General features: G+C 36.7%; 1 protein-coding gene and 1 pseudogene across 12 annotated transcripts; one reads left to right on the forward strand and one right to left on the reverse strand.

Moving 5' to 3' along the window:
• Positions 1–1,298: 1,298 nt before the first annotated feature.
• Positions 1,299–3,579, reverse strand: LOC100602151 (annotated as a pseudogene).
• A 284-nt stretch (positions 3,580–3,863) lies between these two features.
• ZNF644 (zinc finger protein 644) lies at positions 3,864–112,268 on the forward strand. Of its 12 annotated transcripts, none has more exons than XM_030825054.1 (8): positions 4,037–4,129; positions 4,917–5,484; positions 43,916–43,976; positions 86,314–89,351; positions 89,535–90,140; positions 92,087–92,209; positions 109,400–109,502; positions 110,578–112,268. In XM_030825054.1, the coding sequence occupies exons 3-8, from the start codon at positions 43,933–43,935 to the stop codon at positions 110,768–110,770; spliced, it is 4,107 nt and encodes a 1,368-aa protein (XP_030680914.1). In that variant the 5' UTR covers positions 4,037–4,129; positions 4,917–5,484; positions 43,916–43,932; the 3' UTR covers positions 110,771–112,268. The 12 variants fall into 12 exon arrangements, with proteins under 12 accessions (XP_003260085.1, XP_003260084.2, XP_030680915.1 ...); XM_030825058.1 differs by lacking the exon at positions 4,037–4,129 and adding an exon at positions 4,137–4,430; XM_030825055.1 differs by lacking the exon at positions 4,917–5,484 and having other exon boundaries at positions 4,027–4,129.
• The last annotated feature ends 31,911 nt before the right edge of the window (positions 112,269–144,179 follow it).

Below are 144,179 nucleotides of genomic sequence, written 5' to 3' on the forward strand. Positions count from 1 at the left end.
CTGCAAGCTCCACCTCCCGGGTTCACGCCATTCTCCTGCCTCAGCCTCCTGAGTAGCTGGGACTACAGGTGCCCGCCACCACTCCTGGCTAATTTTTTCTATTTTTAGTAGAGACGGGATTTCACCATGTTAGCCAGAATGGTCTCGATCTCCTGACCTCGTGATCTGCCCTCCTCGGCCTCCCAAAGCTCTGGGATTACAGGCGTGAGCCACCGCGCCCAGCCACTTTATGTTTTTTATCAGGTAATTCCATTCACTGGTAATCTGGTAATAACTAATGGATTCATATGCTGTGTTAATATGATCAGATTTTAACATATTAACAGTAGCCACATTATTAAAAAGTCAAAAAATAACAGATGCTGGTGAGGTTGCAGAGAAAAGAGAACACTAATAGGCTGTTGGTGGGAGTGTAAATTGGTTCAACTGTTGTGAAAAGCGGTGTGGCAATTTCTCAAAGAGCTGAAAACAGAACTACCATTCAACCCAGCAATCCTATTACTAGGTGCATACCCAAAGGAATATAAATCGTTCTACCATAAAGACACATGCGTGTGTATGCTCACTGAAGTATCCCTCACAATAGCCAAGACTTGGAATCAACCTAAAATGCCCATTAGTGGTAGACTGGATAAAGAAAATGTGGTATATATATACCACAGAATACTATGCAGCCATAAAAAGAATGAGATCATGTCCTTTGCAGGAACATAGATGGAGCTGGAGGCCATTATTCTTAGCAAACTAATTCAGGAATAGAAAACCAAATGCTGCATGTTCTTACTTAGAAGTGGGAGCAAAATGATGAGAACACAGGGACACAAGGGAGGGAACAACACACACTAGGGCCCACCTGAGGGTGGAAGGTGGGAGGAGGGAGAGGATCAGAAAAAAATAACTACTGGGTACAAGGCTAAGTACCTGGGTCATGAGATAATCTGTACAAAACCCCAGTGACATGAGTTTACCTATATAACAAACCTGCATATGCACTCCTGAACCTAAAATAAAAATTTAAAAACAACAACAGCAACAAAAACCAGTAGCAGCATCTTGCTTTTTCTTTCTTTAAAACATTTACCAGGTGTATTCATTGGAGCATCATTTTATTCACTATGTGTTATGAATTTTCTCCCAAACTGTTTTCCACATCTTGACTTTCATTCTCAACTGCGATTTCCTTAAATATTTTGGCACTGAGCCACATAACTGGTCTTTGGATTTTTCCAGTTGCCTGTATTTTTTTTTTCTGTCCATAAGTTTATTGTCTTTATCTGAAAAATCCTCATAGAAAATTGTTTGGTTTAGCTCTCAGCAGCCCGCTCCTGAGCTCTGAGGAAGCTTGCCTTTTTTTGAGCTACCCAATCTTTCTTCTGAGCAAGGGACATTTTGGGACGGTTGCACCTCTTCTTTTTAACTTCTTTCTTGGGCTTCTTTTCACAGACTGGACTCTCTCGTATAGCAGCATGAGCTTTCTTATAGATCTCCTCCATCATGTCTGGAGTTACACTGTTCTTTATGTATTGAGAGAACTGCTTCTTGTAATCATCTTCATTTTCTTCCATTAAGTAGCACATGTAATCTGCAACATTGTGGCCCATGATGTGCTTCCTGTATACTTCTGCATTAAATTTCTTGCTTTCATTATCATAACCAGGGAATCATTTAGTACTGTGAGGGACAGACAAGCCTCCATGCACAGCTCCCTTCAGAGTGCCAACAACTTTACTGCCAGTAGTAGTTCTGGCAAGACCTGCATCCTAATTGCAGGTAAAGGCAGGCACCTGGCCGACCATCAATGCTTACCACATTGTAGTCATCGCCAGTTGCCTCCACTTGGCCTTCATAGATCTTGTCCATGCCAAACCTATTGAGAAGCCTGCGGTCCAGCAGCGGGCCAGTACAATACGCTGCAGCATAATCTGTCAGGTCAGCCTTCACACCATATTTTGGCAGTTTGTGTACATATGCTGTGCAGACTATCATATCCCCCTGTGTACGGGCATAAGCAATCTGACAAACGATATCTCTGTTACATGAACTATCATCCTATATTTGGGTGTGTTGTATTCAGTTTTATCCTGTATCACCAAGTGTTTCTGAGCATAGTAATCAGTTTTACCCTCTCGTCGTCTTCTAAATTTCACTTGATATCTCTTAAAGTAGGCCTTATTCTGAATAACTTTTACAAACCCCAACCTGCAGAACAGAGACCCACGTCTGCAGCTAGACAGAGACCTCACGTGTATTTTTTTTCTTTTTGCATTACCTTATTCAAGCTTTCTGTCATTATATTTTCTCCCATTCACAGAAGCTTTTGAGATCACTTTGTACAGCGTTTCATCAACTATTACTACTTCTACTATTATAATTACTATGATTACTTTTACTGCTATTATGACTTCCACAGTATTACACTTCAGTTGCTGAGTTCTAGTGTAAAAAATAGCTTCATTAGTGAGACAAGTTCCTGATCATGGCTGAGTTCTGAGTGATTCTATTTGCTTGTGTGATTTGTCTCCACATTAGTCAGTGGTATACATTAATGACAGTTATTTTCTTAGTAACTGCTTTTACAGTGATATAATGTAAAAATTTCCATAGTGCATATTTTATTGTAAGTCCAATAGTAACCTGAGAATGTCCAATTTTAATGGATTCTGCAAATGAAATGATCCAAAGTTCACCCCTCCCCCAATGACTGCAAATATATACGTATTTATATTTTATTGTTTACACATTTGTGTAAATGAAGAAGGGAGATTTGCATTTTAAAGAGCCCAAAGAACTGTATGACTTTGAGAAAATCACCTTACTTCTCTTTGTCTCATTGGGTTACAATGAAATCGAACAAGTTAGAATAATGCCTGGTACACAGTAAGCACTCAAAAGTGTTAGCTATTAAGTATGAAGCAATTAATGTGTTTAGTCAAATATTTGTTGTTTGGAATCTACGTTTGCTGTTGCTGAAGGCATCATTCCATAGGAAAGAAAATGTTTCTCATTCTTGTCAAATAAATGCAGTTATGGTATATTCTTCTGAATGTCAATAACATCTTAAGGGTTTGGAGGGCCACAGTAATGACAGCTGTACAACTAAGGAAAACTTTTTTATTTTTAAATTTTTAAATGAGTAAACAGAGGTTCAGAGAAGCCAAATAATTAAGGCGGGACCAGTAAATTTCTCAAGAACTCTTGGTTAATCTTAAACATGTTAGCAGTTTCTCGTTGGCTCAGTCGAAAACCAAAAGAATAGCCCACTCAGTGTTTCTCTGCCCCCAGGATCCTGTGGTGAAGCCTTGCTAAAAATGAAAATTTCCAGAACCCTCTCGGGACTGATTCTCTGAAGGGTTAACCAGCATCTCACATGCTTCTTATATAATTTTAATTCGTAGAACCATGACACTTTCAGTAACGCAGGGAGAGAGTATCCTCAGAGAGTCAAACTGGAGCAAACCTCGGCCACCTTTCAGGGCAGGCTGTCCGGGTAACTGAGATGTCACACTTGATGCTTTGCCTGGCCATCAAGCAACTCCCAACAATCTGCCCCCTTAAGATCCTAAAACCTTCCCTCGCCATTACTCCACAGTTGTGATTGGCAAATATTGCATTATTCGGCTGTTTTCCTCAACAGGAGGAAAATAACAGAGATTTTTGCACGCTCGTGATCGTGGAACTCAAACCTGGGCCTGTTCCACCTTAAAGGGCCTAGGCATGCCTAATGCTTGGGTCTTGCAGAGTTTGGGCACCACCATATTTGGAGCGTGCCTACTTTGGGGCGGGAACCTCCTTGGGAGTGATTAGGTCAGCGCTGGGGGAGGTGACCTTGTTTGGTTTCTGGCACCCGAGAACAGTGGTGCACTGTTTCCGCTGCCCCCGTTTGTCTAATTGGCCCAGACGCTCCACCAGCGCGAAGCTTCCCGGGAGCTTCTCGCTGGCCACCCCCGCGGCCCGCAGCCCGGCAGAGGCGGGAAAGCAGCGCGCCTGCGCCGTGGGAACCGGGGCTGGAGGCGAAAAGCGGGGAGCGGAGGGGGGCCGCTGGAGCCGAGTAGCGTACAGAGCGGCGTGTGACGCGGGGACGCCGCGCGCTCCCAACGTCGCCCCGGTTTGACGCACACGGCACCAAACTGTGAGTTTCAGGGGTTATTTGGTCAGATTCGCTGGGACCCGAGTGGGTTTCGGGCCTCTGGGCTGTGGCAGCGGCGGGACTGAGGGTGGCGGAAGAACTTGGGGGACCCAGCCTCCGGCTCTCGGGCTCGGGGAGCTACGCCCTAGGCTGGGTCCCAGCCATCCAAAAGGACGCATTTTGCCGCACAGGCTAAGATGGCGGCGGCGGCCGAGGAGGCGGAGTTGGTGCTACACAAGGAGCCCGGGCCCCGGGTTCGGGGAGGCGGCGGCCGCGGTGGTCGCTGGGGGCCACGGAGCCTGAGGTGAGCGGCGGCCGCCGCCGCGGGGCGGGACTCGGCAGGGGGATGGGGGGGGGCTTTCCGCTGCGGCGTCGGAGGATCCGGTAGCGGACACAAAGGGGCTGAGCTGGGCACTAGACTTGGGGGTTTTGTTTAGTCACATGAAGCCGAGCAGCCAGTGAGCAGTAGGGGGAAGGGGCCGAGATCAGGCGGCTTGGGGAGCCTGGCGGTCGCCATTGCAATGCACTGAGTAACGGGGCGGGCCGAGAGCAGTCACCAACTCCTCTCGTTGAGGCTGCTCGGTTGTGGCCAGAAACGCTGGCTCTGGCATTAACTGTGTACACCCCTCCCCTTAATTGGGACAGGACCGCATAGGCCTCCCCTTCCCCCGTCCTGCAAGATCTTATGCGGCTAGGTGCCTGGGAAGTAACAGCAAGAGGTAAATCGCTCGAAGTGTTTGGGTTGCCAGGGGCTTGGTGGGTGTCCAGCTAAAGCTTTTTGCCTCTCCAGGTCTGATTCTCTGGCCTTTGTGTCCCTGGGAAGTTACTCTGCCAGAGGAAAGCAGGTGTGCTCCACTTCTCCCGTGAACCTGAAGATGAGTTGTCCCAGACTCTTCTCAGTGATTGGAAACTTAGGTGGTGGAGCTAAAGGTTACTTGTTACGAGACTTCTACAGACAACTCTTGTTGGGATCCATCTATGGTTTAGCAACATTAGTGGAAAAGTTTTCTTGAATATTGACTTTGAATATAAAAAGTTTATATTTAGACTTCAGATTTTGCGTGATCATCAAACTCAACGAGGGGATAAACATAATTGGGGGCCAATGATGGCCTTGTCTTGTTAATAATTTCAACAGAAGTATCACAACACCACCGACTATCCTGTCCAGTCCTGACTAATTCCACGCTTATTGCATCTGGATTGTAGATTTGTTTTAATTGTGTATTCCCTCCCTGCAGTAGTTAGCTTTAGTTGTAAACATTTTTTGGTCCCATGAGAAGGAAAACATTTCAAAAAATAGACAACTAAAGTTTCTCAAAGAAAGGAAACCTGGCTGTTTGCCTTCAGTGGCATGTGTAAGTATCTAGGGAACTTGATGGCAGTAATATTGCATTTTGCTAGGCTTGCTAAGAAAAACCTCGTTTTTATAATAAGGCTGTAATCTAGCTTAGACATTTTAATTGGTGAAACATAAAGCTTGATTAGTATTAATGCAGTGGTATGTATTGCTTTTAAAAGTCTTACAGTTTCTAACAAATTAAAGTTATACTGCAGTTATATCATACTTTGTGTTGGTATTAACTCATGAAGTACAAAATTTTGAAACACCTGATGTTTTGTGTTGGCTATTAACAGAATTCCTTGATTGGAGGGATATTTAAACACATTAGATCACTGTTTAGATCTCTGTGTTCAAATTGAAATTTGAATTTTTCAACATTAGTTAACTTTCATTTCCTTGTTCTTTTCAGATTTATATTTTCTCTTTTTTTAGCTTTTCTTCTAATACAGAACAGTCTTGTATTAATGAATAGGAGATGCATTAACATTAGCAAATGTATTCCTGGATCATAAAGTTTTACAGTGGAAGGAATATCAAAGAACAACTGCTCTTACCTTCCTCTTTTACAATATATTGAGGACCAGAGATGATTAAGTTAATGGCATAATGGAAAATTGCCTTTCAGCCTCTACTCATTGCTGTTTGTATTTGTCATATTGCTGGGATCAGAAGGTGAATATCTACAACTAATAATGGTTAAAAAAAACAAGAGAATGTTATTGGGAATACTTGTTAATTAAATATTATTAGGTTCATGAGAACTTCTGTGACAATAAGTTAAAAACTTTCATATTGGCTGGGCACGGTGGCTCACGCCTGTAATCCCAGCACTTTGGGAGGCTGAGGTGGGCAGATCACGAGGTCAAGAGATCGAGACCATTCTGGCTAACATGGTGAAACCCCGTCTCTACTAAAAATGTAAAAATCAGCTGGGCGTGGTGGCATGTGCCTATAGTCCCAGCTACTCGGGAGGCTGAGGCAGGAGAATCACTTGAACCCAGGAGGTGGAGGTTGCAGTGAGCTGAGATCCTGCCACTGCACTCCAGTCCGGCGACACAGCGAGACTACGTCTCAAAACAAAAAACAAAAAACTTTCATATTATATGGTAACTTTGTTTTTAAAGTGACTTTCAGTGAAACAAAATCAGGTACAAAATACAGAAATATCAGATAGTTTCAGAGCAATGTTGCTTTTGAATTTTAAGGTTTTCCAAAGCAGTCTTGACCCAGAAATTGAAAAATTAAAAAACAACAACCAGGCACTTGATAAATTTCTTTGAAAGTTTGAAATAACTGCTGTTATTGCCAGTTATTACTTAGGAAAAGAAATGAGATCAGTGCTGAAAATAATGGTGTCTTTCATTTTGTAATAGTGTTTTGGTTGAATAAACGAATGTGCCGCTCAGAATGTTCCTTTTCTTTAAAACAACTTTTAATTTAAGACTACTGCTTCTACTGAGTGGTATCTCTAAGGTCTGTTAGGAAATTGAACAAGTAGTAACAGTCATTTATGATGGGACCCTATAGTGATCTTTAATTTCTTTGAATGACAGATTTAGCAAAAAGTTAAATTGTTTTAAGGTCTTAAAAGTTTTTATGGGTCATATAAAGTGCTTTTAAATTACTGATTTTTGTAAGTTGATAAGCTGTTTTATAATTTTCAACATTATGTGAGTGGATTTACTTACACTTTCATTTTGTGAAAATTAAGAGTCACTTTCAGATTATTTGTAGTTATAAAGTGGTCTGTCACCTGCAAACCTTAAACATTTTCCAGTTTTAATTTGTCATTCAAGTTATAAGAGTGTTTTGGTTGAATTGAGACTCTTAATGGGTAGCAGGAGGAGAAAAAGTTTCAAGGAGAATAGAAGTGGTGGGATATCTGCAATCTAGAGAAAGGTCAGGTCCATTTTTTTCTGTCATCCTGAATACTGTTTTTTAGTGTTACTTATGTAGATCATTTTCTTAGGATGTGATTCTGGAAGGAAAAGTGAATCTTATTCTTGTGGGAAGGCTTTTCAGTCAGGTCTTAAGACGATTGTAATTTGCAGCAAATAGAGAAATTGGCATGTTATCTAACCCTGATTTTAGAGAGCGCTTGTTTTAGCCATTTTTTTAAAGTGTTTTCTAAATGTTTTAAATTAGTAACCTTGTAAAATAAAACAAGAAAATGAAGAGTGGACACTGTAATACTATGGATACATATTCAAATGAGCTTTTATTTACACTTAGTATTCATCTTTCTGGTAGAGAGATGTCTATTTCGTAAATGGAGAATCTGTAAATATTGAGTAAAGTTGTCAGGTATAGCATTGACTGAAGCAGTTCTAGAAGTGGTGTTTTTGATTCAGGTTTATTAGAGGGAAATAAATAGCTGCTGTTAATAGTGCAAGCCATTTACACCATTGAGTTTTGGGAGATTTGAGAATCATGGAACTGATGGTAGCACTAGCTCACCCTGCTGGTTGGCTAAAAGATTTCTCCTCTTCCCCTTAAGAAACAAACATGGAGATCACAGGAGACCCAGAGGGTAGTAGAACTCTAAATTAAATTCTGTCTTTCTTCAGGGAGAGGAAGTTCCCATGAAAAAGGTGTTTTCTCATCTCTAAGGCCTTAGTTGCTGCATTCTAATTTTTTTTTGCAGATCTGCCAAGTTGAACCATGGAGTTACTATCCTTTCTTTTTCTTTGTTTTTGGTTGGGGGTTGGAGTCTCAGTATATTGCCCAGGCGGGGGTGCAGTGGTGCAATCTTGGCTCACTGCAACCTCCGCCTCAGGTTCAAGTGATTCTCCTGCCTCAGCCTCTCAAGTAGCTGGGATTACGGGTGCCCGCCACCACGCCTGGCTAATGTTTTTATTTTTAGTAGAGATGAGGTTTTACCATGTTGGCCAGGCTGGTCTCGAACTCCTGACCTCAGGTGATTCACCCGCCTTGGCCTCCCAAAGTGCTGGGATTACAGGCGTGAGCCACCGTGCCTGGCAGGAGTTACTATCCTTTTTGAACTTCCTGGGAACTCTTACGTGATAATGGAAAGTTAGTATATTTTTATTCTTTTAATTTCAACATAAGAAATCCTTTGACAATTGAGAGATGTCAGGAAGAAAAACAGAAAGCCCTGTGAGAGTAACTTTCCGGGAGGAAAAAAGCAGAGGATTTCAAGAGTAAGAGGAGGAGGAGCCTGCCAGGGCAGAAGCAGCAGCAGTGCACTCTTCTCTTGGTTGAGGGAAAGTGAGACTGGATTAAGGTTAGCGTTTCTGAGAGATTTTCTTTCCCCTCTCCTTCTACTAATCTTGGCCCTACCGCTTCTGTCTGCTAGCTGTAGTCTTCCCATTTCATTTGGAATCCTTAGAACTGAGATTTTTTAAGTAAAAATAAAGATAAGTGATGTGTTCCTTGAAACAATTCTCTTAGCCTAGATTTCGGTAGAATTGAAGTTGGGTTAGAGTGATGAATGCAGATTTTATGTGTCAAGGTTTTTGGTATGTCTTTTTTTTAAGTTGAAAATACAGCTTTTAAGAGACTTTATACAGGCCGGGTGTGGAGGCTCACACCTGTAATCCCAGCACTTTGGGAGGCCGAGGTGGGTGGATCACTTGAGGTCAGGAGTTTGAGACCAGCCTGGCCAACATGATGAAACCCTGTCTCTACCAAAAATACAAAAATTAGCTGGGCGTGGTGGCACATGCCTGTAGTCCCAGCTACTTGGGAGGTCGAGGCAGGAGAATCGCTTGAACCCGGGAGGCGGAGGCTTCAGTGAGCAGAGATACCATGCCACCACACTCTAGCCTGGGTGACAGAGTGAGACCCTTACTCAAATAAAAAAGACTTTGTACAAACTCTAGAAACATAAGTATGTTTTGAGCCAAAGAGACAATTGAAAATAAAAAATACCTAATAAAGTGTTAAGATGAAAATTCTTTACACTTTACAAAGCATGTTTACCTGTAGTCTATCAATTATTTATCTAATTTTTTGAAAAGATTAATATTTTACTTACAAGTATCTTTCATTAGTTTCTTGAGGAAGATATTAAGTACAGTCATGTGCAGCATAATGATGTTTTCTGGTCAATAGTGGACTGCATTTATGATGGTGGTCCCATAAGATTATAATACTGTATTTTTACTGTATTTTATGTTCTATGTTTAGATACACAAATACTTAACAGTTATGTTACAATTGTATATGGTATTCAGTACAATAACATGCTTTACAGGAGCGTGTTGTAGACTAGGAACAATAGGCTATACCAAGTAGCCTAGGTGTGTAAGTAGGCTCTACCATCTAGGTTTGTTTGAGTACACTTCGTGATGTTTGCACAGTGACCAAATTGCCTAAGAACGCATCTCTCAGAATGTACATCCATGCTTAAGTGATGTATGACTGTAAAACTAGTACTTTCAGAGCACCACTTATTGAGGAGGAGAGGGGTAATTCCCAATTTATTGTTGGTTTGTGAAGGTGGATAAAAGCCTTCACAGAGTTGGAATTAATTGCCTTTTGTTTACTACTAACTCACTAAATACTTTACACACAGACACACACATACATAGAATCACAATTGCAATTATGCATATATAAAGAGGCAGGATGTGATAAGGTTTAAAAATATAAGCCTTGAAATAAAATTGGCAGGGTTCAGATTTAGCTATGTGAGCACTAGGCAAGTGGAATTAGTAATTACCATCTTCAAAGAGATTTAGGGTTGATATTACATAATTCATGTAAAGTCCTTAGCTTTCTGGCACACAATGCTGAGTAAAGTAAGTGTTAGCTGTTAGAGTAGTAATAGTTATTATTACCGTTGTTTAATTATTCTTTCTACATTAACTTGAAATTTTCACCTGTGAGTGATTTGGAGTTGTATACTTTTGCTAATGTCCCATTTTAAGCCATGCCTATAAAGACAAGGTTGTTATAGAGGAAGTGAGAGGTAGGCATCAAAGTGTGCCTTCTCTGATTCTAGCAGCAGAATCTTATAACCAGGTTAAATATTTCAGGAATGCATTCCCAGCACTGTCAGCAGATGAGTAGATGCACTTGGGAATGAGTACATTTTAATGAAGTTATTTCCCAACCAGTGCATTGGTTTGTCTTTGTTACAACATCCTGAATTTCTTCACTCTGCTTTCAATTTTTGACTGTGAGGCCATGTGGTGACCATTAGCAGAGAGAAGAAGGTGAGTGGCTATGCGTATTTGTACTGTACATATAAACCCAAGATGAGAGTGAGGACTGGCTGGTAGGTAGCTAGATTGAGGAGGGTGGAATATAATCTTTTCATTGGATAGTCTGAGTTAGGAATTGCCCAAACAGCATTTCCTTTTGCTGTTTTCCTCTCCACACTTTGTTTTATATATGTCTGTGCTTGTATGGTGTTAAAGTTATCAGTTCTCCCTCTTTAATTTTCCTTCTACCACCAGCCGCCTTCTAGCACACACACAGATTTTAAGCTTATAAGCAAATTTGTCAAAGACAGCTAGTAAAAATGATTTTAGGTGGGGTACTAGTAAAAATGATTTGATGTGGGGTACTAGTATGAAATTGTAAGGTTTTCATTTATGCTTGAAAAATATTTACAGCAATTTGGAAAGTGAAGGAGGGGAAGTCACCCATAATTTTATTACCATTATATAATTATTGGTATTAAAGACAGATGATGTTAAGCATCTACTATATTCTTTTGATAATCCTGTGATGTATATATTCCCACTTTACATGTGAGGAAACACATCCACTTAATAGTGGAGCAGCCAAGTTTGAACCTAGGTATATCTTGAGAAAGGTCTAGAGAGGAGACCTTTCTGTTCCTTCTTCTTACATATATATATATCCTTTTAGCTAGTTGTTACACAATTTGTAAGTTTCATCTCCTAGTTTTAAAACTTAGCATTATAAAAACATTTTTCTCCCTACCCTTATTTCAAGTGGTGTCGTATTGCTCACATTGTCTATTCATACCACCATATAAAGGCTCTTTGTCTTGGCTGCTGGACATTGGTACAATGATGTTGACCAAAATGGATGCTGCCCTTTTCTTTACTGAGTGACTAACATGAAAAAAATCAGGCTTAATCAGAACTAATACTTTATGGGATTTGGATTGCTACAGGTTTAATCATGCTATCTATCCTTGCTGGTGGGACATTTGACTTAGAATTGGATATAGGTAAAATATAGACGACAAATAAATTGTATAATTTATAGCTATCTGAAAACAACTTTTTTTTATATTTTAACACTTTGAAATGCCTTATGCTTCCTTGTTAAAAATCTTAAAGGGATATTAAAATTAAATGGGCACTTAAAACTTATCTAGTTACTATTAGTAATTCCTAATATAATAATATTTAATTCATAAAAGAGAAAAGCTTAATGTTGAATTCTGGCACTCATTGGGAAGATGACATTTATGTTAAGAGATAATTTGTGGGACATAGTGATTATAGTTAATGTTGTGTACTTGAAAGTTGCTAGGAGAGTACATTTTAAGTGTTCTCACCACAAAATATAACTGTGTGAGGTAATGCATATGTTAATTAGCTAGATTTAACCATTGCATAATTTATCTGTATTTCAAAATGTGTTGTACACCATAAATATATACAATTTGTATTTATCAGTTTAAGAAGAAGAAAAAGGTAATTTGTGGGCATTTATAAATAGATTGTATAGGTCAGCACTGCTCAATAGAAATATAAGTTGAGGCACAAATGCAATTTTAGATTTTCTATAGCCACATCAAAAAATAAAAATAAATAGGTGAAATTTTATTAATGGATTTTTGTTTAACCCAGCATATCTAAAATACTATTATTTCATCATATAAACATGATCGAACTATTTTACATTTTTTTCTTTTTTTTAACCATATTAAGTCTTCAAAATCTGTTAGTATTACATACTTAAAGCATATCTCAATTCAGACTAGCCAGACTTCAGGTATTCGGTAGCCACATAAAGTTACTGTATTAGACAGTGCAGTTACAGATAGTAAGTCCTATAGGGGTATAGAGAAAGAATAATAGAGAAATTGAACTGAACCGTAAAGGATAGCCGAAAACAGAAAATGCTTGAGAAGAATATTCCCATAAATAAGTGATAGGAATTAAAACAGCAAGTACAGTTTGATACCAGCTAATTCAAGCTAATACTGGCTTGAATCCAGTTTAGGGAATGTGGTTTGGGATGTGTGTGTGTGTGTGTGTGTGTGTGTGTGTGTGTGAGAGAGAGAGAGAGAGAGAGAGAGATTGGGAATATATATTGGAGGGTGCCTAATTCGTGTCTCATACATGAGCACTTGATAAATACTGAATTAGCTGGGTGCATTGGCTCACGCCTGTAATCCCAGCACTATGGGAGGCTGAGGCAGGCAGATCGCCTGAGGTCAGGAATTCGAGACCAGCTTGGCCCATATGATGAAATATCCCGTCTCTACTGAAAATACAAAAATTAGCCAGGCATGGTGGCATGCACCTGTAATGCCAGCTACTTGGGAGGCTGAGGCAGGAGAATCACTTAAACTTGAGAGGCGGAGGTTGCAGTAAGCCAGGATCATGCCACTGCATCCCCACCTGGGCAACAGAGTGAGACTCAGTCTCCAAAAAAAAAGAAAAAAGATAAACATTGAATTAATATTTAGAGAGAATTAATATGACACTACAGAAAATGCTGGAAAAAACATCCTAACAAAGCCTTGTGGATCTTCAAAAGGGAAAGAGTTTCATTTAGGGAATATTGATGTTCTATGATTAACAATATGATGGAGATTGATAAAGAAGGATGAGAATTGAGAAAAAGTTTTTAGATTTAGCTATTAATTGGTTACTGGTTTTTAAGTATTTTATTTAGGTATAACTTACATACAGTGAAGTGCACAAATCTTAAGTACGACTCAGTGAATTTATACACATAAGTATACCTAGGTAACTCCCAGGTACTGGGAGGTACTGGGTTACACCTAGGGAGAAGAGGATGTAAAAATAGCACAGACATGAGAATTGTGGAATGCAAACATTTTCCCTGATTAGAGCCTATTTTAAATGAAATACCCAGATTGAGATGTAGGATGTTTTTCTTCACTGATTAAAGGTGCCTTGTGCTCCCTCCTATTAATTTCTCCCTACAGAAGTAACCACTATTCTAACCTCTAATCTCTATCACCATAAATTAGTTTTCGCTTGTTTCTTTTTCTTTTCCTTCCTTTTTTTTCTTTTGAGACAGGGTCTCACTTTGTCATCCTAGCTGGAGTGCCTTGGCGCGATCTCGGCTCACTGCAGCCTTCACCTCCCAGGCTCAAATGATCCTCCCACTTCAGCTTCCTGAGTACCTGGAACTACAGGTGCATGCCATCGTGCCTGGCTGATTTTTTTTTTTTTTTTTTTTTTTTTTTGGTATTAGAGACAGGGTTTTACCATGTTGCCCGGGCTGGAGTTTTTGTTTCTGAACTTCTTATGGCATATTTGTCCTCCCTCCCAAGGGTAGTGAGAATTGATGCTTGAATCCATCCCTCTTTTCTTCTGTCCTTGTTTGGCATTGTTATGAATTGGGAGGTAAATCAGATGATATTTGGTACTATGGCCCTTTTTTTCCCCCCAGTGACAAAATCAGAGAGGTGCTTCTTAGTGTTCATTAATAGTAATCCTTTAGAGGTTAGTTTTATGACTTGATATTTTGTTTAGAATGCAGAGATTTATTTGAATTTGCCTCCGCCGATAACCTAGTTGCCTGACTTGCTGTCATTTCAGTATTCTCTAGGCATATAGCCAGGAAGTAGGTGGAGGAAGTTGTGGAGTGCCTCCTTATATAGATGGCTTTTGGAGCCTCTTTGATGGTAGCTTCCAGGCATTATTGTCAGTTAGCTATTAGGCATTTTAGGTTGCTTATTAAGGTATTTGGGTATTTCTGATTGTAATTTTAGAGGTAGGAATAAATAGGTGTACTTTTTTTATAGGTAGGTATCTACCTGTCCAACAGAAAAGTAGAATATAACTAGAATGTTACCTTATGGACAGTTGCTTACAAGTTTGAATGGTTAAAGCCCATGTAGGAGACTTTATAAATGGAAAACTGAAATAGAATTGTTGATCATGATTTTTACTTTTAGTGCTTGAATCAGTTTTTTTTCCCCAAATGGAATTAATAGTTGTAGCATTATTTTTCGTAAATACTGAGCAGTAGAAACCTTATTGTAGTATAGCAATATTAAGTTGGTGCTTTGCAGATAAAGAATTTTTTCTGAAATATGTATTATAATAAAGTTGTTAAAAGTACATAATAAAAAGTATATCTTCACATTCTAGTATAGTTTTGAAGAATGAATATGTAAATTGCACAGAAATGAATATGGAAAGACTTTCTCATTAACATTTGGATTGTGAATGCTCTTGAGTTTATAAATGAAAATATTTATATAAAGAAATTTTGTCTTTGGAATTTGTAATAAGTTCGTTTAATATACTCTTGCTCCAAGGATTTTAGTATTTGTCTTGAAGAAATAATAAAATCTCACCTGTCAACTTTTCTTATTGTAGCTTTTGTGAAGCATGGAAAGCTAAAGCAAATTGGTTAAATTAGACATTGAAAAAAGCATATTATTATTATCTCCAAAATATTGAGACTTTATACATAACAGCTTTTGGGGTCTAGATTTAGAAAATCACTAACATAAAACAATTAGAATGTTCTTAATTATAGTTTTCAGAACTGACTAATGTATGTAGAAAAAAATACACTCAAGTTTGTGTTCTGTATTTACATGTTGTTCTGACAAAAATGAATGTTATATTTGAATTTAGTTTTGGGAGATTTCAGTTTTTTTGTATTCAGAAAAGTCTTGTTTGTCTGGTTGTATTTCCCCCAATTTTCACAAGTTTTATTTAACTGGGTTAGTTGTCATACAAAATTCAGCTAATGCTTCACTAGGGGTAGGGTTGCATATACATAGAGCACAGGATATGGCTTCTACTCCAAAGAGCCCATGATCTAAGATACAGCTTAAAGAGTACTTAATTATGAAACATTTAAATTACTGAGCTGACAAAATAAAATGAATGATCTGTAATAAGATTAATAAAGCTTTTTGACAAAAATAATTTGTTACCTAGATTTTGAAGAAGTGGTATGTATAGGTTGGTGGAAAGGGAAGGAGATAACAGCTAGGGGGAAGAGCATGTTAAAAAAGCACAGATATTTTGGGTTGCTGAGGCAGGTGGAGCACCTGAGGTCAGGAGTTTGAGACCAGCCTGGCCAACATGGTGAAACCCAGTCTTTACTAAAAACACACACACACACACACAAAATTAGCCAGGCATGATGGTGGGTACCTGCAATCCCAGCTACTCAGGAGGCTGAGGCAGGAGAATCACTTGAACCTGGGAGGTAGAGGTTGTGGTGAGCTGAGATTGTGCCACTGCACTCAGCCTAGGTGACAGAGTGAGACTGCGTCTCAGAAAAAAACAAAACAAAACAAAACAAAACAAAAAACACACAGACATGAGAATTGTGGAATGCAAGCATTTTCCTTGGTTAGAGTCTATTTTAAACGAATATAATAAAAAATAATAAGATTGTGGCATGAGCTGGAGGGATCTAAAGTTTGGATTACAAATTGGAAATAAGGAGTTCTACTGAAGATCATTGAATAGAATTACATGAAGAAATATGATTAGCAGCCAGATACAGCGTGATTGGAGAGGAGCTTGAAGTGAGGAAGGCCAGTTAGTGATTATTATCTTGGTGAGTGGGAAGGGTATATTAAGAGTAAGGATGCGTAGTTTTAAATAAGTCAAATCAAATATTGTGGCTCCTCAGTTTGTAGTGCAGAGCTAAAATAAGAATGAAAGAATTTTGTTACCTTCTGGTATTCAAAACAAATGGAGATAGAGTTTGCATATGACTTACTAGCACTAATTGAGGTATGCCTTTTTCTAAAAAAAACTGGCTTGGACTTTTTTTTCTGTTAAGTTTACTTTGAAAACCAATAAAGTTATGCTCTAGTGGTGTTTTCCTAAGTAAAAAATACTTAAGATAACTGGTAAGAAGAGCTTGTACTTCTATGCTGAATTTTGAGTTAAAATTCTGTATTTTAGCCATGGCTTAAGAGACATTATAATTTGTATTGGAGCTGGTGGGAAAATAGGAAATGATAAAAATTAACAATGTGGACTACATATTTATGTTTGTTTTTAAATAGATACTTGTTTTAAAATTTAGGAACATTTGGGAATACTCTGCTTTTAAAGGAAAATAATGTTCTTAACATGTAGAGTTTTTAATAATTCCTAAATGGAATGTACATTATGTTTTATAATGGGTAAAGGTCATTTTTAAAATAGAAGAATTAGAAAAACAGGAAAAATAGAAGTAACACAATTTTTTAAATCCTCTTTTTTTTTTTTTTTTTTTTTTTTAAGAGTTAGGAAATAGAACAGAAGCTTGGGAACTAATAATTTTAGAGTTTTAATATACCATGTTTTAGTATAACATTTACATCTTAAACATTCTCACAGTTAATATAGGCTTAACTGGGAAATATTAAGCTTTTAGGATTTAGTATGTAGTAGTTCTCTGCTGGCACTAAGTCTTTTCCCTTCGCTCCTTTCCAACAGGTATTGCCCAAGCTCTCATAAGCCGTTCTTTTCTTTCTATTATGATTATTATTTTGTAGAGATGGGGTTGCACTTTGTTGCCCAGGCTGGTCTCGAACTCTTGGGCTCAAGCAGTCCTCTTGGCCTCCCAAAGTGCTGTGATTACAGGTGTGAGCTACTGAGACCAGCCTCTTCTTTTTATTCTGATGGTCAGTACTGATGAAATCCTTTCCAGCTTTGGGTACACAGCCTTCCATTATTCCTGCTGTCAGTTTTTTGTCTTTCTACTGCGCTTTTCAACCTTGGTTATTCATGTATCACCTTCATCTGCGCAATTATTACCATTTAACTGCAACAAGTAAAGACGTTAATAGTGAGGTTTTTGGGAATGTGGTAAAATCAGGAGGTATATTTGACTTTGTCCAAGTTATCTGATGAGGCAGATCAGCTAAAGCAAAATACAGTGGGTTGCTCCCTACTATCACTGGGACCTAGAGATTTCATCTACATCTCTGAAAAATGGGGTTTCTATATGATAGTATGGGTGAGAAGGAATGGCAGCAGAACCATCAACTGTTTTCTGATTATCCTGATGAACTAGTGTTATAGGAAGCTTTTCTGAAAACACTGCTCTGAATTGCTTGCTCAGGTAGTCGCTTTTTTATTCCTGTGTATGGCTCCAGAGTTCTTGAGAATGGCCCTACCTCCATTTGTTTGTAGATGAGAGAAAGCTGAACCTTCTGCTGTCAGTGGAGAAGGCCTAGAATTAGTCTAGAACTGGTGCTATAGGGCCCTGGAATGCTTCAAGAATTGGCTGCAGGGACCTCTGAAGGAATTGTCTAAAAGTCTGTATAACAAGTAAGCAACACTCATGGTTCCAGGAAAGGGTCTCTTGCCTCATCCAGGTTTTCTTCTTTGACATTCAACCTGAGGATCTCTGTACTTGAGAACAGTAGGCACAGTTCAGGTTAAGGGCATCATACTGGAAAACAGGGAGAATTAAATAAAAATCTACATGTTGATCTGAGAGTTATTCCCAGTCTCTTTTTCCCTCCCAGTTCTGAGAATACTGGCTGACAACTTCTTGCCCCATCTAACTGTGAGATTAAAAGATTGATCCTGTGACAGCAAACTGCTGAGATCAGGAAAAATGTCTAACTGATAACAGATGTGACCCAGATTGATAATCCTACAGTATGTCTACTCATTAAGACAGAATCTCTAGGCAACTTTTAAGTGCCTCAATCTTAAATATGAGATTAAGGATCACCAAACATTTGAGGATAACCTTAATATGAAAGAGAAGAGGGAAATGGAAATACTTCAAGAAGAAGACAAGTTTTTATAAAAAGTTAACTGATTTCATCAGAAGTAAAGATACTGCATCTTCGAAACAAGAAAGGATACTATGAAAAAGCAGTGCCCAGAAAACAAGAGCTTCTAGAAATTTAGAATATGAAACACTTCATAGAAGAGTTGGAAATTCAGAATATTAAATTCTTATTAGAAGATTGGAAGATAAAGTTGAGAAAACTTCCACAGAGGAGGACAAGAAGAGTTGTGAAGTGGGAGAAAATAAGAAAACCAGAGGATCACACTTGCATGCACGTTCAACATATGAAAAGTAAGAATTTGCTGGGCGCGGTGGCTCATGCCTGTAATTCCAGCACTTTGGGTGGTGGAGGTGGGCGGATCACCTGAGGTCAGGAATTCAAGACCAGCCTGGCCAACATGGTGAAACCCTGTCTCTGCTAAAAATACAAAAATTAGCTAGGCTTGTTGGTATGCACCTGTAATCCCAGCAAATTGCTTGAACCTGGGAGGTGGAGGTTGCAGTGAGCCGAGGTGGCACTACTGCACTCCAGCCTGTGCAACAGAGCGAGACACTGTCTCAAAAAAAAAAAAAAAAAAAAAAAAAAAAAAAAAAAAAAAAAAAAAAAAATTACAAAATGGGAGAAAATGGAAGAAATTAAGAATAATTGAACAAGAAATGTGAATTTCCACAGTGAAAGGGCTCATGAATGCTCAACATGGTGACTGAAAAAAAGAACCACATCAAGATACATCATGGTGGAATTTCAGACACCAGAAATAAAGGGAAGAAAGATCAAGAAAGCTTTCAGGAATGGAGCACAAAGAAGGGATTAGAAATAGGTAGCATTGGAAAGTAATCAGTAATGGAATAATACATTCAAAATCCTGAAGGAAAGTTATTTCCAAACTATTCATTCTATACCCTACCAAGCTGTCAAGTGTGGGAGGAGGCTAAAAATATGAAATATGAGGTTGTTAGAATATTTACTTCAAAAGTACTATATCAGGAAGTTACTAGAAGGCACAGGCTCCATCAAAGTGATGAGTTAACTAAAAAGAGGGGGGATCCAGGAAGTAGGATGCATTATAGGAGAAGAGCAAAGAGAATTTCTAGGATGATTATGAAGGGAGATTCAAGGTTAGGGCTGTACAGGAGGTCTGAAGAGTAACCAGTTCAGCTTGGGACAGGAGGATGAAGGGATCTAGATGGCATGTCTTTAGAGAAAAAAAAAGGACTTTTTTGATTTAATTCATAAGGGATATTTGTTGGTAGTTTTCTTGTGATAACTGTCTGATTTTGGTATGAGGGCAATATTGGCCTCATAGGAATGAGTTAGGAAGTGTTCCCTCCTATTTTTTGGAACAGTTTGAGAAGGAATAGTGTTAATTATTGAAATGCTCCACAGATTCCAGGGAAGCAGTCTGGTCATGGATTGTTTGTTTGTTTTTATGAGACAGAGTCTTGCTCTGTTGCCCAGGCTGGAGCACAATGGCACAATCTTGGCTCACTGCAACCTCGAACTCCTGGGCTCAAATGATCTATCCTCCTGCCTCAGCCTCTCAAGTAGCTAGGACTACAGGTGCTCTCCACCGTGGTTGGCTAGGTCCTGGGCTTTTCTTTGTGGGAAGTTCTCTTTACTTGTTTTAGGTCTATTCAGATTTTCTGTCATCTTTAGTCAGTTTCAACAGTTTGGGTTTTTCTAGTAATTTGTCCATTTCATCTACACTATGTAATTTGTTGGTATACAGTTGCATAGTGCTCTTTTATAATCCTTTTTATTACTATAAGGTTGGTAGTAATGACTCCTTTTCCATTCCTCACTGTAGTGATTTAAATCTTTTCTTAGTTTAGCTAAAGGTTTGTCAATTTTGTTCTTTTCAAAGAACCAACTTTTGGGTTTATTGATTTTTTTTTTCTCTACTGTTTTTCTGTTCTCTATTTCTGCTGTGTTCTTTATTTTTTTTTTCTTTTGTCTGTTTTGAGTTCAGTTTGTCTTTTTCTAATTTCTTAGAAAGCTAGGTTATGGATTTAAGATCTTTTTTTAATGTAATCATATATAGCTATAAATATCCATGTAAGCATTGCATTTACTTCATCCCATAAGTTTTAGTATGTTGTGTTTTTGTTTTCATTTTTCTCAACATACTTTCTGATTTGCAATGCAATTTCTTCTTTGGCTTACTGGTTACTTAGATGTTTGTTGCTTAATTTCCACATATTAACTTACCAGTTTCCTTCTGGTATTGATTTCTGTTTCATTCCATTGTGGTCAGAGAACATTCTCTCTATGATTTTTATTCCATTAAAATTTATTGACACTTGTCTGATGGCGTAACACATAGTACATACTAAAGAACATTCCTTATTCTGCTGTCATTAGGTGGAGTGTTCTGTAGAGTTCATAGTGTTCAAGTCTTTTATTTCCTTCATCTTCTATCTATACTATCCATTATTGAATGTGAAGTATTAATGTTTCTAACTATTATTTTTGAATTATATTCTGCCTTTCAATTCTGTCAGTTTCTACTTCATATATTTTGGGATTCTCTTATTAGGTGTGCACATGTTTATAAGTGGCATGTAATTTTGATGGATTGACCTTTTTATTATTACAAAACATTCTCTGTAGTAACAATTTTTTGTCTTAATGTCTGTTGTTTCTGCTATGAGAATAGCTGCATCAGCTATCTTTTGGTTACTTTCTGTATGGTATAACTTTTTTGATTTTTACTTTCAGTTTATTTGTATCTATTTAATCTCAAGTGTGTCTCTTATAGCCCGTATATAGTTGGATTATGTTTTTTACCCATTCTTCCAATATATGCGTTTTGATTGGAGTGCCTGATTAATTTGCATTTAATATAATTACCAATAAAGTGGAATTTACATCCGCTATTCTGCTTTTTGTTTTCTATATGTCTCGTTGTTTTTTGGGGTGGTTATTCCTCTAGTCCTCTAGTGCTGCCTTTTGTGTTAAATAGATATTTTCAAGTGTATCACTTAAATCACTTGTTTTGTACTGTATACTTTTAATTCATTTTTGTAGTGGTTGCCCTGTGAATTATAAATAACTCAATTTTAGTCTAGTTGAATTTTGTTCCTATATAGCTGTATTCCTTCTCCTTCCGTCGTGCTATTATTGCCATACATACATCCTTTTATACCTTTTAAATCAGACAGGAGAAGAAAAAGTCGCAAAGAGAAAACAATTATATTGTCTTTTATATTTACCTATGTGGTTACCTTCACCATGCTCCTTATTTCTTCAGATGGATTCAGGTTGCTATCTAGTGTTCTTTCATTTCAGCCTGAGGGACACTCTTTAGTATTTGTTTAAATCTGTAAATGTCTTAATTTCTCCTTCTGTTATGAAAAATAATTGTAGAATTCATGGTTGAGAGTCTTTTTCTTTCAGTACTTTGACACCATTGCCATCCAGCCTCCATGGTTTCTCATGAAAAATTGTTGTTAATGTTATTAAAGCCCTGTCTGTGACAAGTTGCTTCTTTCTTGCTTCTTTTAGGATTCTCTCTTCCTTTTTCAGCAGTTTTATGATGATGTGTCTAAGGTGTAGATCTCTTTGGGTTTATCCTCTGTGTAGTTCCTTGAGCTTTTTTGGATGTTTAGGTTAATGTTTTTCATCAAACTGGGGGAATTTTTAGTCACATTTCTTCAAATACTCTTTCTGCCTCATTCTTATCTCCCCTCTCTTCTGGAACTCCTATTATGTATAAGATGGGATGTTTAATGTTGTCTCACAGGTTTCTTAGGCCCTATGGATTTTTAAAATTGGTTTTTCTTTCTGTTCCTCAGACTGGATAATCTCAGTTGATCTATTTTCAGGTTTGCTGACTTTTCTAGTGAATTGTCATTTTAGTTATTGTGCTTTTCAATTCTACAATTTGTTTTTTTCCTCATAATTTTTTATCTTTTATTGATATTCTCATACTTTCTTTTAGTTCTTTAGACATGGGTTTCTTTTAGTCCTTTGAATATGCTTAAAGTAGCTGATTTTAAAACATCGTCTAGTTTAGTCAGTCCTATGTCTGGATTTCCTCAGGGACAGTTTTGTGGACTGTTTTTCTCTCCATGTGTTTGTACCATACTTCCTTCTTTTTTTTTTGTATTTTTTTTTATTATTATTATACTATAAGTTCTAGGGTACATGTGCACAATGTGCAAGTTTGTTACATATGTATACATGTGCCATGTTGGTGTGCTGCACCCATTAACTCATCATTTACATTAGGTATATCTCCTAATGCTATCCCTCTCCCAGGCTCCCACCCCACGACAGGCCCTGGTGTGTGATGTTCCCCCTCCTGTGTCCAAGTGTTCTCATTGTTCAATTCTCACCTATGAGTGAGAACAGGCGGTGTTTGGTTTTTTGTCCTTGCGATAGTTTGCTGAGAATGATGGTTTCCAGCTTCATCCGTGTCCCTACAAAGGATATGAACTCATCTTTTATGGCTGCATAGTATTCCATGGTATATATGTGCCACATTTTCTTAATCCAGTCTATCATCGGTGGACATTTGGCTTGGTTCCAACTCTTTGCTATTGTGAATAGTGCCACAATAAACATACGTGCGCATGTGTCTTTTTAGCAGCATGATTTATAATCCTTTGGGTATATACCCAGTAATGGGATGGCTGGGTCAAATGGTATTTCTAGTTCTAGATCCTTGAGGAATCGCCACACTGTCTTCCACAATGGTTGAACTAGTTTACAGTCCCACCAACAGTGTAAAAGTGTTCCTATTTCTCCACATCCTCTCCAGCACCTGTTTTTCCTGACTTTTTAGATCGCCATTCTAACTGGTGTGAGATGGTATCTCATTGTGGTTTTGATTTGCATTTCTCTGATGGCCAGTGATGATGAACATTTTTTCATGTGTCTGTTGGCTGCATAAATGTCTTCTTTTGGGAAGTGTCTGTTCATGTCCTTCGCCCACTTTTTGATGGGGTTGTTTGTTTTTTTCTTGTAAGTTTGTTTGAGTTCATTGTAGATTCTGGGTATTAGCCCTTTGTCAGATAAGTAGATTGCAAAAATTTTCTCCCATTCCGTAGGTTGCCTGTTCAGTCTGATGGTAGTTTCTTTTGCTGTGCAGAAGCTCTTTAGTTTAATTTGTCAGTTTTGGCTTTTGTTACCATTGCTTTTGGTGTTTTAGACATGAAGTCCTTGCCCATGCCTATGTCCTGAATGGTACTGCCTAGGTTTTCTTCTAGGGTTTTTATGGTTTTAGGTCTAACATTTAAGTCTTTAATCCATGTTGAATTAATTTTTGTATAAGGTGTAAGCAAGGGATCCAGTTTCAGCTTTCTACATGTGGCTAGCCAGTTTTCCCAGCACCATTTATTAAATAGGGAATCCTTTCCCCATTTTTTGTTTTTGTCAGGTTTGTCAAAGATCAGATGGTTGTAGATGTGTGGTATTCTGAGGGCTCTGTTCTGTTCCATTGGTCTATATCTCTGTTTTGGTACCAGTACCATGCTGTTTTGGTTACTGTAGCCTTGTAGTATAGTTTGAAGTCAGGTAGTGTGATGCCTCCAGCTTTGTCCTTTTGGCTTAGGATTGACTTGGCAATGTGGGCTCTTTTTTGGTTCCATATGAACTTCAAAGTAGTTTTTTCCAGTTCTGTGAAGAAATTCATTGGTTTGGTAGCTTGATGGCGATGGCATTGAATCTATAAATTACCTTGAGCAGTATGGCCATTTTCATGATATTGATTCTTCCTATCCATGAGCATGGAATGTTCTTCCATTTGTTTGTATCCTCTTTTATTTCATTAAGCAGTGGTTTGTAGTTCTCCTTGAAGAGGTCATTCACATCCCTTGTAAGTTGAACTCCTAGGTATTTTATTCTCTTTGAAGCAGTTGTGAATGGGAATTCACTCATGATTTGGCTTTCTGTTTGTCTGTTATTGGTGTATAAGAATGGTTGTGATTTTTGCACATTGATTTTGTATCCTGATACTTTGCTGAAGTTGCTTATCAGCTTAAGGAGATTTTGGGCTGAGACTATGGGGTTTTCTAAATATACAATCATGTCATCTGCAAACAGGGACAATTTGACTTCCTCTTTTCCTAATTGAATACCCTTTATTTCCTTCTCCTGCCTGATTGCCCTGGCCAGAACTTCCAACACTATGTTGAATAGGAGTGGTGAGAGAAGGCATCCCTGTCCTGTGCCAGTTTTCAAAGGGAATGCCTCCAGTTTTTGCCCATTCAGTATGATATTGGCTGTGGGTTTGCCATAAATAGCTCTTATTATTTTGAGATAGGTCCCATCAATACCTAATTTATTGAGAGTTTTTAGCATGAAGGGCTGTGGAATTTTGTTGAAGGCCTTTTCTGCATCTATTGAGATAATTATGTGGTTTTTGTCATTAGTTCTGTTTATATGCTGGATTACGTTTATTGATTTGCATATGTTGAACCAGCCTTGCAGTGCAGAGTTGAAGCCCACCTCATCATGGTGGATAAGCTTTTTGATGTGCTGCGGGATTTGGTTTGCCAGTATTTGATTGAGGATTTTTGCATTGATGTTCATCAGGGATATTGGTGTAAAATTCTCTTTTTTTGTTTTGTCTCTGCCAGGCTTTGGTATCAGGATGATGCTGGCCTCATAAAATGAGTTAGGGAGGATTCCCTCTTTTTCTATTGATTGGAATAGTTTCAGAAGGAATGGTACCACCTCCTCCTTGGACCTGTGGTAGAATTTGGCTGTGAACCCATCTGGTCCTGGACTTTTTTTGGTTGGTAGGCTATTAATTATTGCCTCAATTTCAGAGTCTGTTACTGGTCTATTCAGGGATTCATCTTCTTCCTGGTTTAGTCTTAGGAGGGTGTATGTGTCGAGGAATTTATCCATTTCTTCTAGATTTTCTAGTTTGTTTGCATAGAGGTGTTTATAGTATTCTCTGATGTTAGTTTGTATTTCTGTGGGATTGGTAGCAATATCCCCTTTATCATTTTTTATTGCATCTGTTTGATTCTTCTCTCTTTTCTTATTAGTCTTGCTAGCGGTCTATCAATTTTGTTGATATTTTCAAAAAACGAGCTCCTGGATTTATTGATATTTTTGAAGGGTTTTTTTGTGTCTCTATCTCCTTCAGTTCTGCTCTGATCTTAGTTATTTCTTGCTTTCTGCTAGCTTTTCAATGTGTTTGCTCTTGCTTCTCTAGTTCTTCTAATTGTGATGTTAGGGTGTCAATTTTAGATCTTTCCTGCTTTCTCTTGTGGGCATTTAGTGCTATAAATTTCCCTCTACACACTGCTTTAAATGTGTCCCAGAGATTCTGGTGTGTTGTGTCTTTATTCTTGTTGGTTTCGAAGAACATCTTTATTTCTGCCTTCATTTTGTTATGTATGCAATAGTTATTCAGGAGCAGGTTGTTCAGTTTCCTTGTAGCTGAGCGGTTTTGAGTGAGTTTCTTAATCCTGAGTTCTAGTTTGATTGCACTGTGGTCTGAGAGTTTGTTATAATTTCTGTTCTTTTACATCTGCTGAGGAGTGCTTTACTTCCAACTATGTGGTCAGTTTTGGAATAGGTGTGGTGTGGTGCTGAAAAGAATGTATATTCTGTTGATTTGGCGTGGAGAGTTCTGTTGATGTCTATTAGGTCCACTTGGTGCAGAGCTGTGTTCAATTCCTGGATATCCTTGTTAACTTTCTGTCTCGTTGATCTGTCTAATGTTGGCAGTTGGGGGTTAAAGTCTCATTATTATTGTGTGGGAGTCTAAGTCTCTTTGTAGGTCACTCAGGACTTGCTTTATGAATCTGGGTGCTCCTGTATTGGGTGCCTATATATTTAGGATAGTTAGCTCTTCTTGTTGAATTGATCTCTTTACCATTATGTAATGGCCTTTTTTGTCTCTTTTGATTTTTGTTGGTTTAAAGTCTGTTTTATCAGAGACTAGGATTGCAACCCCTGCCTTTTTTTGTTTTCCATTTGCTTGGTAGATCTTCCTCCATCCCTTTATTTTGAGCCTGTGTGTGTCTGTGCACTTGAGATGGGCCTCCTGAATACAGCATACTGATGGGTCTTGACTCTTTATCCAGTTTGCCAGTCTGTGTCTTTTAATTGGAGCATTTAGCCCATTTACATTTAAGGTTAATATTGTTATGTGTGAGTTTGATCCTGTCATTATGATGTTAGCTGGTTATTTTGCTCATTAGTTGATGTAGTTTCTTCCTTGCGTCAATGGTCTTTACAATTTGGCATGTTTTTGCAGTGGCTGGTACCGGCTGTTCCTTTCCATGTTTAGTGCTTCCTTCAGGAGCTCTCGTAGGGCAGGCCTGGTGGTGACAAATCTCTCAACATTTGGTTGTCTGTAAAGAATTTTGTTTTTCCTTCACTTATGAAGCTTAGTTTGGCTGGATATGAAATTCTGGGTTGAAAATTCTTTCTTTTAAGAATGTTAAATATCGGCCCCCACTTTCTTCTGGCTTGTAGAGTTTCTGCTGAGGGATCCACTGTTAGTCTGTTGGGCTTTCCTTTGTGGGTAACCTGACCTTTCTCTCTGGCTGCCCTTAAGGTTTTTTCCTTCATTTCAACTTTGGTGAATCTGACAATTGTGTGTCTTGGGGTTGCTCTTCTCGAGGAATATCTTTGTGGCGTTCTCTGTATTTCCTGAATTTGAATGTTGGCCTGCCTTGCTAGGTTGGGGAAGTTCTGGATAATATCCTGTAGAGTGTTTTCCTACTTGGTTCCATTCTCCCCGTCACTTTCAGGTACACTATTCAGATGTAGATTTGGTCTTATCACGTACTCCCATATTTCTTGAAGGCTTTGTTCGTTTCTTTTTACTCTTTTTTCTCTAAACTTCTCTTCTCATTTCATTTCATTCGTTTATCTTCAATCACTGATACCCTTTCTTCCCGTTGATCGAATTGGCTACTGAAGCTTGTGCATTTATCACGTAGTTCTCATGCCATGGTTTTCAGCTCCATCAGGTCATGTAAGGACTTCTCTACACTGGTTATTCTAGTTAGCCATTCGTCTAATCTTTTTTCAAGGTTTTTAGCTTCTTTGCAGTGGGTTCCAACTTCCTCCTTTAGCTCGGAGAAGTTTGATCATCTGAAGCCTTCTTCTCTCAACTCGTCAAAGTCATTCTCTGTCCAGCTTTGTTCTGTTGCTGGCAAGGAGCTGCGTTCCTTTGGAGGGGGAGAGGTGCTCTGATTTTTAGAATTTTTAGCTTTTCTGCTCTGTTTTTTCCTCATCTTTGTGGTTTTATCTACCTTTGGTCTTTGATGATGGTGACGTAGAGATGGGGTTTTGGTGTGGACGTCCTTTCTATTTGTTACTGTTCCTTCTAACAGTCAGGACCCTCAGCTGCAGGTCTGTTGGAGTTTGCTGGAGGTCCACTCCAGACCCTGTTTGCCTGGGTATCAGCAGCGGAGGCTGCAGAGCAGCAAATATTGCTGAACAGCAAATGTTGCTGCCTGATCATTCTCTGGAAGCTTCGTCTCAGAGGGGTACCCGGCTGTATGAGGTGTCAGTCTGCCCCTACTGGGGGGTGCCTCCCAGTTAGGCTACTCGGGGATCAGGGACCCACTTGAGGAGGCAGTCTCTCCGTTCTCAGATCTCAGACTCCATCCTGGGAGAGCCACTACTCTCTTCAAAGCTGTCAGACAGGGACATTTAAGTCTGCAGAGGTTTCTCCTGCCTTTTGTTCTGCTATGCCCTGTCCCCAGAGGTGGAGTCTACAGAGGCAGGCAGGCCTCCTTGAGCTGCGGTGGGCTCCCCCCAGTTCCAGCTTCCTGGCTGCTTTGTTTACCTACTCAAGCCTCAGCAATGGCTGCCCCCCCGCCCCCCAGCCTCGCTGCCACCTTGCAGTTTGATCTCAGACTGCTGTGCTAGCAATGAGTGAGGCTCCGTTGGCATGGGACCCTCCAAGCCAGGCGCGGGATATAATCTCCTGATTTGCTAAGACCATTGGACAAGCGCAGTATTAGGGAAGGAGTGACCCGATTTTCCAGATGCCATCTGTCACAGCTTCCCTTTGCTAGGAAATGGAATTCCCTGACCCCTTGCGCTTCCCGGGTGAGGCAATGCCTCACCCTGCTTTGGCTCACGCTTGGTGGGCTGCACCCACTGTCCTGCACCCACTGTCTGACACTCCTCAGTGAGACAAACCCGGTACCTCAGTTGGAAATGCAGAAATCACCTGTCTTCTGCGTTGCTCACACTGGGAGCTGTAGACTGGAGCTGTTCCTATTCGGCCATCTTGGAACTGCCCCCCCCCCCGCTTTTTTTTAATATCTTGCAATTTTTTGTTGAATACTGCACATTTAAAATAATGTCACAACTCTGATAATCAGATTCTCCTCTCCTCTCTGCCCCAGTGTTGTTTGTTATTTTAGTGATTTTTTTTGAAACTAATTGTATAAAATCTGTATTATTTGTCACATATGGGCACTGAAATCTCTGCTCAGTTCGCTTACTGGTCAGCTAATGATTGGACAGAGATTTCGTTAAATGCCTGGGAGCAATAAATCTTTTTGTTGAAGTTATGTGTGTGTTGGGACGCTCCTTCAACACTTAACCAGGCAGTTTACAATTCTGCCTTACTTTTTACTTCCTGCTTGTGCAGAGCCTCAAGTTTAGCCAGAGGTGAGCACTTAGGTCTTTCCTGGTCGTATGTACAGCCCTTTCTGTATATGTGGCTCTCTAGAGTCTCAGGAATATGTTGGAGCTTTACAAAGCCCCCAGCTTTTCTTTTTAAAGCTTTTAGTCTATTGTTTGCCTCAGCTGTTGTTCTCTCCCTCAGCCAGCTGCAATATGAAACAATTACCTCTGATTGTTTTTGACAAATGTCGTTTGGTTGTCCTAGGGTATTGGGGGAAGCTTTTTATACTAGATAAGTGCTGAGTCAGGTCAAATTAAGATAGCTTTGCGAGTAGAGTCTTCCAGGAGACCACCAGACATGTTAAATAATGACAGTTCTCTGGAAATGAGGTACTAAAAGAGTTCCAAACCTCTTCTGTCTTCCCTAGTGCCTGCCAGGCTGTTGGGTTTTTGTTTTTAGTTATAAAGCAGTGGGGCCTGGCTCTGTGCTCAGGCTGGAGTGCAGTGGCATGGTCATAGCTCACTGCAGCCTCAAAGTCTTGGGCTCAACTGATCCTCTGGCTTCAGCCTCCTGAGTAGCTGGGACTACAGATGCATGCTAACATGCCTAATTTTTAAACATTATTTAGAGATGGGGTACCACCATGTTGCCCAGACTGGTTTCAAGCACTTGGGCTCAAGCAGTTCTCCACCTCAGCCTCTCAAGTAGTTGGAATTATAGGCATAAACCACTGGGCCTGATCCCCCAGGCTGCTGATTTTCAAAGCTATTACCCAGCTGTGGGGGAGAATGGGAATAGGGCAAGATAAAATGCCTTAAAGTGTGCTGGTCTTCCCAAATAAGATTCAGCCATCTATCACTCTTCCTAGATTGCTCCAAGCCTTTGGCTAATTTCCAGAGTTCACAGAATGTTGATTTTCACAGTTTTTGCCAGTGATCTTGCTGGTTTTATGGAGATGATTTTCGAAGGTTCTTATTCTGAAATTTTTGTGCATATCCTACTGTTGAGTTTTGAGAGTTTTAAAATATTTTAGATATGAGTCTTTTGTTAAGTATATAGTTGGCAAATATTTTCTCTTATTCTAGAGGGTATGTAGGGTTATCTCGTAGTGATTTTTATTTTGCATTTCCCTGATTCCAAATGTGACTGAGTACCTTTTAATGTATGTATTGCCAAGTTTTATAAATGTTTTGTGTGTCTTTGGAAAGAATGTGTGCAGTATTTATGTGTCTGTGTCTTAGTTTGGGCTACTGTTAACAAGTACTATAGACTGGGTGGCTTACAAACAACAGAAATTTGTTTCTCACAGTTCTGGAGATTGGAAGTCTGAGATCAGAGTGCCAACATGGTCAGGTTCTGATGAGGGCTCTGAGCCTCTGATGTCATGTTTTTGATTTAGTGTTGTTACTACTTTCCTTCCCCTCCCCCTTTTGAAACTCTTGTTGTTGGTTTTATCTGCTGGCCACAAACTCAATTTTTGTTTCCTGAAAATAACTTTTTTTCACCTCATTTTTGAAGGATAATATCATTGGATGTAGAAGATGTTGTTTCAGTATCTCCATTTTTTCTGGTAGGTCAACCATTAACAGTATTGTTTTTGATCTGTAACCAGTCATTTTTCTTTGGCTGCTGTCAAAGTTTCTCTTTGGCTTTCACCAGCTTGACTATGATATATATACATATGTGGCTCTTTGTGTATATTCCGCTTGGGTTTGTTGAGATTCTTGGATTTGTTAAGTCAGCATTTTTTACTGATTTTGAAATGTTTTGGCCATTATTTCTTCAGCAAAAAATTTTTTATGCTCATTTCATTCCTTTCTTTTTGGGACTTACATACATGTTGGACTGCCTAATAGTGTCCTACTGGTCTCTTAGGTTCTGTTTTTTTTTCTTTAGTCATTTTACTTTCTGTTCTTTGGATTAGGCAGTTTTATTTCCCTGTCTTCAAACTCACCAGTTCTTTCTTCTGCGGTCTTTAATCTTCTGTTGACTCATCTGATGAATTTTTTATTCTGGTTATTGTATTTTTCAGCTTTTTCTTTTTTTAAAGTTTCTGTCAGTTGTTTGAACATACTTTCTTTTAGTTTTTGTAACATGCTTAGAATAACTGCTTTGAATTAATTCAGGTAGACTCAGAATCAGTATCAGTTGATTTACTTTTCTTTTTTCCTGAGTCTGGTTCACATTTTCCTCTTTCTTTGCATATCATGTATTTTTTGCCTGAAACTGCACTTTATGGTATGTTTTAATGAATGATTCAGTTAATGTTCTTAGCATTGCAGGTCTTTTTTTTAAGGTAGATAGTTAACTTACCTGGGCCCGGACTGCAAACTTGGTCTCCCCTGATGTATGCAGCCACGGCCATCTCTGCTTTCTTCTAGCGTTTCCATTGCTGCTTTTTTGGCCTGGCTTCTTGGGGGTCTCCCAGTGTCTGAGTAAGCTGGTTGTTACCCAAAGATTTGTGGAGATTATAGTCCGATTTTGCCCTGTGGTTTTCTTGCTTCTCGGAATTTTACTAATTTCCAGCTGTTCTGCGGAGCTTCTAACCTTCACTAACACTTCAACCTTGCAGAGCTGCAGCTTCCTGCTGCCTACACTGCATAGTTGGGGAATGCATTCTGTTGAAAGGCAACAAATTACAGTGCTATTTTCAAGTGTAGCATCATTCTTTTTAGTTTCTGCCTACTTTTTCCTCAATCCCTTCAGGTCTTCTCTGTGACTACTGGTTTATCAGTCATCCAGTGATTTGGGCAAAGTTTATACCTAGAATTTTTGTTTGACCCCTCTGGTTCTCTGACTGCCGTGTTTTTCCCATTTAAATTTCCAGCTGTTTTCTCAGGCCTGAACACTGAGCCCTACGGTGATACTGTCTTTCTCCAGAGATAATTTTTGTGTGCTTGTGGGGTCTCTAGCATTCTGTGATTACTTTAATTAAATTTTAGGGATTGAAGGATCGATGAGTGCATATGGTATCTATAGGATGATGTCTCTATTTTTGGCTTGGATTTCTTCCATAGTAATTTCATTCCTGAGCATGTTCTCTCCATGAAGTGTGGCAAAGATAGCCACTGGCTGCTTTAACCTACAGCATTCTCATAGCTGTTTCCGCTGAGGATTCAAGTGACACTTTCCCAATAGTTTTTGCAAATGTACTAAGAAGCATGCTACATCTCCCATTTAGTCCCATCCTTGAAAAAGTTACTGTGCTAGGAGAACAGGGTAATCTGATCAGCCTGAGAGTCACTTGTTTATCCTTCCATTCAGGTGCCTAGGATTGGGGCCACTGTAATAGTTGAGTAAGAATGTGTCCCTATATGGAAATAAAGGTTACTATTAGTAAAAATAGAGGCAATGTTAGAGATAGAAGATTGCTCTATAACAGTTTTTATAGATTTTGGTGTGTCCTGAAAAATTTCATTGTATTGCTGGATCCAGTAAAGTTGTCTAGGAACAATATTTCACAAAAAATTATAATTAGAGGGACAGCATTAGGAGATATACCTAATGCTAAATGACGAGTTAATGGGTGCAGCACACCAACATGGCACATGGATACATATGTAACAAACCTGCACATTGTGCACATGTACCTTAAAACTTATAATAATAATAATAATAATAATAGTAAAATTATAATTGAGTGGTGACATTACTTACAAAGTGATTTTGGTCAGTTTATATGTCTCTGAGTTTGAAAAATTTTGTGACAATGTCTTGTAGAGTTACTGCTAATAAAAGAATGAAACAGATTTGTTCCTTTTTTCCCCCCTTGTCTTCAAGAGTTAAGAGACCTAAATCAAATGTCAATATAAAATAACTCCTAGGGCTAAGAAAAATTTATTATGGTATTGTTAAGATAGAGTTGCTCTGTCAGTTAGCTAATTATTGTGTAACAAATTACTTTGAAACTTAGTGGTTTAAATCAGTAAACATATTGATTAGAACAAGTCTGTGAGTCAGCCAGGTGGCATTTCTGGTCTTGACTGGGCTCATTTATGAGTCTGCATTTAGCAGCAGGTCAGGAAGGTGGCTCTGCTTCTCTTGGCTGGGTTCTCTGATATATTTGGGCATTGACTGGCCATAAGGTTGATCTAGGATGGCCTGTATTGAGCTGGCTGTAGTTTGATCTAGGATGTGCTGTGACGTCTGGGATACCCTCCCATCCTGAAGCAGATGAGAGTTGGCTTGTTACCATGGTGGTGGCAAGGTTTTGAAAGAGAGAGCAGAAGTATACAATGTCTGTTGAAGCCTAAGCTCAAAACTGGCAAACTGACATCTGCTGGATTCCACTGGTGTTTCTTGTAAGGTCAATCCCAGATTTAAGAGATCAGGGAGAGGACGCTACTTCTTTTTTCATTTTATTTTTTAAGAGACAGGGTCTTGCTCTGTTGCCCAGTCTGGAATGCAGTGGCACAGTCATAGCTCACTGTAACCTGGAACTCCTGGGCTCACACAATCCTCCTGCCTTGGCCTCTTGAGTAGCTAGGACCACAGACGTGCACCACCACACCTGGCTAATTTTTGTATTTTTTGTAGAGGCAGGGTCTCCTTGTGTTGCTCAGGCTGGTCTTGAACTTCTGGCTTCAAGTGATCCTCCTGCCTTGGCCTCCCAAAGTGCTGGGATTACAGGCATGAGCCACTGCACCTGGCGGACCACCTCTTGATGAGAGAAACTACAAAACTTCCTTGCCAAATACATGGATAATAAGGTGAAACAGAATTGGGCTATTCACAATCGGGCTTTTTGTTTCAGTTGGTAAAATTAGATTAATTTTCAATGTTTAGTTCTGAACTCATATTTCAGTAAGAATTGTTTGCATGTAGAAATTGGGGTAGGTACAAATTTTGTATATCAATCTGTCCAGTAGGCCAGATTACTCTTTGCTATATTTGTTTCATACATCAGGTCTGATGAGATTTTGGAAGCATTGTTTATACACTGAATTACCAATTGTAGGTAGATGTTGGTAAATTAGCAGTTGTTCAAAGGTGATTCATTTATATCATGTTTTTGGTTATAAATGACTTTTTTTTGGTGTACATTTATCATTCTAACTTTGAGATTTGACTTTTTTCTATTTGTTCTTTGTATACTGTGAATTTTTAACAGATTTATTGAAGTATAATTGACATATTAACAAATCATACTTACACAGTTTGAACAGATTTGACGTTTGTATACAGCTATGAAATCATTCAAGATAAGGAACATACCCTTTAGTTTCAAAAAGTTTCCTTATGCCTGTTGGTACTCCTCCTGTTTGCCGAGACAGTGACTGATCTGCTTTAGGTCATTTATAAGGTGGTTTGCATATTCTGGAATTTTACATAAATCAACATGTGCAGTACGTACTCTTTTTGTTTGGAGTTTTTTTTAACTCAATGTATTTTTTTTGAGATTCATTCATGTTGCATATATTATCAGTTCAGTCCTACATCCTCTGTTGCAGGTATATAATGTAAGGATTCACGTGTTGATGGACATTTTTCCCCCAGTGTTTCAATATTACAAATAAGGATGGTATGGACATTTGTATACAAATCGTTTGATATGGTTTGGCTCTGTGTCCCTACCAAATCTCATGTTGAATTGTAATTCCCAGTGTTGGAGAAGGGACCTGGAGAGAGGTGATTGGATCATGGGGACAGATTTCCACCTTGCTGTTGTTGTGGTAGTGAGTGAGTCCTCACGAGATCTGGTTGTTTAAAAGTGTGTAGCGCTTCCCCCCTTCACTCTTGTTCTCCTGCTCCACCATGGTAAGATGTGCTTGCTTCCCCTTCGTCTTCTGCCATGATTGCAAGTTTCTTGAGGGCTCTCCCAGCCGTGCTTCCTGTATAGCCTGCAGAACTGTGAGTCAGTTAAACCTCTTTTCTTCATTAATTACCCAGTCTCAGGTAGTTCTTTATAGCAGTGTGAGAACGGACTAATACATCATTGTATGGACATATGCTTTCATTTGTTTGGACAAATACCTAGGAGTTTCCACTCCATGACTGGATCCTGTAGTAGGTGTATGTTTGACGTTTTAAGAAATGGTGAAACTTTTACAAAGTGGTTGTACCATTTTATCTTCTCATATGAATGTATGAAAGTTTTAGTTCCTCCACTTGTTCACCAACACTTGGTATGGTTGGTCTTGCTAATTTTAGCCATTCTTATAGCTGTGTAGTGATACCTCTTTGTGCCTTTAATTTGCACTTTCCCAGTAACAAATTCTACTGAGCATCTTTTGGTATGCTTGTCATTCATATATTGTTGCCGAAGTGCTGCTTCAAATCTTCTGCCTATTTTGTAATTGGGTTGTTTTATTATTGAAGGTGTTAAAAGCAGGTTTATTGAGGCATAATTGACATGTAATGAAGTACACATGTTTAAAGTATACAGTGAGAAAAGTTTTGACACATATATATATTCAGGAGGCCACAAAAAAGATGATGAATATATTCATCACCCCCAAAAGTTCTTCTGGTGCCACTTTGTAATTCTTCTTCTCTGCCACGTTCCTTTTGGGGGGGTCTGTCTCTTTAACAGCATATAGTTTAGGATTACTTTCTTTTCCCACTGAGGCAAGACTCCTTTTTGTCTGGTGTTACGTGAATTAGGAGATTTTCCACTCTTAAGAGAACAGGTACTATTTCTGGTGCTGTGTAAGACTAGGGCAATTCCCTTTTCATTCTTTTGGGTGACTCTTCCTTGCTTGGATAGTTTCCACACAGAGTTGCTCTAATCATTATGTAGCTAGATACTTGAGGGTGTTCTTTGTGGAATTCTCTTCTCTTCAGTACTCTGCCCTCATGACTTCTTTAGGCTTTTAGCTGAGTCTCCTCAACTCAAGGATTACCACCAGATTCTGCATAGATAACTCTTTTCCTTGAGCAGGGATCTGTACTTTCTCCAGGCAGTAGTTTGCTCACCTTATTTCTCTTTCAGGGTTCACCATCAGGGGTTGCCTAATGTCTAATATCTGAAAACTGTTGTTTCATATGTTTTCTGATATCTTGAGTTTTCAGGGAGGAGGGCAAACCCAATTCCTGTTACACCACCTTGGCTCTTATATGTACTTTCAACTCTTCATATTTATCTTTTATTTTGGTAAAAAACACATAATAGTAAATTTGCCATCTTAACTGTTTTTAAGTGTACAGTCTAGTGAGTGTTAAGTGTATTCACATTGTGTAACAGGTCTCTAAAACTTTTTCACTTATGAAAAGAGAAACTCTGTATCTGTTAAACACTAATTTCACTTCCTCTCTCCCCCAGATTTTGACAACCACTCCACTTTCTGTGATTTTGACTATGTTAGGTACCTCATTGATGGAATCATATAGTATTTGTCCTTTGTGGTTGGCTTATTTCAGTTATAATGCCCTTGAGGTGATTGAGGTTCATCCATGCTATAGCATGTGACACAATTTCCTTCTGTTGTAAGGCTGCATAATATTCCATTGTATGTATACACATTCCCTTGATCTATTTATACATTGGTGGACAGTGGGTTTCTTCCTTCTCTTGGATCTTGTGAATAATGCTGTTATGAACATGGGCATGTAAATATCGTTTTGAGATTCTGCTTTGAATTCTTTGTGTATATGCCCAGAAGTGGGATTGCTGAATCATATGGTAATTTAACTTCAAATTTTCTGAGGAACTGTCGTGTTTTTCATAATGGCTGCACCATTTTATATTTTCCCCAACAGTGCACCAAGGGTTCCAATTTCTCCACATTCTCGCCAACACTTGTTATTTCCTGGGTTTTTAAAAATAACAGCCTCTAGTGGATGTAAGGTGGTATCTTGTAGTTTTGATTTGCATTCTCTGATGACTGGTGATGTTGAGTATCTTTTCTTTCTTACAATATTTTTTTTGAAACAGGGTCTTGCTATGTTGCACAGGCTGGAGTGCAGTGGCACAATTATGGCTCACTCCAGCTTTGACCTTCCAGGTTCAAGTGATTCTCCCACCTCAGTCTCTCAAGTAGCTGGTACTACAAATGCGGGCTACCACACCAATTTATTTTTAATTTATTTTTAATTTTTAGTAGAGACAAGGTCTTGCCATGTTGCTCAGGCTGGTCTCAAACTCCTGAGCTCAAGCAATCCTCCCACCTCAGCCTCTCAGAGTGCTGGGATTACAGTCATGAGCCACCACACTGGGCTGAGCATCTTTTCATTTGCTTGTTTTATATGCCGTCTTTGGAGGATTGTCCATTCAAATACTTCGCCCATTTTTAAATTCAGTCATTTCTTTTTTTGTTGTCAAGTTCGTTATATTACATATTTTGGATATTAACCTCTTATCAGATACATGATTTGCAAATATTTTCTCCCACTCTGTAGGTTGTCTTTTCACTCCATGGATTACTTCTTTTGATGTACAGAAGTTTTTAACTTTTAATGTAATTCCATTTTTTGTTCCCTGTGCTTTTGGTGTCATGTTCAAGAATTCATAGCTAAATTCAATGTCCTGAAGCTTTCCCCTATGTTTTCTTTAATAGTTTTATTGTTTTAGTTCTTATGCTTTGGTCTTTATCCATTTTGAATTAATTTTTGTATGTGGTTTAAGTAAGGGTCCAACTTCATTCTTTTTCATGTGGATATTGGATTTTCCCAGTACCATTTGTTGAGAAGACTGTCCTTTCCTCACTGTATAGTCTTGGCCCCCTTGTCAAACACCATTTGACTAGAAATGCATGGGTTTATTTCTGGGCTGTCTATATTTTGTTTCATTGGTTTATATGTCTTTTTATGCTGGCACCACTGTTGTCTTGATTACTATTTGTATTTAGTATGTTTTGAAATCAGGACATGTAAGGTCTCCAACTTTGTTGTTCTTTTTCAAGTTTGTTTTGGCTCTATGAGGTCCTTTGAGATTCCATAGGAATTTAAGGGTAGGTTTTCCTGTTTCTGCAAAAAATGCCACTGGGACTTTGACAGAGATTGCATTGAATCTGTAGATTGCTGTGGGTAGTATGGGCATTTTAACAAAAAATCTTCCAATCTATGGATATAGTGTGTTTCCATTTATTTGTATATTTTATGGTTTCTTTCAGCAGTGTGTTACAGCTTTCAGTGTACAAGTCTGTTGGATCCTTGGTTAATTCCTAAATGTATTCTTTTTGATACTGTTGTACATGGAATTGTGTTAATTTCTTTTTCAAATTGCTCATTGAAATACAACTGATGTTTGCATGTTTGTGTGCTTTTATTTTTTGTATCCTGCAACTTTGCTGAAATGATTCTAACATTTTTTTTTTCTTGAAAATTTAAGAGTTTTCTGCATATAAGGTCACATCTGAGAACCAGGGTAATTTTACTTCTTTCCAATTGGAATGCATTTTATTCTTTTTTCTTGTCTAATTGCTCTGGCTAGGACTTCCACTACTGTGTTGAATAGAAATGGTGACAGTAGGCATCCTTGCTTTGTTCTCTATCTTAGAGGAAACGCTTTCAGTCTTTCACTGTTGAGTGTGATGTTAGCTGTGGGCTTTTCGTGTATGGCTTTTATTATGTTAAAGTTTCCTTCTATTTCCATTTTGTTTTCATATGTTGAATTGTCCTTGCATTCCAGGAGTAAAGCCCACTTGGTCATGATGTGTAATCCTTTTAATGTGCTGCTGAATTTGTTTTGCTCCTATTTTGTTGTAGATTTTTGCATCAGTATTAATCATGGATATATGTCTATAATTTTGTTCTTGCTTGTTGTGTCTTTGTCTGGTTTTGGTGTCAGGGTAATGTTGACCTTATAGAATGAATTTGAAGTATTCCCTTCTTTTGAATTCTTTATGAGTTTGAGGAAGATTGGTGTTAATTCTTGTTTAAATGTCTGGTAGAATTCGCTAGCAAAGCCATCTGATCCTGGGCTTTTCTTAGTTGGGAAGTTTTTGATAACTGCATCCAATCTCTGTTTACTAGTTGTAGGCCATTCAGAGTTTTTATTTTTCGTGTCCTTGTTTTGCTAGGTGTACATTTTTAGGAATATACCAATTCTAGGTTATTCAATTGTTGATGTGTAATTGTTCATAATATTCTGTTATAATTCTTCTGGCATCAGTTGTAATGTCCCCTCTTTCATTTCTGATTTTCATTTTTCAAGTCTTTTTTTCTTAGTCTAGCTAAAGAGTTTATTGATTTTGTTGATTTTTTTTTTTTAAACTAACTCTAGGTTTCATTGAGTTTTTTTCTTTCCTTGTCTTCAGTTCTATATTTAGTTGGTCTCTGCCCTAATATGTATTATTTTTCTCCCTTCTGCTACTATTTGGTTTAGTTTGTTCCTCTTTTTTCTAGTTCCTTGAGATATAAAATTAGGTTGTTGATTTGTGTGTGTGTTTTTTTTTTAACATGTAATCTTTTGCTGCCATAAACCTCTTTCTTAGTACTGCTTTTGTTGCATCTCATAAATTAATGGTTTGTTGTGTTTTTGCTTTTGTCTCCGGGTATTTAAAAAATTTCTTTGTGATTTCTTTGACCCATTGGTTGGTTAAGAGTAAGTTTTTAAATTTCCACATGTGTGGATTTTCTTGTTTTCCTTCTGTTATTGGCTTTTAGTTTCATTTCACTGTGATTAGAGAAGGTAGTTAGTATGATTTCAGTCTTCTTAAATTTATTCAGATTTGTTTTGTGACCTACCTTTTATATAATTTAATGTGTATCTGAACTTTCAGAGTTAATTCTGAAGACTTTTCTGAATTGTCAGTGTTTAGTTTTCTAAAATATGTTCATGTCTCATCAGCATATTTATAATATTTTTGAAAATTAATAGACATTCTTTTTTAGAAGTTTTAGATTTACAAAAAATTTGAGCAGGGTAGTATAGTGTTCCCATATTCTAACCACCCCTTCCAACTGTCATTTTTCCCTGTTATTAACATCTTACATTAGTACAGTACATTTGTTACAGTTAATGAACCAATATTGACACTTTATTATTAACTAAAGACCATAGTTTATTCATATTTTCTTAGTTTTTACCCAATGTTCTTTTTCTGTTCCAAGATATATTACATTTAGTTGTCGTTTCTTCCTAAGTTTCTGAAGACTTTGTTTTTGATGACCTTATGAGGTTTTTTTTTTTCACCTTAACAGTTTTGAGGAATATTGGTCAGATATACTCTATGATCTTCTATTGGAATTTGTCTGATGTTTTTCTCATGATCAGGCTGTGGTTATGGGTTTTTGGGAGGATGCGTTATACTTGACATTTTAGTATTCAGGTGTTCTCTTAGAATACTGCTTGAAGCAAAGCCAGATGTGCCAACTGCTTTTAAGTTTTATCCTCTTTTTTTGTACCCCCTCACACTTATATAAGTGCTATTCCAATTATATTTCTTAGGTATAGATTTTAAAATACTTTCTATCATACTTCTTTGTAAAATATTTTTTTAAAAAAAGCTTGTTTGCTATTATCAAAAAGACAAAAGATAACAAGTGTTGGCAAGGATGTGGAGAAAGGGAGCCCTTGTGTACCTTGTTAGGAATGTAAAATAAACAGCCATTTTGGAAAACAGTATGGCAGTTTCTCAGAAAACTAAAAATAGAATTACCATATGATATAGCAGTCCCACGTCTGGTTATATATCTAAAGGAATTGAAATCAGTATGCTGAAGAGGTATCTGCATGTCCATGTTCACTACAGCATTATTCACAATAGCTAAAATATGGAAGCAACCTAGGTGTCCATCATTGGATGAAAGGGTAAACGTGGTATATATGCACAATGGAATACTATTCAGTCTTAAGATAGAAAAAATTATGTTATTTGCAACAACATGGATGAACCTGGAGGACATTATGCTAAGTGAAATAAACCAGGCACAGAAAGACAAACACCATGTAATCTAACTTACATGTAGAATCTAAGAAAGTTGAACTCTTAGAAGTAGAGAGTGAAATGGTGTTTACCTGAGGCTGGGTTGGGGAGTGGATGGGGCAAGAGGAGATGTTGATCAAATGGTACAAAGTTTTATTCAGGAGGAATAAGCTTTAGTGATCTGTTGCACAGAATTATGAAATACAGTAACGATGCATGTATATTTTAAAATTGCTTAAAGAGTAGATTTTAAGTGTTTTACCACAAAAAAAATAAGTGTGAGGCGATGGATTTGTTAATTAGCATGAATTAATCATTCTGCTATGTAACCATATGTCAAAACATCACATTGTACCCCATAAATAGATAATATATACGACTATTATTTGTCAATTAAAAATTAATAAAATAAAAATAAAGTGTCTAAAATGTGCTGGTTTAGGTTTGTGGGGAACAAATGCAGTTAAAAGTTTTTTTTTTTTTTCAGATTTTGGAGAGTACGAGCAAAGCAAGGTAAAATTAAACAGCTTAAGTCGAAGTTTGTATGTGTGTGGTGTTTGTATATGCCTTTATTTTTTATTGTAAAATTTGCATAACAAAATTTACCATTTTAAAGTGTACAGTTCTGTGGTATTTAAGTATGTTTATATTGTTTGTGCAACCATATGTAGTTTTTAAAACATGCATTGGTCTGCTAGGACTGTCATAAAATACTACAGACTGGGTGGCTTACACAACAGAAATTTATTTTCTCACAGTTCGAGAGATGGGAAATTCAAGATTAGGGTATTGGCAGGTTTTGTTTCTCCTGAGGCGTCTCTCTTTTGCAGAGGGCCTGCCCTCTGTGTGTGCATACCTTGTGTCTCTTAGAATGATACCAGTCAGGGTGGGCGCCGGTGGCTCATGCCTGTAATCCTAGAACTTTGGGAGGCCAAAGCGGGTGGATCACTTGAGGTCAGGAGTTTGAAACCAGCCTGGCCAATGTGGTGAAACCCTGTCTCTACTAAAAAAAATAAAATAAAAAATTAGCCAGGCATGGTGGTGTGTGCCTATAGTCCCAGCCACTTCGGAGGCTGAGGCACGAGAATCACTGGAACCTGGGAGGCAGCGTTTGCAGTGAGCCTCCGTCTCAAAAAAAAAAAAAAAAAAAAAGACACCAGTCATATTGGGTAAAAGCCTCATAAGTTACCTTATTTAACTTGATTCCTGAAAGGCCCTCACTCTAATGTAAATTTCTGTTATGTAAGCCACCCAGTCTGTAGTATTTTATGACAGTCCTAGCAGACCAATACAGTTCGTAACATCTTTTATATAGAGGTGCTTCCAGTTTATCTCCTTGAGAACCTGCTATCTTCAGTGTATTAATTTCCTGTGGTTGCTCTAACAAATTACCACAAACTGGTTGGTTTAAAACAATAGAAATTAATTCTCTCACAGTTCTGGAGGCCAGAAGTTCAAAATCAGTATTATTGGGCCAAAATCAAGGTGATGGCAGGGCTTTGTTCCTTCTGGAGGGAGGCTGTAGAAGAGAATCCATTCCTTGCTTCTCCCTGATACTGGTGGGTGCTGGCATTCCTGGCTGTGGCCCATGTCCTTCCAGTCTACAAAGGCAGCATTTTCAGTTCTCTCTGCCATGTCTTCTTCTTCTTCCTCTTTTTTGGAGACGGAGTCTTGCTCTGTTGCCCAGGCTGGATTGCAGTGACATGATCTTGGCTCATTGCAACCTCCGCTTCCTGAGTTCAAGCAAGATTCTCCTGCCTCAGCCTCCTGAGTAGCTGGGACTGCAGGCGTGTGCCACCACGCCCAGCTAACTTTTGTATTTTTAGTAGAGATGGGGTTTCACCATGTTGGCCAGGCTGGTTTCAAACTCCTGACCTCAGGTGATCTGCCCACCTTGGCCTCCCAAAGTGCTGGCATTACAGGTGTGAGCCACTGTGCCCGTCCTCTCTGCTATGTCTTCTCATTGCCTTCAGTGTGTGTCTCGTTCTTATAAGGATACATGTGATTGCATTATGGTCCACCCAGATAATTCAGAATAATCTTTCCTCTCAAGATCCTTAATCATATCTACAAAGACTTTTTTTTTTTGCCATATGAGGCAACATTGTCAGGTTTCAGGGATCAGGGTGTGGAAATCTTTTGTGGGGCGATTGTTCAGCTTATCCCACTCAGTCGTTTATAGCAGACTTTTAATGTTCTTACTTTGATTTTATAGTTTAGTGTTTAACAGGCCCCTATGTCCAGTTCTGGGTTGCTGGGGCATTGGGTGGCAGAGAAAATATCTCATCTTTTCTAGATACGATGCAGAAAATTCTAGGTCTGTTGTTCTAAGAAGGACATATCAGAGATGATAGTGAGTTTGGAAATAAAACAGTTAAAGTAATCTAGCTTGAGAATGGAGGTAGGTATGGTGCTATTTTTTAAAGAATAGAGAATTTAGAAGAGTCACAAGCTAGTTTCAGGTATGGGGAGGAGGAGATGTGTAGAGTGTGGGACATACTGAGTTTTCAGAACTTCTGAAATATGGTAAAATTAGTAATGGTAGGTATATTTTTGGCAAATGCATGTTCAGTGGATTGTTGGAGTAGAAGTCACTTTATACTAGATTAAAGATTAAATTGAAGTTGGAGAGTATTGATACATTCTATTCTCTAGAATAATGATGCTTGGCATTTAGTAAGTACTTAATCAGTGTTGGCTATTATGATAATTACTATTAGTATATACTTTTATGTGTTCCAATACTATAACATTTTTGTCTTCAGCTGTTTGGTGTATGTCTTGATATGTACATAATATTAAATACTGATCTAGAAAGATGTGTGTTTTGTTAATAATTATTTTAATTATTGCCATTGCCATACTATTAAAATTAATGAAAACAATTTATTGTAGAATTTAAAAAAAAGAATTAGAAAGTTTCGATTTCTCATTTGAATAGATTATTATTTCTCAAAAAAAGCAGTGGGGTTGGGGGGCACTTAGCAATAGTTTCCTAAAGATTAAAATGATCGTATTCTAGTTGAATGCTTTTTTTGTGTTATATCAAGAAATATAATTTGGTTTGTGGTTTTTCTTTAAAATAATAGTGCATTGTAGCTATAGTTATTCATGCCTGAAACAAAAAATTAAACATTGGTCTTTGTGTGTATTCTTTCAGGTTTGATTTAATTTTGGATGAGATTGTTCTTGCAACAAGATGTTAATAAGACAAAATCTAGGTAAGTAGAAGACTGCTTTGTTAAATGTACATATCAAGGTAGGAATAATACAAAAAATTTATGTCTTAAAAATGTGGTGTTGAGTTCAGAACCAAAGAGTTTTTAAATAAAATTTCGAAATGCAAATAATTGACTTTTTGACACACTTGGTTCAGTTGATCTGATAGGAGTAAAATTACAACTATCAAATTGTGGAACTAAATTTTTAGTTTCCTTCTTTTGTGTTAAGGTTAACTAAAGCATTCAAGTTTCCAGTGAATATTCTAACATGTTAGAAAATCAAGTTAATGTTTGGTACAGCCACTCTTATTGAACTCTCACCACTTCAGTAAGACATTTATTGTGTCACTTTGTTGTTCTCTCCTTTGTTGATAAAGTATATGACAGTCATTGCTTTTGTGAATTTTGCTTCATTGTTACTGTTAAGGAAGCACTTTCCCAAATGGGTTAAATTTGCCAAATTGTGATTTCTTTCTGTTAATATAGTATTCAAAATTGTAAATTATTGTTTTAATGTTTTCGTAGTGGGTGTCTCTACTGAATGACCTCTCTAATATAGCATTCTGATTAGCTTTCTAAGGCTGTTCACTTTCAAAAAATTGAATTGGCATCATGTACTTTTGGTCTGGTATGTGAAAGAATGCTTTTTAATAATATGAGCCGTTGACATGTTTTAAAAAGATACATTTACTATTTATTGGTAAGTGAATATGGCTTCAAAACAGAAACAAGGGAAAAAGAACACTGAAAAAATTGGAGTTAACTTGGTTTTCCCTCTAACCAGATGTTTCAGCTGTCAAAAATTTGCTGATCTCAATGTTTGTTAAAGAAAAAAAAAGTCTAGGATGAAAAGTGCTGTAGTTCAGTAATATGCACTGAAGGAAATCTCATTGTCAGTGGTTTGGGCATGTCGGTGGTTTGGGCATGTTCTGAAGCAAAATTCTGCTTTTATTGCTATTATATAATAATAACAGTAGTGGTAGTTTGAAGAGTACTTATTGTGCTCTAAATTATATTAAGTGCTTGTCATACCTTATTGATTGTTATAGTACCTCCTCTTGTTGTGTAGAAAAATTTTATTTTTTGCTTTATAGTGGGCTATTTTTCTTTAGGAATAATAATTTACTTTTGTAGCATTTATTAGAGATAACACTTGCCTATGTATCTTCTTAAAGTGGAGAAGAAGCCAGACTTTTCTACTTGAAGGTCTTATTAGGGATTTGTTTTCTAGTTGAATATACAGTGTCTGTTAAAACTTTTGTTCTGATTTTCTGTGTTTGATATTGCTTGTGGGATGACAGTGGTTTAACTTATTCTGACCTTATTTTTCACCATGCTTATATATGTAGTTTTTTCTTTTTTATTATGGTATAGTTTACATATATATGGTAACATAAAATTTGAGGTATAGAGCTGAATGACTTTTCACATACACATTCATATATGTAACCACCATCTAGATCAAGATATAGAACATTTCATTACTTTAGAAAGTTCCTTGTGCTTTCCCCACTTCCAATCCAATAGCCTTTTCCCCTGAAGTAATCATCTTTCTGAATTCTGTCAGCATAATTTAGTTTTGCCTGTTTTTGGATTTTATATATAGTATGTACTCTTGTACATCTTGTACTCTTGTATGTGGCTTTTTCATTCAACAGAATGTTCTTGAGCTTCATCTATGTTGTGACTATATCAGCAGTTCATTATTTTTTATTGCTGTTTTATTTTTAGTAATATTCCATTGTATGAACACACTACAAAGTATTTATGTTTTCTCAGTGATTTGTTTATTGGATTCTCCATATCTCTGTTCCTACTTGCTAACTTTTCTATACTCTTTTCCTTCTTCTACCTGTCTCTTTAATTGTCCCCCATCACTTTCAGAATAAAATGTAGTAAACCTTATAACACAGCATGCAGTTATCTCACTGTAGCTGTGTCAGAATGCTGAGGATTATATGAATAAACTAAGTATGATGTTTCATATTCCTAGTTCTAGTCCTAGGTACATTGTTGTCACTTTCCCTCAACCCCATGCCTCCCCAATTGCCAGAGCCCTCTCTGCTGGTTGTCAGCTTATCTTCTGAAATAGCCTATCTGAAGCATCATCTGATCCTTTAAGCCAGGCCTGGCCGTAGTTTGTCTTCTTTATTAGACTATGAGTTTGAAGGTAGATACCATCCATGTCTCATTTATCTTAGCACCATGCTGGGAATACTGTGTGCATTCAGTAAATGTTTTATTAAACATAGATCAATGAAAAGAGTTCTTTTCTCCCAGGCAAATAGAGATTCAGAATGCTAGCTGGAATGGGATGGGGGCATTGGTACTTCAGTTGCTGTTGGGCCATAGGAAGGAGCCACTGAGGATAATCCAGAGACAGCATTATAGACATTTTAGAAAGAGAAGTAAAATATTTCCCAAGTCTTCCTTCAATCCAGTTGAAATACAGTGGCTAGTAAAATATTCTTAATTCAGACCTAAAGTAAGGCTGTCATTGTTGATTTTGATTAGTATTTCCAAGTGGAGGTATTAATCCATGTTGCAGAAATTTGAAGTGTTTGCTATGAAGAGTATTTTCTTTGTGGGTTTGTACTAGTTACTTCTTTAAAGCTTTTGAAAGGTTAGACTAATACAAATAGACAATTGGAAACACTAGTCACACATGTAAGAAGTGAAGAAAACTTTTCCTCATTCTCTGAAGGTAAAAAACTGTTAGGATGGAGGAAGAAATTATAGAATCATAGCCTGGAACTGTGGTAACATTTTTGAGTCCCACAGCTCAGGAAGCTTGCTATTTGTTGAACGGTATTTAAATTTTTTTGTTGTTGTAGATATGTAATATAACATATATAAACAATATACTTTTTTTGTTTTGTTTTTGAGACGGAGTTTCGCTCTTGTTGCCCAGGTGGGAATGCAATGGCGCAATCTCGGCTCCCTGCAACCTCTGCCTCCCAGGTTGAAGCAATTCTCCTGCCTCAGCCTCCCAAGTAGCTGGGATTACAGGCATGCAACACCACACCCCGCTAAATTTGTGTTTTTTTAAGTAGAGATGGGGTTTCACTGTGTTCGTCAGGCTAGTCTCAAACTCCTGACCCCAGGTGATCCACCCTCAGCCTCCCAAAGTGCTGGGATTACAGGTGTGAGCCACTGCACCCGGCCTAAACAATATACTTTCTTAAGAAATAACACACTTCTTAAATTTTAAAGCAATTCGACTAGTGGTTTTTTGGTTTTTGTTTTTTTTTCTGTGTTTGAAATTTGGCTAGTTGGGTTGGCTATAGTAATCATCTGGAGATTTTTATGCCTGAAGCTTGTTTGCCCTCTAGCAAGTCCAAAGCAAGAAGAGGTTCTTCCTCACAGGGATCAGTTTGTTGCTTTTCCTTTCTGCAGCTTCTGCCATAATGTTTGAACACAGAGTTGGACATTGACATTTTCTCATGCTGTTCCTTCTGTCTTCCCACAAGGATTTTCTTCGACATAGATTCTTACCGTATATAGACCTTGGTTCTTTTTTTTTTTTTTAATCCTAGTTGTGAAGTATTAGTCCTATTGTTGGTTAGAGTTGAGGAGCCAGAGAAATTTAACCTTGAGATTGCCTAACTTACATGTCTCCACAAAGATTTTAGACTAATTTTTCTTCTCAGAGGCTGCTAGCTGTACCTCCATTGCAGAGTCTTTGTCTTCATTTTGTGCTTCAATATTTAACATAGGCAGCTGCTGCTAAGACTGCAGAATCCCTGAATCCAAGGATTTGAAATTCTTTATGGATATTTGTCTTAGATTAATTTGTCTAATTTCTAACTTAACCTCTCTGTACTTCAGTTTCTTTAGTAGCACTGCAGATGTGCTGCCCTTTGTTGTAGCATGAAAAAGAAAACTTTTTAATTAATAAAATTCTTTGTCCTTCATTCTAGATGAGATTGTACAACATACATTGACCCTTTCCAGCTGTATTGCCAAGTAACATTTAGTATTTAGTATTTCACTTTTTTTTTTTTTTAGACAAAGTTTTGCTGTTGTCGCCCAGGCTGGAGTGCAGTGGCACAATTTCGGCTCCCTGCAACCCCCACCTCCTGAGTTCATGCTATTCTCCTGCCTCAGCCTCCTGAGTAGCTGGGACTACAGGTGCATGCCACCACACCTGGCTAATTTTAGTATTTTTAGTAGAGATGGAGTTTCACTGTGTTGGCCACGCTGGTCTCCTGACCTCAGGCAATCCACCAGCCTCAGCCTCCCAAAGTGCTGGGATGATAGGCGTGAGCCACTGCACCTGGCCACATTTAGTATTTTCAAAATGTAAATTTTTTGTAAAAGTCACATGTGACTTTATGAGCAAATAGTATAGCCATGTTTAAAGTAAAAAGTAAAACTCTTCTCTCCCACCCAGCACTGTACTCCCCATAAGTTACCAAAAATAGCTGGTATGTATTCTACATCTTTCTCTTTCTGCTCATCAATATATTTTGGACATTTTTCCATATATGTACCACATTTATTATAACTGTTACCTTATTAATATTTAGGTAAATCTCAGGATTTTTTGCCTGTATATAAGTACTGCTGCAATATATATTTTTTATTATATCAATGGGATATTTTTGCAGTAAATTTTTTTTATATCAATGGGATAATTTTGCAATAAATATTTTTGATTATATCAATGGGATAATTTGTAGCAGTAGATTGCTGGATCAAGCATATGTGCCCTTTAACTTCTGATATAATAAAACTGCAATGAGATTGTACCACTTAATATTCTTATTGCTAGTTTATGAGAATATCTGTTTTCCCACATTCTGCTAAATATTTGTTTTATCCTTGCTAGTCTAATTGGTGGAAAGTGGTATTTATTTTACTGGGCATTTTTTAAATTGTGAAAGTGCTTAAAGGTTTGAAATATCACCTTCATTACAACTTAAGTTCTATTGGAGAATATATGTGAAGATTTTTATTTTTTACTGTTAAGTCCATCAGTTCCATCAATTAACATGCCTTTGTGTTTTAGGTATTACAGTCAAAGTTATTTAATATTGAATAATCGGATTATTTGCCTTTTTTTCCCTTCATACTGTTTTTTTAGGATAAATATTTCCTTATGGTAAATTTTTTTATAGTTTGCTACAAACTAACATCAGCATAGCCTGTAAATAAAAAGAAAATAAAAGCCATTACTAAATATTAGGTTCATTAAGTCTGGATTAATAGCAGACTGCTTAAAATCTGTCGTCTTTTACAACTCAAGCATTAAAATACTTTGCTTCTTTGCGGTTATTTTTTACTATCCTTATTATGTATGATAAGCTACAGTTACTAGTCTTAATTCCAGCTTTAATGTGAGTGAACTCCTTTTTTTTTAAGTATCTAATTTTAGAAAACTTAAATACTTAAATTTACAACCAGAAAAAAAGAGCTGAGAAAATCCTTAATGTTACTGTGATGGATTTCTGTGAGTTATTTTTACAAATTGGCATATTTTGGTTTTTTTTAATAGTATTTTCTAGTGTGATGCCTTTATTCCTAGATATGTTTAAAGTAGTATGCCATATTATATAAGGGATTTGAGCATCTGTGGATTTTGGTATCTAGGGGGGTGTCCTGCCTGGAACCAATCCCCTTCAGATATGAAGGGTCAACTGTATATCTGTCTCTCTTGATCTACATCTCTTAAAACTCACCCTTGGTTTCACTGTGCTGTTAAGTTTGTTTAAAGGGAGGCTACATTGTTCTCTTTTGAAGTTGAGCTGTCAGTAGTTTTTCCAAAGAAAGTTTCAGCCATGCTTTTGTTTAGTATAAAAGTTTCTATCCAAATCTGAAATGTTTTTAAACCTAACAAAGGCTAAGTGGCAAATATCATTCCAATATGTGAACAGGAAACCATAAAACTGCTCCTTCAGACCAAAGAATTTTGCCATGGCTATACTTTAGCCTTCTATGATTGGTCTAAACTGTAAATAAAAGTGCTAAATAAAACAAGGCATTCAGTAAGCCTTTATTGAAGTCTAATATTCTAGGCACTGTGCTATATGTTAGGGATGCATTAGTTATTAGAATTCCCAGTACCATGCAACTAGTTACAGTACAAGTGATGAACACAATACTGCCAAGTTTGAGTGGTATAGTGTAGTAGTAGGCCTGAGGAGGATATTTTTAAAAGAAGTCAGGAAAGGCTTCATAGAGCAAGATACCATTTAGAGTTGAAAAAAAGAATAGAATTTTGACCTTGGGGAAATATGGGCAGATGGGGCATGAACTAAAGCTCTTATTTTAGTTGCTAGACATTATTTCATAAAAACAGTTTCATTTAATTGGATGTCCATATTGCCAGAGTTACTGGCAGTTTCTTAAATGTACTGAAGTTCACATTTTACCACAGCTTAGGAATTTATATTTGAACTGTTTCCTTGTGCTATTTTTTCAAACTGTTTAAACAAGTTTAATTTTTTTGAATCCACCAAGAAATAAATGATACTGTGAAAGCCTTCATACTCATCATTATTTTGATTATTATAATGTTACACTTAAGGGTAAGAGATTCAGAAATAATGAATGACTGGCTTGAGGTCAGGTAGATAATTGCAGAAACAGAATTGGAACCTAAGTCTTCTGACCTCTGATTTACTATTCTTTTGAGATGACCATTAAAGTAGATATTTGAGGCCAGGCACGGTGGCTCACACCTGTAATCCCAGCACTTTGGGAGGCTGAGGTGGGTGAATCGCTTGAGATCAGGAGTTCAAGACCAGCCTGGCCAACGTGGTGAAACCCTGTCTCTAATAAAAATACAAAAATTAGCTGGGTGTGGTGGCAGGTGCCTGTAATCCCAGCTGCTTGGGAGGCTAAGGCAGGAGAATCACTTGAACCGGGGAGGCAGAGGTTGCAGTAAGCCGAGATCACGCCATTGCACTCCAGCCTGGGAGACAGAGCGAGACTGTCTCAAAAAAAAGTAGATATTTGAAACTTTTAGGGTCTTGTAACTAGGCCGAAGCCCGTGGGCTCAGTAAATTTTTGTTTACTATTGATTCATCTGATGTTTTATGAATTGGTGATTGTAATTAAGTTGGTTTTAGATCACACTTTATTAGTCTGAGGAGAAAAGATGACTAAATATGTAATTATAATCAAGTATCATTAGTACTGTGATAGTCTCTGTTCCTGGAAGGCAAGGGCCATGTCTGTTTTATTTATTAAAATATATTCAATACTTTAATATAGCTAATACTTTACTCATCGTAGACATTTAATAAATATCTATTTAATGACTGGATGGAAATATGGCAAGGCTTCCCAGAAGTGACACTTAAACTGAAACTTGGAGGAACTGTTGGTGATTAATGTAGATAAAAAATATGGGGAAGGACTGTTAGCAGAAGAAATAGCATGTGCAAAGGATGAGAGGTAACAGAAAGGGAAGATTGCTGGGACTGAAATAAATGTAAGTTTTGAATGTAGAGCTCACCATGGGGTGTGGGTGTGGAGAGTGGCTAGTGTCAAGAGATTAGACGAGAGAGTAAGGCCGGGCCATTTTATTGAGGCTTTTATAAACCGTTGAAGGAGTTTAAATGTGAGGAAATGATTTTATTCTATCTGTTTTAGCAAATAAACCTAATTAAAATGGGGAGAACAGATCACAGGGAAAGCTAGATTGGATTCAGGATGACTAGTTAGTATGGGGAGCATGCTGGCCTGACTTGAGAGTGGTAGAAGTGGGGATAGAAAGATGTGGTTGGATTTGAGAGAGATTTAGACAACAAAAGAGACCAGCTTTGGTGGTTAATTGTAATGGAGGTGGGAGTAGGAGAATAAGAAAGGAGTTAAGTATGACTCATGTTTCTAGCTGGGGAGTAGTGCTATATTATTCACAGATAGGAACCGTGAAGGAGAACATTTGGAGAGAACAAGAGCTACATTTTAGATGTATTAAGCTTTAAGTAGCTCAGGGCTTCTGAGTAGAAATGTCAGGTGGCAGTTAGATATGAGACCTATAACTTGAGATGTGAGAATCGTCAGCATGAAATCTTAATGTCCCTTAAATTCTTTTTTTTTTTTTTTTTTTTGAGACAAAAGTCTTGCTGTATCCCTCAGGCTGGAGTGCAGTGGCGCGATCTTGGCCCACTGCAACCTCCACCTCCCTGGTTCAAACGATTCTTATGCCTCAGCCTGGGATTATTGGCGCCCACCACCATGCCCAGCTAATTTTTGTATTTTTAGTAGAGATGGGGTTTCGCCATGTTGGCCGGGCTGGTCTCGAACTCCTGACCTCAGGTGATCCACCCACCTCGGCCTCCCAAAGTGCTGGGATTACAGGCGTGAGCCACCACGCCTGACTCATTTTTTAATTCTACAGTCTTTCTGCAAGATATTACAAAGCATGTTTATACATTAAATGTTCTATTGACCTAAAGATTGCTCCATGTAGACTTATGAGCTGCTGTTTTTATTAGAGATTCTGGCCTCTGCTTATTGTTAATTAAACAAGATTTGATACCATTAGTGAATAATTATACTACTGATGGCAGAAGTCTTACCAAAAATATTGAATGGCTAAGGGTGTACTGAATGTATTAAATCTTAGATTTATATTAGTGTGTCTAGGTAGCTGAATATAAATCCTAATATTTGATAATGCAAATATTTTCCACCCTGAATAGCAAAGTTTAGGTTAAAGTGATCCTGCAGTCTTTAGATTAATCATGATTCAACAGACTATTAGCATGAAAGTTACACACAACAGCATGATCTTGCCTACCTTGTTAACCATTATGTGCTCACTGTCTAGAGCAGTTCTTGGCACAGAGGTCCTCAATATTTGTTGAGTAATCAATATTGACATACAATGCTTTACTATCTAATCAAATTGTATTTTTGATCAGGTTACAGCGATGGCAGACTGACTTGTTTAGTTCTTATAAAGAGTCTTATCCCCAACTTAAGGAATTATATTTTTATTTGAGCAATATTTTTCCCCTTAAATTGCCCTGTAACTGTTCTTATTTATGCCACCTTCCTTCTATACACTTCGCTTCCAACAAACGGACATATTTCTCTTTCTAATCAGAACATTTTTACTGACATTTATGAAACGTCTTCTCCTAAAAACAGTTTGGACATTTTCACTTGTGTATTCTGACATCACCATGTCTAATGGTGATTCATCACCTTTGCTTTTCAAAACCTATTCTTGCTAATGTGATTACCATTCTCTCGTCATCAAGCTCACAATCTCTCCAAATATTTGTATTGCTTACCTTCTGTTAAAAAGATTTGGTTAGTTACTAAGTCTTCTTGCTTTTACTTTGGCGATACAGCATGTATTTATCTTTTTCTATTCCCATTGCTATTGTTGTTTGCACGTCTGTTACATTCATCTTGGATGATCTATGTTCATTTCATTTGGATAAGACCATTTGATTAAACTTTTTGGGAAGTTACCTTAATTATATTACTTGCTCAAAAACATTAACTACTCTTTAAGGATAAATTTTAATTCTTAGGTATTATATCTAGGAGCTTCCAAATTTATGTTCTAATCAATAGTTTTATCTCCTACTACTCTTTAGTAAGCATTTTGCTGCAGCCTAACTGATTATCATTGTTATTTGAAAAAACCCTCACACTTTCATCTTTACTCATACCTTCTTTACCAGTCTCATCCTCAGTTTATCTCTACCCTTGAAATCTAACTCATCCAAGAAAGCTTAGCTCAAATCCTGCCTCTGCCTTGAGGGGGTGACGTAGTACCTGGTATATAGGATGTAGTTCTGATATATTTCCTCACCCATCCCTAGATTCATGGTGGAGATCTCTCTAACAAAGACAAATTAACAAGAGAAGTGCATACAAATTTACTTAATAAAAATTTTGCATAGCATGGGAGACTTCAGATATGAAGACTTGGCAAAACAACAGAAAGCTGTGTTACTATGGACAGTCATACAGGAGTATGATTAGAGGACAAAAGGGTATGATCTAATGGTGATAAACTGGGGTGGACTTAGCAAAGCCTGTTTGTTCAGATTCTTCTTGGCATCTCTATGTGACACATCTATAGGGAGACCTATCCCATAAGAGTTTTAGAGAGAAGGGAGAGAAAGTCAAAGAATGACTTTCCTAGATTTTATGGCTTACTTCAGGGGAGAAGAGAATGAGAAAGTCAGAAGAGAGACCTTCCTGTTTCTGCTGTTTTCTCAAATGCCAAGGTGCTATATTTTGGGGGTAGCATTTCCTACATCCCATTACTAGGAAGTCACTTTCTCTTGATATTTATGGTTGTAAACTGAGCCACCTATAAATTGAATGACTTAAAAGTATCACAAGATAATGAAGTGCTAAATATTGACATCTCCTGCAGCACCCTCTATAGTTGATGGGCTCTTCTATTTTTTAAACTGGTAAAAACAAAAATCGTGGTTACCTTATATATATATATATATATTTTTTTTAACAAAAGTTTATATGATGTTTACTCTTTCTACACTTACCACAGATATTTTTGTCTGATGGATTAAAAATCAAAACCATGATAAATACAGACTTATTTAACATTTATATAGTGCTTACTACCTGCCAGGCACTGTTATAAGTACTTTTTAAATATTAACTCAATCCTCATTTTACAGATAACAAAACTAAAATATGAGTTTAACAATGGAAGAGCTAGGATTTGAATGGGGTAGTTTAACTTGAGAGTCTGTGCTATTAAAGCCTTATGTTATACTGCTCTCAACAGAGTGGTAAAATAATTTAGTAAATATTAAAATAACTCAGTGAAATAACATAAGAAATATTACACAGGAAAATACATAATTACATGTATACTCTTATTTTATTATACTCTCACCCATTTTTTCCACCCCTCAGGTTATTCTGGAGCAAATCCAGACATATTTGTTATTTATTGATCTCCACCTCATCCCCATTGGTAATTTTTTTCCAGTTGTTTTTTATTATGGTAAACTATACATAACATGAAATTTGCCATTTTAACCATTTTTAAGTGTACAGTTCAGTGTTCCTATATACATTTATAATGTGCCCTCATCACCACCATCCATCTTCATAACTTTCTGTCTTGCGAAACTGAAACTCTATACCCGTTAAACAACAATTCCTCCTTTTCTCCTGCTCCTGAGGTCCTGGAAATCACCATTTTTCTCTCTTTGAATTTGACTACTCTAAATGTCTCATAACCAGAATCATACAGTGTTTGTGTTTTTCTGACTGGCTTATTTCACAAGTGTGATGTTTTCAGGGTTCATCCATGTTACAGTATTTTGCAGAATTTCCTCCCATTTTAAGTCTGCATAATATTGCATCGTATGTTTGTAACACATGTTGTTTATTTGTCCATTGGTGGACACCTGTGTTGCCTCCACCATTTAACTATTGTGAATAATGCTGCAGTGAACATGGGTGTACAAATATCTCTTCAAGACCTTGCTTTCAATTTTCAGAGATACATACCTAGAAGTGAAACTGCTGGATCATATGGTAATTCTATTTTTAGTTTTTTGAGGAGCCACCATAGTTTTCTGTAGTGGCTGCACCATTTGACATTCCCACCAACAGTGCACAAATGTTCGTGTTTCTCTCCATCCTTGCCAACACTTGATATTTTGTTTTTTGTTTTTTTGATAGTGGCTATGATGTGTCATTATGGTTTTGATTTGTATTTGTCTAATAATTAGTGATGTTGAGCATCTTTTCATATGTTTATTGGCCATATGAATGTCCTTGGAGAAATGTCTATTCAAGTCTTTTGCCCATTTTTTAATCATGTTTTTCTGTTGAGTTGTAGTTCTGTATATGTTCTAGATATTAATCCCTTGTTAGATATATGATTTGCAGAGATATTTTCTCCCATTCCATTGGTTCTCTTTATATCTTTTGTTGCACAAAAATTTTTACATTTTCACAAAGTTCAATTAGTCTTTGTTTGCTTGTTTAGACAGAGTCTCATTGTGTCGCCCACACTGGAGTGCAGTGGTACAATGACTTGGTTCACTGCAACCTCTGCCTCTGGATTCAAGCGATTGTCATGCCTCAGCCTCCTGAGTAGCTGGGACTATAGCTACTTACTTGCATGTTTCATTGTTTTCCAGCCTTTACACTGTATGCTTAAAATGCAAAGGGAATAATATAAGAATATAAGAATAATGAGAAGTAATACTTGGAAATGTTCTGAGAAATGATGAAAAAAGGGCCTGGTTTCTATCTGATTGAAAAGAGGTAAGACTTGGGAGAGCAGTCAGACTCCCTCTCTGCTTCCCACCTCTTCTCCTCATCCCCTCCCCTAAGTGCCCTGGCTAGGAATTCTAGTACAGTGTAATGTAGAATCGGGCTTTTCTTGCCCTGGCGTGGTGGCTCACACCTGTAATCCCAGCATTTTGGGACCTGAGGTGTATGGATCATGAGATCAGGAGTTTGAGACCAGCCTAGTCAACATGGTGAAACCCCATCTCTACCAAAAATACAAAAATTAGCCAGATGTGGTGGCATGCACCTGTAATCCCAGCTACTCAGGAGGCTGAGGCAGGAGAATCACTCGAACCCTCTGGTGGAGGTTGCAGAGAGCTGAGATCACGCCATTGCACTTCAGCCTGGGTGACATAGTGAGACTCTGTCCCCCCACCAAAAAAAAAGAAAGAAAGAAATGTTTGAATATCGCTTTTATTATATTGAAGTAGTTTCCATCTATTCCTAGTTTGTTGGATCTGTTTATTAACAAAAGGATATTGAATTTTGTCTTTTTTTTTTGCATCAATTGCAATGGTCATGGGTTTTGTCCATTCTTTTGTTAATGTGCTGCGTTACATTGTTTTTTTTTATGTTGAACTATCCTTGGATTCCAGAAATAAATCTCATTTGGTTATGGTGTATAATACTTTTAATGTGCTGTTGAATTTTGTTTGCTAATATTTTGTTTGAGGTTCTCAATCTCTTTTCTACCTGGATAAATGAAGGCATACAGATAATTTTCATAATAAAGCCATACTACAGTGTATATTTATAGTTCAGTGCAATGTAAGTGATAGTTTTTTTTTTTTTTTTTTTTTTTTTTTTTTGAGATGAAGTCTCGCTCATTTGCTAGGCTGGAGTGCAGTGGCGTGATCTCGGCTCACTGTAATCTCTGCCTCCCGGGTTCAAGTGATTCTCCTGCCTCAGCCTCCTGAGTAGCTGGGACTACAGGCATGTGCCACCACGCCCAGCTAATTTTTTGTATTTTTAGTAGAGACAGGGTTTCACCATGTTGGCCAGGATGGTCTCGATCTCTTGACCTTGTGATCTGCCCTCCTCAGCCATATATTTTTTTTAATAGATAATCACTTATATACCCTGGTATTTGGTTGTATATGCTTCACACTAATTACAACACTTTATAATCATATGATATCTGAATTCTAGACCATTGTTTTCAATTATGGCTGCACATTACAATGTCAAAGGAGATATTCACACACACACATACACACACACCATTGCCAGAGTCATTTAGATTGGAATTTTTCAGAAGGCCACTGAACATTAGTAGTTTTAAAAAAGTCTTCAAGTACAGAAATATTTAAAAATTCTCTAGATTGTTTTGGCTACAAATACAAGTTTTATGGGGTGCTTTAAAAAGTCTATAGGCCTTGGTAAAGTGGAATCAAATTCCAGGGGAGGAGTTGCACAATCTGTCATTTTTAAAAGTTTCCCAAGTTTATCTGAAGCACAGCTAGGTTCTTAATACTGGTCTAGAATTTTCTCAGCCACAAGAAAGGATAGTTAGCAATTTATTTTGATTAAGATCATTTGCAAGGGCCCTGAATACAGGTTTTCTATTGTATGGGCTGAAAGGAGATCCATATGTTTTATATGTCAATTATACAGGAGCTAAGTTGTTTACTTAAGGAAATTGACGTGTTTATCCAGATATTAATCTAATTGCTGTATACGGTTGCAATAATATGAATAGGCAGGACCACCAAATATTTTCCTAGGCAAACTTGTTATGTCTAAACTGGTATTCTGCTCACATCTCAGCATTTAGCATAAAGCATGTTGGAGATGACCTTAGTTTTGTGTTTTCAGAAGGTAGAAATAGTTGTGTATATCACAGTAGAACTTAAATGCAGTGTGATTTAAAACATCTCATTTGTTCTGCCAAGTTGAGCATATTAGTCTGCTAGGGCTGCCATAAGAAACTACAGTAGACCTACCTAATCCGTGGGGGTTACATTCCAGTACCTCCAGTGAATGCTAAAACCTCAGTACAGAACTCTATATGTGCTGTTTTTTTCCTACATATACATATCTGGATAAAGTTTAATTTATAAATTAGACACAATGAGAGATTTAAAACAATAATAATAGAACAATTAAGTAAAGTAAGGTTTACTTAGCACAAGCACTACGATACCTAGACAGTTGTTTTAATAACTAAGATGGCTAATAGATAGGGAGCATCTACAGCATGGATACACAGGACAAAGGGATGGTTCATACATAACCTGGGTAGGATGGAGCAGGACAGTGTGAGATTACATCACGCTACACAGAACTGTGTGCAATTTAAAAGGTTTGAATTATTTTTGGAATTTTCGATTTAATATTTTCAGACCATAGTTGACTGGGTAATTGAAACCTCAGAAAGTGAAACTGCAGATAAGGGGTGACTATTGTACCACAGACTGGGGAGCCTAAACAGTAGAAATTTATTTTCTCACATTTCTGGAGGCTAGAAGTCCAGGATCAAGATGTTAGCAGGCTTCGCTTCTCCTGAGGCCTCTCTCCTTGGCTTGCAGATGGCTGTCTTCTCCGTGTGTCCTTACATGGCCTTTTCTCAGTGCATGCCCATCCTTGGTGTCTCTCTGTAAGTCCTAATCTTCTTATAAGGACACCAGTTAGATTGGATTAGGGCCTACCCTAATGGCTTCATTTTAACTTAGTACTAGGGCTTCAACATATGAATTTTGGGGGGAACACAATTCAATCTGTGACATTGCATTTAAAGTGTTGTTCTTTATAGCGAATGAATTAATGAGTGGAGTTAAATTATTTGGAATTATCAGATGCTGCTTACTGAAGAAAATTTGCCAAAAATGATGACTTTGATTTTTGTAATGAATATTTAACCATACTTTTAGAATGTAATAACAAGATGTGGTGCATTGAGTCAGATGTGTGACTTTTGGTTTGCTGTGGCAAGTAAATAGGATAAATGCATCTAGATGTGCATATATGCATTCAAGGTATACTGATAAATTTATCTATTTATCAGTATATCTATTTATCTGTATATATTGAAAGATATCCTTAAAGTATTCAGGAAAAGAATTATAAATCTGAAAGAGAGTTACAGTATACCTTATTTTATGTCATCTATTATACAAAGTTATTTAAAAAATTTATTCAACCCACTTTAAATACTACTGTGATATTTAAGGAAACAGTAAAAATTTGTACTGTCTGTTAAAATTACACAGTTTAATCTGGAGATAGTCATTGTTTAGGTACCAGAAAGCTAATGATACAACAATAAATGTGACAGAGATTTAAATTTTCCTTATTTTCTCAATTCAGAGAAATAGTAGTGGTATTAGAACCATTGTAAAAAGTCTGTTTATCACACATCACATTAAAATGAGAGGCTCCCCCCCAAAACCAAAATATATTAGAATGCTTATATACAGTTTAAAAGGAAATTAGCTAGTTGACAAATTTTTAATTTGGGGGCAAAAAGTTGCCTATGCAATACTGTATTTTGATATTACCCTATTGTAAATTATATCTCATAGGCAGCCTTTAAGTTTTCAGTGCATATCAATACATTTACATACATAGGAAATTTTTTAAATTTTTCTGCAAATTCCTGCAAAATAACTGATGATGAGGCATGTGAGTTAGGTATATCACTAATTGAGATAAGGTGTATAGTGACAATTTCTATTACTTTTCATGCACTTTTAAATTGATTGCATGATTGAATATTAAAATAAGCTTGGATTTTTTTTTTTTTTTTTTGAGATGGAGTCTCACTCTGTCACCCAGGCTGGAATGCAGTGGTGCAATCTCAGCTCACTGCAACCTCCGCCTCCCAGATTCAAGCAATTCTCCTGCCTCAGCCTCCCTAGTAGCTGGGATTACAGGTGCCTGCCACCGCACCTGGCTGATTTTTTTTTGGATTTTTTTTTAGTAGATTTTTTTTTGTATTTTTTTTTAGTTTCACCATATTGGCCAGGCTGGTCTCGAGCTCCTGACCTTGTGATCCACCCACCTCTACCTCCCAAAGTGCTGGGATTACAGGCGTGAGCCACCGTGCCCAGCCATAAGCTTGGATCTTTTTGTGCACTCACTGGTGGCTAGGGGCAGGCTACCCAGAAATATGCAATGTGTCTGATGAAACCAGTTGAAGTTAATAAAAGGAAAATTTGTTGTGTTTAATTCCTATAATTGACTGATTTCAGGGCTTTGTTCATTTATAGTCAGCCTGTGTTGTCTGTGTTCCTTCATTAGGTTGACTACTACCTTTTAGTTGTTCAAAACAGCATATGCAATAGAAGACATGGTTCCCATTCTCTTGGAATCACAGGGAAGGTTTTTGTTTTTATACTTTGGAACTTAGGTCCATTAGGAGAGAGAAATCAATAATCATCAGCTGAATATTTGAAAGAGTTCTGAAAGGAACAGTTCTGTAAGAGCATATGTCAAAGGAACTTGACACAGAGTGGGTTGAGGAGAGCTTCACAGAGTAAGTGACCTTAAGAGCTGTGATCTGATGAGATTATAAGTTAAGGTTAACTAGATTTGTGCGATAGAGGGCTGAGGATTCCAGACCAAGGGAACTACATGTACAGAGGCCCTATGGTGAAGAGGAACATGTTTGGGGAATTTGAGAGGAGGACGGTACTTTGGATCACTGAGAACTGATGGGAGTAGAATCTGAGACTACAGTGGAGAGATAGGCAGGGCCCAGCAAAGCCATTTCAACTGTATAAAAGATTTGGGATTACATCCTGAGAGAAGGGAAAATGTGTTTTACAGAGAAGTGGAAAGATGACTCTGTCTATGGTGCAGAAAATGATTAGAAAAGGGAACAGTAGATGCTACTTAGAAGTCAGACATGCATTAACTTTAAGAAACTCTTTCTGCTTATGATAATGAACAAAAAAGTAGTCACAAATTGTGTTCAACACTCTAGGCACTATTTTGGATGTCAAGGGTACATCAGTGAGCAAAATATGTCTCTGTTCTCAAGAAGCTTTGTAGTGGGGAGAAAAAACAAATGATCAAATAATGTATCAGGTGTTAGTACTATAAAGAAAAATATCAGCAGAGAGGGGCATAGAGAGTTACTAAGAGTGCTGTTCTAGTAACTTTATTTTGGATGGTCTACGAAGAACTAAGAAGGAGATGGACACAAATGTCAAAGAACGGATCCATATGTATATTTGGAGGAAGAACTTCAGGCAGAGAATATTAAGTGCAAAATAACCGGAGCATAGTCGAGAAATAGTAAGGCCAATATTAGTACATTGAGAAGGAGAGTTGGGGCCGGGCACGGTGGCTCATGCCTGTAAGCCAGACACTTTGGGAGGCCGAGGTGGGTGGATCACCTGAGGTCAGGAGTTCGAGACCAGCCTGGCCAACATGATGAAACCGCGTCTCTACTAAAAATACAAAAAATTAGCTGGACGTGGTGGCTGGCACCTGTAATCCCAGATACTCGGGAGGCTGAAGCAGGAGAATCGCTTGAACCCAGGAGGTGAAGGTTTCAGTGAACCAAGATCATGCCATTGCATTCCAGCCTGGGCAACAAGAGTGAAACTCCATCTCAAAAAAAAAAAAGACAGAAAGAGAGTTAGTGGAAGATGGGGTCTAGGACAAAGTGCATTGGATATGAACTATATGACTCATTACTTATATCAAAATTTAGTCCTTTTTTGCTGATAAAATTTTATGTAATTAAAATAGTATTCTGTTATTTTACAACTTTTAGGAACTATTTTTTGTCCTCCTTTTAAATAAGAAAAATATACAAAAATTTCAGAAAAGAAGAGGAGTGTTAAGGGTTGAATTATATCCTCCTCCAAATTCTTATGTTGAAATCCTGTCCCCCTCTACCTCAGAGTATAACCTTACTTGGAGATATAGGGTCTTTATAGAGGTAATCAAGTTGAATGAGGTCATTAGGTTGGGCTTGTCCAGTTATCACTGATGTGCTTATAAAAAGGAGAAATTTGGATACCAAGACACTAATAGAAAGAAGACGATGTGAAGAGACCTAGGAAAAAGATGGCTCTGTACAGGCCAAGGAGAAATCTGAAACAGATCTTTCCTCACAGCCGTCAGAAGGAACCAGCCCTACTGATACTTTTGTCTTGGACTTCCAGTTCCCAGATATTTGAGCCAATAAATTTTTGTTATTAAAGCCACCAGTTGCAGGACTTTGTTAAAAGGCAGTTCTAGCTATACAGATCCAGTATAGCTTTTTCTGTTATCCTAGCAAATTAATACAGATATTAACTAAAAAGCAAAACGTACTCTCCTCACTCCTTCCCCATACTTAACAAGGGTAACAGATTGTTACAAAACGTTCCAGGTCTTTTATTGTGTTTGTGTGTATGTGTGTGTGTTTCATTAATTTGTAAAGCAACTTATGTCTTCTAAGGAAATATGGGGAATTTAAAAACAACAAGCAACAAAAAGTAAATGCTACAGCATTATATAATATTTCCTTGCCTTCCAAGAAAATTTGTAACTCTAAAACTAAATTCTATCACAAGATAATATACACAACTCTTCCAAAAAAAATTGACCTCTTTTATTTTTAAAGTTTCATACTAATATACTTCACAATCTTATTTAAATTTGTTAAAAGATTGATTTTTCCATTCCAGTATAATATTCCAGTATAGCTTTTTCTGTTGCTTCAGTGTGGTATTTTGGAAAAAGAATTTGTCACCACTTGGTGGCACTATGTGGCTTAAAAATGAATCACATTGTATGCAGTTAACTATACTGTTCTAGGTAAATGATTAAATTCAGAGGGTAACTGTTGATACTGAGCAACTTAATATAGTAAGTGTTTGATTCTTTTGTAAATAAAATAATAATTGGTATTGTAGAGTTTTATTAAAATGTCATGGAATATAAAAATATAACCCAAGGCTTAGTTTGGTGGGTAGAGAAGTATATAAATTTTTGATACAAACCTCCCTTAGGTCAGGTGTCATTTGTCATTCTGTCTTAATGTCTAGACATTTGTCTAAATGTGAGAAAATAGATTTTTAATATTAGAAGCAAACATCTTCAACTTTAATAGTAATTAATGTTTTCCAAGGTATGTATTTTATTTTCTCTTATATAAACTTAAGAAATTGAAATTTTTTCAAATGATTAAGATACATAAAACTTAAAGGAAAACAGAAAAATTAAATATATTGAATGATGTCTTCCTGCAGCATATTGAAAAATCAAGCAGTCTTTTTAAAGATACTGTATTTGTTTCATTTAATTAGATAAAGGATCTTGAAGTATAACAAGAAAGTTATTTTGTTCCAGACATAATTTTTGCTCCCTAGCAATTGACGTCTGATACCATAATTGTTACGGTATTTGTGTAATGTATTGTTTTCTAGGGTCACATGTAGCATATAAAAGATGGTGCTCTGTGTCTTTTTAAAAATTTAAATACAATATGTACAGGAAAATGCATGAAGCGTAGGGTACAGCTCAGTGAATCACCGCAAAGTAAACACTCCATGACCACCACAGATCGAGAAATAGAATACTGCCAGCAACCCAGAAACCCCATATGTTTCTTTTCTCAGTCACTATCCCTGTTTTTTCTTTCCCAGATTAACCACTTGCCTGACTTCAAAGAAAATAACTTTGTTTTTTACTTGTTTTTGAAGTTTTTCAGAAATAGAATTATACAGAAGTATTATTTTGTCTAGCTTATTTTGTTCAACATTATGTTTGAGAGTTGGGAATTTTGTCAGATGTCACTATGGTTCACTTGTATAATTTTATCACAATTTGTCATGTTACTGTGGGACATTTGGGCTGAATAATGCTGCTGTGAACATTCTTGTACATGTTTCTTGGTGCATATGTGCAACATTTATATTAGGTGTATACCAAGACTAGAATCTGGGTTATTGGTTTGACCAGTGTATGTTATGTTCAAATTTAGAAGATGACACATGAATTGCTTTCAAAATGGTTGTATCAATCACATCAAGTATATGAGGATTCCTGTTGCTCTGTATCCTCACTAACACTTGGTTTTAATATCTTTAATTTTAGTGTTCTGAAAGATGCATTTCCCTGATCCAAATGGAATTGAATACCCTTTCATAAATGTGCTGGTTGTTTGGGTATCCATTTTTGCAAAGTCTCTTCTCTCCTCACCACCTTAACAAAATTACTATTGAGCTTTCTGTTTCTATCTTACTGGTTTATAGGAATTATATAGTTTATGCATACAGCCCTATTTTTCCTATTGGGGTTTCTGTACTTTTCCTTTTGTTTTTAGGAGTTTTTATATGCTCTAAATACAGACTCTTTGTTGGTTACATTTAAAATACATCTATATTCCACTTTGGCTTGACTTTCACCTTCTTAATATTATGTGTTAATGAAAGGAAGGTTTTAATTTTAGTATAGTCCATTTTGTCATTGTTTGCTCTTATTGTTAATGCTTCTGTTTCATTTAAGAAGTCTTTCCTTGCTCCAAGGACATGAAGATATTCTCTTATGCTCTGAAACTATGCTTCTCAACTAGAGGCAGTTCCCTCCTCTCTAACCACACATCTCCCACCATCTGAGTAGGACATTTGGCAGTGTGAATACATGTTTAGTTTTTATAACTGAGTGAGTGGAGTACTCTGGTCATCTAGTGAGTTGGGCTAGTGGTGCTGCTAAATATCCTACAATGTACAGAATGCTAAGCATCTTACAATGCACAAAACAAACATCTAGCCAGGGTGTCACTGGTGGTGAAGTTAAGAAACATTATCCTAGGATCTTTATTATTTTGCTTTCTACCATCTACCTAGAACTTATTATTGTTTATTTTGTATATTGTTTATTATGTATTTAGATCTACCTTCTATCTAGAACTGATTTTTGTATAATGTGCGAGGCATAGAATCACCTTTTCTTACATGTGAATGTATGTTTTATATGACATCGTTTATTAAAAAGATCACTTCCCTACTGCTCTGTGGTATCACCTTTGGCATAAATAAAGTGACCATATACATATGGGTCTGTTTATGGACTCTGTTTTTTTTCCCCCGTTGGTCTACTTTTGTCTATCTAAAGCACCAACACTATGGTATTTTAATTACATGGCATTATAATAATAATAATAATGTCTTTATATCCACTAAGGCCTACCTTGTTCTTCTTTCATTGCTTTCCATAAATTTTTAGTCATATCAGTTACATAAAATTGAATCTATTCATTGAGATAGAGTTAACATCTTTATGATATTAGGTCTTATAGTTCATGAGTGGCAAATTATCCATTTATTTAGCTCAGTGAGACTGAAATTCTTTCTTCTCAGGATCCCTTTGAACTTTTTAAAATAACTTTTATTTATATGATTATATCAGGTTATTTGTTGCTTATATCAAGGTTGTTTCTCAGCCTTGGCACAATTGACATTTTGGGCCAGATAATTTTCTGTTCAGTGGACTATCTGTGGATGGAGACTATCTGTGCATCATAAGATTTTTACCTAGGCTCTATTCACTAGATGCTAGTAGTACTCACCCAGTGTGACAGCCAAAAAGTCTCTAGACATTTCCAAGTGTATTGATTCCAGTTGAGAACAATATTTACTGCTTTTGAAATTAAACAAATTTTAAATGTTTATACGTTTATTTTAATATAATAATATTCCATTACATGTTAACATAAATAACACCATTTTGAGAAAAATATACATTCCAGAACAAAATTTAGTGAGAAGAGTACCATTGTTTTACATGTTTTAAAAATCTCTTTAATGTCTCACTTAATAGAAGACATTTGGATTCTTATACTTGCTTCAGTTCAGATATCATACGTTATATAGCCTCTGGAAAACTCCATTGTATACTTGTGAGAGAATGGCAGTGAAAAGGCAAATAAGGTGTTAGTATTATTATGAAAATAGTTTTGTTTATTGAAGATCCTCTAATAAGGTCTTAGGGATGCCCCCTGGGCCCCACAACTCACACTTTTCAGACCTCATGTCCTAGAGATCACAACATGCACCCTTGACCTAATTTGATCAAACTGTTAATAAATTAAATTAAATAAATTAGATTAGATTGATAATTTGCTAACTTAATTGTTTTATTTTTCCAGACAATGCAAGAAGCCTAAAACACTTTAATCTTATTCATTTCCTTCCATACTGTACCCCTTACTCAACTTATTTGCTACTATACTCTTGTGTTTTTAAACTCCATATATATTTTAGCCACCATGAAACATCATCATTGTTTTGCTGTATAGATTTACCTACATATTTACCACTTGTATCGCTTTTTATTTTTTCCTCCCTCTTCATTTCTTCATCTGTGATCATTTTCTGTTTTTGAAGAACACTTTCTATTGTACCCTTTAGTGTAGGTCCGTAGTGAGAAATTCTCTTCGTTTTTGTTGTCTGGTCATGTTCTGTATTTCACCCTCACTTTTGGATGATTCTTTTTTAGGATTCTGAGGTGGCAGTTATTTTCTTTTAACAAGGATGTTACTCCTTTGTTTTCTCTCCCTTTTGTTGTTTCTGTTGAGAAATTGTTAAGTCTTGTCAATGTCCTCCATCCAAAAAGACTAGCAAGAACACCCGTAGTTGAGCACATTTTTTACTTGTTGCAATGAGGGAGACCACACACTAAAGGGAGCTTTAGGGTGTCTTACTAAGAGGATATTAGAAGGAACCTATTACAGGATTTGGGCTTTGGTTGAGTAGTTTGGAGACGGTCTAAGGAAGTGGAAGTTTGTCCTAGATTGGGTGTCGTCAGGACATGGGACATTTTATGATTGGCTATCTTTCTTTAAACGGAGGTAAAATTCACATTACATACGATTAACCATTTTTAGTGTACAATTCATTGGTATTTGGTGAACAGTAGTCCCTCCTTATCCATAGAGTGTACATTTCAAGACTGCCAGAGGATGCCTGAAACTGCAGGTAGTACCAAACCTTATTGCTGTCAGTCAGACACGTTTCTGTTCATGTCTTTCACCCATACATTTAATGCCTTTTCTCTTTTACCTAAGCTCTTAAAATGCACCATGTTCATAACTTTTGCAGTTTGAGGTGCGACAGGAAAACTCGCACAAACTTCTTTTTCCTTCTTCGCAATTCAGAGAGTAGAAGATTTGTTCTTACTGTAGATCTTAGCAACCTTAGAATTTTTTTTTCTCTTCTTATTGAGAACTTTCACCTTTTTATGTAAAAGAAACGGCTTACAGCTTCTCTTTGACATGTCTGAATTGCCAGTATCACTACTTTTGTGCTTTGGGACCATTATTAAGTGAAATAAAGGTTCTTGAACAAAAGTACTGCAATATCATGACAGTCAATCTGATAACCAAGATGATTGCTAAGTGACTAATGGGTGGAGAACATATACACTGGACAAAGGGATTATTCATATCTCTCTGAGTGGGATGGTGCAAGATGTCATCAAGCTCCATAGAATAGCAATGTAAAACCTGTAACTTGCTTATTTCTGAATTTTCCATTTAATATTTTTGGACTGTGGTTGACTGCAGGTAACTGAAACTGTGAAAAGTAAAACTGTAGATAAGGAGGGACTACTGTATTTACACTGTTGTGCAACCACTAGCTCTCTAGTTTCTAAAGTGTTTCATCACCCCATAAAAACACCGTGTATTCATTACATAATCACTTTCTATTTGCCCCCTTCCATCACCTGGTAAAGCAGCCTTTACTTTCTGTCTCTATATATTTGCCTGTTCTGGATATTTCATATGAAAGAAACCATAGAATATGTGACTTTTTGTGTCTGGCTTCTTTTACTTGGCAAGTTGTAGCATGTGCTTCATTTCTTTATGTGGCTAAATAATATTCTATTGTATGGATATACCGCAATTTACATATTATTCCTTAATGAATATTTGAGTTATTTTTACGATTTCGCTTTTATGAATACAGTGCTATAAACATACGTGTACAAGTTTTTCTGTGGACATGAGTTTACATTTCTCCTGGATGTATATCTAGGCGTTGAGTAGCTGGATGATATGGTAATCTATCTCACCCCTTTTAGGAACTGCCAAACTTATTATCCATACTTATTATCCCACCAGCAGTATGAGGGTCTCTGTTTCTCTACATCAAGGTCAGTAATTGTTAGTTTTCATTTTTTTGTTTATTAAAGCTATTCTGATGGATATGAAGTGGTATTATTGTAGTATTGATTTGCATTTCTTTAATGACCACGATGTTGAACATCTTTTTATGGGCGTGGTCATTTATATGTCTTTTTTTGAGAAATGTCTATTCAGGTCCTTTGCTCATTTAAAAAATTAGGTTGTCTTTTTGTTGTTGAGTTTTTTATGTGTTCTGGATATTAAACATTTACCAAATATATTTCAATAATACCTGTTGATATACAAAGGATTTTTATTTTCATAAAGTTCAATTTCTGTTTTTTGTTTGTTTGTTTTGTTTTGTTTTTTGCTGTTTGTGCTTTTGATGTCAAAGAATCCATTGCCAAATCAAGAGTCATGAAGATCCAACCCATGCCTTCTGAGAGCTTTACAAATTTAGCTTTTATATTCAGATTGTTGGCCCATTTTCATTTAGTTTCTGTACCTGGTGTGAGACAGGCTTCCAACTTCATTCTTTTGCACGTGGTTATCCGGTTGTCCCAGTACCATTTGTTGAAAAGACTGTTCTTTTCCCCATTGAATGGTCTTGGCACTTTGTTGGAAATGAATTGGCCATAGATGATTGGGCTTATATCTGGACTCTTAAATCTATTCCATTGATCTATATGTCTGCCCTTCTTCTACTGCCACATTGATTACTATAGTTTTGTAATCAGTGTTCTGAAATCAGGGAGTGTGAGTACTCCTTCTTTTTCTTTCTCAGTACTGTTTTTATTGTTCAGGGACCCTTTCAGTTCCATATGAGTTTGAGGATAAGCTTTTACAATCTTGCAAAAAGGCCTTTAGAATTTTGATAGGGATTGAGTTGAATCTGGGATCACTTTGGGGGAATTTTGCCATCTTAACAATACTAAGTCTTGAAATCCATGAACATAGATGTATTTCCATTTAATTAAGCCTTTAAGTTTTTCTAGCAGTGTTTTGTAGTTTTTAGTGCACAAGTCTTTTACTTTCTTCATTACATTTATTTTATTTTATTTTTTTTAGTAGGAGTTTTGCTTTTGTCGCCCAGGTTGGGGTGCAGTGGTGCGATTTCAGCTCACTGCAACCTCAGCCTCCTGAGTAGCTGGGATTACAGGTGCCCACCACCATGCCCAGCTAGTTTTTATTTTTAGTAGAGACAGGGTTTCTTGCTGTTGGCCAGGCTGGTCATGAGGTTACACTTATTCTTCTGGTTATTTTTTAATTTTTGATGCTATGGCAAATGGATTTATTTTCTTAATTTTCTTTTTGGATCATTCGTTGCTGGTATATAGAAGCACAACTGATTTTTGCTTGTTGCTGTTGTGCTTGCAAGTTTGCTTTATTTGTTTATTAGCTCTAGTAGTTTTTTTGTGGATGCTAAGGGATTTTCTATGCCTAGAATTATGTCATCCACAAATAGAGATAGTTTGACTTCTTCTTTTCCAATTTGGATGCCTTTTATTTATTTTTCTTACATAATTGCTCTGACTGACTTTTAGTACAGTGTTGAATGGCAGTGGTAAAAGTGGTAGCCTTGTCTCTTTACTGATATTAGGGGAAAAACTTGTCTCTCACCATTGAGTATGATGTTTGTTATGGGTTTTTATGCTCTTTGTCATGTTGAGGACATTTCCTTTTATTACTTATTTGCTGAGTGTTTTGTTTTTTTCATGAAACAGTGTTGAATTTTGTCAAATGCTTTTTCTGCATCCATTGAGATGATCATGTAGTGTTTTTTCTTTGTTCTATTAATGTGATACGTTACATTGATTGCATTCCTTATGTTGAACTACCCTGGCATTCCTGGGGTAAATCACACTTGGTTATGTTATATGATACTTTTAATATGCTGTTGGTTTCAGTTTGCTAGTATGTTGTTGAGGATTTTGGTGTCTACTTTCATAACAGATATTTGTAGTTTTCTTTCAGTATCTTTGGCTTTGGTATTAGGGTAATGCTGGCTGCTTAGAATGTGTTAGGAAGTGTTGTCTCAACACTGAAAGCCATTTCTGAAAGAATTTGAGAATAATTAGTGTTAATTTTGTTCCATAGAATTTACCAGTGAAACCGCATAGTCCTGGATTTTTCCATTTGGGGAGGTTTTTGATTTTTAGTTCATTCTCTTTACTTGTTCTAGGTCTGTTCAGATTTTCTATTTCTTCTTGACTTCATTTTGGTAATTTCTATGTTTCTAGGAATTTTTCTGCTTCATCTAGATTATATAATTTTTTGGCATCCAGTTATTCATAGTATTCTGTTATAATTCTTTTAATTTTTAAGGTTGGTACTAGTGTTCCCACTTTTATTCCTGATTTTTCACTTGTGTTCTTCTCTGTTTTGTTGTTGTTGTTGTCAATTCCTTTGTCAATCTTGCTGATCTTTTTAAGGAACCAACTTTATTTTTTTAATTAGAGGGCGGCTCAGATAGGGGTTTCTTGTTTTTGTTTTTGAGACACAGTCTGTGTTGCCCAGGCTGGATTTGAACTCCTGGGCTCAGGTGATCCTCCTGCCCCAGCCTCCTGAGTAATTGTGACTAAAAGAACCAATATTCTCTTATCTTTATTCTAAAGATTGATTATTTCCTTCCTTCTACTGGCTTTGGGTTTAGTTTGCTCTTCTTTTCCCTAAGGTAATAATTCCCAAAGGCGTAAAGTGAGATGGCTAATTTGACATCTTCTTTTTTAATGTAGGTATTTACAGCTGTAAATTTTCCTCTGCATGCTGCTTTTGCTGCATCCTATAAGTATCGGTATGTTGTGTTTTCATTTTCATTTGTCTCAAGATTGGCCATCATACTGAATCTCATCTGTAGGGAATGCAGACTGAAGCTGGGATAAACTTACACTGGCATACCCTGCTTTATTGTGTGTTGATTTATTGTGCTTTTCGTATATTGTGTCTTATACAAACTGAAATTTTGCAGCAATCCTGCATCAAGCAAGTATACAGGTATCATTTTCTCAAGAACATATGCTCATTCATATCTCCGTATCACATTGAGGTAATCCTCACAGTGTTTCAAACTTTTTATATTGTTATGGTGATCTGTGATCAGTGATCTTCAATGTTTCTATTGTAATTGTTTTAGGGCACCACAAACCGTGCCCAATCAAGGTAGTGAACTGAATTGATCAATATTGTGTGTTGTGATTGCTTCACCAACTGGCCCTTCCTTGCCTGTCTCTCCCTCTCTTTGGGCCTCCCTATTCCATGAGACACAACAGTATTGAAATTAGGCAAATTTATACAATGGTCTCTATTAGTGTTTGAGTGAAAGGATGAGTCACATGTCTCTCATTTTAAATCAAAACCTAGAATTAAGCTTAGTGAGGAAGGCATTATACAAGATGAGATAGGCCAAAAGGTAGGCCTCTTGCCGCAGACATTTAGCCAAGTTTGTGAATGCAAAAGAAAAGTTCTTGAAAGAAATTAAAAGTGCTACTCCAGTGAGCACACAAATAGTAAGTAATCAAAACAACCTTGTTACTGATACGGAGAAAGTTTGGTCTGGATAGAAGATCAAACCAGCTACAACATTCCCTTAAGCAAAAGCTTAATCCAGATCAAAACCCTAACTCTCTTCAATTCTGTGAAGGCCAAGAGAGGTGAAGAAGTTTCGGAAGAAAAGTTTGAAGCTAACAGAGGTGGATTCATGAGGTTTAAGAAAAGAAGCCATATTATAACATAAAAGCTCAAAGTGATGCAGCAAGTGCTGATGTAGAAGCTGCAGCAAATTACCCAGAAGATCTAGCTCTGACAATTCATGAAAATGGCTACACTAACCAACAGATTTTTCAGTGTAGATGAAACGGCCTTCTACTAGAAGAAGATGCCATCTAGCACTTTCATAGCTAGAGAAAAGTAAATGCCTGGCTTCAAAACTGAAGCCTGAGAGACAGGCGGACCCTCTTGTTAGTGGCTAATGCAGCTGATAACTTTTAAGTTGAAGCCCAATGCTCATTGAACAATTCCATAAATCTTAGGGCCCATAAGAATTATGCTAAGTCTCTACTTATGCTCTCTAAATGAATCAACAAAGCCTGGATGACAGTGCATCTGTTACAGCGTGGTTTATGAACTATTTTAAGCTACTGTTGAGACCTACAAGAAAAGACTCCTTTCGAAATATGCTCATTGACAATGTATCTGGTCATCCAAGATCTCTGATGGAGATGTACAAGATGAATGTGTTGTTTTCATACCTACCAACACAGCATCCGTTGTGTAGCTCATGGAACAAGGAATAATTTTGACCTTGAAGTCTTACTATTTAAATACATTTCATAAGGCTACAGCTGCCGTAGCTAGAGTGATTCCTCTGATGGATCTGAGCAAAGTAAAGCGAAAACTTTCTGGAAAGGATTAGCTATTCTAGATGCAACTTAAAACATTTGTGATTCATGGGAGGAGGTCAAAATATCAACATTAATATGAGTTTGGAAGAAGTTGATTTCAACCCTCATGTATGACTTTGAGGGATGCAAGACTACAGTGGAGCAAGTAACTGTAGATGTGGTAGAAATAGGAAGAAAGCTAGAATTAGAAGTAGAACCTGAAGACTGGGTGCCATGGCTCCCCCTGTAATCCTAGCACTTTGGGAGGCCAAGGCGGGTGGATCACTTGAGGTCAGGAGTTCAAGACCAGCCTGGCCAACGTGGTGAAACCCTGTCTGTACTAAAAATACAAAAATTAGCCGGGTGTGGTTGCGCAAGCCTGTAATCCCAGATACTCAGGAGGCTGAGCCAGGAGAATCGCTTGAACCTGGGAGGTGGAGGTTACAGTGAGCTGAGATGGCAACACTGCAGTCCAGCCTGGGCAACAGAGCGAGACTCTGTCTCAAAAAAAAAAAAAAAAAAAAGTGGAACCTGAAGATGTAACTGAATTGCCGCCATCTCACGATAAAACCTGATCAGATGAGAAGCTGCTTCTCTAGCGAAGAAAGTGGCTTCTTGAGAGGGAGTCTACTCCTAGTGAAAATAGTGTGAACATTGTTGAAATGACAACATAGGATTTAGAATATTACGTCAATAAAGCAGTAGCAGGGTTTGAGAAGATTGACTCCACTATCAAAAGAAGTTTTACTGTGGGTAAGATGCTATCAAACAGCATTGCATGTTACAGAGAAATCTTTCATGAAAGGAAGAGTCAATCAATGTGTCAAACTTCATTGCTGTCTTATTTTAAGAAGTTGCCACAGCTACCCAACCTTCAGCATCTGCCACTCTGATTGTCAATATTAAGGCAAAAATCTCAGCAAAAAAGAATAGAACTCACTGAATGCTCACATGACTGTTAGCATTTTTTTAAAGCAATAAAGTATTTTTTGTTTGTTTGTTTTTGTTGTTGTTTTTTGAGACAGAGTCTCGCTCTGTCACCAGGCTGGAGTGCAGTGGTGCAATCTCAGCTCACTGCAACCTCTGCCTCCCATGTTCAAGCAATTCTCCTGCCTCAGCCTCCCAAGTAGCTGGGATTACATGCGCCCACCACCACACTTGGCTAATTTTTTGTATTTTTAGTAGAGATGGGGTTTCGCCATGTTGGCCAGGCTGGTCTTGAACTCTTGACCTCAGGTGATTCATCCACCTCAGCCTCCCAGAGTGTTGAGATTACAGGCGTGAGCCACTGCACCAAGCCACAATAAAATAAGGTATATACATTGTTTTTTAGACATAATAGCTTTGTGTACTTAATCGACAACAGTATAGTATAAACATAACTTTTTTTTTTTAAGTTCCAGGGTACATGTGCAGGATGTATAGGTTTGTTACATAGGTAAATGCGTGCCATGGTGGTTTGCTGCACCTGTCAACCCATCACCTACATATTAAGCCCAGCATGCATTAGCTGTTTTTCCTGATGCTCTCCCTTCACCCCCTACCCCATAGGCCCCAGTGTGTTCCCCTCCCCATGTCTATTAAATGTAGCTTTCATAAGTACTTGGAAACCAAAAAAAAAAAAAAATCGTGGCTCATTTTATTCCAATATTCACTTTATTGCAGTCGTCTGGAACTAAACCCACAGTATCTCTAAGGAATTCCTGTAATTAGTAAAGAAGGTGACATATCACTCATTTTAGTGAGGGGGGAAGATGTTTGGTAGTTTGTGTTGCACAATGACCTTGTCTGACATGGATCTTCTATGAGATACTATTTTTTTCTTAAGGCAACGTTGTGACAGAACATCAGATAGTCTGACAGCATGAGATTAGCTCTTGGACATCGGGAGCTGCTTTTTTTTTTTTCCTTTCCTCAGTCTAATTGTTGTCTCTTTATAGGTATTCTTTTTTTCTGTGGCTGCTTTTAAGATTTTTTTTCTCATTGTCTTTTATTTTCATTAGTTTTCCTGTGACGTATGTAAGTGTAGTTTTTATTCATCTCAGAGTTCCAGGCGCTCCCAGAAGCTTTGGCTTGATGTGTTTCATCAGTTTTACAAAATTCTCAGCCATTATCTCAGAAGTATTGCTTCTGTCTTATATTCTCTCTTCTTTCCTTCTGGGATTCCAACTAGATGTTGGAATGTATGTGTGATCTTTTACCATATCGGTTTCAGCTCTTACTCTTTTCTCTATTTTCCATCCTTTTGTCTCCCCTTGCTTCATTCAATATACTTTGTTTTGACCTTTTTCTAGTTCGCTAATTATCTCTTTAATTGTATCAACTTTCTGGTTTGTTACATAGTGGCCAGAGCATATGGTCTACAGTGATTTCTGTTTCTGTTGGAAGTTTCTCAGTGGTCATTGTAATACATTCTCAGATTTTATAAATGTTCTGTGTTTTGAAAAAAAGAATGTCTAGTTGTTGTATAGAGCTCTCCCTATCTGTTTGATCAGTGGTCTACATACTTTTTTCTTCACACACTTCTTAAAATAATTTTGGAAAACCATGGTATTTTTAAGTTGGCATCTGACATTTTTGTCACAAATGAGAATAATTACATGTTTACATAGTACATTGTATGCATAATTTACATCTCATTTCTTCAGAATCTTTGTACTGTAGATTTAATTCATTAAGGTTACAGAAAATGTCTGCCTTGTAACATTTAACAAAGCCAGTCTTCACAGCTAAACCAAGGTGACCCTTTGTCAGTAAAAATGGCTTCATTTTTAAAATTCAAATAAATGTATTTGTATCACTGTTGATGACCTTTTCATTTCTGAATTTTATTTTAAGACTGGGAGTCAGGGAGAGGGGTGAGAGAGAGAAGTACGGAGAGAGAGACAGACAGATACTGAATTCTTCCCTTGAGCTGTTTTTTGATTAACTAAGACTGTGTGGCCTTCAAATTTTCCTATTACATGCTTTGCTGCAATGGCCTTCTGCCTAAGGAGCTCTGTATTCTCAAACCTTTTATTTAGTTCCCCAAAGGTTTTTACACACTGGAGCATTTGCGCAATGCTAAGATTCTGGGCAGCTCTCTTCTTGACCCTTGAGGTATTCAGTTAGCAAGATAGATAGAAATCTTTGCCTGTGAAACTTAGTTTTAGAGGAGGGATGCACAAGCAACAACCACAGTAAATAAATATATTGCATAGTGTGTTAGAAGGTGTTAAGTGTTATGGGAGGCGGGGGAAAGGGATAAACTAGTATAAGTAGATTTGAGAATGCCAGCAGTGTGGAGAAGGTAAGGGTTTTGGGGTGTCAGTTTAACTAGAGTGGTCCGGGCTGGCATTATTCAGAAGATAATGATTGAGCAAAGACTTGAACCAAGATGAGATAGTTTGCCATGAGACTATCTGGGAGAAAGAGCATTCCATCTGAGGAATAGTCAATGCTAAGGCCTTACGCTAGTAGAGAACATATTCAATAATAGTAAAAACAGAACAACAACAAAGCCAATGTGTCTACAGCAGAGTGAGGGAGTTGGGGAGAGGAGTAGGAAACGAAGTCAAAGGGTTACTAGGTAGTATCTCTCTGTAGGTCCTTTCAGGTCATTGTAAGGGGTTTTCCTTTTTTATCTGAGAAAAACGGGGTCATTTTAGAGTTTTGAGGGACATTATCTGTATGGATCACTCTGATTGCTGTGTTGAGAATAGATGGTAAGTGGGTAAGGGTCTGTCCTTGTACTAATACCGGATTAGTTAGCTGTTGAAGTCCTAGTGGATCTGGGAATAGCAGTGATGAGAAGTGATTGGATTCTGGATGTATTTTGAAGATAATAGCAGTAGGAGTTCCTGATGGTTTAGGTATGAGGTGTGAGTAAACAAGAACAGTGAAGGTTGCTCCAAGGTTATTGGCCTGAACAACTGATATAGATGAGGAAGGCTGTTAGATATGTGTTTGGGAACCTTTCTTTTGTACAGTGAGAGAAGGGTGATCTTTAAAAGGGAGATGGGTAAGAAGAACTAGAGTATTGTGAATATAACATCCAGATCAATTTTAGGGAAAGAGTACATATGGAAGTTGAGGAACTAGAAATTAATGCTTGACCTGCATACTCTTTGAGAAGTCTGTCTGTACTTTCAGGGGCATACATAGCCCAGTTGGAAGACCACTGTTCAGATCAACCTTAGTAATTATGTTATTAAAATCTTCTATATTCTTCTTTACTTTTTAAGTCTGCTTGATTTGTTAACCTTTGGGAGAAGCGTTTAAAGCCTGCCTCTGTGGCTGTCGATTTGTCAGTTTTTCTTTGTACTTGTAAAAGTTTTTTATTTTTATATTTTATAGCCATTTTGTTGTGTGCCAAGAGATTCATGAATATCTCTTCATGGTGGATTATATATTATACTTTATTAATTTATAATATTCATCATTACCAGGCCTAGTACTTAATATCCTCAGGTTCTATAAACTAGTATGTTTTAAATAAAGAAGCACAATCTGCTTTTGGGAGGAGGCTGACAAAACACTTTGAAATTAAAAAAATTACTAACAATAACAACAACAAAGCACTATTAGCACTATTTCTTTTCTCTTCTCTTCTCTTCTCTTCTCTTCTCTTCTCTTCTCTTCTCTTCTCTTTCTTCTCTTTCTTTTCTTTTCTTTTCTTTTCTTTTTGATGGAATCTCACTCTGTTGCCCAGGCTGGAGTGCAGTGGTGCGATCTCGGCTCACTGCAACCTCACCTCCTGGGTTCAAGCAATTCTGCTGCCTCAGCCTTCTGAGTAGCAGGGACTACAGGCGAATGCCACCACACCCTGCTAATTTTTTGTATTTTAGTAGAAACGGGGTTTCACCATGTTGCCCAGGCTGGTCGTGAACTCCTGAGCTCAGGCAATCTGCCCGCCTTGGCCTCCCAAAGTGCAGGCGTGAGCCACTGCGCCTGACCCCAGCACTATTTTTTTGAATCAATAAATGAACAACAAAAAGGATTCAGGAACGGTGTTTGGTGGTATAAGCAAACATTCTCCTTAGCCGCATACTGGGAATCCTATTGCTAAAAACACACAAATTTAGCTGCTAACTAAAAATCGGTAACATACATTCAACCCTGGATATCCATGTGGGATTAGTTCCATGACCCTGCAAGAATACCAAACTCCAATGATGCTCCAGACCTTTATATAAAATAATGTTGTATTTGCATATAATCTGTACGCATCCTCCCATATACGTTAAACCATCAATATAGTTCTTGTAATACCTAATACAGTGTAAATGCCAAATAGTTGTTATACTTTATTGGTTTCTTATTTGTATTTTTTATTCTTGTAATTTTATTTTTTATTTCTTTTGATCTGAGTTTGGTTGAATCTGAGGATGCAGAACCCACAGAGAGAGCCAGGTATATTTTTGTTAAGACAATAATGTGAGAAGCATGTTAATATATTTTGTTTCAAGAAACGCAAATTTCTTGTATTTGAATTATTACCATCCTAAATTAAGATACTTGTAGAATAGTGATTATCTTGAAATATTTTTCTTAGATGATAATTGGATTTTTTCTGGTTTAATTGAGCAAGGATAATAACATTAACAAGAGATCACATTTAATACAAAACATTTCTTTGAAGTAACACTTTCAGTTTTGTTCTTTTTTTTAGTTCTCAAAGATGTCATACTTTTCCATCTGAATATATGGAATAAGTATATTCAAATATATAAATATATAAATTCAAATATATAAATTCAATATATAAGTTTGAGTTTACATAGTAGAGTTTGAATGTATATAATACAGGTGAGAGGTTAAGTACTCATTATAGATTATTACAGATTTACAGAAATTTTTTTACGATTTAAATCCTTCCTTCAATAAATTAAATTGTAAATCAGTGAAATAATTCAATCTTGGATGTCATATTATCAAGTTCTATTTCTCATTAGACTTTAATTTTATATTTTCTAAATATGAGATTAAGCAAATCAATTTATGGAACTATTATAATGACAGATTATTAAAATCTACAGAAGTTTAAGAAATCTACATATTAAATAAAATCTGTGAACCTTTGAATTTGAAAAACTTAATTACGGAGGCATTAGAAGGAAACTAGTATACATTCGTTATGTTCCAAGCATCAGGCTAGACATACTGATAAGGGTTCTGTTGGTCATCTTTTCCCAAAAATGAAATACAGTTGACCCTTGAACAACATGAGCTTGAACTGTGCAGGTCCACTTAAAAGTGGATTTTTTTCGATGAATATAGTCGACTTTCTGTATCTGTGGGTTCTGCGTCTGTACCCAAACCAAACACAGATAAAAAATACAGTCTTCATGGCATGTGAAACCTACATATAAGGAGGGCTTGCTTGTCTTATCCATAGATGGTGTCAAGTGCGGGGACTTAAGTATGCGTAGATTTTGGTGTCCACCAGGGTTTTAGAACCAATCCGCCATGGATACTGAGGGATGACAGTAGTTTCATCTGCATTAACAATCTATTAAGGCACCAGTCGTCTCTTCAGCTGTTGTAAGGAATCCCTTTAAAGCCACCATGTTTGCATTTGCAGTCATGCCACTAACTTTGATGTGCGTACTATAATGTGACTTGATCTTGTGGAATATACATGGTTGGGGCAAAAGTTTCATTAACAGCACTTTGAACATTCTTAGCTTTTAAGTTCTTCAACAAATTCGTAGCATTTCCTGAATAAACATTAAGGAAATAGATATCTGACTTGGTGCTGATTCTATACTCTAAAACCATTCTTTTGTTATTTCTTTATGTCTTGATAGTTGTTGTGAAATTTATAGGTATAGCAGTTTTTTGAATGGTGAAATTGTCTTTGCCCTTTAAAATTATTTCTATTCTGAAGCAATTTATTCCATATGCATATATATCTCACTACTTTGAGTATAATTGTCTCTATTTTCATTTATATAATTACATACAGTCCCTGACCTACAATGACAAAGATTCAATTTTGCGATGGTGCAGAAGCAATGTGCGTTCAGTAGAGACTGTATTTTTAATCTTATCTTTTATTTTTTGTTATAAAATTTTTATAGACTGTGTCAGATTATTTTGGCCAATTGTAGGCTAATGTAAGTATGTATAAGTAGGCTAAGCTACAATGTTCAATAGTTTAGATGTATTAAATGCATTTTCAACATGATGTTTTCAATTTATCATGGGTTTATTGGGAGGTAACCCCATTATACGTAAAGGAGCATCTGTATATGCTTTGTATTCCTAGGACTTTCAACACTCTCACTTTTCTTGCATTTATTAGACATGATGGTTTAGTATTTATATAATATTTCAAAACTGAACATAAACAGCAGACCCATCATAGGTTAAAGAATACCAGAAGGCTCAAAGTAAAATGACAATTTATGGCGTAATACTGTCTGTGGAGGGCAGAGTTGACACACTGCCTCTGGAGTATGGGATTGACATACTTTAGCTACATTGGTTTCTTTGAAAGTCTCACAGTTAATGATTTGAACAGATATATTTTATAGTGAACTGACCCATGTTACACAAATGTGGTCAAAATGTTTGATCAGTTACATATATATCACTCATTTCAAATGCTTAAATTTGTCTTGGAGCCACATGCATATATGTCTATTACGATGTAAGCTGAGACCATCACTTATTCTAATTACATGAGAGCATAAACAGCACAACAGTCATTCTGTGCTAACTATGACTTAGCACTCTCCTTTGGTTGCAACTGTAATTTATTGCCTTCTTCCAGTTGCAAAATTCTTCATTAGGAAATCAATGTTTGATTAGTGAACATCCATTTGATTTTCTACTGTTGATTCTCATTGTTACATAACTTTGCCATGTCTTTAAAGTTATGTCTTTGTAGGGCCTCCCTGCCCCCCCTTGCCTTCATCCGTACAGTTACCTGCTTCTGTTTACCATATGGGAGCTTCCTTAGATGTGTTAGATTATATTTAGTATTTACTATACTTTGCAGTAAGAATGATCTTGAGTTATTAGGTGTTTATGATCTGGTACCTGACTTTGTAACATCTGTCTTTCTGTTAAAAAGTGAGGATGGTACATGGCATCAGGAGCAAGCTGTTCAACAGGTTCAGTGTAATTTGTTTGCTTTTTTTTTTTATTACAATCTGTATATCAAACTCGGTGCCTTTTTTGTTTTGTTTTGTTTTTTGGTATTGCCAAGAGGAAAAAAAAAATCTCTGGCTGTAACATTGAGTTTTCATGATACAGTTAGCTCTGTGGCAGTGTGTTGGTCATTTAATGCCATATTTTCATTGTTCAGGAATCAATTTATTGACAGATCATGAGTTAACTAAAGGATTATTTCAGGTAATTGTGAATTTAGAGAATACTTTTAAGGCCCAGTAGTGTAATTCTCCAGTTTTTAGCTCATTATTTCAAATAAGGTTGTATTAATTATGTAATAACTAAGTACTAAACATTTGTAGTACATATTAGAAGGGACCTTAGAAATCATCTTATTCAATCCCCAACTCCATATTCCTGCCTGTAATGCTCTTGACAAGTAAGCAGTCTAACCTTCTGAACCATTTTATTATTTGGCTTGGTTTTAAAGTCAGTCTCATGCTGGATACCCTTACAAGTGTTCTGTATTTTTTTAGTGTTTCTTCTCAATGTGACATCCAGAATAAGTTATTACCTGGATGATACATTCTGTCTTCTCTTGAATTGTGCACTAGGTGAGATTTAGGTATATATGTTTGTACATTGTGTATGGTATATATAGGTTTAAATGCTGCAATAATTTTAAATATAATATTTCAGTTAATTAAGATTTGTTTTGCAGTTAGACTGACACTTGTGAATGGTTTTCTCTTCTTGACGCAGTCTCATACATTACTAACTGAAGTTGTCATGTGTTCGCAAGGATAATTTAAATGAACATAGGGTTTGTGAAATCCTGACAGATCCTAACTATAATTCAGGTAGTGGGCAGCATTATAATTTATTTATAGCTGTGTAATATAGCAATTAATGAACTAATATACAATGAGGGCAAATTGTACTATATTTTTGCATGAAATTATACAACACAACAAAGGTTGGCATTATGTAGTTAAGTACCCACAAAATGTTAACCTACTTGCAATAAATACAATTAATAATGTACATAAAAGAATGAAATTAAGCTAATTTTCTATCAGAAAAGAGTTATTTGTGAACAGAAAGTGGACAGCATAGATTTGATGACAGAAAGGTTGTATCTAATCTGAATTACTGAGTGACCTAGGAAGCTTGCTCAGAGGGATTACAGAATAATTATGTTAATATGCAATTATCACCTCATTTCTTCTGTAGTAACCTCAAGATGTAGTGTAGTGAGGGTGTTATAGCAAGTGCTGATAGTTTGCAAAAATACTGATGTTTGAGATTTCTGAGACAATAAGTCTAGCTTGAGGCGTATAAGTGATGATCTGTCATCTTGAAGACAGATCTGACCTTTGTACAATTCTTTTAGTGCTCACAGTATATAACTAGAGGCAGTTATAGCTGTAGAACTCATTATGATTTTCTAGAAATTGAAATATATTTTATGTAGATTTAAAGTTCTATTTGCAGCTTTTTAAAAAGGTGTGTGAATTTTTTTAAAGACTATTTTAAAAACCAGTTAAAAGAAAAATTCTATAGTTATATGATTATATGGGGAAGATTTAGTAATGGTGTCTAAACAGTGTTTAAAAATCTTAATTGATATATAAGGAGTCTAAACATCAGTTTATTTATCTTAATTTATTAGCTTCTGTTTTTTAAACTTAATGAATAACGCCCACCTTCAAATATGTTCCTACTTTGTTATAGTAACCTAAACTGGTATTGATGTCTCTGTTATATAGACATTTGACTATACAAAGGTAGTTGAAAACTATTTGAGATGGTGTAAAATTAACTCAGGTCAAATGCTTTCTTGCCTAGATGCCACATAACCCAACATGAATGTAGTAAAATAATTTTTGATGGTGTTAAAATTCTGTATCCATTATTCAGTGCAACAGATTTTGATGATGCATTGTTCTGCATTGTATCTCAGCACAACAGCTATGAGTCTTGAGTACTGTTACTAAGAAGAAGTATATTTGGAGCATTGTTTAATTAGAATATATTCTGAACATTTTCATTGTTCCTAAAAAAAGTACCCACAAAACATTAATCTACTTGTAGTAAATACCGTCAATAATGTACATAAAAGAACAAAATTAAGCCAGTTTTCTCTCAGTAAAGAATTACTCATGAACAGAAAGTGGACAGTATAGATTTGATGACAGGAAGGTTGTATCTAATCAGAATTACCAAGTGACCTAGAAAGCTTCCTTACTAAGTCAACTTTTGTAACATATTTTCAAACTGGTGCAGAAGGTAACGTCTTTTATTTTTGAGTAGACATAATTATTAATTTGGGGATAAGTAAGCCATATTTTATTATGTGGATGTGAAGGAAAAGTTTCATTGTTAAAAGACTTCATTTTATATTTTAACAATATTTAATCTGATTTTTTTTGCTAGATGTGTTTTGTAGATAAAATATCTGTTGTGCGCATATATTTTTTGTATGTTTTTGAACAAAACAGGTTGATATCTTCAGAATGTGAACTTATGAAAAGCTCTTATAAAGCCATTCTGGTAATGAGGATGCAGTCTCCAAGCTGACATGATGTTCTCATAGTTTGTCACCCTGCTGTTCAGGGGGTACCAATGAAGTTGCTTTAAATGGGAAGCGTCTGTTCCATCTCTAAACCTCTAACACCAGAACAGATGGGTGGAACATAGAACATGGAAGGTTTTACCTCTGAGGTGGTAACAGTGAAGCCACTCATTAACACTGAATTTACCACTTCGTTAGCAACATTGCTTCCTGTTGAGAAAAACTAATATAGGCTTTCAAATTGACTTAGCATATATTTGTCCACCTCTGTGATTATAATAAGTGGGAACAGAAAGGAAAGTAACTGTCTTTCAAGCTAGTTTTTTGTCGTTCATTTCAGGTTTATGAGATTGTTTCTATTGAAGCATTTTATGTTTTCTACCTAATTTAATGAGAAATATCAGGAATGAATAATAGTGTAGCATTAAGGCTTGCTTTTCTTTCCCTTGACATTTGCACACCCTTTCCTAACACATGTTTATGTGCCGCCCATTTTTAACTTCTGTGTATGTGATGTAGAGACTCCTGCTGGGTGATGCATTAGCACCATTTTGGAGTGATATCATTGAATGTGATCTTATTGGAAGTCTATTTTTATTACCACAGAAGTTTGCCAATCTCAGAACAGAATTCTAAAACCTACGAGGGCTGGAAAAAATGATTGTTGGTATAAATAACAATGTCAAAGATACTGGTAATAGGTATTTGTTGTATTAAATAACATTTTATAGAAAGAATAAGATCAGATTATAAGTGCTTGTTCTAAGTTATAAAATAAGAAAAAGGTAAGAACAATTTTATTATTTTTTTATTTTATGTATTTATTTTTTTGAGATGGAGTGTCACTCTGCCACACAGGCTGGAGTGCAATGGCGCGATCTTGGCTCACTGCAAGCTCTGTCTCCCGGGTACACGCCATTCTCCTGCCTTAGCCTCCCGAGTAGCTGGGACTACAGGCGCCCACCACCACGCCTGGCTAACTTTTTGTATTTTTAGTAGAGACGGGGTATCACTGTGTTAGCCAGGATGGTGTTGATCTCCTGACCTTGTGATCCACCCGCCTCGGCCTCCCAAAGTGCTGGGATTACAGGCGTGAGCCACCACGCCCGGCCTAAGAAGAATTTTATTATTCTTGAATTAGATTTAATGTTTTACAAAGCATGAAATTGGTACCCTTAAAGGATAGTAGAAATATTGAACTATATTGAACATGTTTTGATTTCTAAATGTTAGATTGTGAGGTCTTGTTGCCCTAAAATAGTATTACTTGTTGTTATGCAAATTAAAAATACTACAAAAGAAAAATATACAGGCTTCATTCTTTATCTGAGAGCAGGAACCTAACTTGTCTTGTTTACCATTATATTTGGAATACAGGAACAATGCGTGGCACAACTAAGTGCTTAGGAAATATTTGGAGAATAACTGCAAAAAAGGAGAAGAAATATGGAAGCTTATGCCAGTACTTCAATTAGTTAATACCTGGGGTTGCCAAATAGCAGGTTCTTTAAATTGTACATGAGAATTACTGGATATTTTGAGGACCTTATTATAATTACTGAGTTAATAAATCAGAACCTGGTGGAACTTGTATTGGAATGGGGTATCCAGATTTCATAGGAACAAAACCGTTTTTCTTCTTACACTTTAGGAACTTTTACTTTGATTTTTGAAATTGTGTTTTTATTAATCCAATACTTATTCAGTCTTTTATTCAACAAATATTGCCTGAGCACCTATGCCAAGTGATGTACTAGGTTCTAGAGATACGATAGTGACTAGATTACATTCCCAGCCCTCAAAGAGCTGACGTTCTCTGAAGAAGGCAGATACTTCCAATGTGGCCATTTCTAAGAGCAGGAAAAGAACAGGTTGCAAGGGAACTTTTCATAGTGGGGGTAGGCATTATAGTCATGGTATGAATGGACCCCAAACATTCAGAAATACCGTTTCCTTTAAAAATATTGTACTTTTTTCTCATAATGATTAAATATCTTATCAAAAATGCCTAGAAAAGTTTTATCTACATTTTATATGAAATAAATTTAAAACATATGTTTATGCTATTTTATTGTAAAATGTGTTAGGCCATTGCACTAGGCCACCAGATCATAAGTGGGATAACTGCTTTTAGAGAATGCCTAGAATTTGGGGCCCCACATATGAAAGTTTGACATGAAACTTCATTAATTTTAACTTCAGTTAAGTTAAAATTCACTTTACTAAAATTTAGCTAACTTTACTAAAGTTAAAATTATAGTTAAGGTTAATTTGAATAAGGAATGAACAAAACTATGAATAAAGCATTTTTACAATTGATAGAATGTTAGGAGAACATTAAGCATCTTGAGAGCAAAGCAGTCTTTTAAAAAGGACTATTTCATACATAAAACATTGATGTTGATAGCAAATATGTTCATTCAATAAAGTTATTTACTGAGTGGTGTTTTGTTACCTTCCTTCAGGAATGAACTTATAAGTGACAAATCTTTTACTTCTCTGCAATATTTGATAATTTATATTATTCTCTAAAATAGAGTGACTGCCTCTGATAAACCTACTTAAGTGAAAGAATTTTCTTTGTATTAGCAATCTCTACGTGAGATTTAAAATTTTTTCAGTCTGTAGCATATTTATATTGTTTTTGAGTCTGTGTGTACACATGTGCCTGTGTGTATGCTGCTTTTCCCTAGTGTGTTTGTGTATGTTGCTTTTCCCTAGACATTTTGTATATATGACGTATTGGATTGTTGTTGTTGCCTAGCATGAAGAACAATATTAACCTTTGAGGTGCTTTTTAAATATTTCAATATGTTTGTGTTCTTTCATTCTTGGAAAATTATTAGAATCTCAATATAAAGAGTAGAAAATTAAACTAATAAAAAATGTACTTTCAGCTCTCCATACATTCTAATAGTATTTTTTCTTTCATGCAAATCTAAATTTTTTTTTTCCATTTTCTAGACTAAATGTGTTAAATGGGCTTGCCAACAATATGGATGATTTGAAGATAAACACCGATATTACTGGTGCTAAAGAAGAACTCCTAGATGACAACAGTTTTATCTCAGACAAAGAGAGTGGAGTTCATAAGCCAAAAGATTGTCAAACATCATTTCAGAAAAATAATACGTTGACTCTGCCTGAAGAACTGTCAAAGGACAAATCTGAAAACGCCTTAAGTGGAGGCCAGTCTAGTCTATTTATACATGCTGGTGCTCCTACTGTTTCTAGTGAAAACTTCATCTTGCCTAAAGGAGCTGCTGTTAATGGACCAGTTTCACACTCCTCCATAACTAAAACTTCCAATATGAATAAAGGCAGTGTTTCATTAACCACTGGACAGCCTGTGGATCAGCCAACAACAGAATCTTGTTCAGCTTTGAAGGTAGCAGCTGATCTTCAGCTGTCTACACCACAGAAAGCAAGTCAACACCAAGTTTTATTTTTGTTATCAGATGTAGCACATGCTAAGAATCCCACCCATTCCAATAAAAAACTACCTACCTCTGCTTCAGTTGGTTGTGACATTCAGAATTCAGTAGGGAGTAATATAAAGTCAGATGGCACTTTAGTAAATCAAGTAGAGGTGGGTGAGGATGGTGAAGATTTATTGGTAAAAGATGATTGTGTCAATACAGTAACAGGAATTTCCTCAGGTACAGATGGATTTAGGTCAGAAAATGATACAAACTGGGATCCCCAAAAAGAGTTCATTCAATTTCTTATGACTAATGAGGAAACAGTAGATAAAGCTCCATCTCATTCTAAAGTAGGTCTAGAAAAAAAAAGAAAGCGAAAAATGGATGTAAGCAAGATAACTCGTTATACCGAGGATTGCTTCGGTGATTCTAATTGTGTACCCAATAAATCAAAAATGCAAGAAGTAGACTTTCTAGAACAAAATGAAGAGCTACAAGCAGTAGACTCACAGAAATATGCATTATCAAAAGTGAAGCCTGAATCAACTGATGAAGACTTAGAATCTGTGGATGCCTTCCAACATCTAATTTATAACCCAGATAAGTGTGGAGAAGAGAGTTCACCTGTTCATACTAGCACTTTTCTTTCAAATACCTTAAAAAAGAAATGTGAAGAGAGTGATTCTGAGTCACCTGCTACTTTCAGTACTGAAGAGCCATCATTCTACCCCTGTACAAAGTGCAATGTGAATTTTAGGGAGAAGAAGCACCTCCACAGGCATATGATGTATCATTTAGATGGGAATAGTCACTTTCGCCATCTTAATGTCCCAAGGCCATATGCTTGTAGAGAATGTGGACGGACATTTCGAGATCGCAATTCACTTCTAAAACATATGATTATTCACCAGGAGAGAAGACAGAAGTTGATGGAGGAAATTCGTGAATTGAAAGAACTTCAGGATGAAGGAAGAAGTGCACGATTACAGTGTCCTCAGTGTGTGTTTGGTACCAATTGCCCTAAAACATTTGTGCAACATGCTAAAACCCATGAAAAAGATAAAAGGTACTACTGCTGTGAAGAGTGTAACTTCATGGCAGTGACAGAAAATGAATTAGAATGCCATCGAGGCATTGCACATGGGGCAGTGGTAAAATGCCCTATGGTCACTTCTGATATAGCCCAGAGAAAAACACAAAAAAAGACTTTCATGAAAGACTCTGTAGTAGGATCATCCAAAAAATCAGCTACCTACGTATGTAAGATGTGTCCTTTTACTACTTCAGCCAAAAGTGTTTTAAAAAAGCACATGGAGTACTTGCATTCATCATCATGTATTGATTCATTTGGTAGTCCTCTTGGACTTGATAAAAGAAAAAATGACATCCTTGAAGAACCTGTAGATAGTGATAGCACTAAACCATTAACTAAACAACAGTCAACCACGTTTCCAAAGAACTCTGCTTTAAAACAAGATGTGAAGCGAACATTTGGATCAACCTCCCAATCAAGTAGTTTTTCAAAAATCCATAAGCGGCCACACAGAATACAGAAAGCTCGGAAAAGCATTGCCCAATCAGGTGTAAACATGTGCAATCAAAACAGCTCTCATCATAAGAACGTTACAATTAAAAGCAGCATTGACCAAAAACCAAAGTATTTCCATCAAGCAGCAAAAGAAAAGTCTAATGCCAAGGCAAATAGCCACTATTTGTATAGACACAAATATGAAAACTATAGGATGATCAAAAAATCAGGTGACTCATATCCTGTGCATTTCAAAAAAGAAGAAGCTAGTTCATTAAATTCTTTACACCTGTTTTCATCATCAGGTAATTCTCACAACAATTTTATTTCAGACCCTCATAAGCCTGACACCAAAAGGCCTGAAAGCTTCAAAGATCACAGACGTGTAGCTGTAAAGAGAGTAGTTAAGGAATCTAAGAAGGAAAGTTCTGTTGGAGGGGAAGACTTGGATAGCTATCCAGATTTTTTGCATAAAATGACTGTTGTTGTTTTGCAAAAACTTAATTCTGCTGAAAAGAAAGATAGTTATGAAACAGAAGATGAAAGTTCCTGGGATAATGTTGAGTTAGGAGACTACACTACACAGGCCATAGAAGATGAAACCTATAGTGATATTAATCAAGAACATGTAAATTTATTCCCTTTATTTAAGAGCAAAGTGGAAGGTCAGGAGCCTGGAGAAAATGCTACTCTTAGTTATGACCAAAACGATGGCTTTTATTTTGAATACTATGAAGATGCTGGAAGTAACAACTTTTTGCATGAGATACATGATCCTCAGCATTTAGAAACTGCAGACGCTTCATTGTCAAAGCATAGTTCTGTTTTTCATTGGACTGATTTGTCTCTTGAGAAGAAATCGTGTCCTTACTGCCCAGCAACATTTGAAACAGGTGTTGGGTTATCAAATCATGTCCGGGGGCATCTTCACAGAGCAGGATTAAGCTATGAAGCCCGTCATGTTGTATCACCAGAACAAATAGCCACAAGTGACAAGATGCAGCATTTCAAAAGAACTGGCACAGGAACACCTGTTAAACGAGTTAGAAAAGGTAAGTTCTCCATGGGAATGATTTGGGCTGATAGGTCTGTGTTCTAATTCTGAAGATTTAAAAGTTTTGTTTGAATTTGGTCTTTATTAGAATCATATAATTTTATGTTTCAGAATTAACTCATTTTAGGGTGGTCAGTTTATATAAGAAAGTCTTATATTACTCTTAAAAATTTTTTTTTAGCTATAGAGAAGTCTGAAACCACTTCTGAACACACTTGTCAGCTCTGTGGTGGTTGGTTTGATACTAAAATTGGATTATCAAATCATGTTAGAGGCCACTTGAAAAGACTTGGAAAGACCAAATGGGATGCTCACAAATCTCCAATCTGTGTTCTGAATGAGATGATGCAAAATGAAGAAAAATATGAAAAAATCTTAAAGGCATTGAACAGTCGTCGTATTATTCCCAGACCATTTGTAGCTCAAAAACTTGCATCAAGTGATGACTTTATCTCTCAAAATGTTATACCTCTTGAAGCATACCGTAATGGCCTAAAGACTGAAGCTCTGTCAGTGTCTGCATCAGAAGAAGAAGGGCTGAATTTCTTAAATGAATATGATGAAACAAAACCAGAACTGCCCAGTGGGAAAAAGAATCAGTCTCTTACACTCATAGAACTTCTTAAAAATAAAAGGATGGGAGAAGAAAGGAATTCTGCTATTTCTCCTCAAAAGATCCATAATCAGACAGCAAGAAAGAGATTCGTTCAGAAATGCGTTCTTCCATTAAATGAGGATAGTCCGTTGATGTATCAGCCACAAAAAATGGACTTGACTATGCACTCAGGTAAGAAGACGTTTATGACTATGCTATACACAGTTTAAATGCAGTTCAATTATGCCTTCTTTAATGGAATCTATGTGGAAAATACTTTCTCACAATCTTCTTGTTTAAGCTGCTTTTTTTTTTTGCAGAGCACAGATTGGTTATTCTACTGTCATTTCTGTATAACTCATCAATTGATGCTCATTAGCACTGAGTTCTCTGTGCCTCTTTTCTTGGTCTGAATGTAAGGTGAGAACAAAAGCAGAAGAAAACCACGCACACACACAATAAAAACAACAAACAAGAAGCTGATCTGTAAAAATAAAACTTGCTGTGGCTGGAGGATGGTTATGGATGGGAGGTTGATGTTCAAAAGCATAGCATTATTGAAAAGGCATACACCTCTGTCATATTTTTGCCAGTTCTCCAAGGTGATCATGTTTTCAAGATTTAGCTGTTGGTTTTTCCACTGCTTAGGTAAAACAAAACAGACTTTTAAAGCTGAATGGATTGGTGTCTGTTGTGATTAACCCAAAGAAACATCTCTCTCTCCAATTCCTCATTGTATTGCGGAATAGTTTGGTTTTGGAGAACAGTTGTGAACATAAAACATATTTGTTTGGGGTTTTAGGTTTTAAGATAGTGCTCTAATGGAACAGAACAGATGATTTAGCTTAGTGCTTGTGCACTAATAGTTTTTCCTTTTGAAAGGAATATTTTGTATGTATTGGCAAATAATGTGGCAGATAAAGTGGTCAAACTTTATTCGGTATTGCCAAGTCTGGTTTAAGAAAAATTTTAAGTGTCCTTTCTGGATTTCTTTTTGAAGGTTAATAATGTTGAAGGTTTATGTAAATGGTCTCATGATTAGAGCTCTAAGTTGAATGTGTCGGAGGTAATAGTTAATGGATTAATAACGAGTAACATTACTGTAAAGTAATGTTGTTTATTTGCTTTGGGGCAGACATTGCGATATCCCAAATAGTTGTAATGCAATTTTGATTTGAGGAAAGATGACTTTGTATTGTAAGTGGTCTGGAAAGCAGTTTATCTTGTATGAGCTTCTGTTTAATACGGCTTTTTCTTTCGAATAAAGAATCTCTGAAAGTCAATAGCTTTCAATATTTTTTCAGAAGGATAAAATGCAGGGAAGATGTGTTAGCTGTGTTGACCAAGGGGTAGTATACTTCAGAGATGGAGAGCATATTTGTGCTATCACAGTAATGCTGAACAAACCAATTGAAATGTGTTGGGGGAGTGAGGATTGTCTGAGAAGTTAGGAGTTTCTTATTGTTTGAACGTGTTTTTCCTGTGATGACTAAGATGTTAGCTTGTTGATCATTTATTTAGCACAAAGATTTTAGCAAAAAACTTTAAATCATTAACTTTCATTATTGATTGCGCATTCAGAGTAATGAACATAAAATACCCTAAATAAAATGTTGTGTCTAACAGCTGTTCAGTGGTGTGTTTTACCACCTTTTCTCCCAGCCTTCATCAGAAAGCCTAATTTAGTATTGAGACTTTTACGGTTTTGTGGGTAAAACACTTTAATTACCACTTTGTCAACTAGACTTTTTAATTCTTTTTATTGGTAATGTTGTAAGCTTTGAAACTTCTCAACAGAACTGTGGTGTTCAAATCACAGGATTGTATTGTAGTAGGTTTAAGAAATAATCTGCGTAACACAGAAATCTGCAAGAAAGTGATAATAGGTGTTATATCCAGAGGAGCTCAAAGGTTCAAGTCACTCCTCTTCTACCTTTCCAAAGAGCATGAGTTGACTCTAAATACTAACTACAAACTAATAACAGTTAACTTAATTTCCCCTCCTTATTTTAAGTTAACCTATTTCATTGAACGTTTTGAAAACCATCTTTATTGTGGTGCTTTTCTACACTCTTTAAGCTAAGAAAATTTCACTTTTTGAAGTGAGAACTGGATTATAGTTTTCTTTTGAATGATAGGTATGCCTGTGAAGCTTAGAACATGTGTGCATTGCAATACGACGTTTACAAGTGCTGTTAGCCTGTCCAACCACTTACGCGCTTATGCACGAAAGAAGAGTGCTGGACTTTTGACTGGTACAGGTATGTCTGAACAGATATCACAGCAAGTCTGTTTGATACAATACAGTTTTTTTTTCCCACCAGACTGGTGTTAATTCAGATCATATTTATAGCTTTCTTTGGTAAGCTGCAGTTGAGTCTGAATACACATTAAATTTCAGCAACTTGTAAACTGTTAGATATAATTCTAAGCAAGTTAATCTTTTTCTTTTGGCTCTTACTGACTTAATTTGGGGAAAAAAAATTAACTCAAGAGGTGTGGAACTTTTGAGTCTACCTTAATCCCATTTCTTTTTTAGAATACTATTTTTGATTTTTAAATTGATTTTAGATTCCAGTAAAACACCTCTCTTTATAGTTCTAGTCAGGCACAGTGGTGTGCCCCTATAGTCCCAGCTACTCATGAGGCTGGCAGGAGGATCACTTGAACTCAAGAGTTAGAGGCCGTAATGTGCTATGATTGTGCCTGTGAATAGTCACTGCACTCCAGCCTGGGAAGCATAGCATAAAAATATTGTAGTTCTAGCTTGGGGAAATCCTTTATTAGAAAAGGAAATTATGGGGAAATTTCAAAATGTAGACTTGATTAGGAAACTAAGCAAACTAATGAATTTTCATTAGTCTATAGATTAGATCTTTGAAGGAGTGAGCCTTAATAATGGCTTGTGTTGACAAGTGAATAGATTTTTCTTTTAATACTTCTTAAATATATTAAGGATTAATAAATCTAGCTATGCACATAAGTGTTAACATGCACATTTCTGTGTTATTTTTGGTTGGTTAGCCCAACCTTGCAGATACCTCTTAATACTGCTCATCTGTGAACATTTTATTAGCTTACTTATATGTAATACACTTCTTATAACCTACAAAATGCTTTGCACTTTCATTTGTAGTCTTTTAAGCTACCCTGCTTCAGCAAATCTCATTTCCCTCACATCTTAAAATATACCCTCTTTTTGACATAGATCTACATAAATTCTTTTGCCTAAAATTCTTTCCAATCATTTTATTTCTCTTGCTCTTTTTTAGATCACTGCCTCCTGCTTTCTTCTAGTTGTTTTCCCAGCTTTTTTGTTCTTCCTCATGTCCTATAACTTAGATCCAATATGTTCTTGCTTTCAAAAAACCACTTATATTTATACTAGTGTCTTTCTTCTGCTTCTTTGCATTCTTCCTTAACTTGGTATACAAATGACCAGGGATGAATGTTGACAATTTATATTAAAAAGAGAGGAGCGGGGTGAGTTTTAGTCTACTGGATTAGGCCTCCTACTCTGAGATTATAATTTTTATATACCCTCACCTTTATCAGGCTTGGCAAGTGATTGCAGACATTAGAGGTAGGGGACAATAAAAATAAGAGACTGTACAAGTGGGAAATCGTTATTGTTACCATACTTGCTAACCTTTATTGAACATTTACTACGTGTCAGGCACTGTGCTATGCAATTTACATGCATAACATTTAATCTTTACAACAGCCATACAAGTTGTAGGTACTGGAATTCTCTTCCATTTTATAGGAAACTAGGACTTCGAGAACTTCATTTGCTTAAACTTACACAGTTAATAAAAGTAACAAGGTTGTAATTCAAATCAGGGCTATCTTACCTAATCTTTGTTTTTAATCACTATTCTCTACCTTACACAGGCGGCCTATTTTGAATTTATTTTTAAAATAAGAAATTGAAATAAAAATAAGCAATTGAAAATTCTAAAATGAAGGTGGGTTTATTTGTTTGTTTATTTATTTATTTTGAGACGGAGTCTCGCTCTGTCACCCAGATTGGAGTGCAGTGGCGCGATCTCGGCTCACTGCAACCTCCACCTCCCTGGTTCAAGCAGTTCCCCTGCCTCAGCCTCCCGAGTAGCTGGGATTACAGACTCACGCCGTCATGCCTGGCTAATTTTTTTGTATTTTTAGTAGAGATGGGGTTTTACCATGTTGGACAGGCTGGTCTCAAACTCCTGACCTTAGGCAGTCCGCCCGCCTTAGCCTCCCAAAGTGCTGGGATTACAGGCGTGAGCCACCGAGCCCGGCCTGAAGGTGGGTTTAAAATGGGGAGTATTCTGGTGAAGACTGAATAAATAAGAGTCTAATTAAAAAGAGCAGAGATCCAAGAAGTGCTTAGGCCTAAATTAGACTTTGGAGGACTTAATATTCCATTCTGATTATTCAAGCAGATTATGCAAATATCCAATAAGGCAAGATATCTCCAGTCCAGATTTTATTAGTCCATTAAAAAAATGCTTTTACTTCATCTGAAAATTCTGCAAAACACAGGATTAATTACTTATAAATAACTGGTAGTAAATCTCCATTTACCGAGAATGCATTTATGAAGATTATCTAAAAAATCTTCATTATCAGAGAGAAAAGTAATGTAGGATGACTGGGAATATATTTAGGTCCTGAAGAATAAAAGAGGGTGTTATTTTAAAAATATGATTAAGTACTACCAAAATATTAGAAGTACTAGGAAATAGAAAGCATGTGTTTGGCAGTCCTAGGCAAAGAAAAGGAAAATGAGAAACTGAAGAAAGCCTAGGGTCATATTTTCCACACCCAGTAGCCACTTTTGAGAAACTTTAAAAACTAATGCTTCTTTTTCTTGGAAATTCTGAAACATTTTTTCCCTCATTAAAAAAAAATTCTTGATCAGTAGAGCTACACAGATGTCATTGCTGCTTATTCATGCCAACTAAGAAGTTTTTTTCAAGCTTTATTAACTTTTTTGTTTTCCAAATAGAGAATTCTGTGTTGTATTTACAAACTCCACATACCAATTATCCCCCATATCAATATCACTGTTACAAAGCAGTGGTCCTAAAAACCTATGGCCCTAGAAGGTTCCACTTGGTTATTATAAGTGATTTATTAATTCATATGAGTAACAGGCATCATTTTTCAAGAATACATGATCTTTTAATGAATAAAATGCAAATTCATTTTTATAAAATCTTACCTTAGTATATCACAAAATTGGAACAATGTAAAGGGAAAAAAGGTAGGAATAAAGCCTCCCTAACCACGTCCAGTATGTGTATTTCTAGTTTAAGCAGTCTTAATTCATGTAGATTTTAAGTTGTATGGTCCACTCTTGAATACAAAGCTTAGATACCCGCAGACTAAATGGTAAAGGCCATTTGGTTACCTGTGATAGAATAAACTTTCAAGCCTTCTTAGAAGCCACAAGCTCCTGGTCTCTTCTGTGGGAACTGGTGACCTTTTGAGGGAAGAAAAATATTTCTTCTAACTTATAATCTCTTCAGGTATCCTGAATACACTGAAAAGGATACCTCTTTTCTTCCCAAAATACCTGTTTACTGGTGACTTAAATACTTCTACTCATGTGATGGTTCTCAATCTTTATTGGAGTCACCGACATCTTTGAGAATTTCATGAAAGCTGTGGGCCCCATCCCAGAAACATGCACTTATTCGTTCTCAGATAAAAATTTTTCTGTGTATAGGCTTTGCGTATCTCCTGAAGGCTATCATCAATTTGTCTGGTGGCAAATTGAGAAAGGAGAGATGCCAAAATAAAAGGAAAGTAGAAACAGAACTAGGAATCAGAAGCCCTAAGAAGTTCTTTTTTTTTTTTTTAAAGAGCAGAAGATGCTTAAAATGCAAGAATTGCATAATAGCAAAACTAATTGTGGGGTCATTATCTTCCCTAATATTTGTAAAAGGAACCGATGGAGGAAATAGGAAAGGTTTAGAATTGAAGATTTGGAAGAGGTAGGCAGACTTGGGACAGTTAAATTGTCATAAAAGAATAATTTCACAGATTAAAGTTTTGCCCAGAACTGTCCCAGTTTATTTTCTGTTGGGTAGGTTCAAATAAATTGTTTAATAATTTTTATGTGTCTTCACTTGTAGATAATTTATGAAGCTGTTTTACTTCCTTTCCCCGATCAATCTTTATCAAAGTAGACTAGAATCAAAGGGTTTGTTTTATATCCTATATTGTAAATTTAAGGCAGACTTCTTATTCAAGAGTTTATTCTAGTTATTTATAGAATGCAGTAATGGTAGGGTTTTTTGAGATTTTGTTCTCTTTAATGTTTTACATGCTGATACAGATTTTTTCTGGTTAATTTTCTATACAGTTTAATAAGAACATATAGTTTTCATTAAATACTGAAATTTTATAATGTAGCTTATATTAATTACTTCTGGACTTTTTATTTTACTGATTAGCTTTTTTTGTGCCTAATGTTTTAATTAAATGATGTGTTTTTATGCTAGCAATATTAAGAACATAGTTCTATTAAGTTGTTAATGGAGTGACTATACATACTAGTTTACCTTGTTGTCACACCTAAGTACTAGTGCCTCTTTTACTCTCATAAGTGTCCTGGATTGAATGATAAATTAATCATCCTGGTTATTAAAATTGCTAAAGCATTTAAAATTAAGGTAAAGCATATTCTATCAACCTAATCTGCAATCAGGAAAAAAAATATATTTTGAGGTCAAAATAAGAGTGAATTTCAACAGGTAGGGAAAGGGAAATACAGTCAGAGTAGAGAGAATGTTGTTAAAGGAAGTAGATCTGTCAGATGAATGCCACAGTGCTTCTCTATGGTAGACAGCATGTTGTTATCTTTTGAAAAGAAGAAACAATGATGGTAGCATTCAGCATTTTAATTGGGACTTTATTTTACATCTTGACCACATATACAAACTTACATTAATACAAACACACAGTTCCTTGTTCACTCACCTAAATGCACTTTTAATATTTTCTTTTTTATTATATTCTTTGTTGTGAAAAATTAATGCTGGTCATGAGCCAGTAAATTGATTTGCTACCCACTAAGAAGTCACTATCATAGATTGAAGACAGTGCCCTAACTGCCTCTTTCTCTTAGGTGTTGGTACTGACCAATGGTAGTAGTATCTTAGAAGTCATAACTCTTCTGTGGCAGCAGGTGAATGAGCAGGATACTCATTCTATCCACATTTTTCTCTCTAGATCACTTTTGTAAATCAAATGCTAACCTCTTAACCTCTGGGACTTAAAGTAATTGGAAATTTCTAGTTACTCATTTAAAAATTAATGCAAGAAAAATATTTTTATATTTGGGAGGGGCTTCATTTCATTATCTTCAGAACACTTTTGTGTGTATGTGTGAGACGGAATTTCACCCTTGTTGCCCAGCCTGGAGTGCAATGGTGCAATCTTGGCTCACTGCAACCTCTGCCTCCCAGGTTCAAGTGATTCTCCTGGCTCAGCCTCCTGAGTAGCTGGGATTACAGGCACACGCCACCACGCCCAGCTAATTTTGTATTTTTAGTAGAGATGGGGTTTCTCCATGTTGGTCAGGCTGGTCTCGACCTCCTGACTTCAGGTGATCCACCTGCCTGGGCTTCCCAAAGTGCTGGGATTACAGGCGTGAGCCACTGTGCCCAGCCCAGAACCCAGAACACTTTCTTGATACGTTTTGGAAGTAAAGCCCAATTGTTGCTATTCTACAACAAATGACTTATCCATCATAATTATCTGACTTTTCTGATGAGGTCAATACCACTAGTGCAATATATTAACATTTTTAAAAAATCAAGTCAGTGTTTTATTTTTCATACCATCTACTTTTAAGTGTAATCATAGTAGGTTTCTTTTGCCTGTTTTCAGCTTTAATGATATAATTGGCCACACAGGACTGTAACAAGTACTAATGAACATATAGCACAGTGTCAGGTGCTGAATGGGTTTGTAAGCCACTAGAAAAGTCATTCTTACATTGTGGAATGTGCTATGGGAGCACTTTCTGGTGTGATAGAAAAAGTAGTATTGTGAAAGCTTCCCAATGTGCATTAAATTATTTGTTCATTCATGAGTGTCGCTGTAGTGTCTTTAAAAAATAATATAGTATTGCATGTTTGAAAAATTGCATGTTTTCATAGTGGTTCATTCAGCCTGAAAGAGTGTAAGTAGAAAATTTTGATCTTCTTATTAAGATTAAATTCCAAATGAGTGAACTTGCTTCTGCTTAAAGCAAACACCTTGATAATTCTTCCAGACTGGGCTGAGGGAGGATATGTGAAAAGTACGAGACATGTCTCTGCTGTCAGAGAACTTAGGAAAGGATTGTTGACAACATAATAAAACTATCAAAATTTGAAAACTGTGCAAGATAGTATACAACTAAATGGCATATTGGCTTTAAGTGTTGTAGGGGTTCAGGTTATTTTAGTCTAAGCCTCCTTTTGAGGGGAGCTGGGAATTGAGATTCCTTTTTTTTCTGATGCCCTTACTTTTTGTCTCATTGAATTAGAGCTTGTAAAAAACAGAAAAAGAAAATGAATAAAAGTAGTTCATGCTGGTGTGCTTCTTGTCACTTTTTAAATGCAAGAGAACAACAAAACCAGCAGTCACACAAAATTTTATTCATTCAACCCAAGTTTGAGTTCTTGTACCAAGACTGTGCTCATCGCTGAGCCAGTAAAGATACTGCACTCCAGCTGCATAAACATAATCATAACCCAGTGGGAAAAGATCAAGTATGCTATTACAGAAAGGTTTATATGGTTTCAGCCAGACCCTGAACTTGAAGGATGCAGTAGAGTTTTAGGAAGACAAGATGAAGTGTAGAGCATTTCAGGCAGAGAAGAACATAGTGTGGACACAAAGGGATGAAATTTGGACTTCAAGTGTCAGGAGTGAAACTTGGACTTCAAGTGTCAGAAGATTTGGTTACAGATGTTTGAGAAAATTGTAGTGCCAGAAAGGTGGGGTTGGTGCTTTGAATGCTTGGTAAAAAAAATTAGGAAGTCATTAAAGGATGTTTTAAAAATAAGGGGGCCGGGCGTGGTGGCTCACACTTGTAATCCCAGCACTTTGGGAGGCTGAGGCAGGCAGATCACCTAAGGTCAGGAGTGTGAGACCATCCTGGCCAACATGGTGAAACCCTGCCTCTACTAAAAAAAAATACAAAAAATTAGCCAGGCGTAGTGGTACGTGCCTGTAATCCCAGCTATTCGGGAGGCTGAGGCAGGAGGATTGCATGAACCCGGAAGCTAGAGGTTGCAGTGAGCCGAGATTGTGCCATTGCAGTCCAGCCTGGGCAACAAGAGCAAAACTCAAAAAAAAATAATAATAATTATAATTAGCCAAGTGTGGTGGTATGCACCTGTAATCTCAGCTACTCAGGAGGCTGAGGCAGGAGAATTGCTTGAACCTGGGAGGTGCAGGTTGCAGTGAGCCAAGATTGTGCCACTGCACTCCAGCTTGGGTGACAGAGTGAGACTCCGTCTCATAAATAAATACAAAAGAAAAATAGGCCAGGCACGGTGGCTAACACCTGTAATCCCAACACTTTGGGAGGCCAAGGCGGGAGGATCACCTGAGGTCAGGAGTTTGAGACCAGCCTGGCCAACATGGTGAAACTCCGTCTCTACTAAAAAATACGAAAAAGTAGCCAGGCGTGGTGGTGGGTGCCTGTAATCCCAGCTACTTAGGAGGCTGAGGCAGGAGAATCGCTTAAACCTGAGAGGTGGAGGTTGCAGTGAGCCGAGATCATGCCATTGCACTCCAGCCTGGGCAACAGAGCAAGACTCCATCTCCAAGGAAGGAAGGAAGGGAGGAAGGGAGGAAGGGAAGAAGGGAGGGAGGGAGAGAGGGAGGGCAGAGAGAGAGAAGAAAAATAAGAGAATGGTATGGTCAAACTTATATTTTAAAAAGCCATTCATGAGACAGTGAAAAGATGGGTCTTTATATTTCTTAGCTTTAACTTATTTCTATAGTACTGTTCTTCATTAAGAGCATATATGTGTATACATTTATCTGCACAGTAGCATATCATTTATAAATGATTAGCAAGGTAATGAATGATCTGAGTTGAGTAAATTCTCTAGGTGACTGAAGAATAGTCCCTTAATTGTTAATAACTTGATTTTTCCTAACCAATTTGGTGGTTATTGCTCTAAAATGTTGTTCTTGTTTTTGCCTTGAGTAGCTTGGATATAATTTCATCGAGTATTTTGGGTAACCCTTATAGATACTCTACTGTTTTATTATTCCAGCAAGAATTAGGCTATTTCCCCACCATACTAAAAAATGATTGGCTGATTTTTTCACTAATTCAGCAAGCATTTTTTTTCACCTCCAACTGTGCTAAGTATGCAGAGATACATTGGATCTTACAATACAGTAGAAGCACCTATATGCATAACTGTAATACAAGACAAATTGGTAAGTGCCATTGGAGAGGTATGCATGAAATACTGTGGAATTTCAGAGAAAGAGGAAGACACTTTCAGCTAGACTAGGATCTCCCAAGGCTTTTGGAATTAGCATTTGAATGGACCCTGTTGTATAGCTAACTGAAATGGAAATGGGGGTCAGGGGTGGGGAAGAGAAATGCCTGAAGAAGGGAGCAAGGTGGGACAATGTGGTAAGTTTATTAGAAATACTAGGAAGTAGGAGGTAAGGGAATTGAGTTGGACTGGTAAAGTGAGTCAGATAGATGACATAGAATGCTAGTCTAAGATGTTGGAATTAACTTTGTAGTGGGGAACTATTTGAATATAGAATTTGTGTAATGCCTTTGAAATTGCTTTTTAAATAAAGGATTTGGTGGAGAGGAGGAAAAATTGCAGGATAGATCATTTTAAGAGTCCTGTACCAGGTCAGTGACATTAAGAATGTAAAAAGAGTGGTACTAGATGTATGGGTAATATTATGGAAATAAAATAAGCAGGATATGGTAGATTAGAGATAAGAGATGGCTCAAGATTTTAAATCTGAGTGACTGTCTGGTAGAAGGGCAGGCTTCATTACTTCTCTGTCATTTACTAGCAACACTTCATCATCCAGCTATCCACTATAACAAAGTGTCATCTTAAAAGCAGGAGATCTACAAATTTGGAAAAGAGAGCTTTATTTCTTAGAAAGCTTGAAGCCTGCAGGCTTGGAAGTGTATCCTCAGACAGAGACCAAAAGCAAGCCCTTCAAAGGAGGAAGGATGAGACAGGAAGTTATGTTGAATGAGTTGGATAAGTATACATATTCAACAGGTTACAGGAGGAGCTATGAATATTCATGAGTGGGTACACACATGCTTAGTGTGCAAACTCCATGTTACATACATCCCATGTTCACTTTGAGGTAGCGACCTAACATTTAATCATAGTAAAATTAGGATTTACATGTCAAAAGGTGAAACAGAGTTCATAGGCACCCTATGTGCAGCCTTTGTGGACCAGCTAGAACCAGTTGGTGATCTCTTATCAGGAAGGAATGCTGGTCAGTTCAAAACCACAAAAACAGAGGGGAGTCTGGCTTCTGAGTTAGGCAATTGGTTGATATCAGTGGTGGAGCAAGTCTTTTGAAAGGGTTGGTTTCTTTTTAACTCTTAGGAAAGGAAGTTTTATGGTGGTTAGTGAGGGAGGAGACCTAATGAGACTTGCTTCACCTCCTGTCCCATCATGGCTGCGAACTCAATTTTTAAGATTTCTCTGGGGTCACCTTGGCAAAGAGAAGGGTGTCCATTCAGTCTGCTGTAGAACTTAGAATTTTATTTTTATTTCTCAAAAGCAAATAACCACACTTGTTGAATCAGTAAGTTTGTTTTTAGGAGAATATAGCCTAAGAGTTACACCATTGTAGCATAAAATACTTAAATTTTATGATGCTTGTTTTTTGCTGCTCATTGGTTCCAAAAGGAGGGTGATCTGTTTTGACTGACATCTTGTTTTTCATGCAAGTCTTATCTAGTTTCCTAGCATTACTATTGGTTTAATTATTTACTAAGTTTCTGGGTTTTGCTTTTTTTTTTTTTTTAATATATGTTTGGGCATTTTAAATGTATCTAATTCTATCCTCAGTTACAATGTTTGTGTTTGCTATGATTTTTATTCTCTAAGCCTTAAATAATGAGATTCAGAAAATATCATGAGGTATAGAGTTTATTCAAGCCCAAAGCTTGAGGATGGCCACCTGGGAGCATAGGTTCAAGTTGCCCTGGATATACACTGTGATTAGCAGCAGTTACAAGTGAGTTTTTAAGAAAAAAGGCGGTTTCTATGTTTATTTACCAAGAATTTACATTAAGATAATGTAAGCTATCGATTGGCTATACATTGTTCTTTGTATCACAGATTTCAGGAACATAAAAATAATGGGTGAGGCATCAGGTCAGGAACATAATGAATGCCTAATTTAAACAATTGCCCTCCCCTCATTGGGGGGCATGAGAGTCAAGTGACTGAAGTCCTCTACTGCAGTCATTCTGGGCCTGGTAAATCTTGCATACTGTACATAGCTGACTGCTGAGCTGCTTTCCTTCTCTCAATTCTAACATGAATTTCTTGAATGCTGTTTGTAATCTGGATTAAGGTAGAATAAGCCCTTATAATATAACAAGGCATGTGGTTGGCCAGAACTAAATTTTAGGTAATGTTTTAATTGACTTCATGGAAATAATAAAATAACACTCAAGACTTTCTCTATTGGAGGTTAGGGCAAAAGGACGGCTTATTGGTAGGTAGTTCCTCACTTATGGCGGAAGTAGAAAAAAGTAGAAAAGTAGAATTTACTTTTTTTTTTTGGTATGCCTAGGGTTTGAAGAATGAGGTTAATTCTTGTTATGTATTTAATTGTAGCTTAGCTGGAAGTTGGCTAAAACAGAAAATACCTGATCAATACCATGTTTGGTTATAGTTTGAATTTTGGCCGGAATGTGTAAAGTTCTTGAGAACTATAAAAAGCCAAATCAGATGCATTGCGACCATGGATTTGTGCCATTTATATTTACTAATATATTGTTGTGAGTCCTATCTAATTTAAGTTAAATATGGTTGTATTGAAAATAAAGGAAATTTTAAAGTTAGGTGGTTTTCTTAGCTAATTTTATGATCAAGAACAATTATTGTTACTACATCTGAAATGATATATCAGAAATACGGAGATTTTAGAGGGCAGGGACTGTGATTATTTTGTTTGTAATTCTAAACAAAAGTGACTTAAAGCAGATTGTCATTATGTACTTTAATGTTTATACTAATTTCAGATCTGTCTTAGAAAAGTGGTTGATGTTGATGGCTAATGCCTATTTTGCTTAATAAAACAGCATACAAGTCGAACTTACTTGAAAAGAAAATTTTAAGTGTTATTTTCTTACCTGTTACCACAAAGAAGTGATACGTTTGCTATCCTATCAACTCTTAACTGACCAGGAAGCCACTTGTAGTTGTGATATTGTTAGCTTTTTTAGTTTTGGGCAAGCTGGTAAAACTAGCCTGCCTCTAATTCCTGTTTATAAAAATGTGTGATGAAGTATCATATTTATGTCTAGCTTTTCCCTTTACATAGAGAATACTTCCTCAAAATATCCTTTAGTAATCACCCCTTCTACTTTGAAATAGCGGAGTCTTCTACAAATTGTACTTTTTCTTTAACTGAATCCATTCAAGTTTAAATAAAAGGCTACTTCCATTTCCTTTAACTCTTTCTCTGAACTATAAGGCTTTTGACTATGCATAATATAACTTCCTACTTTGTAGGACAAACTCAAGCAACCAGTCCTTGTGGACTAATAATTGTAAAACCACAAACCTAATTCTTAAAGCAAAGGAAATCTGCTTTCCAGGTATTTTGCATTTCATCCTCTTCCAGGTAAATTATTAAAACATGCAGGAACTAGTTAACTTTGCCACTGATTGCTGTGTGATTGAGTTACTTATCTTTTTTTCAGTCATTGGGAGTGGAAACTCTAAAAATTAATGCAAGTTATTTAGGGTACTAAAAAATTATCCAATTTTAGAGTGAAAATTTCAAGGGAAAATGATGATGAAAATAAATACTTTTGAGGTTACCAAATGTGTATCTTTATACGTCATTCCTGATTGTAAGGGAAACATTGCTTTTTATAACTTAAACTACTCATCTTGGGAATAATGAAGTGGTATAGCTAGGAGCAAAGAACTGATGTTGGTAGGAGTAGGAGAGTCCTTTTCGATTTTAATACTGTGTAGAGTGGGGATTTAATTTTTCTCTTAATAGCTTTTGTTTTTTTTTTTGAACGGGCCAAGAGATTGAGGGGTGGAACTGAATGCAGCCTTTCTCATTTATGACAGTAGATACTCAGGTCCCAGGATTATTTGCAGAGTCCAATGCAAAATGAGTATGTGGTAGACCCCATTCAAAAATGAATAGTTTCAAGGCTGCAATAGTAGAGCATTAAACTGAGTGTGGGGCTCTCCCTATATGACTGCACAAGTTGGACACCCATGAAGCTGGTCTCCTAGGCACTTTGTACAGAAAGAAAGATAAAAGCTGAATAAATGAAACTTTGGCTTCTCAACAATTGGCTTTCTCTACCCCATTCCTGTTTTACACAAGCTAGCATGTTGTTTGTTCGTTTGTTTGTTTGTTTGTTTTTCTAAAAAAAGGGCCCTGATTCTTTTTCAGTTGAGGCCAAAGGATAGAAAATGATATTTGCAGTCTTTGTATATGCTTGGGGCTTATGAACGTTGAAGGATTAGTGACAACAGTTATAATTGAATTTATTACTAACACAGGAACAGAAAACCAATACTGAATGTTCTCACTTATAAGTGGGAGCTAAACAACGAGAACACATGGACACAAAGAAGGGAGCAGCAGACTGGGGCCTACCTTGAGGGTGGAGGGTAGGAGGAGGGAGATAATGAAAAAAACTACCTATCAGGTACTATGCTTATTGCCTGGGTGATGAAATAGTCTGTACACCAACTCCCGTGACAATTTACGTATATAACAAACCTGCACATGTACCCCTGAAGTTAAAATAAAGGTTTAAAAAAAAGAGTTTATTTTTCTATCTTACACTTGTGTACCCTTTGGCATGTGTGCATCCTCTTCCCACCTCACCACTGCCACCACCACCTCCATCACCAACTTTTTAATAGTGGTGGAATGATGATTTACCTGTTTGTGTCATGTTTATTCCTACTGTAGTTCTGAATGAGCTCATAGCTAATATTGTCCACCAAACTTATACAGGCCAACCACTTAGAGAAGAAATTTTCTTCCCTCTCATAGGGGTATACTGTGCCTCTTACTTTGGGTATAGATAACCCAGTTGCTTCACTTTGTCCTAGAGATACCAGCAACCAATTAGAAAAGAAACGGATTAAACAAGGCTTTTAAGTAATTGGGCAGGTGAGAATGATTACAAATAAAAATACTTTGGTGGCGAATGTTAATTTAGTTATGGTGTGCTTTATCAAAGAAGTTCCAGATGTTTTTATGAAATCTCATTCTCTTGGGTCATTTATATCGTGAAGGAAAAAGAAAATGAAACTCATTGAAGCAATTATTGTATAAAATGGGCAGAAAGGTGGAAAGAGCAAAAGATTTTAATGTCAAAGTCAAAAGTAAATTCTTAATCTTCTTTGTATAAAGCTAAATAATGGCTCAGAAAACAGACTTGAATTTTTATGTGTTGTGTTATCTATTTATTTGCTTTGCACCAATCTGGTTTAGTGCTTTGGCATGTTGTTGTCGTCATGATCATTGGTCATCGTATTCATAGCATAGCAGTGTGGTGTTCTTTTTGAGGACTCATAAGTTTATTGTATTTCTCTTTCATATTTGTATTTGACCAAGACAAATATCTTACTGAAAGGTATATTCTATTTTTTTTTTTTTGCATTTGACCTTACAGCTCAATTTATTCTCCATATAAGTAAAATATTCTCAGTAGCAATTTAGATCTTTTATAAATCAGGTAACTTGAAAGATTTTTGACAGCCTTTTGGTTGAAATTGATCACTTAAACAGTTTCTGCCCACTGAATAGTAATCTTAGGAAGGTTTGGATGACTGGATTTGTTTCTTTCTAAAGAAGCTTATACTTGAAAAGAATATTAATACTTTCTAAAAATAATTTTTTAATATATTTGAAGTATAGAAACTGTTAGATTTAAAATACTTCGTAAAGAGAAAAGAGTGTGTGGGTTTTTTGTTTTTAAGTTGCTTGAAGTTTTTTGGTCACTAACAAGTGCAAATAAAATCCTATTACAAAAAAAGGCTTTGTGTAACAAAGTTATCTATTTGGCAGATTATTCATATAAACAACTCTGTTAAAGCTTTGGCTGTTTATCACAGATATTGATGAGCTGCATTATATTAAAACTGAATGTGTTAGTGATCTGTATTTAATGTTATAGTGGCTACTGGTACAGTCCAGAACAAAACTACTTTTCCCTCTAGATATAATAAAATCTCTTAAGTGAGAATATTGGTATAACAGACATGTTTGTACCTCATCCTTTTCATTTATTGAAATTTTCTGTGTAAATCATCCTTTTATGTAGAGGGTCCTATATAGATGTGTCTCCTTTTTGTGCAGTTTTAATATGTTAAATACTCAATTTTAAACAGATTTTCCCAAAGATATGGGCAATATCACAGGAGTGGGGTTGGATATTGGCATTAGAAAAAACTATTTTAAAATATGCTCATGTTTCACCTGCTCAAAAATATAACATTTCAGGAGATAATCTAGAATTGATGAAGATATTAAAACACTGAGGCATTTAGATTTCAATTTCCATAGATCCCAGATTTTTAATATTTTAACTTTATGAGTAAGTTTCTAGGGATTCTCAGTGCATGAGATTCTGTAACCTTAACTTTGGAGCCCTGGGTTCTAGAGATGATTGATCAGTCATATGCTGGCAAAGTTGTCCTGCTTTCCAAGGTCATAATACCTTCAAATACTCATTGCTACAAAAATGATGTCAATCTCATTTCAAGTTTAGATCTGATCATTCATAAAACAGCCTAAACTTAAGAGTTTCCACAGTCCATAAAGCATCAAAAGCCATAAAATAATTCTTTTTTCCCTATTAAAGAAAAAGCCAAAAATATTTCTATATTTTAGAATAAACATTTCCAGTTCCATTTTTAAAATATTAACAACATGTAAATTTAAATCCTTTGTAACTGATAAAATGTTCTTTTGCATATTTCCCTACCATCCTCTGCCCCCTTCCTCAATTTGCTTTACACCCCTAACATTAACATTCTGTGAACAAATTTTTAAGGGTTGTTGTAATGTATTCTATTTGTATCCTACAGTAATTTATTTGCATTTTAAAAGGAGTTTGAATACAGTGTGGCAATTTTGACAACCAGCAAGCTCATCAAAGTAAGATTCTACCTGTAATCTTATGATACACCAAATGCCTGCTCTATTCTGCCTAACACAGACAAGGATCCATCTTTACAAATGGAAAGAATAGCTGACATCTAGTAGCACTTACTCTTTGAGTTCCCTGAACTCTATTTCTAGTATATGAATCACTCATAACCCACTTAAATTCAGATTGCTCACCAAAGCGATTAGGAAAAAGGTTTTTCCTACTGGTTACAAAGTATTTCACTCTTGTAGTTGTTGTGAATAACCTAGTTTCTGTACATAAGCTGGCCTGGTCAGTGATTTATATCTAGGATAATGAAGTATGTGTGACTGCAGCAACATATTTAAACAAATGATGCACAATGTTGTACGGGAGTATTACCTGTATTAAATGGGAGTAAAACATTTTCATTCATAGGCTGTCTAAATATCAATGGTTAAATTACTGAGTTTTGCTTTATTTTTACTGCAGAAGTATTTGTTGAGTTCCTACTACATGCCAGGCTCTTGACTGAGATAACTAATAAGATCCTTATAAGATTTTTCTATTCCAGAGTTTGGTTGTTTAGTTTTGAATTGCCCATTCTTTAATACCTAACTTGACTTCTAGTAGTTCTTTACTTATTAGACTCTTCTTCTAAGGATAAACAGAAAAAGACTGTGTCCTAGATTTTACTTTTGAATAGGCAGGTGACAGGAAGCTGAAACCAGTGGCTTCAATGAGATTTAGGTTTCTTGTGGTTTTGAATTTTCTGTATGACATTTCTGTTAGCATTGCCATTTGACTAAGGAACTATGTTTACTGGTTTTGTAATAGTAGCATCTATTCTTTTGGAATCTGGACTTTGAACAATTCGTTTCACAGAGTCATTGAATAGCCAGTTCCTTCTCTCTTACTTAGAATTTTTCCAGGGAATTTTTCACATGGCAGGATAATGGAAGAAAAGCCATTTGGGTAACTCTTCTGTTACATTTGTATCCCTCCCCGCTTGGATCCCTACAGATAAATTCTTACCTTCTCTTCCTGCTAATTGACCAGCAGCACCCTGGATTGCTATCATCCCTTTGTCCAAAGAAATGGTGTAGCTGTATTCAAAGACCTATAAAATGTTATGTGCTATCTATTTCTACCTATAAAAAATACCTTTTTTTTCTTTTTAAAATCAGGTTGTTTTAGAATAAATAAAGGAAAAGTCAAGTAATGGAAAAATTTCAAGAACAGTTCACTTAAAATTTTGGTCTATTTTAGTTTTTTTTTACCTTTTCAAATCACATTTTAAAATAAGAGTTGGAGAAAATGTAAAATGAAAAATGTGTAAAGAATAGTTAGCATTAAATATCAGATCCAATTGTAAACTTACGTGAGATAATATGGATTTATATTTATTTTCTAGTAAAATAAAACTTACTGCGTAATTGATTATTGTATACGCAATACAAGTTAAGTTCAAAAATGAAAGTTGAGCTTTTTTTGTCCTTTCAAATGTAGGGCCACCATACAATTTTAAAAGCTATTTATTATTATAGAATTCATGGTGAATCACTATGAAAATTGATTTTTCATTGAGCTTTTAATTACGTTGTCCATATTCCCTTACTGAGTTTTCCAAGTATAGAAGACCTACTTAATGGATCATTAATCAAATGCAAACTTAATTTAATGATCTCAAATAAAAGATTCTATTTTTCTAGAAATAAGAGTAAACCAGATATTAAAATTATGTATGATTATAAAAGTAAAGATTACCATTATTGTAATAATTGACCAATTTAGTAGTTTCAAGTTATTTAGTTACATTTTCTCAGTTCTAGTTTGGTGTGGTAAAACATTATTTGAAAAGGCAGTACAGGAAGAATACAGATAGTATTCTTCAGTACACATAATACCACTGTACAGTATAGATAATATTACTGCTATTACACAATCAGCAAGTTGAATGCATGCTTCAGGGAATAGGGAAATGAATGCAGACTTTTTCAAACTGATTTAGATGGTCTGACCTCTCTAGAAAAATGTGTGTATGTATATTTTGAAATATGTAAGGAATGTTAAGTCTTTCTCTTCCCCTTTTTAGCCTTAGATTGTAAGCAAAAGAAATCAAGGTCAAGATCTGGAAGCAAGAAGAAAATGCTAACATTACCTCATGGTGCTGACGAGGTTTACATTCTCCGATGCAGGTATATGCCTATATTGCCAAATCTGATCAGTTTCTTCATACTTTGCTTTGAAACATACTAGCTATTTTCATTTGGGATTTTTAATTTGTGCCAGAGTGTGCATTCTCAACAATCAAGTTATAAATGAACTTTTTTGGAGATAGGCTTAAAATCTTAATTCAGCTCACATTATCCTGTACTTCAACAACTGATGAATCAAGTTTTTTACATTAGCCAATAGTAATGTAAATCTATTATACCGTGATTTATTAAAGTAGCTTGGCCAGGTGTGGTGGCTCATGCCTGTAATTCCAGCACTTTGGGTGGCCAAGATGGGTGGATCACTTGAGGCCAGGAGTTCAAGACCAGTCTGGCCAACATGATGAAACCTCGTGTCTACTAAAAATACCAAAATTAGCCAGGCTTTGTGGCGGGTGCCTGTGATCCCAGCTACTCGGGAGGCTGAGGCAGGAGAATTGCTTGAGCCCAGGAGGTGGAGGTTGCAGTGGGCCGAGATCACACCACTGCACTCCAGCCTAAGCGACAGAGCAAGACTCTGCCTCAGAAAAAATAAAAAAGAAAAATCTAGCTTTCCTTGTGTTTATTCGGTTTGTATGGTTTAATTTTGTTTGGTTAGATGTTTTGCTGTCTTGAGTTCTCGCTTATTGGGAACACATTTTCTCTCCCCTCAGAGTCATGCCTTCTTCCGTACTCACACTCACACACAACACACATGAACAAACATAGACACAATGCAATTTAAGGAATGCTAAATTGGGGAAGGGTCTTTTCTAAAGAGTGACATATTTTGGAGTAATAGTTGTTGTTTCAAGTGAATTAAGATGTGTAGATGTTAATTTTAACATAATAATGCTCCCACCTATACAAAGATTACTGGAGTTTATTATAGCTGTTAATAAACATATGAATTGGGAGTTTTGATGTTTTATTAAATCATTTGACTTTATTTAGAAACTTTATCAAGTGCTGTCTTTAAAATATGATAAAGTTTATTCCTTATGTTTTAGGACTTTATGTGAATTGGTTTTAAAGAAAGAGAATTGGTCATGTTAAGAGAATTGTTATCTTTCTGTAGGTTTTGTGGCCTAGTCTTTCGAGGACCCTTGTCTGTTCAGGAAGACTGGATTAAGCACTTACAGCGACATATTGTAAACGCTAATCTTCCACGGACTGGAGCTGGCATGGTGGAAGTCACGTCACTACTTAAAAAGCCTGCCTCCATTACAGAAACTTCGTTTTCTCTGCTAATGGCCGAAGCAGCTTCATAGAACCAGGACACCTTTTAAATAGCCAATTTGAATTGGATGTAAATTTGAAATTCTTTTTTTTTTAAGCCACATTAAATTATGTTTATAAATACTAAAGCAGGAAAATGGGGGGAAAGTGAATTACAATGACATCAGAGCAAACTGAATACTTAAAACAGTAAGTAGTCTATATATTTTATATAGGGTGGAAGATGTGTTTTTAAGGTTTATGAAGTTTTGTTGGTTAACTGTGTTCACTCAGTAAAAGAGCAGTACATGTAAGCAGCCATTAATAAACTGTTGCACATGGATACTTATAGACAGACTTATTGGACAATTATGTTTTTTGCAGTGTTACCAGAATCAAGGCTCTGTTTATTCCCCACAAGACTTGCATAGAAAAATAAGATATTATATTTTGTTTGTATGTATTTAGTGTTTTGTATAATACCAAGAACGGCTGACTAAATTTACTCAAATTAGGGCATTAAATATCATGTACTTCATAGTTTGAGACTGTTCACTCAAATAGGGCAGAGTACTATTCTATCTAGATGTGTAAGTGTTTTTTTTAAAATCACATGGAACGGTTTTTTTTATACTAAAAAGTGGAGGGAGATTTGTTTAAACAAGTATTTCTAAAAGAAATATGTACATAGTTCTGGAAATTATTTGTGGTAAGGAAATATTCTTTACTCCAGTTGCATTTCTCAGACAATAAAGTGGTGCATCCATGCTACCTCCTACTTTGTCAACAAAGATGCTATTTACCCTTTACATTTTTGTATCATAATAGATTTTAAAAATCTAATGTTCTTTATTGCAAGACATTCTTTTGTTAACAGGTTTATTTCTTTTTAATGTTTTACCTAAAATTTGACATGCTTACAGGACAGGTTTGCCTCTTACTTTATTTAACATTGTAGAAATGTAATTAATAAACAATGCTCACTACACAGTTTAGAATAGACGTTCTCATTTATATTATCTTCCAAATTTGATCAGTTAGCAAAACTTAATACACCAATTAAAATATTTCTACATATGATGAGAATGTTTACAATTTAAATTTTAGAACTTGTTTTGGATGTGATTATATGTACGAAAATCGTGTAACACTATGCTCATGCTAGGAATCGACATAACAGAATTACTGAAATAAATGTGCTGTGAGGAATGGAAAATATGGTGCAGGTGTCTTGGTCATGATAAATTGTGATTCTTTTTAAAAATTTTTTCCAGAAACAAATTAGGTATTTTAATCTGAAATCAGATTCCTTTACAAACAACAAGTTTTTGTATGCAAGCACCATTTTATTTCATGTAGTATGGCTAATACTATAGTTGAACCAAGGATATGCATTGATTCTTTGCTTCATATGTAAATAAAGTTAAAAACAGTTAAGGAGTATTTTGGTAGAGTATATACATACCTCACTGCCAGTGAAATTGCTTTCCTATGGTATATCTCCTTACCAGAAAAATCTCTAAATAAAAAAAGGTTTAAAGAAAATTAAAATGTGAAACATTTCTTATTTTTATCATTGGTGGTAATAGTTCACTTCAGGTTGTGTTTCATTGGATTTAAATTGTTTATACTTACCAGGTTACTTGGTTCACAGAGCATAGTTTTTCTAGAATCACCTCATTGGTCAATATAATGTATGTGAGAAAGATCATTTTCTCCCTTTCGTGATTAATCAAACCTCTAAATTCAGAACCATCTTACATGCAAAATTAGAAGGTTGGACTAGATGGATCATTCCCAACCAAGGGTCTCCTGATCCTTAGGTTAATAGATAAGGGAAAAGTACTTGTAAGTTATTTTCAATTTTACAAAAGTCCCAATAAAAACTATGTATTTGTCTATAGTGACAAAACTAACTAAAACATCCCATTTCTTTACTTTTGACTGAAAATATACCAAGTCTGTATATATTGGTTATCTCTTACTGAACAAGTTTCATTGATAGTTATATGCCTTTGAATATGTATTTTTAAATTGGAAGACATACTACATAGCAAGTGGAGTCCAGAAGTTAAAAAAAAAAAATCATAGCACGATTCTTGTGGGAAGGCTAGTAGTCACTAGAGCCCCTTTCCACTCTAATTATTTATTTTTATTTTTATTTTTTTAAGACAGGGTTTTACTCTGTCACCCCGGCTGGAGTGCAATGGTGTGATCGTATCTCACTGCAGACTCAACCTCTCAGGACTCAAGTGATCCTCCCACTTCAGCCTCCCAAGTAGCTGGAATTAAAAGCACACGTCATCACTTTTGGCTAGTTTTTGTATTTTTTGTAGAGACATAGAGTTTTACCATGTTGCCCAGGCTGTGCTTGAACTCCTGGGCTCAAGAGATCCTTCCGCCTTTGCCTCCCAAAGTGTTGAGATTACAGGCATGCGCCACCACACCTGGCCCCCTAATTCTTACACTTCTATGATTTTGTCTTATCAGGCCAAATATCAACATGTGTGAATACAAGTAGAATTAGTTTGACCACAAGTTTCAGAATTAAAACTACATTTAATTTTAAAATATGTTGAACTATATGTAAACAATTATTTCTCCTTCTAGTTATATAAAGAATTCAGTCATCAGAATAAAATATTTCGCATCAGAAACAGTAGACTAGAGTGACTCCTGAAAAGTAAATTAAGCAAAGAGCATTTTTCATAGTAAAGATATTTGGGTTACAAAATTTAAAGAATTCTTTAGGAAGCATTCAAAATTCATCTTTTATTTGGCAACTAGAAAGTCAATAATATGTTTTCATTTGGTTCCCACTAGAAGAAAAGTGTAAAATACTGTCTCAAGTTACATAATAGATTTTTATGTCAGCATATGGCCTGATTTATCATTCAATATTAACTAATTTTCTTTTAATTCTTTTACTGTTGCCTGAGATATGCGAGCTTCTAATGCTAAATTAGGGCTTTAAAAAATTCCAGTCTGGGCCGGGCGCAGTGGCTTACGCCTGTAATCCTAGCACTTTGGGAGGCCGAGGCGGGCGGATCACGAAGTCGGGAGATCGAGACCATCCTGGCTAACACGGTGAAACCCCGTCTCTACTAAAAATACAAAAAAATTAGCGGGCGTGGCTGCGTGCACCTCTAGTCCCAGCTGCTGGGGAGGCTGAGGCAGGAGAATGGCGTGAACCTGGGAGGTGGAGCTTGCAGTGAGCTGAGATCGTGCCACTGCACTCCAGCCTGGGTGACAGAGCAAGACTCCGTCTCAAAAAAAAAAAAAAAATTCCAGGCTGAAGTGTTGATTTATTTAATGGCTTCAAGACAAAAATGTTAACTTCTATGTATTATTTTCCACTATACTTCTTTAGAGTATATTAGAACTGTGGCATAACTCATATCTGTATTTTAGATTTTACTTATTTAATTATGGGTTGGGGAGATAATGGCTTCTCAGTAATTTATTAGACAAACTTTTTTAAAGGACATATACATAACTTCTCAAGGACTGTCCAATTAGAACACAGAATCCAAAGGATCACTCTGGGTTTTTCCTCACTAAGAAAATGTAATAGACCAGGCACAGTAGCTCACGCCTGTAATCCCAGCACTTTTGCAGTGTGAGGTAGAAGGATCACATGAGCCCAGGAGTTCAAAATCAGCCTGAGCAACATAGCAAGACCCCATCTCTATGAAAGAATTTTTTTTTTTTTTTTAAAAAGACATGGTGCTGTGCACCAGTAGTCCCAGCTACTCAAAGAGAGGCTGAGGTGGGAGGATTGCTTGAGCCCAGGAGTTCAAGGTGAACACAGTGAGCTATGACCATGCCACTGCCCTCCGTACTGGGGCAACAGAGTGAGGCCCAGTCTCTTAAAAAAAAAAATGTAATCTATGCCCATTTAAAAAATATTAGAAAAACAAAAAAATAAAAATTGGGGAAATCACCTGTGATAGTATCACTCAAAGATACCTACTTTTAAATAGCTTGATATATTTATTTATCTTATCTATCTTACTGTTTTAATATAATTATGATCAGAATGTATTATAACGTATCTTGTTTTACCATTAATTTTAAATTCGGGTGCTGCATTGTATAGATTAACCTTTGAATACCACATAAATTTATGTTAACCCTTGAATGTGACAGAAGCCAGTCCCCATCTGTGATATTTCAAATGACAGACTAGAATCACTTTTCATCCCCACTGCAGAAGATAGCTATCGTATTTCTTTCTTTTTTTTTTTTTTTTTTTTTTGAGACGGAGTCTCGCTCTGTCGCCCAGGCTGGAGTGCAGTGGCGCAAGCTCCGCCTCCCGGGTTCACGCCATTCTCCTGCCTCAGCCTCTCCGAGTAGCTGGGACTACAGGCGCCCGCCACCACGCCCGGCTAATTGTTTGTATTTTTTGGTAGAGATGGGGTTTCACCATGGTCTCGATCTCCTGACCTCGTGATCCGCCCGCCTCGGCCTCCCAAAGTGCCGGGATTACAAGTGTGAGCCACCGCGCCCGGCCTTATCATATTTATTTCAACAATGGGAACTTGTTTTCTTATTTTGAGGGCCAGCCACATTCAGTTATAGATCTTTCATCAGTAGCCATACGTTTACTACAACCTTGGTTTTTCTTATCACAAATTATTGAATAATACCTGTAATAGTTCAGGCAAACAACAACTGTAATAATAAATAAAATTTACAGAATTGATTCTTCATACTGCATGGTTCTTAGATTAGGCCAAAAATCAAGGTGAACAAAGAGTGCATATAATCTAATAAATTATTGATTTATTTCTTGTTAAAATTTTAGGTAAGAAAAAGAAAAAAATACTTCTAATTCCCCACATTAAAAATTCATCATATGCCCCTCTAGTCTTTTTTTTGTTTGTAGACTTTTTCCTTTAAAAAAAAAAAAAGAATTTGCTATGCAGAAATTGACCCTTTATTCTCTTAGCAGTAGATCCATGAGCATTTTCATGCCACTAAATATTCATCTTAAATATACTTAAATTTTTTACAATTTTCCATTATCCTGTACATTATTTACTCCTCCATTATTGCTCATGTTATATTGTCTCCAGGATTGGGCATCATAAAGAATACTTTTGTTGGCCCAGCACCGGTGGCTCACACCTGTAATCCCAGCACTTTGGGAGGCCGAGGTGGGCAGATCACTTGAGGTCAGGAGTTCAAGACCAGCCTGATCAACATGGTGAAACTCCTTCTCTACTAAAAATACAAAAATTAACTGGGCGTGGTGGCAGGCGCCTGTAATCCCAGCTACTCAGGAGGCTGAGGCAGGAGAATCACTTGAACCCGGAAGGTGGAGGTTGCAGTGAGCTGAGATCGTGCCATTGCCCTCTAGTCTGGGCAACGGAGTGAGACTCAGTCTCAAAAAAAAAAGTGCTTTTGATGATCACTCTTGCAGTAAATTGTACACATCCAAAATTATTTCCTTAGAATAAATTTCTAGTAGTAGAGTTAATCAAGAGTTGAATATTCCTCATACAGTTGAGGCTTTACGTATACATTTCCAAATTATTATTCAGAAAGGTTATATAACTGTATTCTCTTAACTTCAATGTATGGAGACTGGTTTCAGTTCCTGTCATCCTTGCCAAGTATATTATTCTAAACAAAACAAAACTTTGCTTATTTAGTATGTAAAAAGTATTGTGTTCAATTTTAACTGGTAAATGAAAGCAAAATATGTGAGCTTTTGTTCTTAAAGACATTACCTTTCTGATTTAAAATGAATATAATTATATATAATAATATAATACATACAATTATATTTTGCTGGATAATATGTCTAAAATAACTTAAGCTCTGATTTCATAATTGGCCACCAGAATAATGGAGAGTTTTAGGTGTCCTTAACCTGTAGTCTTTTTCAAGAGATCTTTGACTATTGTATTGTGTGATGTGTCTATATACATTTTTCTGGGAGCTCCATAGCACTTAATTGCTCTGTGACCCCCACCTACCCCCAAAAAAGTAAACAATAACTTCTTTGAAAGTAGCATATGTCACCTATCAACTGTCAAGTGGTTTGTGTTTTTGAGTATAATCCTAGACAAATTTGAATTAAAATTAACCCTCAAAATCTTCCAGCATATAAATTGGTGTTGTTTGAGAATTAAAAAAAAAAAAAAAAAAAACTTCTGGCATAGGTTTTTTTGTTTGCTTTTATATAATGTGAAAAACAGCATTAAATGTGAATTGTTTTGTGTCTTCTGAACAAGTTGGTAGACAAATACTACTTAGAAGTTTGTTCTAAAAAGATGATTTCTTAAGGATATAAATCCAAAGATTTAGTTCGTTCTTAAGTTTCTAAGGTCAAACTCCTGGTTTTTTGTTTGTTTGTTTGTTTCTATTGATGAGTTTAGCAAATTTCAGCAAATACTTTGAAGTAAGGAGCTTTTAGATAATGTGTAGTCACATTTACAACCTTAGTAGAATTTTAAAAACATTTAAAAGTGCATTTCTAAATTCAGTATATTCAGTTTCTATTTCAAGAACCTCCGTTCCCTGATTTAAAACCTTTTCAAGTACATAAGTATCTTTTATAAACAGAACAAATTAGTCTTAATATGTAGAATCTTGAATTATCTTTGCTATTTCAATGCCTCAGATAACTTAATAAGATTTTTACTTTAAAATGATTAGTACAAGTCCATGTTGATTACTCATTTACACATTTTTAGATTGGATTTAGAAGGCTGAACCGTTAATGTTAAGCTAATAGACCAGATAATTCTTAAATATTATAAATACTCAAAATGTTTAAAGTATGAACAAATTGCCACTTACCAAATTGGCTTTATTGTGAGATAAAGTACATAAATATGTTACTCTGATATTTAAAGAAATAACCTTAATTACCCTAAAGACAAGATGTAGAACATTGCCAGCATCCCCAATTAAATTCTTTCTTCTGTTTACCATTATTCTGACTTTTCTAATAATCATTTGTTTACCATTCTTAATAGTTTGACCTCTTAGAAAGCATGCAGTCTGCTTTGTCCTGTTTTTGTATTTCATAGAAATGGAATTAGACTGCGTGTCCTCTTTTGTGACCTGTTGCTTTTGCTTAATACCATCTTTGAAGTTCATCTCTGTTTTTGTTAGTAACTATAGTTTATTCATTTTCATTGTTGTATTTTTTTTTTTTTTTGAGACGGAGTCTTGCTCTGTTGCCCAGGCTGGAGTGCAGTGGCACAATCTTGGCTCACTGCAACCTCCGCCTCCTGGGTTCAAGCAATTCTCCTGCCTCAGTCTCCTGAGTAGCTGGGATTACAAACGCCCACCACCACACCCAGCTAATTTTTTTGTGTTTTCAATAGAGTTGGGGTTTCACCATGTTGGCCAGGCTGGTCTCAAACTCCTGACCTCAAGTGATCCACCTACCTCAGCCTCCCAAAATGCTGGGATTACAGGAGTGAGCCACTGCACCCGGCTTCGTTGTTGTGTATTATTATATAGATATGCCACATTTAATTATCCATTTTTGTTCTTGATAGACATTTGAGTTGTTTTCAGCTTATGGCTTTTAAAAGCTGTGGAGCTATGAACACTTTTATTATGTCTCATGATGAACATCTGCAGGTTTCTCTTAAGGTACACGCCAAGGAGTGGGATTTTTTAGTCATAGACTGTATAGTTTATGCTTCTTAGATAAAGCCAAACTTTTCTAAAAAATGATTGTAGATGTTTTTACTCCCAGAAGGAGTGTGTCAGAGTTCTTGTTCCTCTGTATCCTCACTAATACAGTCAGACTTTTAAATTTTTACTCGTTAGTGCATATAAATATTTCATTGTGAACTTAATTTACATTTCCCTGATTACTATAAGGCTGATTATCCTTTCTTAGGTTTATTGGCCACCTGTGTTTCTCTTTTGAAAAATGTCTTTACTGATCGCCCATTTTTTTCTATTGGGATGTCTGTCTTTTTCCATATTGACTCTTAGGAATTCCATTAATCCTTAGGTTGTATGTGTTGCAGATATCCTCTACTTTGTGGCTGTACTTTTCACTTGCTTTATGATGACTTCCAATAAATCCTTTTAAATTTTGTAGTCATTTTATGGCACATGTTCTTGGCTTTTATATGTCTGGTGATGCCTTTATTTGGTTAATTTTTTTTTCACTGTTTAGGGTTTATTTGATGTTTTAGTTAATATGGATATTCACTTAATTCTAGAATGATATTTTTACTGGGTGTGGAATTCTATATTGATAGTTATTTTTTCCTCACATTGAGGCTATTCCATCATTTTCTGCCTTGTTCTTGCAAGTTCAGTTGTTGCTCATCTTAAAATTATCTGTTCTCTCTTTTCTGGCTGATTTTTAGACATTCATATTTATCTCGAGTTTTTAAAGTTTTTCTCTAATATGTCTATGGGAATTTTGTTGTTGTTGTTGTTGTCAAGTTTGAGATCTCTGCTTGGATTCTGGAAATTTCCTGGCTGTTACCTATATCTCTCAACTGTTTTTTCTGCCCCATTTTCTCTCTCTTGTTCTTTTGGGACTCTAAATATATGTTAAATCCTTCTCACTGTGCTTTCTAGGTTTTTTATCTTCTCTCTTTTCTTTCTCTTTGTCTCTCTGTGCTGCATTCTAGTTTCTTCCCCTGATTTTCTCAGCGACTGTTACTTCAGTTATACTATGATTCAGATCTAGAATTTCCATTGGCTCTTTTTCAGATATACTTTTTATTGTTTTTAGTACCCTAGGTTGGCTTTTATTTCTTTGAATATGGCACAGATAGTTATTTTTATATTCTGTGTTTGATAGTTCTGGGACTCTAAAATGTGGGTCAGATTCTGTTAGTAGTTGATTTTTTCTGCTTGTTCATGGCATCTTGTTTTCTTGTATGCCCATATGTTTGACTATATGGTGGACATTGTATTTGAAATGTATTATAGAACTATTTTCAGGCCTAGGACAGTATCTTCTCCCGTTGGATTTTCATTTACTTCTGCCAGGTGTCTAGGGGTGCTACTAGTTCAGAACACCCTAATCCAAGTTCATGTCTTCCATTTACCTGGTCTACTAAGATGACCCAAAGTCAGGCTATAAGAGCTATCTCATGGGAAGGCTGGTTTTACAACTGGTTCACCTGTTGCCCTGTGGGTATAGTTTTGTTCTTCTAGCCCCATGAGGCCATTGAAAGTGCAATTTAGTTTTATAGCTATTTATTCAGATCGGACATTTCCCCCTGGGCAAAACTAAAAGGTATCCCTACTGGATGGCCTCACTGGATTTCTTAAGATTTTTTTTTTTTTTTTTTCTGTGAACTCCGCGGAGAAGTATCTTTCGGATTTTTGGCTCAGTAATCCTTCACTGTCATGTTAGTTCGTTGATGCCTTTATGAAGTTTTTGTTTTTATTAATCCAACATTTTAATAAATCATAAATTTTCTGAGATCGGGGATTTTGTAGGTTTTGTTCACTTCTATTCTAGAAGAGTACTGGTATATAGCATGCATCCAGTATTTACCAAATGATTGAGTGAAGTTTGTTTGTTTGTTTGTTTTTGTTGTGTTGTTTTTTGTTTTTTTTTGAGTCTGAATCTTGCTCTGTCACCTAGGCTGGAGTGCAGTGGCACGATCTCGGCTCACTGCAACCTCCGCCTCCTGGGTTCAAGTGATTCTTATGACTCAACTCCCGAGTAGCTGGGATTACAGGCACCTGCCACCATACCCAGCTAATTTTTGTATTTTTAGTAGAGACAGGGTTTCACCATATCAGCCAGTTGGTCTCGAACTCCTGATCTCAAGTGATCCACCTGCCTTGGCCTCCCAAAGTGCTCAGAATAGACATGAGCCATTGCGCCCAGGCTGTGAATTAGCCATTTTAAAGCATTGCATTTTTCTCTTCCACATATATTTTAGAATAGTTTGTCAAATTTGGGAACATCCTGAGATTTGGCTTAGAACTACACTGTAATTTGTGGAAAATGGGAAAATATAAGTCTTCCCTCTTAGGAACATGATATGTTTTTCCGTTTATCTTTGTATTTTATGTCCTATGGGAAAGTCCTATAGTTTTCTTTATAGAGAACTGCACATTTCTTTTAAAATTTATTTTTATGTATCTTAGTTTTTGTTTTTGTTGCTAGTGAAAGAGGGGTTTTTATACCAGAATTTTCTAATTCAATATTGATACAAAGGAATCCATTCAATCTCATCATGCTGAACTCATATTCTAATATTTTTTCAGTCAGTTCTCTTGAAATTTCTAAGTAGCCAGTCATCTCATAAATATGACATTTATCTCTTGCTTTCCAATTTTATTCCTGTTCTTTTTCTTGTGTTCTTATATTATGAAGGATCCCCAGTACAATATTAGCAATATATTAGCAGGTATTTCTCTCTTGCTTCAGATTATAACAAGGATACTGCTGTCATTATTGAATGTAATTTTGCTGAAAGTTTCTTGTGGACAGTTTATTGAGTTGAAAAGAGTTTATTTCTTGTTGGATAAGAGTTTTTGCTCTTTTTGTTTTAAATAACAAAGGAAACATCGATTTTAGTAAGTATTAACTTTTGTTGAGATTGCCATGTGATTTTTTTCTTCTTTAATCGGTTGATATTAATAAAATATACTAATAGGCCTTTAAACATTAAGTCATCCTTAAATGCCTTTTTATAATCATGATGTGTTGGTTAATACTGTACAATTGATTTGTTTCTGCAGGTTCAGTATCCCTAATCTGAAAATCCAAAATGCTCCAAAATCCTTGAGTCACTCCCTTTAGTGTTGGCATGATGCCACAAATGGAAAATTCCACACCTGACCTCATATGACAAGTCACAGTTAAAACAGTCAAAACTTTGTTTCATGCACAAAATTATTTAGATTACTGTATAAAATTACCTTCAGACTGTGTATAAGGTGTATATGAAACAAATGAATGTTGTGTTTATACTTGGATCACATCCCCAATATGTTATGTAAATAATATAAGGATTATGTATATAACCTAATAATTTCTTTGGGTTTTGAAATATTTGCATATCTAATATAGAATATTTGCATAAATCTAATATATGCCACTATTTCAAAACCTAAAGAAATCCAAAATCTGAAACACTTCTGTTCTTAAGCATTTCAGGTAAGGGATACTCAATCCATATTTCATTGAGGAATTTTTTTCATATATGTTTATTAGTAATATTGGCCTGTACATTTCTTCTGCTTTACTTGTCTGGAATCTAAGTTGGGCTAGCCTAAGAAAATGAGTTAGGAAATTTAAATTTGTCGGGCCGGGCGTGGTGGCTCACGCTTGTAATCCCAGCACTTTGGGAGGCCGAGGCGGGCGGATCACGAGGTCAGGAGATCGAGACCATCCTGGCTAACACGGTGAAACCCCGTCTCTACTAAAAACACAAAAAATTAGCCGGGCGTGGTGGCGGGCGCCTGCAGTCCCAGCTACTCGGGAGGCTGAGGCAGGAGAATGGCGCAAACCCGGGAGGCGGAGCTTGCAGTGAGCCGAGATCACGCCACTGCACTCCAGCCTGGGTGACAGAGCGAGACTCCGTCTCAAAAAAAAAAAACAAAAAAAAAAAAGTGAAAAAAGTGGAAAAGAGGAAATTTAAATTTGTCTATGCTTTGAAAGGGTTTTCATATCATGGACAATATTGCTTTCTTAAAGATTTGATGGTACTCATCTATAAACTCATCTAAGTCTGTTACCTTTTGAGAGATCAATATTTTGGAGAAGTTTACTGTTTCTTCTATAATCATAGATTGTTAGGGTTTTTTTCTTCTTTTTGAGCCAATTTTGGTTATACTTTCCTAGAAGAGTATCCATCTATTCTAGATTTTCAAAAATTTTGGAGTAACTTCTAGGTAATATCCTCTTAAAAGTTATTTAATCTCTGTCTGTCATTTCCTCATTTACTGATGTTTAATTCTCTTTTTCCTTAATTAAACTTACTGAAGGTTTTTTCTGGGGTGTTTGTTTTTAAGTCTTTACAAGAACTTACTCTTGGTATTTTGTTTATTAACTCCTCTACCTTCTAAAACCTAAATTTATTTCCCACCTTTCTGGTTTTCTAGTAATTACATGTAAGGCTACATGTTTTTCTATCAATGTCAATTTGATATCCCACAGGCGTAGGTATACTAGAGCTATTGTTACTTCTTTTTACATTATATTTCAACTTTGATTTACTTTTTAACCAATTTCTACAGAACTTTTGGGAATTTGTTGAAATTTTTTCTGCGGTCTAAGATCTATAATTACTTGTTGGTAGTGTTTAATGTGTTTGAAAATAATGTATAATCTCTTTTTTTGGTATAGAACTTTATATATACATGATATATAGTTTATTTACATATATTTTAAAATATAATTTATATCATATATGTAGTCTGGATTTAAATGATGCTATTTTAATTATCTATATTTTACTCATATATTTTCTTTCTTTCTTTCTTTCTTTTTTTGATGGAATCTCGCTCTGTTGCCTAGGCTGGAGTGCAGTGGCACAATCTCGGCTCACTGCAATCTCCGCTTCCTGGGTTCAAGCGATTCTCCTGCCTCAGCCTCCCAAGTACCTGGAATCACAGGTGCCCACCACTGTGCGTGGCTAATTTTTGTATTTTTTAGTAGAGGTGGAGTTTCACCATGTTGGCAAAGCTGGTCTTGAATTCCTGACCTCAGGTGATCCACCCGCCTCGACCTCCCAAAGTGCTAGGATTACAGGCACGAGCCACCGTGTCTGGCCTACTCATCTATTTTCTATATAATTTGTCAGTTTCTATGAAAGATAGTTTAGGATCTCAGTGTGATTGTTATTGTATCTGTTTCTGCTAAACCTCAGTTTATTTTTTAACCATTGTTTTTAAGTATATAGAGGTTCGTTGCTATTATATCTACTTGGTAGATTGTTCAGTTTTTCAAATACAAAAAAAAAGAGGGATATCTTTTTTCCTTCTTTCCTAATGTCAGTTTATTTTGGATGTAGAGCTAGATTTTCTTATTATTTCACCCAAGTTAAGATGAGTAGGTAAATATAACAATTCATATTTTTGTGCATATGTTTACACTTACTCTTATCATATTATGGTTTCTATATATTGTGCTTTCTTAATGATTCTTTCCTTTTCCAACTTTTATTGGATTGATTGAGGAGTTTTTGGTTAATTTTTATGCATATATTTGTATAGAATAATATAGGACAGAGAGAAATACCTCTTTCCTTAGATAATACATGTAGTTTTCTAGATTTTTTTTAAAAAATTGTTTTTAATCCATCTGGAATTTACTTTTGCTTTTACAGTATTATATAGGAGTCTATTTATTGTACTAAAAATGGATATCAACACCACTTATTAAACAGTTTTTCTTTGTCTAACAGAATTGAACAACTTTGTCACATATCAAATTCTTGTATAACCTAGTATCTGCATCTGGAATCTCTATTCTGTTCAACTGTTCTTTTTGTCTTGTTCTTAATCAATACCATATTTATTTGATTGCAGAGTTAATACCATATTCTAATAATGGCAGAACAAGTTCCCTGTCCTTCTTTAGAATATACTTACCTCCTTCACTGCTGTCACAGTGAGATCCTCAGAATGATTTTACTACACTTCTTTTTTTTTTTTTTTTGAGACAGAGTCTTGCTCTGTGGCCCAGGCGGCAGTGCAGTGGCGCGATCTCGGCTCACTGCAAGCTCCGCCCCCCGGGTTCACGCCATTCTCCTGCCTCAGCCTTCCAAGTAGCTGGGACTACAGGCGCCGCCACCACGCCCGGCTAATTTTTTTTGTATTTTTAGTAGAGACGGGGTTTCACTGTGTTAGCCAGGATGGTCTCGATCACCTGACCTCGTGATCCACCCGCCTCGGCCTCCCAAAGTGCTGGGATTACAGGCGTGAGCCACAACGCCCGGCCACTACCCTTCTCTTCTAAATTTTGAGTCCTTATTGTCATAATCCTAAGAAATCTATCCCTCCGCAATTAAATTTAAATTTACATGAGTAACCAGTGTTTCCTTTTCTCTAATTCCATCTTGAGGCCTCTTTTCTAGTTACTTTCTTTTTGCCCTGAAAGAGGAATAATTAATTGACCAGGTAAAGGAACACTGGAGGCAGTCCATTCTCTCAGGATGGATAGATGCTGTTTGTCTCAGGGTGGATAGACTGGCTATTTCATTGCCAGTCTAACTTCTTTCCTTATAAGTAACTTGTTCTTTCTGCCTGGATGTTTATAAGATCTTCTGTTTAGAGTTCAGGAACTTTACCAACCATGTCTAAATGTACAGCCTGGGACTTACTGAGTAGATTTCAGTCTTTCTCTAACTCAGGTAAAATTTTCTACTATTACCTGCTGAATAATTTTTTTTTTTTTTTATTCCCTTGTCTCCTAGAACTCCCATTGTATGTTAGATTTCTTTGATCTATTCTTTAAATCTTTTTCCTCACGGTTTCCATTTACATATGCTTGCTTTGTACTTTGAGATATTTCTTGTGCTTGGTGACCATCCTCCTTTTAAAACTATCATTTAAATTTTTTTTGTTGTGTTTCTTAAGAGACAGGGTATTGCTCTGTCACCCAGGCTGGAGTGCAGTGGCAGGATCATAGCTCACTGCAGCCTTGAACTCCTGGGCCCAAGTGATCCTCCCACCTCTGCCTCCCAAGTAACTGGGATCAAACCACCATGCATAGCTCTCATTTAAAAATCTATTTAAAAAATAATGTTACTAAACTTTTGGAAGTTGTGTGTGTATGTGTATGTGCTGCACGTGAATCACCTTAAATGCTGTTATTTTTATTCATGTTTTCATCTTCTCTAGCATTTCTGTTTTACTAAAGGTGTATTCTGATTACTCTGCTCATTTTCCTCTCATTGCTGGGCCTCCTTAAATGGGTTATTTTTCTTTTTTAGCTCATTGAATTCTGGTCCGTTTGTTGTGGTGTCCTACATGTTAGTAATCCACCAAGCAGTAGATAGTGAAGTGGCAGTTCCTGCTGAAGTACCTGAAGGATGTGTCTGGTCCCTTATCACCCTGAGCTCTCTGGGAGATAATCTCTGGGTCTCAAGATAAGGGGCACTCAGTCCACTTATTCTTTCAAAAACACATAGTACACTTACTTGTGGGCCAGAATTGGCCTTCTTCCCCGGAGCCTACATATTCCTGATATTCAGTCTCTCCCAAGGCGCATCTTCTGGTCCTCCATACTGAGCTTCCAACACTTGAAGAAGAAAGTTGCATATTGGTTCTCTTTTCTCTGATAGGACCCCAGCAGATCCCCAAGCCTCATACACATCTACACCAGCTACTACAAGTCCCAGTCACCATCTGGCTTAGGAGAAGGGTAGAGGAAAGGGAACCTGTACTGAAATCACCCATGCATTTTATCTTTTTTCTCCAGCAACACAGGAACTTCAGTATGCTTTACTTCCCTCACGCTCAGCAACCTTTTTTTCCTTTTGATCGCTTGAAATTTGGCTTCCATATTATTTTTTTAATTTATTAATTTTAAGTCTTGACCCTTTATTACTTAATATTCTGTGTGAAGAAATGGGAAAAAATGCATAAAGCATTTCTGCTGCATACTGAAGTGTAGTGGCTGCCTCAAAGAAAATTATATGCAGTTTGAGTTCCAAGCTAAACTAGTTACTATTTTTATGGAACATTCTTGCAGATTGTGGTAAAATTGTTATAACAGAATTAACCATTTTAAAGTAAAAAATCTAGTGACATTTAGTGCATTCACACTGTTGTCCAACAGCCACCTCTACCTAGTTCCAAAATGTTTTCATTACCCCAAGAAGAAACCCTGTACATAGGAAGCACTTGCTCCCCATTTTCCCTTACCCCCAACCACTGGCAACCACCAGTCTACATTTTGTCTCAATGGGTTTACCTATTGTACTTCCATATTATTTTTTAATCAGTATTTGGTAATTTAATTCTGAAGTTCACCTTCCATGGTTTTTTATACATGTTTTACTCTTAGAACAGTTAGAATACACCCTCAAGGAGCTTTTTTCACAAAGGCCTGTAACCTTATGGGGGGTATGCTCTCTGAATCTTTGTACATCTGAAAATGTACTTCCAGTTTGTCTGGGGGTGGAATAGATTTTCCCCTAGGCCTCTGAAGATTGTTCCATTGTCTTATATCTAGCATTGTGGATAGTCTGGTGCCAATCTGGTCTAATTTCTTTGTCAATCTCCTACCCTCCCCCATGAAAGTTGTAAGATTATCTTTTTATCTTTAATGTTCGGAAAGTTCACCAAGATGTGTCTTTATTTTTCCTTCATCCTGATCAATACTTTGTAGGCATTCTCAATTTGAGGACCAATGTCTGTTTTCAGTTCTGGGATACTTATTTTTATCATTTCTTGTTTCCCTTAATTATTTCTGTTCTGTCCTTGTGGCACTTCTTTCGGGTGTATATTAGGACTTATAAATCTATCCTCCATGTCTCTCTCAGTTTTTTATTGCGCTGTCCTGTGGGAGAACTCCTTAGCTCAGTCTTCCAACACAGGTTGACTTTAAAGCTCTGTGCATTCTGCTAATCAGCTATCTGATGAGTTGTTTTGGGGTTTGATATTTTGGTTCGTTTGTTTATTGGCACTCAACACTTTCTATATCTAAGATCTTTAATTGTTCTTCCTAAGGATCCATTTTGTTTTATGGATATGATTTCCTCTTGGCCCTCAGGAATTATATGTTTTTAAGTCCTTTACACTATTGAATGTTTTCTTGGGGTTAGGTTTTCCTCACATATTTGGTGATTCGTGCTTGTTTGCTCATCTTATGTTTTAGGTTCCTTGCTAGACTTTCTGCAAATGTTATATTAATTCAGCCTGTTTCTGGTGATTGTAGGGAAAGAGTACAACATGTAAATATTGAGTTTTCTAGAAATGGAGGCTGTTTTTATTTTTGGTATTGTAGAGCAATGTCATGGCCTTGCTATGTCTGAACTAAGAGAACCCCAGCCTCCAGAGCCCTTACCACCTGTTGTAGCAATCTTCCCATGTATCGTTTGGGTTAATTTCCTCTTTTAATTAGATTTCCTTTGCCTTCTGTTTCTTCAGTTATTACAATTTTTTATTAACCAAAGTATGCTATTTTCCCCCAACCCTGTTACAGATTTAAATTTTTTATTTATGTCAATTTTTAGAGATCAGAGGATCCTGCAGTATAGTCTCTTTTTTTAATTGATTGAAGAATTGTTCATGTAAATACGAGTGATACATTATTTCCCTAAACCACTGTAAAGTCAAGTCTAAGGCATAGTAGTTATGCTTCAAAAGTGTTCTTTTTTAGTTGCCTCAAATCCTCTATTTTTTTTCTGCGCCTAACTTTTTTAGGTCCTTTCAGATTATCGCAACAATGCTGTCTTTCTACTCTATACAACCACTGGATATATATTTTTTATGAGATACGTAGAAAAAGATAAGGAGGAAAAGTATTTTTGTAATATGTTAACCTAAAACATAAAGTGATTTAAATGAACACATTTTTTACCCTGTAATTTAAGTTGTATATTCTGCATTCTGCTTTTTTTGTTTGTTTTTAGAAGGTGACCTTTACTGCTATTCATTTCTCTTTGCTTAAGGTGGTAACCAAGCTGCAAATTTGGAATACTTTTTATGGTACCATTTCAGAACTAAAACATTACTTACCAAAGGTGAATGATATCATGTGAACATGGTTTTTGCAGACCCTCCTAATATTTTGTATAATATGTTTAAGTCTATACATCATAGATCATAGCTTCATGAGCCCTCTTCTCACTTAGGAGGCCAAAACAATGAAGACTTAGGGCCATTCACTAGGAAGATGGAACTTATATTCACTCGTGTATAACGTTAAAGGTCTATTATCTCTGTTAGACGTCTGTCAGTGTCATGTTTTCTCTTCTGATAGGGCAGGCAAATGCCCTTGTCCTTGCCCTTCTACCTCCCTCCCTCTCTCCCTCCCTTCCTTTTTTCTTTCTTTTTTTTTTTTTTTGACAAGGTCTCACTCTGTCACCCAGGTTGGAGTGCTGCATGCAGCATGGTCATAGCCGACTGCAGCCTTGAACTCCTAAGCTCAAGTGATCCTCCCACCTCAGCCTCCTGAGTAGCTGGGCCTACAGCCATGTGCCACCACTTCTGGCTAATTTTTAAATTTTTTTTAGAGACAGGGTCTCACCATGTTGCCCAGGCTGATCTCGAACTCCTGGCCTCAAGCAATCCTCCTTCCTCAGCCCTCCAAAGTGCTGGGATTATAGGCATGAACCATCGCCCCAGCCCCTTTCTCTCTAAGACTAAAGCTAATGTGGCTATTTGAATTGGTGACTGGGAACTTTAGTATAGTCTGCTATGTGGTGTTGGGCCCACACAGTTTAAAAGGAAATCACTTTCTTACACAGTTACTGCTAAAACCAAAGGGTTCTAAATGGTAATGCTGACACAACAGTAAATATAATGTAATTCATACGAGAAGGAGGAAAGTTCTGATAGTATTTATTCTTCATTGTTATTTCTAAACTCTTCTTCCTCTTCTTTAAAAATCCTCAGCTTTGAGGCTCATGCTTTCAGACTATACCACTGACAATTGCCCAGTATACCAAAGCCTTGAACATTTTTAGCTCCCGGTTACTGTCTACAGCACTACCCCATTCTAAATCTTGAGATTTTACCGTCCAAGAGAAAGTGACATTAAAGCAAGTTACCAAAGAAGGTGATGTAATTAGCAGTATAATTATCTTGGGGAAAAGTATTGGGCTCTAGGAAGGAAAAGTGCAAAGGAGCGTGGTTGGTGTTCTGAAGGAACCAGAAGAAGGCCACCGTGTCTGGAGAGAAATAAGTGGAAAAGTGGGAGATAGAGTCAGAGAAGTAATTTGGAGCTGGTCATGTAGGGCCTCTGTGTCATTGTAAGAAATGTAAGATCAGCCGGGCGCGGTGGCTCACGCTTGTAATCCCAGCACTTTGGGAGGCCGAGGCGGGCGGATCACGAGGTCAGGAGATCGAGACCACGGTGAAACCCCGTATCTACTAAAAATACAAAAAAATTTAGCCGGGCGTGGTGGCGGGCGCCTGTAGTCCCAGCTACTCGGAGAGGCTGAGGCAGGAGAATGGCGTGAACCCGGGAGGCGGAGCTTGCAGTGAGCCGAGATTGCGCCACTGCACTCCAGCCTGGGTGACAGAGCGAGACTCCGTCTCAAAAAAAAAAAAAGAAAAAAAAAGAAATGTAAGATCATAGGATGTCTCTAACAGACTTAGCCTTCACCCTTTCTTGGCCTCATACGCTCATCATGATGCTCTAAACCTTGTCTGTCTTCATGAAACTGCAGCCTATTTTTTCTCAGTTTCAATATTTCCTACTCTGAACTACCACTTCTTATCCTTCTGATTTTACTCTCTTAAACCCTGACTCCAGTAATTCTTCAACCTCACCAGGGCCTAACAGTCCATTGATGTTACCACCTTATCACTGACTCTCAGCTGCCATCCACCCCCTCCATGTTTTCCCTTAGTTCCTTACTCAAATTATATTCGTCAGTCTGTCATCAAGATCACTCTCTTATAATCACTCTTCCCTTGCCCGTCTCACTTTCTGTGCTCTCTTGGCAAAATCCCAACCCCAGTTAAACCATTCTCCACACTTATTTTCCTCCATCTTAAAACAAAAAACCTTTTTTTGACCCCTGCCTTCTCCAGCTATCAGTCATTTCTGTTTTTCCTTTTAAAGCAAAAATTCTTGCCATAACCAGATACCATTATGATATAATGATAAAATTTATAATTATAGGTAATATTTATTGAGCACTTGCTATGTGTCAGACATCATTCTAAATATTTTACATATATTCATCTTTATTCTCACAGCAGTCCAGTGAAGTAGAAAATGGCATTTTTACAATGAGAAAAATGAGGCATAAAGACCAACTTTCTCAGTAACTGATCAATAGTAAGCGAAATTAAAAATCCACATGGTCTGGCATCAGAGCCTATGCCCTTTACTATTAGGATCTCAAGCAAAATGTGTTTTAAGTGTCAGTTCTCCTGCAGCCAGCTAGCAGTACACTCCAGTTCCCAAGAGCGAGTATACCCTACTCCAGTCCTCATTCCGTATGAGGAGTAGGGCTAATAGGTCCTGGCTGTTGGGCATTGTGTTTTTTACAAGGTGGAGTTTTTCATGTTATCAGAAGGTTAAAAGTGATTGCTTCTAGGCCGAGCGTTCTTTCTCTCTTGTAACCTTAGTGCTTTCTGGTTTCTTTATGCTTTGCATTTCTCACTTGCATCTCATGTAAGTTCAGCTCAACACTGCCTCTCTCCGATAAAAGCATAAACTCTACCTCATCCTATCCCTACCACATCGCAGGCCAAACAAGAACCAGAGTGGGGTCCCAGGAAAAGAAGTTATAGAGAAGACTCTTCACCGTGATCTCTAGTCCAGAAAGAAAGAATCCTGGAGCTAAATCAGATTGCTAACCAACAAGACTTCTTTGTCTGAACTGCTGCCTCTGCAATTGCTACTTTGGAATCTGTGGTGGCAATAGGTGGTAGATTTTTTTTTTTTTTTAATCAGGCACCTGTGCTTTTCTATCAAAGGGTTACCCCCTACCAATGACATAATTTTAAAACCCTTCAATTGGAGTTGTTTTCTATAGACCTTAATCTGATATATCCCTAGGGAACTTCTTTCTTAAATAATTGCCTGTAATCCATTATTTATTTGTCATTCCTTTCTTGTACTTATCTTATATTCTTTGTTATATTTATCCTTTGGGAGAGGATGAAATTCAGTTAAACATTTAGCGTGTATGTTTTGTAACTATTGATTTAGAAAATTTTAAACAGTAAATCCTCAAAATCAATTTTTATTAAGTTTTAAGAGCAAGGAGAAATCAGAATAACGTTGGGTGACCTCTCCCACATTGTCATTGGCAGACACAGCAGACATGCCCCTTCCTAAACAGTCACTGGCAAGGGATTACTCTGATTGTCTTAACCCTTTTCTGCGTCAAATTGTAGAGTTTATCACCATAGCTAGAGAGAAGTTGTTAGTATTTGTTATTTATTGGTTTTTGTTTGATTGATTTTTTTGTTGTTCATTCTTAAAAGTTAACCTCTTGTCAGAGTTAGTTTAAAATTCCTATTATAAAGAGCAGGCAAGTTTTTTTCAGCCATATTGTTATCCTCCTTACCCCATTGCAGTTCTACCTTTCTGAACCTCCACTTGTTTTAATTACATTCCAGTACCAAAAATGTTGAAATGTTATTAGTTTACACTGAAAGGTCCAATCTCTACAAAAGGAACTGATGTTAATATGAAATTACTAAAATAATAATTAAAAAATAATTGACCTACAAAACTACCATGATGGAATGAAAATCCAACCATTTCCCAAGTGATTACTTAACATTGTGGAGGTTTTATTTCTTAAAAAAAGATAAAGCTGAGTGACTTTGTCAAACTGGCCTAAACTTAATGAACAAACCCCACTGGTCCTTTAGGAGTGATATCTGAAACATTTAATCTGTTTGGTTTTAAAGAAAATATATAACTTTGCTGGGGAGATTTGACTTAAGAATTGTAAATCCTATATGCTTTTAAGTGAGTTGATCCCTTTTACTAGACATCTATCCTAGGGCTTTGGCCTAACTAATTTTAGTAAATAAAGCATTTTCATATTGATAGCTTAAAGAAAATCAATATTATCAAGGATTGTGAAGACCAAAATTGTAATTTAAGAATCTGTGACCCAAGGTCTTAACTGTGATAAATACAGTTGTACCTGTGTTGGATATTGCCACCTCCTACTACAGGAAAGGGCTTTTTATGTCTGTAAAAGGTAAATGTTAATCTTATAACAAGTCCTTCAGGTTGATGCCAGTGGTGTGGGTGAGAACAAAAGATAAATTGAACAAGAACATGATGAGAGATTTGATAAGCTGGACAGGTCAAAGAGAATCTAGTTTCTCAAAGAAGATCAGAGATTCTAGAACTAGCACTAGCGGGTGTTCGAAAGGAGACTTCCGCGAAAGCAATTTCAGACTCAACACAGTGGATATGCTGGAAGTGCCAACCAGGAAAAGAAAAACAAATTTTGCTTCCTATGGACAAGGGCTGAGGGAGACAGGAGGTGTTCCAGAAAACATTCGTGAAAACTGAGGAAGGCAGGAAGAAGGCTTCAGTTTTGATAGGAGCTCTATGTGTCATTGCCACAGATTTTCACACAGCTACTGTCTCTGATATTACAACACTGAGAAACACCCAAATCATAAAACCATAGTTGGCTTTTTCCTTTACTGAGTAAATATAATTTCCCCCTGACTATAGGAAGAATAAAATTATGCAAATAGAAGACCTTTTTTCATGGTTTAAAACAGAAACAAATGATATGTCCTACTGTGGTCAGATGATGATTACAATGATGGTGATGAAGGCAATGTTTAAGTGTGGTGGTGGTTATCAGTGCGAAGCTAGGGACTAGTAGTGGAAAGAACACTAACCCAGGTATCAAAACTTGATGTCTGCGCCTGGGTTTTGCCCTGCTTTAGCCAATACAAGACCCTAAATTCACAATTGATTTAGTTCCTTATCACTAGAAAGACTACCTGATCTTGTTTTTCCACCTCTAAAACTATATAATTACAACAGAAAAGTATCCACACTAATAAAATTGGTTTGAACAGTATGAAGATGATGAAAAATAGCATGTAAAAATAAGGTGTTGTTTTAATTAAGTTTATGCTTTATTTTAATAGGTTTATGCAACAATGATTTTTTTCCGGAAACTATATCTCTGACAGGGATGCAGAGTTCATTTTGGTAAACATAAAAAGCAGAACTGGTAGCACATCATATCGCCACATGGAGGCTAGCAAATTAGACATAAGCCAGACAAAATCACAAGGAGAGCCATAAATAAAAGAGAGTCTTAATGTGATTTAAATACCGTGACTGAGTTGCATTCAGTATCTGCCTGGTCACCAAGTCCAATGCGACATCATCCTCTATAGAGATGTATTCTAGCAAAAGACTTCTGCATCCACCATCTGGCCCCAGACTAAGAACACATCTCACTGAATGACACATAACCCAGTGGGATGCACCAAATTTGCTTAACCATGAGCACATCATCTTCTCATAACAAAAGCTGCATATGACCCTAATTTTATATTCTGTAAACTGTGTTGTGGAAATTATTAAAACAACTGCCTTCTGGGTAGTCCTGTAAACATTCACTGATCTTTTTTCCTTTATTGAAGCCACAATTAAAAAAAAATACTGCAAATTTCAGTTAAAATTGAGAAGCCAGATATCTTTCAAAATGTATCCCTTATGTGGTAAAATAGAGAATAACGTTGTTTTAGTTAAGTAAAACTAAAGTACTGTTTCTAACTAGGTAATCTGACCTTGCAAACACAGGAGTTTGAGCAGAGAGTTCTAAAAATTAGAGTGTCTGTTCTCTGTCAGAACCTTCTGGGAAGAGTGTGTCAAATGAGCACTACTCAGGAGAAATTTCTAAGGTTTTAACTTAGTTTATACTTTAAACTGAGATTTCAGGCATGTTTCAAAATAAAGGCAATCACATCCTGTCTCTAAGATAGAGTCTACTGGGCGTCTTATATTCTGTATTATTTTGGAAATATTTTACACTTCAGGAGCAATGGTATGATTTTCCTAAATGGAAAATATTCTTTCTTTAGTACTTCTTTGGCATTCCTCAGAATGCTAAATATTTTGTTGGCTATTGGGCAAGAAGGAGATGATGATATCTCTTATTTCAAAAGCACCCTAAATATACAGAACCCTGTAGATACTAAGAAAAAATTGTGGTGGTCTATGGTACTCTTTCTGACAAAAATAGATGCTAAAGAAGGAGCATGATACGGAAATTGGAATAAAATTAAAAATAATCATTTTATTCACCAAGTTCTATAAAACTATGACCCTTTATTGAAATAAAATGAGAAAACCTTGCTAAGAACTGAGCTGCAATTAATACAAAGGATATATAAGCAACGTTTTTAGACAGCAGACTCTTTTAATTTATTTTTTGTAGACATGGGGGTCTTGCTATGTTGCCCAGGCTGGTCTCAAACTCCTGGCCTCAAGCAATCTTCTTGCCTCAGCCTCCCAACGTGTTGGGATTATAGGCATGAGCCACCGCACCCAGCCTAGACAGACTCAAAACGGAAGGAAAATAGTCTGATAAATTAAAAGCAAAGTTCAAAATGATATAGGAACAAAAAATGTTAATAAATTTTATTGCCAATTTATTTCATGTAAACTGTTCATTAAAAACCAGAGTGAAAATGGTGCATATAACTGGTAAGGTAAGAAGCAACACAAGATTCTGGGGAAAGCCTACTTCAGCTGGACTTATTCAGGGCTACAGGCATTGATAACATGTCTCATACTGTGTTTCAAGAATTGACCTGAATTGTGGAACAAAATGATATTGAAGGGTTGTGAGGTGAATGAAGACTGCAAAACATTAATGCTCATTCAGATGTCTAGTCACTTGGACTTCCTACCCTGGAAAACCACTGAAACTGGTGTAGGAAAAAAGAAAACTCATTTAAAAGAGCAGTAGGCCGAGCGATGGCAGTTTTAACGTTTTTAAAGAACAAAGCCTATTCAGCCAGTCTCATACTGGGCCCTAAGCTTCTGTCTGGAATGTAAGCTCCACCCAGATCCAAATAGGAAGGGCCATTATGTGGAAGATGGTGATCAGCTGTTCTCTGTCTCCCCTGCGTTCCAAACAAGAAATGGATATAAGCCTCAGTGTGAGGGATTTGGGCAAGGAATGAGGGACAATCTTGTAAACTGAAGTGGGTCACCGAGTGAATCTTATTCTATGGAAGTCTCTTAAAAACTCATTACTACCCCCACAACATTTATTGTCTGTCTGTGCCATGGGTAGCCCTGTAGTAAGAAATGTGATGAGCTATGCAAGAAATAGAATCCCCAACCTGGAGAATGATCAGCACAAACATCAAATAACAAGATAGAAGCACAAAAATACATAATGACACAAATAAGAGAGCAATATGTATATATCAATGTAATGACAGCATTTAGCTAATTAAACTGAAAATTTTCTCAGTGCTCTTGGAATAGTAAGGGAGTCTTCATTTTTAGCTTTATCAGTTGACACAATTTTGAATTGAGTCTTATTCTTATTGGCATCTCTGATCTGTATACAGTTTCTGGAAGAGCCTTCTCCTGGAGAGAATTTTCAAACAAACATTTGGCATCAATAGAATGTTTTTTAATCAAACTGTCTGTTTTCTATAGAACAGCCTTTGATTTCCAGAAGAGTCAAGCTGTCTTAGAGACTGAGAACCTTAGGGCATTAGACCAGCACCAAATATATTACAGTGAAGGCTGGGATTCCAGGGAACTAGGATGCCTAAGATTGAAGTACTTCTGCTGATGCAGATCCAGGAAGATATTAGTGGTATTTTAGATTAAAATTTTAAGACTTAAAACAACCTATTAACAACTGTACCCTCTTGTACTTTAAGAATCCTAGGCTCAACATCAGTAAGTATAGCATTAAAGCAGTTTAGTCTGGGCCAAGCACAGTGGCTCACACCTATAATCCCCGCACTTAGGAGGTCAAGGCGGGTGGATCACTTGAGGCCAGGAGTTTGAGGCCAGCCTGGCCAACATGGCAAAACCCCGTCCCTACTTAAAAATAAAAAAATTAGCCAGGCGTGGTGGTGTGCACCTGTAGTCCCAGCTACTCAGGAGGCTGAGGCAAGAGAACAACTTGAACCCGGAGGCGGAGGTTGCAGTGAGCTGAGATTGTGCCACTGCAGCCTGGGTGACAGAGTGAGACTGTCTCAAAAAACAACAAAACAAAATTTAGTCCGATGAAATGGTATGCCAGTCAGTGTTTAACAACTGGTTTTCCAGTCAAGGATTGGACGTGGTTATGTGCACAGGTACCTAATTTGTAGCATTTGCCAATTTCTATGATGTAAATGCTCTCGCTATGGCTGACTGCAAGCTACCAAAATGATGTCACCAAAAGCAGAGTTAGGAAGAAATGTGCACACTCACCTCTCATTACTCCAGCACACCAGTGGTCCTATGTCAAGTATACATAGAACACCAAAGTTCAGAATCATCACTTTGACTGTCATTCAGTGACAGCTACCATTGTCATTACCAAGAAGAGCTTCTCCCTCCCACGTTGTCACAAACTATAAAAGTGAACCAGCCGGGCGCGGTAGCTCATGCCTGTAATCCCAGCACTTTGGGAGGCCAAGGCGGGCGGATCACCTGAGGTTGGGAGTTCAAGACCAGCCTGACCAACATGGAGAAATCCTGTCTGTACTAAAAATACAAAATGAGCCAGGCTTGGTGACGCATGCCTGTAATTCCAGCTACATGGGAGGCTGAGGCAGAAGAATCGCTTGAACCTGGGAGGCAGAGGTTGCCGTGAGCCAGGATAGCACCATTGCACTCCAGCCTGGGCAAACCAAACGCAGGACTTCTCAGAGCTATGTTTTTTGAATCATAGAGACTAATATTTAGCAAAAAGATTCCCCCATGATACTGCTCTTTGTAGTGTATCACCCAGGCCTTTAAATGTTCTGGTTGCTATAAACAGAAAAATCAGTTTACCAGTCAGCAGAAGAACTGATTCTTAGGAGCAGTAAGCCCAACCTTCAAAATAAAATAATTTGGATGTTTTATTTTGGATTTTAGTATTTGGGTGTTTAAAAAAACACATTGGGAAATACTACTTACCATTCAATAAAAGCCCGACCAGAAACATTTCACAGCCATTCCAGGATATTATTATTTGCCAATTTTTGAAAGAGTAGAACTTTCAGTTAACATGTCAGTTTATGGCCCACCTCCTATCTTCATTCTTGGACCTGCATGTATCTCTGTGACTACAGGAAACGTATCTCTCATATCTTCAGTCTTGATGTAAAGGAAACAAAAGGTATTAACTTCTCCAGTGCTTGAATGCCCAAATGGCTGGTGTTCCTGCCTAGAAATCAAATATTGGGTAAGAACGGGAACCTCTAGTTGCCTTCACATTTACTTATGAATTTCTGCTTTCTGTATTTAAAAGACAAAACCATTTGGGAATTGCAAAAACTTCCCCTAAACCTTAGGAGAGAAAGCAGTGGATTATTAGGACATAGTCATTCCCATAATGAGATGGCTAATATCCATACAAAACTAAGAATGGTGTTCATAATAATATTATACCTTCATCCCAGCGAACTTGCACATGTTTACTCATTCATCTTCACAATAGTCCTCAGAGATGTCATTTCACAAATCAGGAAAGTGAGGCTCAGGAGAGCTAAAATCACCTGTTCAATGTCAAGTAACACATGTTGAATTTTGAATATTCATCTGATTACTAAATATCTGTTGCCTTCTCACTACACAATGCTGAATAACACTGGTAACATTGTTCAGTCTCAGACCCTCTACCAATGATTAGTACTGTGTTTATTCAGTAAGTAGGTAATAGGTGCTTTCTGTGGTGAGGCATAATGGAATCTGCCAGGATGAATAAAACATCACCATTGTCCTAATACAGTTTTGTTGTTAGGCTGCTGTTTGTCTGGTTGGATGGTATTTCTTTTTTAGCTACTTATTTAATGTAAATAATCTGCTCAGTTACAGTTGATGAACACATGTCTAAGTCAATGAGTTTTACCAGTTTCATGTACATTCTGTACTTGCATTGCTATAAAGAAATACCTGAGATTGGGTAATTTATAAAGAATAGAGGTGTAATTGGTTCTCGGTTCTGTGGGCTGTACGAGCATGGTGCCGGCATCTGCCTGACTTCTGGGGAGGCCTGAGGGAGCTTTTCCCATGGTGGAAGGCAAAGCAGGAGCAGCCACGTCACTTGGTGCCTGCTGGGTCACGATCCATCCTCATGACCCAGACACCTACCACTAGGCCCCACCTCCAACACTGGGGATTACATTTCAGCATGAGGTTTGGTCAGGGACAAATATCCAAAATATATCACTGCACATCCAAGGTCATACTCAAGATTGATTTCTTCACGAAATATTTCTCTGACACAGTTAACAACTGTGTGACCCAGTCTTCTTAATTGCTTTGAGTTAACAGTGCTATTTTGCATTGCTGTGAGCTAATGAATTAGATCCATTGGCTGGTTCCGACTTGGTTGACATGAGCCACTGGCAAGATGACAGTGCAGAAGAAGGCAGGAAGAAGGAGGAGGAGGAGGAGGAAAGATCTTAGTTAAATCAACACTAAGATCTCAATCTTTGCCGCTGCCCAAGTAAGAAATGATGAAACGTACAGAGGGCCTCCTGATCATTCTCCTTAGTATCAACATTTTGATTCTCCCCTGATATAAAAAAAAAAAATGGTAGAGAATGAGTCATGAACGATGTTATTCTGAAGCCACACAGGAAGACTTTCTGCAGATCCCCAGCACAATCCACCCTCTGTGATACTAAAAAATTGCTAAGATACTTTTTATAGCTAGAGTTGTGCACTGCATATATGGATGAAAGGAGTTACTAAGGGAATCTTAACTGCTTTGGTAATGGAGACTGATGATGGATCTTGCAGACCAACGAACTTTGAATTTGACACACAATGAAGCAGTGGCTCTCTTTGATGGCAAGGGATATATTGACAACTTAGGTGTTCCTCTGTTCCTCTAAGATATTTATCCACCGTAGATTTTTTTTTTTTTTTTTTTTTTTTGAGACAGAGTTTCACTCTTGTCACCCAGGCTGTAGTGTAGTGGTGTGATCTCGGCTCACTGCAACCTCCGCTTCCTGGGTTCAAGTGATTCTCCTGCCTCAGCCTCCCAAGTGGCTGGGACTACAGGCGTGTGCCACCACACCCGACTAATTTTTGTAATTTTTGTTAGTAGAGATAGAGTTTCACCATATTACCCAGACTGATCTCCAGCTCCTGACCTCAGACGACCCACCCACTTTGTCCTCCCAAAGTGCTGGGATTGGATTACAGGCGTGAGCCAACATGCCCGGCCCCCTGCAGATCTTTAGTGGATGCTGTTAGGAAGTAAGAAGCTCTACAAAGGAGTCAGATCACATCACAAAAAAGACTGCCTCACTAGAGGTTTTCTAAGGCAAACCCTTTCCCTCAAATTCTGAATGCGTGGTCAGGCCTGGGCCACTGCCAGGGTGTGGAGGTGTAGATTTGTGTTTTCTAAACACTGGGACAGCCAGACCTGGAACCACAGTTCTGTATTTCTCATATGCCAAGTTTTATAAATGGAAGCCAGACCAAGAGGCATGGTTTGTGTATAGAACGACCAGATGCGAGCATATGTGGAATGAAAGAGTGTTTATATCCTCTGAAAGGTGGATGCTGGTTCTAAGTCATCTTAGTTTATAAAGGATACCTTCTAAAACATCTCAGCTCAATGATCAAGAAGGAAATGAAAGAAAAGCTGCTCGCTTCTAATGGTGGATACCGCTTTTTTAGGCTTGAAAGGTGGTGTGATTTGGTGACATTTCTGAACTACTAAAACCAATGTATTTATAAACTATTTCTAGGAGAGATTGAGATAATCATTAAACTACGATGGGGTGAGGCAGGGAAAGGGGCGCAGAGATCTTAATAAAAATTAAATATTATGTTGGGGAGAACTAAAGAAAAAGCATCAAAGGATAAGTAGAAATACAGAACTAAACTGGGTGTTTATACCAACACCCTTTTATCTAAGGAGAGAACATCACTTCCTATTCACAATATAATTAGGTGAAATTATATGAAGTTGCTGATATTCAACCATCTTTGACCTAAAAATGTTCATGGAAAATGGTTCAATTTAAACTAGAAACTATTGGAAACAAGGTAGATTTATAAAATATGTAAAAAGCACACTAAAATTATCCCTTGGCTTACTAAAAGTGAATGCTAGAAAAACAATAACCCAAAATAAATTATTTTTTAATGATAGAGTCAACTCATTAACCCTACATACTTATGGATTTTTGGTCCGAAGTACTGCATATGCCCAGGGATGATTTGAGGAAACAGCAGGTTTAGAGAGAAAGCAAGTTTAGTTAAGCAAGCATTTTGTATTAACCTCAAAGAAATGTAACACCAAGCAGTGTGTTCTATTTTTCAGAATCTAGAGGAAGATAACTGTAGAAAAGGTGCACATGCTGGCGAGTATCAGTGTCTTCCTGCACTCATGGTACAGAACATCCTCAAGCTATGGAATCTCACCCACAGTGTAACCTTGACCTGTGATAGCACCCACAGTCCACCACCACCCTACAGCAGGGGAGATAATGTGTTTCTGTGAGCAAACAGGTGTTGGACCTGGCTGTGACAGCCTCGCTCTGGCCCATCCAGGCACAGGTGGGATGTGAACTCTGTCTGAGGAGGGCCCGTTGGCATGTTAGACCTGCCAGTGCTCATTTATGGTTTCTTGGTCATTTGAGACCAGCTGTCTGTTTACTAACAGATCTTAAAAGGCCATAGAGTACTTTTTGGTTGTAAACATAGGAGGAAAGTAGGCCAGAATTTCGGAAGGAATATTGACTAAAAATGTGACATTTTTTTCCTTATTAAATTTAAGAGTAATCTGATATATAAAGGGGGAGGCAAAATAATATATTTCTAGAATTTTTATGAGGTAAAAAAGGGAAAGAGAAACTATCAAATTTTCCCAAAATTATGGGCAAGTATTATGGGGATAAACCAATTCTTTAGTATAGTTTTGATCAAGAAATAGGCATTTATGAGGGACTTGAGAGTTTACAATGCTTTTTCATACACAACCATCCTCATAGGGCTTCTATGACATGGGTATCATTTTCTTGATCTTATAGGAAAAGAAACCAAGGCCTCTTCCTAAAAGTTTAGTGACTTCTCCACGGTCATAATTAGTAAGCCAAAGAGGGATGCTCCAGATGTAAGTTTTACTGAAGTTTATTGCATGGTAGAAGGAAAAGATCCATGCTTTGGCATCATACATACATAGGGTTGATGTCTAATACTGTTTTTTATTGTATTACTTCATTTCTTAATCTCAAATTATCCTCTCTTACCTTCAGTTTCATCATGTGCAAAATGGCAATGATAATCCCTTTTTAAGAAAGTTGTGAAGATTAAAGGTAATATAGAGAAAGTACATAAATCGTAGGTACTCAAAAGATGATAAATTTATAAAAATTTAAAACATCTTCTCTTCTAAAGTCAACATTAAGAAAATGCAAAGGCAAGCTACAGACTGGGAGAATACATGTCTTCAAATACATATTTCTTTAAAAAAGATTTGTATCTGGAATAAAAAAGAGCAAAAATTTGAACAAATGAAGATATATAAAAGAAGATATGTAAGTGGACAATAGTCATTATGAAAAGATATTCAATATCATTAATCAGGGCAATGCAAATTAAAACCACCACTTTGTTCCAATTATCTATCGTGTGACAAACCAGCTCCAAATATAGTGGTTTAAAAACAATGACAACATTTATTTTACCAACATACTTGCAAACTAGTATGGCCTTAGGAGGGACAGCTCACCTCTGCTCCATTAGGCATTAGCTGAGGCCACTTAAATGCTGGGGCTGGAATTATCTGAAAGCTCATTCACTCATTTGTCTGGCAGTTGATGCTAGCCATCAGCTAGGATGATAACTGGGGTCATTAGCTGAACACTTGCACATGGCCTCTCCGTATAGCCTGGGATTCTTCTCAACATGGCCAGATTCCAAGAGCAAGCATCCCAAGAGAGAGAACTAAGTAAAAATGCTATCACCTTTTAAAATCTAGCCTCAGAAGTTGAAGTCATACATCAACATTCTGTCTTATTCTATTCATTAAAAGCAAGTCACTAAAGCTGGTCCATATTTAAGGGGAGAGGAAGAGTGTCAAAGAATTTGCAAACATGTTTATAGCAATCACAGTCTGTTGCACATTATTTACATTCCTGCTTCATGCAGAACATATTCAAACCTCCCTAAAGACTCTTAACAGTATCAGAACCAGGTTCAAGGTCAAAGATTTCACCATCTAAATCAGATCCAGAGGCAGCTGAGGCTCCTTGGATGTGGTTCCCTAAGTACAGCTCCTGAAGTACAGTTCTTGATGTGAAGACCTGTGAACTACAAAGATATCTTCTCTCCCCTCCCTCAGCATACAATAGTGGGACACGAAAACTGCTTTAGATCGATTCAAAAAGGTGGAAAACGAAGTACGCAGAAGTTATTGCTCCATAGACTTTTAAAAATCTGGCAGGGCACATGTTGCCAGTTTCTTGATTAGTGCTTAGTCCTACTGCCTGGGAATGATTCCCTACAGCTCTTGGCTCTTCCCTCTGGGCTTTTTGTCATCTTTTCTTGAATTTGAGAGTCATCTTTCCTTGCATGTAAGAAATGGTCTATGAGGCTACCGAGTAGATTTCTCAGCCTGCTTCCTGAACTTAGTAGTTTTGACAGCCAAAAGTTTGCTATCGTTTTGTAGTGTCTCAGTCTCTTTCAGTTCAAGCTGGCAGTGTTTGCTGATACAATTTTCTTAAAAACTTTGTTGGTTTTCTATGAGTCTTATCGAGATTCAATCCATTAGACAAAAGCTGCACTCACAAGTCTTGTCAAGATAAGTTATTCTTCTTGGGCTTCCTACAAGGTTCTGTGGGACAACAACCATAAGATCCTTAGGAGCCCTATTGTTTAATAGAGAGGATCTGTAAGGCATACTCTTAAGAGGCACCATCTTAAATCTTTCTAAAGTCTTACCAAAAGTCTTACAGTCATATGTTGGACTGCAATTATATACCATGTTTTCCTAACAGCACTCCTAGATTTGAACTCTGTCCCAAATCCATTTCTTAATTTTAGCAACATTTGCCATCTGGGAAAGCTGGCAATGAGAGACAGTTTTCTTTTCCAAACCAACAAGCGCTTGTTAGTTTATATTTAACAGTTGTTCTTCAGCACTTCTTTCTCCTTTTGCTTTTACTGTAAGCAGCCAAAAGGACCTAAATAAGAAACTGAACATTTTGCCTGGAAATCTTCTTAGCTAGAACATCCAGTTCATTGTGTAAATTTCCTAGTTTTCATGTTATTGAAACAAACAATGAAGCTCAACTTTCATTACCATGTAATAATGGTCCCCTTCTCTTCAGTTTCCAATAACATTTCAAGTTCCTGTAATCCCAACAGCCTCCTTGAGGGCCATCAAGTTTCTACCAAGAGTCTCTTTAAGACCATTTTGACTTTAATTAACAATCCGTTTGAGGTCCTTCAGCTTCCACCCAAAGCCAGTACCTATAATTGAGATTTTGGATTACAGCAGCACACCTCTTCTAGGTACCTGACAGTGATGGTTAATACTGAGGGTCAAGTTGGTTGCATGGAAGGATGCAAAGTATTGATCCTCGGTGTGTCTGTGACGGTGTTGCCAAAGGAGATTAACATTTGAGTCAGTGGGCTGGGGAAGCCAGACCCACCCTTAGTCTGGTGGGCACAATCTAATCAGCTGC

Source organism: Nomascus leucogenys, chromosome 12 (assembly GCF_006542625.1).
Source record: "Nomascus leucogenys isolate Asia chromosome 12, Asia_NLE_v1, whole genome shotgun sequence".
Lineage (NCBI taxonomy): Eukaryota > Metazoa > Chordata > Mammalia > Primates > Hylobatidae > Nomascus > Nomascus leucogenys.

Coding starts and splice junctions, on each gene's coding strand:
- ZNF644 (XM_030825055.1), top strand. CDS start 43,933: ATGAGATTGTTCTTGCAACAAGATGTTAATAAGACAAAATCTAG. Junction 43,977..86,313: donor GTTAATAAGACAAAATCTAG/GTAAGTAGAAGA, acceptor TCCATTTTCTAG/ACTAAATGTGTTAAATGGGC. Junction 92,210..109,399: donor TGGACTTTTGACTGGTACAG/GTATGTCTGAAC, acceptor TCCCCTTTTTAG/CCTTAGATTGTAAGCAAAAG.